At 38.7% G+C, this 106126-nt stretch overlaps 4 protein-coding genes across 5 annotated transcripts; 2 read left to right on the plus strand and 2 right to left on the minus strand.

Moving 5' to 3' along the window:
* Nucleotides 1–44600: 44600 nt before the first annotated feature.
* Nucleotides 44601–51095, plus strand: LOC121861358 (alpha,alpha-trehalose-phosphate synthase [UDP-forming]-like). The gene is made up of 4 exons (XM_042359010.1): nt 44601–44871; nt 47450–47606; nt 48012–48137; nt 48330–51095. The coding sequence occupies exons 1-4, from the start codon at nt 44771–44773 to the stop codon at nt 50472–50474; spliced, it is 2529 nt and encodes an 842-aa protein (XP_042214944.1). The 5' UTR covers nt 44601–44770; the 3' UTR covers nt 50475–51095.
* A 2996-nt stretch (nt 51096–54091) lies between these two features.
* Nucleotides 54092–68978, minus strand: LOC121861382 (zinc finger protein 622-like). Its single transcript, XM_042359039.1, has 8 exons — nt 68580–68978; nt 66594–66720; nt 63700–63785; nt 59833–60021; nt 58573–58747; nt 56999–57116; nt 56081–56206; nt 54092–54457 (listed from the first exon to the last, which is right to left on the minus strand). Exons 1-8 carry the CDS (start codon nt 68757–68759, stop codon nt 54349–54351), a joined length of 1110 nt encoding a protein of 369 aa, XP_042214973.1. The 5' UTR covers nt 68760–68978; the 3' UTR covers nt 54092–54348.
* Nucleotides 68979–71899: 2921 nt separating this feature from the next.
* On the plus strand, nt 71900–97621 carry LOC121861368 (eukaryotic translation initiation factor 5-like). Of its 2 annotated transcripts, XM_042359019.1 has the most exons (15): nt 71900–71998; nt 72277–72414; nt 84261–84369; nt 88076–88190; nt 89074–89289; nt 89446–89635; nt 91470–91623; nt 92200–92381; nt 92598–92700; nt 93075–93229; nt 93440–93586; nt 93897–94046; nt 94170–94307; nt 94861–95049; nt 95227–97621. In XM_042359019.1, exons 7-15 carry the CDS (start codon nt 91470–91472, stop codon nt 95383–95385), a joined length of 1377 nt encoding a protein of 458 aa, XP_042214953.1. In that variant the 5' UTR covers nt 71900–71998; nt 72277–72414; nt 84261–84369; nt 88076–88190; nt 89074–89289; nt 89446–89635; the 3' UTR covers nt 95386–97621. The 2 variants fall into 2 exon arrangements, with proteins under 2 accessions (XP_042214953.1, XP_042214960.1); XM_042359026.1 differs by lacking the exons at nt 71900–71998; nt 72277–72414 and adding an exon at nt 78540–78666.
* Nucleotides 97622–99486: 1865 nt separating this feature from the next.
* Nucleotides 99487–105499, minus strand: LOC121861385 (RWD domain-containing protein 4-like). Its single transcript, XM_042359053.1, has 5 exons — nt 105363–105499; nt 104292–104408; nt 103838–103947; nt 102494–102704; nt 99487–99843 (listed from the first exon to the last, which is right to left on the minus strand). The coding sequence occupies exons 2-5, from the start codon at nt 104388–104390 to the stop codon at nt 99691–99693; spliced, it is 573 nt and encodes a 190-aa protein (XP_042214987.1). The 5' UTR covers nt 104391–104408; nt 105363–105499; the 3' UTR covers nt 99487–99690.
* Between the last annotated feature and the right edge of the window lie 627 nt (nt 105500–106126).

Consider the following 106126-nt stretch of genomic DNA (forward strand, 5'->3'; position numbering starts at 1 on the left):
CCTCACCACTACCACCTCACCACTACCACCATCACCCCACCACCACCACCCATCACCACTACCACACCATCACCCCCACCACTACCACCATCACCCCCACCACTACCACCATCACCATCACCACTCACCACCATCACCCCACCACTACCACCCTCACCACTACCACCATCACCCTCACCACTACCACCATCACCCCACCACTACCACCCTCACCACTACCACCATCACCCTCACCACTACCACCATCACCCCACCACTACCACCATCAGGGATAACAATAAAGCCTGAGAACATAGATGAAGGAAATACCAACATCATCATCATCATCACCATATACACTGCACAGTATACAATAACACTGGTGGTGCGGTTCACTCACTATACTCTCCTTGATGTCTGTCTTACTGAAGTGATGACGAGTGGGTGTGTCTCTTCTACACTATTACATCATGCCTCAACCACCACCCCCTCCCCCACCCCTCCCACACACAGGGAAATCTTTAACAACAACAACAACAAAAACAGCTGCATCATGAAAGGTTAAGAAAAATACATGAAGAACGATACAGTGCATTACAGTAATTGATCCTACAAGCACAACACCGCAGCTCACACACACACACACACACACACACACACACACACATACACACACACATCTCTTAACTCTGAAATTACCTCAGTCAAACTCTTGACCGTGAAGTGTTCAACGAATCGAGCTATCAATCCTGTCTGTCCGTTACGTAATCACACACACACACACACACACACACACGGGTCGTCATCGAGAAAGGACTGGTTTTGGGGGACTTTCAATCCTAGTAGGCCTAAAGCTAGCCTAACCTAACCTAAAGCTAACCTAAAGGTAAAATAAAGCTAACCTAAATGGGCCGTGATTGACAAACTGCTAATGATTGGACCGTCAGTTACGTAGTTACAGACAGAATGAGACACAGCACCAAGGATTCAACACACAGTCATCTCTAATAGCCTTTGTTTTCCTGTGACGTTCTACGGTATAAAGTGACTCACGTAAGTGTTGTGAGTGTGGCCAAGAAAGCTGTTCTCTACCCCCCCCCCCCACCTCTACTTGTCTCCGGGTATAATAACAATTGTAAATTTTAATCTCTAACACTGATTTTACTCCTCCTCCTACTACTACTACTCCTACTACTACTACTACTACTACTACTACTACTGATGATGATGATGATAATAAGAAAACAACAATAACAATAATAATACTAATAATACAAATAATAATAACAACAATAATAATAATAATAATAATAATAATAATAATAATAATAATAATAATAATAATAGTAATAATAATAATAATAACAAAAATAATAATAATAATATTAATAATAATAATAATAATAATAATAATAATAATAACAACAACAACAACAATAATAATAATAACAATAATAATAATAATAACAACAACAACAACAACAATAATAATAATAACAATAACAATAATAATAACAACAATAATAATAACAACAACAACAATAATAATAATAATAATAATAATAATAATAACAATAATAATAATAACAAAACAATAATAATAACAATATTAATAATAATAATAATAATAATAACAAAAATAATAATAATAACAATATTAATAATAATAATAATAATAATAATAATAATAACAATAATAATAACAACAACAATAATAATAATAACAATAATAATAATAATAATAATAACAACAACAAATAATAATAATAATAATAACAATAATAATAATAATAATAAGTGGGTCACAAGACAAGTTATAGCCACCTTCCCTTGACCTATGGGGAAAGTGTGTGTGTGTGTGTGTGTGTGTGTGTGTGTGTTTGTCAAGGTAGACACGTTGTTGATCCCTTCTCTACTGTCACGCTGTGTCCCCTGTGTGTGTGTGTGTGTGTGTGAGAGACATACACACAGAGATAAAGAGAAAGAAACGAGAAAAAAAGAGAATAAGGTGTGAGACAAAAAGAGAAAATAGAGATACAAAAAGAGATAAAGAGAGAGTAAGACAACAAGAAAGAGAGAGAGAGAGAGAGAGAGAGAGAGAGAGAGAGAGAGAGAGAGAGAGAGAGAGAGAGAGAGACCCACTTCCAGATATAAACTCTTTAAAAAGTACCCACAGTGGCCTCGGGGGAGCACCAGGGCAGGAGGAAGAAGAGGAGGAGGACTATAGTAAGGTAAGGAAGAGGTGGAGGAGGAGAAGGCATGAAGGTGTGCCTTTAATCTTCAGGTACAAGGGCGGATCCAAGGGGGGTCCAAACCCCTCCTTTTCACCAGACAATTCCAATACTTTTTCTTTAATGCAGTATTGTACTCAGGCATTCTTGTATAGTAAAAAGTATTTATTATTGACTTCAGAATATCTCCTAATATCAAGTGCACATGGCTTCAAAATGGCCTCAAAATGCCCATGATATTGGTCAGATTTAAAAAAATAATTCTGGTGGGCTTACAGCGCCCCACTAACCACCCCCCCCAACTGGGAGGACTCGCTGCGCTCGCCATGTTCCCCCACCCACAACTTCTCGGACCCCTCCCCCTTTTGATATTCCTGGATCCGCCCCGAGTTCATCCTAATTACACAAACGAACAGGTAGAGACACTTAAGTCAGGTGTTTAAGCACATTGAATCTTTCAGTCTAATGTACCACCTACAGTATATGTTATTAGTTAAAGGCTGCTCCACTAGAGGTCTCTCGTTCATGGTCTAGAAGCTAGAAAATAAAAATAAATTAAAAAAGGCCAGAAAAAAAAACTTACTAACTAAATAAACAAATAAAAATAGAATAAATACATAAATAAATAAACTGTCAGAACTAACTGGTAGAGTGAGAGATGCAGCCTCAAGGAACAGTGTACCAGCGAATATTGTGACAGACACCGAGTTCACGTAAGCTAGACCAACACTGCCACCACATGTTTAGGTACAGTACATTCCAGAGTGTGTAGTACCTACCAAGTGTACTGTACTATATACCTACCAGCAGTGTGTGGCTGTGAAGTAATGTCCGTCCCGCCAGTTAATGAACGGACAAAGGCTGAAGAGTTTAATTATCAGTTACTGTATATTGAGGAAAATAAAAAAAAATAAATAAAAACAAAAAATCGTAAGAATGAATTAAATAATAAGTATAAAAATTACGAAACTTCAAAAAAAAACGTTGATGGTTGAGTTGGACGATGTATATTGGACGCCATGTTTGTTTATGCGATAAGACAAACGAAACGAACTAAAAACCCGAACCGAACCTAACATAAAACTAATAATTCCCAATAAAATAATCCCCGTAAACAAACTATTAACCACGTGCTGACATAATTGATGGTTCCCGCAAGTATACAGTAGCTATCATCTTAAATCCTATACCATGAATCCGACCCCACCCACAAGAACAATAAAAACACGCAGGCATTCCCAGAACATCTCAAACCCGGATTTTAAGCGACCAATCGTTGGATTTTTTTTTTCACATATTAACGTCTATTTGCCAGAGCTGATGTAATGTTTATTATTGTTATTGTTATGGTTATTACTATTATTATTATGTTCCTTGTACATCTAAATTAAGAGAGAAATTCGCAGTACAGTACAATGTTAACTTATCGCTGTACACCATTTACGTCAACACTTTCAGAAAACTTCCAAAGACGCACAGATCGCTGAGAGTAATGACCACTGTCTCGGAAAAAATATATTTACACTTTACTTTACAGTTTATCGTGTTTATCATTCGTATATATCGCGTAAATGCTTAAAACTATAAAAGCGACATAGTTCTTACTTATTTGAGGTCCTTCTTATCAACAGGTCTGGACAATATTGCTGTTATAATATAAGAATTCTTGCGATTTACGTAACCAGGGAGTTCATGACTTGTTGTGGTCGTGTCTAATACTACTATTGTTCTGCTGTGTCTGTCTGTCATAGTGTGTGTCTCGTGTCGTGGGGGGAGGTACAGGAGGAGGAGGGTTAGGAGGTAATGGGAAAGGTGAGGGAGAGGGAGAGGAAAGAAAGAAAGGGAAGCGATGAAGAATAGGATAAGGGAAAGAAAGAAAGAAGATGGAAGAAGAAAATAAAAGGGGTAGAATAGGTAAAAAAAGTAAAAAAAAATAACTAAAACAGGACAATTAAAAAAAAATAAATCCAACAAGAGAAAAGTATAGAAAAGAAAGAATGCGATAGAAAACAATAAGAGGGGCAAAAGTGAACACAAGAAAATTAAAGAAAAAAGAGTAGTGATAATCTGTACAAGACAACACACACGTAGGCCCTCTCCACCCCCCTCATCCACCCTCTCTTCCTCCTCATACGTAGGCCCTCTCCACCCCCCTCATCCACCCTCTCTTCTCCCTCACACGTAGGCCCTCTCCACCCCCCTCATCCACCCTCTCTTCTCCCTCACACGTAGGCCCTCTCCACCCTCTCCTCCTCCTCCTCACAAGTAGGCCCTCTCCACCCTCTCCTCACACGTAGGCCCTCTCCACCCCCTTCATCCACCCTCTCTTCTCCCTCACACGTAGGCCATCACCATCATATTAAATAAACAATAACATTCACCTACCGTGAAAAGTTTGAGCCGCAAGAAGGAAATATCATGTATTGAGATGACGTCAGTAGTGGGGAAATTTCTTGAATCAATTATAGCAGATAGCATTCGATCGCATCTAGAGAAAAGCAAATTAATCTACGACTCTCAACATGGGTTCACAAAGGGAAAATCTTGTCTAACAAATCTGCTAACGTTTTTTAGGAAAGTCTTCGAGGTAGTAGATAATGACGAAAATTACGATGTTATTTACTTAGACTTTAGCAAAGCATTTGACAGAGTACCGCATCAGAGGCTTCTGAGAAAAATTAAGGCTCATGGTATCGAGGGGAAAGTTTTAAATTGGATAAAATCATGGCTCACCGATAGAACGCAGAGGGTCAGCGTAGATGGTGTTAAATCTGAGTGGGGCCGTGTAACCAGTGGGGTTCCCCAGGGGTCAGTACTAGGCCCACTCTTGTTCATAATCTACATAAACGATCTAGATACTGGGATCAGCAGTGACATAAGCAAGTTTGCGGATGACACCAAAATAGGGCGGCAAATTAATTCAGGGCAGGATGCAAATGCATTACAGGAGGATCTAAATAAACTGCAGGGGTGGTCTGAAAAATGGAAAATGAAATTCAACACCAGCAAGTGCAGCGTACTTAATATTGGAAGAACAAATACTTATAATGTATACATCCTTAACAAAGTCGACTTGTGAAAGAGACCTAGGGGTACTTGTAAGCCCGGACCTACGGCCTAGAAAACAGTGCGTTAATGTTCGAAATAAGGCAAACAGAGTATTGGGTTTTATATCTAGAAGTGTAAGTAACAAGAGTGCAGAGGTCTTATTGCAACTATATCTTGCGCTAGTCAGGCCACACCTCGATTATGCGGTTCAGTTCTGGTGCCCCTATTATAGAATGGATATAAATTCACTAGAGTCGGTGCAGCGAAGAATGACAAAAATGATTCCGGGACTTAGAAACCTTCCATATCAGGATAGGCTAAAGAAACTTAACTTGCATTCCCTAGAAAGACGAAGAGTGCGGGGAGATATGATAGAAGTATTTAAGTGGGTGAAAGGAATCAATAAAGGGGATATAGATAAAGTTCTTATAATATCCGAGCAGGATAGGACTCGGAGCAACGGATTCAAGTTGGATAAGTTTAGGTTTAGGAGGGAGAGAGGAAGAAACTGGTTCACAAATAGGGTGGTGGACGAGTGGAACAAGCTTAGCAACTTTGTAGTAAGTGCGGGAACTCTGGAAAGTTTCAAAAGGAGGCTGGATAGATTCATGGATGATAGAGAGTGGTAGTAACTCTTGACAGGGGCTGCCATGCACAGGCCAACCGGCCTATTGCAGACTCCTTATTTTCTTATGTTCTTATGTTCTTATGTTCTTATGTTATGTAATGTTCAATATCTCTCTCTCTCTCTCTCTCTAGATCCGCATTTCACAACCTTCGTCAGATGAATGTGTACTTATGGGTGGCTTCAGGTGATACTATATGCAAAAAAAGGATCACCTGAAGATTAGACACCCGAGTTTATTTCGCCTGAAGATTAGACACAGAATGGCAACATAACTTAACCAAGCCTAACTTAACCTTTCCTAATATTAACCCAACCTAACCTAACTTAACCTTTCTTACTTAACCTAATCTAAATATTGAACCTTTCCTAACCTAATTTAACCTCCCCCCCCAGGCAGCGTTAGATTAGGTTGAATTACGTTACCATTAGGGTGTTTAATCTTCAGGTGAAATAACCTGAAGTGGCCAATTTTCAGGTGATCTCCAAAACTTACCTCTAAACCTCTACTCTAATTAGATTCATTAAACTAAGATACAAAATCACACTGAGACTCTATCTTAACTACTTACGTTACATTGACGCTCTCTACCTTATCAAGAATGATTTACTTTCTACCTGAGTAATTAAGGTAAAAAAAAGAAAACGATTCTTTATTTGTTTTGTCTCTTAATTGAGGTCAAGTGAAGACACCTAGTTAATGTGTGTATGTACCCCAATCACTGACGGTCTCGGGAGTGTAACAGATAGACCCAAAGATTAACTATTGTTGCGTGTACAGTCACCCAAAAAAAAGTCCTGTCGCGAACCATGAACCCCGAGATTCAGACTCTCGAATCCGAAGCATTTATGGATAGAATAATGTATCAGTGTCTACTGCTTCGGGTTCACGAGTCTGAATCTCGGGGTTCGTGGTTCGCGACAGGACTTTTTTTTGGGTGACTGTACGTTTGTAGATCTATGGTACGTCTATTTGTCAACACCCCCCCTCGTGTGTTGGCCAACGTGTCTACCACGCTGAGAACATACAGGTATATTTGTTGATATTTGGATCCACATTTAGTTAAGAGATAATAGTTTCAATACGATTCGTTCTATCAATACATCAAACTAGTATGGAAATGTACCCCTGAACCACTGTACTATAACCACACCACTATAGCAATGCAATAATGTACATCCTGAACCACTGTATCACAAAAACGCTGTATCCCCTGAAGCACTGTACCAATGCAACACTGTACTCCCTGAACCACTGTACTATAACCACACCACTATAGCAATGCAATAATGTACATCCTGAACCACTGTATCACAAAAACGCTGTATCCCCTGAAGCACTGTACCAATGCAACACTGTACTCCCTGAACCACTGTACCAATGTAATGCTGTACTCCCTGAACCACTGTACCACACCACTATACCAATGCAACAGTGTACTCCCTGAACCACTGTACCACACCAGTATACCAATGTAACGCTGTACTCCCTGAACCACTGTACCACACCACTATACCAATGTAACACTGTACTCCCTGAACCACTGTACCACACCACTATACCAATGTAACAGTGTACTCTCTAAACCACTGTACCACACCACTATACCAATGTAACACTGTACTCCCTGAACCACTGTACCACACCACTATACCAATGTAACCCTGTACTCCCTGAACCACTATACCACACCACTATACCAATGCAACACTGTACTCCCTGAACCACTGTACCAATGCAACACTGTACTCCCTGAACCACTGTACCAATGCAACACTGTACTCCCTGAACCACTGCATCACACCACCAAAGCGATGCATCACGTTAACCTCTTCACCGCTGACACCTGAAGCAGAGCTGTTAACCTTGATGCTTGTTGTGGTGGTGGCACTCCCTGTCCCGCCCACAAGCAGCTCTTCACCAAGGTCAAGCTTCACACGCACCAGGGTAAGGTCAAAGGGTCACTGTTAAGGTCAGGGGTCACTTGTAAGGTCACTGTCAGGGTCAAAGGGTCACTGTTAAGGTCAGGGGTCACTTGTAAGGTCACTGTCAGGGTCAAAGGGTCACTGTTAAGGTCAGAGGCCACTTGTAAGGTCACTCTCGAGGTCAAAGGGTCACTGTAAATGTCGAGGGTCACTGAAAAGGTCAAGGGTCACTGTCAATCATCTTGAGGGAGAGAGGGGAAGGAAAGAGGAGAAGAAGGAAGGAGAGGAGGAGGGGTAGATGGAGGTGGGGGAGGAGAAGGAGGAGGAAGAGGAGGAAGGGTAGAGGGAAGAGGAGGAGGAGGAAGGGGAAGGCAGAGGGAGGAGGAGAGGGGAGGGGGATTTAAAGGGAATAACAAACAAGTCGAACTGGTTAATAGGTTCCCCCTCCTCCCTCTTCTCTAATCCCTCCCTATCCTCTTTCTCTCTCTCTACCCTCCTCTTCAAACCCTCTTCCTCTTCCTTCTCTTCCTCTTCCTTCTCTTCCGTCCCTCCCTATCCTCTTTTCCTCACCTCCCCCTTCTCTTCAAGCCCCTGGGAGCTAATCTTCAAGTGAAATAAGATGGGGAGGGGGGGCTAATCTTCATGTGATTCACTGGCAACACTAAGACAATAATAAAAACACCTTCATGTAATTAAGGTACAAACCATCCCCCCGCCCTCCCACCTGTACCCTCCTCCTCGCATGTATTATACTGTACCTGTACTTTATAACGAAATCTGTACTTGTTATAACTAGGGTTAAAAGTACAGTACCCTTTATGATACTGTAACCACATGGGGATTACTGCATTTGCACCTTTATATTACTGTAACTTACTGTACCTGTGCCCTTTATGAAACTGTAACCGCATGGGGATTACTGTAACTGTATTCTATATCTATACATGTACTTGTAATAACATATCTGAATAAACTGTTCCCAAAAAAACATGGACAATACAGGATACAAAGACATGATACAGAAATAACACTGGGACACGATACAGACGCATGATACTAATAAATTTTGTATTTAACTGTAAAAAAAATTTCCTGTGGGGGTTGACATTATACATTTCCTAGAGGATGTTTACAGATAAGACGCCAAGAGTGGGGGTGGCAGAGAGGGGGTGGCAGAGAGGGAAGGTGGCAGAGAGGGGGGTGGCAGAGAGGGAGACGGGCGACAGCTTTTACACCTTAAACAAATTTACGCCGAGGTGGCCCTTGGGCCGGCCATTATGGTGTGCTTGCTGGGGGAGAGGGAAGGGTGTGAGGTGTGTCGTGGTTGGGGGTAGGAGGGGGAAGGGGGGGAGTTGAGGCAGGTGGGCTACAGGTGGTAGTGGAGGAACGACACAGCCCACCCTGTATTACTGTAGTTTCACCTCAAGACACCGCTGTAGGGATAGTAATTTTGTCGTTTTCTTCTATTTTGACTACAGTAGTTATGAAGTAATACTCAGGAACGTTCTTTCTCTCTCTTCTAAGAACACACTCTTCCCACACAACAACCACACCTTGAGTTAACGAGTTGCGTGACTCAGTGTCAACGAATAGTCCGAGAAGACCGGACAACTCGCCAACTGCTGGGTAGACAGAGGCAAATGGCGTAAAGAAACTTGTACATAGTTTAATCCTGCCCGGGGATCGAACACGGGTCCGCTCGCTTGCAAGTAGAGCATGCTGACCATTACACCACAGGTCGCTACTAGCAAGCACGCGCGCACACACACACACACACGCACGTATGGTAGTAGAATAGAAAAATGCGTTTGAGTTGCAATAATAATAATAATAATAATAATAATAATAATAATAATAATAATAATAATAATAATAATAATAATAATAACAATAATAATAATAATAATAATAATAATAATAATAATAATAATATGATAATAATAATAATATGGTAATAATAATAATAATAATAATAATAATAATAATAATAATAATAATAATAATATAATAATAATAATAATAATAATAATAATAATAATAATAATAATAATAATAATAATAAACAAACTAAAATATAATATTTAAACATTAAGTAAAGTAATACCAGAAAGCTTAAATATCCTTTACATTTTAACTGTATACTGTATGTATGTAAAAGCATTTCATATACTATAGTGCAGACCGTACACTGAATAAATGGTTGCCATGTACTGTGCGTTCACTGATGATAAAAAGATGGGGGGGGGGTCACTCCCTGGTCATATATGTACTGTACTTCCCGGTACTTTCTGGTCACATATGTACTTACTGGAGACATGTTCTGTACACTAATTCCTAGCCACATAAAGTCTATATGGTGTTCAAGTGTATCGGATGCATTTAAACAAAGATCCTTCACACGGACGATAAAAATAAACATTATCAGTTTGGTCAGGAGAGAGAGAGAGAGAGAGAGAGAGAGAGAGACCCTTGTTGCTGGGGATGTAATGGTAGTGCAAAAGACAGGTAGCAGGTGTGTGTGTGTGTGTGTGTGTGTGTGTGTGTGTGTGTGTGTGTGTGTGTGTGTGTGTGTGTGTGTGTGTGAGAGAGAGAAAGGCGTGGTGGAGGCAGCAACAGTATAGCAGCAGGTGTTCACGTGATCGCCACCACCACATTGCATAAGGCGGTGCGGGGGAGTAGGGTACGAGTGGATGTTTTTGTCATTATTCTTATTCTTATTATTGTTGTTGTTGTTGTTACGTGGTGGCAGAAAAGGTAGGGAAAATAATGAAAATCCCCATGAGTCAGTCAGGAAGCAGAGATACCCAACCAAACCTAACCAAATCTAACCAAACCTAACCAAAAATACTTCACTAATACACCTCTCTCTCATCCCCATTAAACAACAACACAACAAAAACAACATATTTCCTCGCCAACAAAAACAACAACATGAACTACCCGCATAGAGACAATTTGAGGAAGCAAACCTGTACTACCTCGCCACACCTGGGCCATGATGGGTCAGGTATCAGACAAGCAGGGTTAAACTGAGGCAGGTTATCAGTCACACTCTCTCGTCTTGTGTGTATGTATGTGTTCTGTCTTCAATTGACTGAAATAAATTCGAGTGATAAGCTTAGTTATCTGTTTGTGTTTTTGAAATAATTGTTTGTTGTCAGTGTTAGTTACAAGACCAGCGAGGTCATCCTAAAACTATATCTTGCGCTTGTTAGACCTCACCTGGATTACGCAGTTCAGTTCTGGTCACCGTACTAGAGAATGGATATAGAATCCCTAGAAAGAATTCAGAGGAGAATGACAAGACTAATCCCGGGCATTAGGAACCTTGAGTACAGAGACAGGTTAAAGCATCTTAATTTGCACTCCCTCGAGAGACGTAGAGCGAGGGGCGATATGATAGAGGTGTATAAATGGAAGTCAGGGCTAAACAAAGGTGATATAACAAAGGTACTCAAACTATCTAACCAGGAGCGAACTCGTAGCAACGGTTTTAAATTCGACAAATTTAGATTTAGGAGCGAAATAGGTAAACATTGTTTTTTCAATAGAGATCGGGATGAGTGGAACAAGTTACACAAATATCGTCATTAACTGGAACACGCTGGATAGCTTTATATATAGGTTAGACGGATATATGAGCGACAGGGGTAGGGTGTAAACGGGACTACCCAGTATGGGCCAATAAACCGCTGCAGTGTCCTCCATTCTTATGTTCTTATGTTGTTATTTTGTCCGTGAGACTGAAGGAAAGGGAGAGAATGAAAGTGATTGATAAAGAAAGAGAGAGAGAAAGTGAGACAGACAAAGTGAATGAAAAAGAAAGAAAAATAAAAAAAGAGAGAGAGAGAGAGAGAGAGCACAGCATTTAAATACCATTTTTACCGGTGAGAGCTTAAGCCACCACACAGGTCACACAGGTCAATGATCTCTGCCTGGCCCACCAACCATCCATGGCCTTCACGTCTGGCACTGGCACCATTCCGCTCACCTTGGACCACCCTTCTTTACCACACCAATTGGCATTTTTTCCATTCTTGTACTTATTAGTGTCGTGGGGATCAGATGAAGATTAGACACCCCAGTATATTTCACTTATTGTTTTAACTTCCTAACTCTAGCCTAACCTAATGCTAACCTAACCCAATCTAACCTAACCCAATCTAACCTAACCTAACCTAACCCAACGTAACCTAACTTAACACATGCCGTAAATATTAACTTAAATTTTGTCACTCCTGAGAAATTCTTGTAACTGTGACAACGATTATACTGTCAGCTTCTGTCAGTCTGCGTCAGCGTCTGTCATCTTCACTCATTTTACTTCAGGTTTCTGTAATTAGTTTTCAGATGTTAAGTATCTACGTTCATTGTTTGTAAAGTAACTTAATTCTTAGTAAAGGCAAACGATACACACACACACACACACACACACGGAAAAAACAGACGGAAAACACACACACACACACACGGAAAAACCACACACACGACACACACACGGAAAACACACACACGAAAAAAAACAGACGGAAACACACACACACACACACACAGACACACACACACACGAAAAACACACACACACACACACCACATAATATACACACACACACACGAAAAACACACAAGCACAAACATTCTCCTCTCTCTCCCTTTTTCCTCCCCCACTCCCTATCCCCACCCCACCTCCCTCTTATGACATGTTTTAGTTATAGTTAGTTGTAGTTCTGTCATTGTTGTTATTTCCTGCTGCCAATTCTTTTCGTCTCTGGTGTTTATCTTGTATCGTTATATTTACTACTTCCGGCTTTTTAAAGTTGATGTTGCTGGGTCCCTTGCTGCCAAGTGTGTGTGTGTGTGTGTGTGTGTGTGTGTGTGTGTGTGTGTGTGTGTGTGTGTGTTAAAATAGTAAAGTAACAATAATAATAATAGTGAGCGGATTGGAGAATAATTTTGCACTCTCTCTCTCTCCAATTGTCCCTATTGAGAAAATTAAAGAGGAGGAGGAGGGGATAAATGACTCTAAGACATAATGAAGGCTGAGACTATATATCCTTTAATTCAGACATATAGGAAGACGTATAGGAAGTCTATAAAAGGATCTTGAGACGATACAGGATGAGGACACGATATATGGTGGGAGATTGTGATGAGAGGTCAGAGGTGTTCTTTGCTCCTCACGATCTAGATGGTGTAAGACCCCAGTGAGACAGAAATAGACGGGTGAGGGTCAAGGAGAGGATAAATTCGCTCCCCCCCCAAAAAAGTATCTTAACGGTATGGGTTACGATGAATTTCAAAATGAACACTGTGGCTCCTGTTATATATCGGCAAGGTTGTCAAAATCCTTCGTCTGTTGTGGTATATTATTATAGCACAATACCGTAGTCTTTTTTTTTTTTAAGCGAGGTGTGTTTACATAACCTTGGTCTTGGTGTGGCTGACGGTGGTATAACTGAAGAATGCTGTTGTGTATAGAGTCAGATGTTTGGTCAATAGTGATGCCAATGGTAGAGTCATCAATATATTTCCAGCGAACAGGAGTATAATCTTTCAGGACAATATTTGATGAAGATGAGGAAGTATAGAGAGGTCCCACCATAGTGCCTTGGGGGATGCCGCCGGTGAGTGACTAAAAGATGGTGGCGGCGTTCAAACTTGACGTGTGGTCATTAAGGGAGTCTGTAAGGCAAGAATAGACTTCCCTGTATCCCAAGGTGTGTGTGTGTGTGTGTGTGTGTGTGTGTGTGTGAAAGGAGCATGACTTGTGTATTTGATGGGTACATACATGGGTTTTATGTGGGTGGAGGGGGGTAGCTCACGGTCGGAGGGGGGGGAGAAGGGGTGTGGCTTTTGGCGATTGGGGAGGGTGGGGGGTCGTGGTAGGTTGGGAGAAGGGGAGGTAAAAGTATTTCCAGTAAGCCATAGTTAAGGAATGTGAGGTTGAAGACTCGGCTGGTACTAGGTATAAAGTGAGTCAGTTCCTGGAGGAGGAGTTGGAAGATGAACTTGCCAGAAGAGTCACCTAGCTGGAGTCATATTTGTATCACTTATGTTACTTGTATATTATTTGTAATTCGAAACCCATTCCCCAAATATGTAACTGTATATTTTCAGCCTTCTGACTGCCAAGCTCCTTCAATAAACCGTTAATTATTATTATTATTATCATTATTAATAGTTGACCACTTCCCTCGCCCGGAGACACACGCTCACACTTAACGGCTCGACCCAGTAATAATTTGGTATCTTAGGCATATTGTTGGATCACGTGAAGATTAGGCACCCCACCTTATTTCACCTGCTGACCTAAACACCTTAACTTAACCTAACCTAATCTAACCTAACTTAACCTAACTTAAATGAACCTCACCAAACTTAAACCTTCCAAGGACGATATATCTATGGTAGAAGCAATCACGTCCTAGGGGGGTAGGAGGAGGAGGAGGAGGGTGCTATACAGTACAGAGTATACTCCCCCAGATATCACCGTCCATTGCTCTCTCTCTCTCTCTCTCTCTCTCTCTCTCTCTCTCGACGTACCCAGTTCATGGCCAGCTGTCCTCCTCACACCTTCCTGTTGCTACGCCTTAGTTCACCAGCAGAAGGTGTCAAAATAAACGTTAGTGTCATGGGGGGTACACAGCAACTCATCCTTCCCGACGACCCCCACTTTCACCCATCCCCCCGACGACCCCCACCTTTACCCATCCCCCGACGACTTTCTCTCCTTACCTCCCATCTCCCGACGACCCCCACCTTCACCCAACCCCCGACGACCCCCACCTTCACCCATCCCCCGACGACCCCCACCTTCACCCATCCCCCGGACGACCCCCACCCTTCACCCAACCCCCCGACGACCCCCCCACCTTCACCCATCACCCCGACTACCCCTTACCCATCCCCCGGACGACCCCACCTTCACCCAACCCCGACGACCCCACCTTTACCCACTCCCCCGACGACTTTCCATCTCCCATCTCCCCGACGACCCCCACCTTCACCCAACCCCCGACGACCCCCACCTTCACCCATCCCCTGACGACCCCCACCTTCACCCATCCCCCGACGACCACCTTCACCCATCCCCCGATTTATTCTCTACCTTCACCCAATCCCCTGACGACCCCCACCTTCACCCATCCCCCGACGACCCCACCTTCACACCCATCCCCCGACGACCCCCACCTTCACCCATCCCCCGACTACCCCCACCTTCACCCATCCCCCCAGACGACCCCCACCTTCACCCATCACCCCGACGACCCGCACCATCACCCATCCCCGACGACCCCACCTTCACCCATCCCCTGACAACCCCACCTTCACCCATCCCCCGACGACCCCACCTTCACCCATCCCCCCCCGACGACCCCCACCTTCACCCATCACCCCGACGACCTGCACCATCACCCATCCTCGACGACTTCACCTTCACCATCCCCGACAACCCCACTCACCCATCCCTCGACAATCCCCACCTTCACCCATCCCTCGACGACTTCACCTTCACCCATCCCACGACGACCCGCCACCACTCCCCGACGACCCACACCATCACTCACAACGACCCCACTATTTTCTATCCCCCCCGACTACCCCCACCATCACCCACCTAACCAAACCTAAGGTGTATAAAATTACGTCATTCTGTATTTCGTTTCCATATATTGTATTGCGCTGTAATGCTACTGTACCCTTGTTGCCTGTGCTGTATTATGTTGTATTTCTAAATGTACAGTAAAACAACATTACTTAACACACTTACAGATACTTATGAGAACTCTTTGAATGTGAACCAACACTTTTATAGTTACTTATTATTCCCGCGGTAAAATTTATAAATGTAGATTAGTCGTAAAATATTCTACAAATTATTTAATAAGTTTCTGAATGTGAGTGAGACAACAACATTAACTTAAAACCTAAGGGGAAGTTTTATAAGTAAGAGTCAACATTACTTAGAAGAACCATCACACACACACACACACACACACACACACACACACACACACACACACACACTAAATACAGCTGGTAGTGTATTTTAAGGACAACACTACACACGTCAGCCTCCAGAACCATCACCCTGTGTCTTCCTCCTCCTCCCCCTCCTTCCCCTCCTCCCCTTCCCCTCCTCCTCACACCTCCTCCCCCTTGACCGCCCTGGAGACCATACTAATTATATACTGTAGGGCGAGGCTGAGGTGCTGTGGTGATGATGATGATGATGATGATGATGATGATGGTGATGGTGGTGGTGATGAAGTTGGTGGTGATGATGATGGTGATGGTGTTGATGGTGATGGTGTTGATGGTGGTGGTGATGATGTTCGTGGTGGTGGTGATGGTAGATGGTGTTGATGGTGGTGGTGATGATGTTAATGGTGGTGATGGTGATGATAATGATGATGATAATACCATTTAATTCTATATACGTAGTACAGAATAACTTAAATATAATCACCAACATCTTTGAAGGCCGGGGAGGAGGAAGGTGTGGTGGGAGGGGTGGGTGGGGAGGAGGAAGGAAGGGCGTGGTGGGGAGGGGTGGGGAGGGAGGAGGGAGATAAAACATGTACTATATAGTATAAGGTGGGAGAAAGACTGTAGAGAGAGATAAGAGGGAGATAAGAGGTAGTGGGAGGGAGAGAGGTGAAGAGGGAAGAGTAAGGAGGGGTAGCGGGGAGGAGAGAAAGGAGGGAGTGTAATGGGAGAGGGGTGAGAGGGTGGTGTAGCGAGGGGGGGGGAAGGGGTAGGAGAAGAGAGAGAGGGTGAAGTGGGGAGGGGAGAGAGAGAGGGGGTGAAGGGGGGAAGAGTAAGGAGAGGTAGCGGGGGAGGGTCAGACGTCATTTGGTCTTAACCTAGTAACAGCCTCTAGAACAATCTGGCATGGGCTGTACGACACACACACACACACACACACACACACATGTACTAAAAATATTCTGGATTAAGTTAGGTTAGATTTGGCCAGTTGTGGGGGCGGGTTAGATTAGATTAATTCTAGAGCCTGGGTTAAGTTAGGCTAGGTTGATTGTGGGGAGCTAGACTAGTTTATGTTAGGTTAGGTTATGTTATGTTAGGTTAAGTTAGGTTAGGTTAGGTAAGGTTAGGTTAGGTTAGGTTAAGTTAGGTTAAGTTAGGTTAGGTTAGGTGTGGAGCCGGCTTGAGGTAGCAGAATTCAACACAAAATCCTCCCTCCCCACACTTCTGCCCCCAAAGGACGAAATCCCCGCCTTCAGATTCCCGTCCTACCACTAACTTTCCGTCCTGTTCGCCTGACTCACGTACAGTACTACATCAAGTCACCATCGACACTTGCTTTAAACGACCCTTACGACGTTTCCCCTATTTCGACTCCTCCAACTGGCGTAATGCAATCTTACCTTTAATGTAATTGAAAAGGGTGATAAAATACGGAATGACCTTAAAATACGGCTATAAAAGGTGATAAAATACGGAAATGACTTAAAATACTGTTGTGAAAGATGATAAATATGGACTTATCCTAAAATACGTTTATAAATGGTGATAAAATACGGAATTACCTTAAAATACGGTTACAAAATGGGATAAAATATGGACTTACCCTAAAATACGGTTAGAAATTGTGATCAAATACGGAATTACCTTAAAATACGGTTAGAAATTGTGATCAAATACGCTATTACCTTTAAATACAATTATAAAGGGTGAAAAGTAATAATAGTACGGGACTTACGCCTTTAATATACAGGACTGAACTTTACAGCAAATCAACAATGCCTCCTGTAACATGTATTTATATTTGTAACTGTACTGACTGTAACACTGTATCTCTAGTTAATTTTGTTATGTATTTTCCATCTTATCTCGCTTATTCCCAGCTAATTTCACTGTAATAATAACACTAAACTAACCAAATGCTTACCTAACCAAACTTAACCTTATCTAATAATAAACTAACCTAATACAAGCCAAACCAAACCAAACCTAACCTAACCTAACCAAACCTAACCTAACTAAATCTACCTTACCCTAACCACCTAACCTAACCTAACCTAACCAAACTCCTCCTATATATAGATGTAACGTCAGATGCTTTACATAACCTGGGGTGTCTAATCTTCAGGTCATTCTTTTCACTTCCTATGTCCCAACACTCCCTAAAGTCAGGGAGGGGAGAAGTGATAAATGGCAGTGAAGAAATAAGCAAAGCATTGAACAGTTACTTCTTATCAGTTTTCACAGAAGAAATTTGAGATGAAATTCCAGAGGTGGAACTGATATTTAAGGGAAAGGAAGAAGAGAAATTAAAGAATATCACTATCAGAAAAGAGGATGTTCTTAAGAAGATAAATAAACTAAAGAAAACAAAATCCCCAGGGCCGGATGAAATTTTCCCTAGAGTCTTGAAAGAGTGTAAGGAACAGATTAGCGGACCCCTCGTAAACTTATTTAAAAAATCATTAGACACTGGAGTTGTGCCAGACTTGTGGAAACAGGCAAATGTAGTACCCATATTCAAAAAGGGAGACAGCATCAGCGTCAAATTACCGGCGGATCAGTTTGACGTCAGTAGTGGGGAAATTTCTTGAATCAATTATAGCAGATAGCATCCGATCGCATCTAGAGAAAAGCAAATTAATCTACGACTCTCAACATGGGTTTACAAAGGGAAAATTTTGTCTCACAAATCTGCTAACGTTTTTTAGGAAAGTCTTCGAGGTAGTAGATAATGACGAAAATTACGATGTTATTTACTTAGACTTTAGCAAAGCATTTGACAGAGTACCGCATCAGAGGCTTCTGAGAAAATTAAGGCTCATGGTATCGAGGGAAAGTTTTAAATTGGATAAAATCATGGCTCACCGATAGAACGCAGAGGGTCAGCGTAGATGGTGTTAAATCTGAGTGGGGCCGTGTAACCAGTGGGGTTCCCCAGGGGTCAGTACTAGGCCCACTCTTGTTCATAATCTACATAAACGATCTAGATACTGGGATCAGCAGTGACATAAGCAAGTTTGCGGATGACACCAAAATAGGGCGGCAGATTAATTCAGGGCAGGATGCAAATGCATTACAGGAGGATCTAAATAAACTGCAGGGGTGGTCTGAAAAATGGCAAATGAAATTCAACACCAGCAAGTGCAGCGTACTTAATATTGGAAGAACAAATACTTATAATGTATACAGCCTTAACAACATCAACCTAGAGAAGTCGACTTGTGAAAGAGACCTAGGGGTACTTGTAAGCCCGGACCTACGGCCTAGAAAACAGTGCGTTAATGTTCGAAATAAGGCAAACAGAGTATTGGGTTTTATATCTAGAAGTGTAAGTAACAAGAGTGCAGAGGTCTTATTGCAACTATATCTTGCGCTAGTCAGGCCGCACCTCGATTATGTGGTTCAGTTCTGGTGCCCATATTATAGAATGGATATAAATTCACTAGAGTCGGTGCAGCGAAGAATGACAAAAATGATTCCGGGACTTAGAAACCTTCCATATCAGGATAGGTTAAAGAAACTTAACTTGCATTCCCTAGAAAGACGAAGAGTGCGGGGAGATATGATAGAAGTATTTAAGTGGGTGAAAGGAATCAATAAAGGGGATATAGATAAAGTTCTTATAATATCCGAGCAGGATAGGACTCGGAGCAACGGATTCAAGTTGGATAAGTTTAGGTTTAGGAGGGAGATAGGAAGAAACTGGTTCACAAATAGGGTGGTGGACGAGTGGAACAAGCTTAGCAACTTTGTAGTAAGTGCGGGAACTCTGGAAAGTTTCAAAAGGAGGCTAGATAGATTCATGGATGATAGAGAGTGGTAGTAACTCTCGACAGGAGCTGCCATGCACAGGCCAACCGGCCTATTGCAGACTCCTTATTTTCTTATGTAAGTTTAGGAATATTTATTTTATTCTTGGTTTTTTTTTGGTATTTTAGGTAATTTTATTTATCTAATCTATATATATTTTTTTACGTATATCTTTAATTAATTATACTCTGGGATCTGGTAATATAGGTTAAAATAAAATAAATACAAGTACTTATTATTATTATTATTATTATTATTATTATTATTATTATTATTATTATTATTATTATTATAGCTGTATCACACGAAGAACAGCCATCCTATAACAGCTGATTTTACCTGATGATTAAACACCTTAAGAGCTATACCTGGGGGTGGGTGGGGGTTAGGTTAGGTTAGGTTAGGTACCACCATTCTCCCCCACCACCACCAACTACCACCTCTCATCCCAACCATCCTCCACCACTACCCTCCTCCTCCCTCTACCACCACCACCACTCTCCCACGCCTTCCACCACCACCACCACCACCACCATGGACTTCCTGTTGACTCAGTGAACTGCATGAACACCACAAGGTCCCCCCCCTACTCCCACACATCTCTTCCTCACCTCCCCTCCTCCTCCTCACCCTAACCTCCCTCTTCCCTCTCCTTCCCTCCTCCTCCTCCTCCTCCTCCTCCTCCTCTCTTCCTAACGTCATCTCCCTTCTCCCCCACAATTCTGCCCTCCCCCTCCTCCCTCGCCCCTAACCTCCCCTCTTCCCCCCCTCACACCTGTACCTGCCACCACAACAGCGGGCAGTTGATGGTGGCGATACTCACTACACCTGTTAGAGCTCTAATAATAATAATAATAATAATAATAATAATTAACGGTTTATTGAAGGAGCTTGGCAGTCAGAAGGCTGAAAGTATACAGTTACATATTTGGGGAATGGGTTACGAATTACAAATAATATACAAATAACATAAGTGATATAAATAAAATATATAATAACTAGATGGGGAGAAGCTCAAACTTCAGGGCATTTCAACATAGTGACAGAGCAAGAAGTAGTATTTACTGGGAGTGAATAAACTGGTTTATTACAAGTTATTGATAATTTTTACAATGGTTGGGACTGGGCTGTTCTTATAACGATCAGTTCGTGCACGTGTGTGTGTGTGTGTGTGTGTGTGTGTGTGTGTGTGTGTGTGTGTGTGTGTGTGTGTGTGTGTCTGTGTGTGTGTGTGTGTGTGTGTGTGTGTGTGTAATAATAATAATAATAATAATAATAATTAACGGTTTATTGAAAGAGCTTGGCAGCCAGAAGGCTGAAAATATACAGTTACATATTTGGGGAATGGGTTACGAATTACAAATAATATACCATTGACATAAGTGACACAAATAAGACATATAGTAACCCAGGTGGGGATCAGCTCAAACTGCAGTTCATTTTCAACATAGTGACAGTGTAGGGAGCAGTGTTTACTGGGAGTAAGATACACTGGTTTATTACATGTTATTGATAATTTTTACAATGGTTGGGACTGGGCTGTTCTTATAGCGATCAGTTCGTGCACGTATGGGCTGGATGCGGTTGTGGTGTCGAACAGCAATTCTCGGACACACACACACACACACACTGCTTGTTAGTCAGTCAGGATTGGCATTCATAGAGCTAGCGGGCGCAGGAGAAGGAGAGAAGGGAGAGAATAGAGAGGGAGATGAGGTGTCTAAACCCATTACACTCTGTACTCTTCTATGTATTTTATGGCACGGCAACCAATTACTCCATTAGATTACCCCTTAGTTTGAGAACCTCTTGCCTGTGTTGAGAAATGTCCATCACAGGGGCAGCAGTAGGTGAAGTTAACTGTAGAAGACAAGGGGGAAGAAGGGGAGGGGGAAGAAGGGGAGGGGGAAGAGGAGGAGGCTGAGGAGGGAGCAGGGAGGTAAGGTCGAGGGAGGGCAGGGGTGGAGTAACGTGGGGATGATGATCTGTGAAGTACAACCTCTCTAGAATGATCTGAGAGAGACAGAGAGCGAGTGAGTGTTCCTAGTAACTGCGCCACAACTACCCGCCCGCTCCAATAGACAGCCCGGGTAGCTTGTTTAGTTACTCTCAACACAGCGGCAACTTTTAGGAGATAGTCGTTACTTAGTGTTGTCCTGGTGCTTCAAACTCAGAGCCACAACATGGTAAACCGAACGTAATGAAAACCTTATTTGGATCACCTGAAGGTTAGCCCCTCCCAGGTTATTTCGTTATCAAGCACCTGATACTTAACTATAATTTGGTTTAGATTGGTTGGAGAGTGTGAACCAGTAAGTCGACGGGACACACACACACACACACACACACACACAGCAACCTCTTGCATACACACAACCCCCTCCCCCCCACCCCGCACATACGAGTACACACACCACCCCTCTACACATACACACACCATCACATACACCATCCCCTCGCCCACACACACCATCACACACCACCTCTACACATACACACCATCACAGACACCATCCCTCTACACATACACCATCCTCGACACCAGCTCCTACTACCACCTAGGGATCCTAGTCCGAGAATTGCTGTTTCGACACACAACCGCATCCAGCCCATACGTGCACGAACTGATCGCTATAAGAACAGCCCAGTCCCAACCATTGTAAAATTATCAATAACTTGTAATAAACCAGTGTATTCACTCCCAGTAAACACTACTCCTTACACTGTCACTATGTTGAAATGAACTGTAGTTTGAGCTTTTCCCCATCTAGTTATTATATGTCTTATTTGTGTCACTTATGTTACTTGTATATTATTTGTAATTCATAACCCATTCCCCAAATATGTAACTGTATATTTTCAGCCTTCTGGCTGCCAAGCTCTTTCAATAAACCGTTAATTAATTATTATTATTATTTATTATTATATACACACCATCCTCTACACATACAAACAACCCCCCACATATACACACTGTCCTTTACTCCTTGCAGCCGGAAGGAAGGAAGGAAGGAAGGAAGGAAGGAAGGAAGGAAGGAAGGTTAGGTTAGGGTGCAACTCTCCATCGCTAAGACACCGAGGCAGATTTATAGACGAAAAAATTTTGGTTCCTGACCAATCCAGAAACCTGTCTTAAGGAGGCAATCACTAGCTTGTCTTAAGTGTTGCCAACGTGTGTGTGTGTGTGTGTGTGTGTGTGTGTGTGTGTGTGTGTGTGTGTGTGTGTGTGTGTGTGTGTGTGTGTGTGTGTGTGTTGTGTGTGTGTGTGTGTGGGTTGTGTGTGTGTGTGTGTGCGTTTGCATTTGTTTTCATCTGTGTGTGTGTGTGTGTGTGCTTGCATTCGTTTATCTCTGTGTGTGTGTGTGTGTGTGTGTGTGTGTGATAATAATAATAATAATAATTAACGGTTTATTGAAAAAGTTCTGCAGCCCGAAGGCTGAAAATATACATTGGACATAAATGACTTATTACATACATTGGTGGTTTAACAAAAGCCTTCATTAGAGAAAGGTAAAGGAACATAGTGAACATACAGATTAATGTAGGTGTTGAACAGAAAAACGTAGTGTAGTAACTCCCTCCCAGATGGTGTTAGGAGGGACCTCACGTGGTGTAGTAATTCCCTCACAGATGGTGTTATATGAGTGAGGTGTGGTTCCAGGCCTTCCTATCGTAGACGGATTAACACATCGCTGGTAGTTGGGTCTCACAGGCCGTTATCACTGGGTACCTGGGACCTCACTGTGTGAAAGGTCAACTTGGGTACCACTGTTACTGTTGAGTTGTTCTAACTGACTCAAGCACTGTTCACCACTGTTCACCTCTGTTTAACACTGGTTCCATTTCTTTCCTAAATGAAATAGTAACTTCTGGCGAGAACATGTTGATATTCCGGTGGGGAGGAGGGTTCAGGGGAGGGAGTTGGTATGGGCCAACATATAAGTTTGGTAAGGTTAGGTTATCATTAAGTTGAGTACGGTTAGGTTAGGTTAAGCAATGTTAAGTTAGGTTCGATTAGCGTAAAGAAAGGGTTCCAGGCGATCCATGTGCAATTCACCTCCACCCCCCACACACACACACGAACAATCATCTTCACTCCACCCCATCCCTTACCACCCTACCATCCGCCACAAGCACGCAGGAATCACGTGATGTTAAGTGCATGGTGGAGCAGGTTGGCCCCACGAGAATACAGTGTTAACAATTGGGCAGAAAATAGCACGGGCGGGGCGGGGCGGAGCGGGGTGTCTTATACTACCCTGGGGTAGGTACTGTAGTGGGGGTGGTGGTGGTGTCCCCTGACCCCCCCGCCCCCATGAGGATATGCTACTGTAGTACCCAAATCACTGTGTATATGTCGTTGTCATGGCTCTGTAATAATACTATACTTTTTTTTCTCGTCTACGGTAACCTATCTATCGTACGTCATCTAAAATTAAATACTGTACCGTATAATTATAACCCACCAAAAATATAACTCCTCCCCTCGCACAAACCACCACAGTCCATTCTGCAATCAGGAAAGACAAGCATTGGGCTGACTGACGCAACAACAACAAACATAGTGAATGTACCAATTGTACCACTTGAACTTTCCCGGTTAAAACGATAACTGATATAAACCAAACTAACTGATAAAATAATGTATTCCAACACTTTCAATACCGAGCATCACCGACGACGAACATACTGCAAACAAAGATTCCATACACAGGGTTCAAATCCACTATAGAACCCCAACACTCCAAGCCCTTCACCCCCTCACCGAAGCCTAGTAAATAAAAGGCATATTATTAACAAGCCTGAAATATTTATGATACTTGATAAATATGACTTGAGTTACGATTAATATTGTCTCACGTATTCCTTTATTTTTTTATGGGAAGGGAAGATGGAAGGGTGTATCATTCCGCCACATAGTTCCCGCCGAGGCTACTTGGTACAACAGGAGGAAACTGAGCGGCTGGGCAACATTCTTCTTACATCCGATCCAAATAGAATCGAACCCCGGATAAGATACATAATATACCGTATCAGATAACGACTCGACCCATGACAAATCCATGTTGAGACTTGGGTAAATATTATGAAGAATTAAAATAGAAGGGTTTCACAGGGGTACCTAGTGACAGCACTAGGATCCCGCTTCCTCTATCAAGGAATAAACAATTGAAATTGAATATAAGGGTTTCATTACACTCAAATCTAACCCCTGTTATTGTTTTAAGGTTCAAGCTTAAGGTGTGGGAGTTTGATAGTGTTTAAACATTTACTGAATCCAAGCAAAGTTGAAGTGGTGGTGTTCATCACAGTCATCTGCATAGAACAGGTTTCTCTGCCATGTCAAGTGCACAATCAAACAAATGGCAACTATTTTCTGGAAGCTTCCGCTGTGCCCAGGAGATGCGGGTGTGAGCGGGTGGTGTAGCGCAGTAATCAGCAACTCTCTCTCACAGATCTTTCTAGATGTTGTCATGTCACTTCACAGCCCCCCCCCCCCTATCCGTCGAAGGTTGCCACCGCTCACAAAACACTTACCACACGCTGCTCTCACTTCATTTTAACAAACTCATCTCAAATGACTCCAGATAAATACTCCACGATGGCCAACCATGTGAACATACATATGACCAGTAATGAACTAAACGTTATCAAATATGTACCCTGATCGTTCACCCTTTTTACTGGGTGCGTCCGTGCCCCTCCCTCCTTCCTGCTCACCACATTATCTCCCCCCCCTCCCTCAGCTCCCCCATCCCCCTCCACTATTACCTCTACCATCCTCTGCCCACATGATGGAAATTTCCCAGCTCAGGTCAACGGGAATGAACATTATGTAAATTTGTTGTTTTTGTTTTCTTATGCAGTATCGTAGTCATATGATGGTGTGTTAGATGGGCAGGTTTAAGACAGTGAGAAGCATTGGTTTCTGGAGTAGAGGGCTGCGTGGTTATGGAAATGTACTAAGAACATAAGAACATAAGAATGGAGAAAACTGCAGCGGGCCTATTGACCCATACTGGGCAGTCCCGTTTATACCCAACCCCTATTGCTCATATAAGCATAAGAACATGAGAATGGAGGAAACTGCAGCGGGCCTATTGGCCCATACTGGGCCGTCCCATTTACACCCAACCCCTATTGCTCATATATCCATCCAACCTATGTTTGAAGCTATCCAGCGTATTCGAGTTAATGATGATGTTTGGTAACTTGTTCCACTCATCCACTACTCTATTTCCAAATCAGTGTTTACCTATTTCGCGCCTAAATCTTAATTTGTCTAATTTAAAAACATTATTACGAGTTCGCTCCTGGTTGGATAGTTTGAGTTCCTTTGCAATGTCCCCTTTGTTTAGCCCTGACTTCCATTTATACAGCTCTATCATGTCACCCCTCACTCTACGTCTCTAACCTAACCTAATCTACCCTACCTTAACCCAACCTGACCAAAACCATCCTGAACCTAACTTAACCTAACTATAGAGAAGAATACGGAGTCCTAATAAAATAGCAATCTTAAATTTTGACCTATAACAATAATAAACACACGGTAATTTACACCCATACACACACATATTATCAACACAAGCATATATATATATTATATATATATATATATATATATATATATATATATATATATATATATATATATATATATATATATATATATATACACTCAAATATATACACACATACACACACACTAAAATATACAGTTCACACACACACTCAAATTTACAGTACACACACACACACACTCAAATACACACACACACACACACAAACACACACACTCAAATTTACATACAAACAGATAAGAATTCATCACTCTTGCCTACTGTATACACAACCACATACAGTACATAAGGTACCTTGTATATGACGCACTACTTTAGCTACGGCATATCTTTACTTCCTTCTTGACATACATTTCTATGATAAACTTGTAAGATTTGCCCCTTTATCTATTTGTTAATGATTAAATAAAGTTAATACCTTTTGCTTTTTATTGTATTAACCGAAAAAAACAATATTTAACATAAGAACATAAGAATGGAGGAAACTGCAGCGGGCCTATTGGCCCATACTGGGCAGTCCCGTTTACACCCAACCCCTATTGCTCATATAAGCATCCAACCTATGTTTGAAGCTATTCAGCGTATTGTTAATGATGATATTTGGTAACTTGTTCCATTCATCCACTACTCTGTTTCCAAACCAGTGCTTACCTATTTCACGCCTAAATCTAAATTTGTCTAATTTAAAACCATTGTTACGAGTTCGCTCCTGGTTGGATAGTTTGAGTACCTTTGTAATGTCCCCTTTGTTTAGCCCTGACTTCCACTTATACACCTCTATCAGGTCGCCCTCGCTCTACGTCTCTCGAGGGAGTGCAAATTAAGATGCTTTAACCTGTCTCTATACTCAAGGTTCCTAATGCCCGGGATTAGTCTTGTCATTCTCCTCTGAATTCTTTCCAATGATTCTATATCCATTCTGTAATACGGTGACCAGAACTGAACTGCGTAGTCCAGGTGTGGTCTCACAAGGCAAGATACAGTTTTAGGATGACATAGCTAGTCTTGTAACTAACACTCCTTTGTATGAACCCAAGTACTTTATTAGCCTTGTTACGAGCAAAAACACATTGTTTACTTGGCTTAAGGTTCCTGCTTATCATTACTCCTAAATCTCTCTCTTAGTAGGATTTCTCTATGGCATCGTTGTTCATCTGGTATCTGGTTTCCCTGTTTACATCTCCTATACTGAGTACTTTACATTTGTCCACGTTGAATTTCATCTGCCATTTTTCCGACCATTGGAAAAATTTGTTTAGATCTTCCTGTAGTTTTGCCGAGTCCTCGTCAGATTTAATAACACGTCCTATTTAGTGTCATCAGCAAATTTGCTTATGTTGCTGTCTATGCCGATATCTATTTTCGTTTATGTATATAATAAATAATAATGGTCCAAGTACTGAGCCTTGGGGAACTCCACTTGTGACGTTGCTCCAATGGGACTTAGTGCCGTTAATGCTCACTCGATGTTTCCTGTCCTGTAACCACGCCCTCCATTTAAGGATGTTACCTTTGATGCCATGTGCTTCTACCTTTCTAATTTGTCTTTCGTGGGGGACTCTGTCGAAGGCTTTGCTAAAGTCGAGATATACCACATCATAATTGTGCCCCTCGTCCACAGATTCGAAAACAGATGAAAAGAATGTTAATTGATTAGTTAGACAAGAACGTCCACTTGTGAAGCCATGCTAGGAATCATTGATCAATCGGTGCTTCTCCAGGTGATTTCGAATAGAGTTTGAAATGATTGCTTCCAGTAATTTGCCTATTATTGATGTTAGACTGATTGGGCGGTAGTTAGAGGATAGTGATCTATCCCCCTTCTTGAAAATTGGTATTACATTCGCTATCCTCCAGGATTCTGGTACTACACCTGTTTTTAAGGACATGTTAAACAACTTTGCTAAGGGCATACTGAGCTCTTCCTTACATTCCTTTAATACTCTGGCAAATATCTCATCGGGACCAGGTGACTTATTTGGCTTTAGTTTGTCTATTTGCTTACTAACTTCGTTACTAGTCACTACTATCTCGCTTAATTTGTTTTCTTCACTATCTCCGAATAGAGTCGGTGCCTCGGGTATCATGTTTAAATTTTCGGAAGATCTAAACAAATTTTTCGAATGGTCTGAAAAATGGCAGATGAAATTCAACGTGGACAAAAAGTAAAGTACTCAGTATAGGAGATGTAAACAGGGAAACCAGTTATCAGATGAACAACGATGCCATTGAGAAATCCGACTGCGAGAGAGATTTAGGAGTAATGATAAGTAGGAACCTTAAGCCAAGTAAACAATGTGTTATTGCTCGTAACAAGGCTAATAAAGCACTTGGGTTCATACAAAGGAGTGTTAGTTACAAGACTAGCGAGGTCATCCTAAAACTGTATCTTGCGCTTGTGAGACCACACTTGGATTACGCAGTTCAGTTCTGGTCACCGTATTACAAAATGGATATAGAATCCTTGGAAAGAATTCAGAGGAGAATGAAAAGACTAATCCCGGGCATTAGGAACCTTGAGTATAGAGACAGGTTAAAGCATCTTAATTTGCACTCCCTCGAGAGACGTAGAGCGAGGGGCGACCTGATAGAGGTGTATAAATGGAAATCAGGGCTGAACAAAGGGGACATTACAAAGGTACTCAAACTATCCAACCAGGAGCGAACTCGTAACAATGGTTTTAAATTAGACAAATTTAGATTTAGGCGCAAAATAGGTAAACACTGGTTTGGAAACAGAGTAGTGGATGAATGGAACAAGTTACCAAATATCATCATTAACTCAATCACGCTGGATAGCTTCAAACATAGGTTGGATGAATATATGAGCGATAGGGGTTGGGTGTAAACGGGACTGCCCAGTATGGGCCAATAGGCCCGCTGCAGTTTCCACCATTCATATGTTCTTATGTTCCTACAATACCTATCTACCTACAGTATCTATCTATCTCCAGTATCTCTATATAGCTACATTATCTCTACAGTATCTCTATCTACAATATCTATCTAACTTGAGAATCGCCTTAGACTAATTGCTCTCTCTCTCTCTCCCTCACCCTATGAATTTTTAGTATATTATTTACGAAACAAACAAACTAACCAACCAACCCAAAACACCACCACTCTACATCGGTAGCTATTGCCTTTATTATCCCCTGCCCCAAGGAGTACAAGCAGTCGTTTTCACTTTGTGCGTGTGTGTGTGTTGGTGTGACTCCACCAACGCCACACCACCACAAAAATGTTAACTCACCGTGTTCTCTACCCCTAAAGATATTTCTGCTCCGTCACCCAAAAATTACCTCCAATAACGTAACATAACGCTAGTCGTTACTCATCCACCCTTGTCCAGATTCATAAGTGCACGAAAAGAAAAAAAAAACATGTCTAGCAGCGAAGTGGTAAAGTTTCCACGCAAATTTAATGCTATTTGGGGGGGAAAATGTGTCATAGTTTAAGTTAAGCTAATTAGAATAATTTATCTTACGATTTTCATTCTGGCAGAATTTGGGAGGATTGGGGTAGGTTTGGTAAGGGTTAGGTCAGGTTTAGGTTAGATTAGGTTAAGTATAGGTTAGGTTAGGTTACATGACGTTACGTTTGAATTTACTTTGAATTACACAGGGTTACTTTCGATTGGTTTGGGTTAGGTTAAGTTCGATTTGAGTATAGTTACTGTTATGCTTGGTTAATTTAAATAAGCTTTAGTTTGGTCATTTTTACGATACTGTATTTTTTTCAGAACTGCATAGAATTTCCGGTGAAGTGAGAAAATTCAGCCCCCGAGCCCACAGTAACGACCTCGCCGACAAATATGACAGGTGAGGTTGACTGATGGCCTGTTGCTCGGTGGGGACTGCCAGCACTTGTAGGTGGGGCGGCCGCGGCGGTGACTCATGCAGAACTTACGAGCAACCCACCCACCACCTCTCCCTCACCACAGTCCTAAGCTCGCCACACACTCATACATTCACCCTACACACTCATACACCTATCCCAAGCGCGCACGCACGCACGCACACACACACACACACACACACACACACACTTACATTCACTACACACACACACAAACTCATACATTCATTACACACACACACACACACACATACATACATACATACAAACAAACACACACACATACATACATACATACAAACACACACACACACATACATACATACATACAAACACACACACACACTTATATACTGACCCAGTATTTATATATACACTTACGGAATTCATTTGTTTTGTTTGCTTGTTTGGTTTTTTTACTATAAACCATCATTGCTATTCGTCGGTGTACGTTTTCCATAAGTTTATTATTTTTCGTGTAAGGAAAACAATTTTTTACATAGCATTGCCCAGTATTAAAGATATGAAAATACTAAAACATTATATCGTATGCGGATTTATTTTGTATTTTTATTTTTTTAAAGGTGTGAAGTAAAGTTCAAGTTTAGCTGCATACTTATTAACTGATGACAAGAATATAAATCATAGTACACTCCTTTCGACTGCAGATTACAATCCTAGTTATTTCCAGTTTGAAGCTGCTTGTCAACGGTGGCGCCACTTCCGGTGCTCTTCGGCGAATTAACAAACACCACCACTAAAATACATTTGATATCAGCGTAAACGTTCCACTGACAACTATAATCTTGAATATACTGTATATCGCTCAGTGGTTTGTTTATACTATAATCATGCTTCTGGGATGATTTTTGTTAAGTCGCTTCATCTAATTTCAACTATAATATAAAAATCAAAGACATGAGCCCCCAGTGAATGTGAAATGGAGTCTTTGTGTGACTGGCCCACGAGAAAGCGAGTCCTCTTATTTGTCGAGAAACATTTCGTAAGTGTGACCACAGAGAATTCTCGTTTGTTTGTGGTTCTGCAACATTCACTTGTACCAGCGTCCTTCTTAAGGCAAGAGACGAACAACTCTGTATATTGTTTATTCGTGGTTGTGGCGACGGAACACATGCGGTTCACTCACGTACAGTTGTATAATGCAGAAAAAAAGTGCTGTACTGCTCATTACTCCTATCGCAGAGACCACCAGTGACCAGCAACTGATCTATTGGCTAAGCTTTACTCCCTTTTAACTTCCTATTTATCTGCTACAATTAGAATAAATTCCTTAGTTACTGGTTGCTATATAAATAATATTGACAAATCCATGGCCATTATTTTTGTTGTGTGCGTTTCATAGGTTTATTCAGGAAAAATTTATGCTTGTACCTAAAATGCTCTGGTAATTATTGACGACTGACCCGCATTAAAGTGGAGTTTACTAAGTGGGTACTTCATCTTGTTTCAGTTCGGTTCAGCAATCAGCAGCTGTTGAGATTCTCCTTTACAGTAATTCTCAATATTTGTGTATGTATCTAAATTGTAAAATTCTAAATAAAAGATTAAAAGAATATTAATTTTGATACTATTGAGTGTGTTAATTTTGTTCTTCAAGTGTATTCTTACATCTTCAGTTACGAGGTCTATTCAGTATACGAACCTTGAAGAATAGACACCCGTTTTGTCTGTGCAACTGCCGAAATGCATACAGATTAAAATGAAAAATATGCTAACTTTTATATGAGGGAAAAATACAGAGCCAACTACTTACTGATATTATATTGTCTAGTCAACACGATAATGGCAGCCCCGGGTACCTCCTAGTGGCAGCAACTTACCGCGGGTATCCTCTTGTGGTATTAATGTTCAACTTCCCACAACTTTTTGATATTCTATCTTTCAACACATTCACTAAAACTACACTTTGTTGGCATTCTGATTAAGTCCTCTTGAGACATATAAAACCCGGAATGCGCTGGGAATATGACTGTTAGGGCGAGTGCTTCACGTGTACACTTGTAAACGTAAACTAAACCTGCCTAGACTCATGACAACTACGACGGTGAAAAGTTTGAACGGCATCACATTTGTCTTTCTGCCACTATTGTAATCATGGCGTTTCTTACAATAAATTCCGCAAGTGATCTTCAAAATGAATGTTTTCTCACTTTGTTTCGTTTTTACAGAATTCCTAAGCACTGTTTCTCATTGCGGAAATACTTATAATTCTTATAATTCATTGACGTTAATATTTTACATAATCAATAGTATTTTTTCTATTATTCTTATTTTTCTGGCCTTTTCTTAAATTTATTTATATAATTCTTCAGTATGGATATCATGCAGATTTAATATAAATATATATGTATATAGAACGACGATTTAACCCTATGAGGATGATGGTTTAACCCTTTTGAGTGACTATGCTGGTGGACGAGTATCATGAAAGTGACAAATCTGAATAATAATACTTTATATAGGACAGGAGAACGAAGGGGTTAGGTTACTGTTAAGAGTTTTTAATCACCAGGTAAAACAAGCCGGGATGTCTAACCTTCAGATGATCCGGTTTGTTACACAATCTTACCCTCCCTGAGTCACGGCTCCTTACCAAGGCCTTGACACGTGCCGGAGGTACATGTGGGCAGACCACTCACCCCAGGCACCTGTCTCGTGGTCCTGGTGTAAACTATGCTTACGGAAGATAAGATATAAAACACATATGCCTAGTATCACCTGAAGATTAAGCACCCCAGTTTATTTCGCCTGATGATTTAACTCCCTAACGTTAGCTAGGGAAGTTTAGGTTATGTTGGATTAGGGTATAGGTTATGTTAGGTTAAGTTAGGGTGGGTTATGGTGGCGTTAGGGCAGTTAATCTTCAGGTGAAATAAACTGGGTTGCTTAATACTCAGGTGATCCCATACACATCTTCTTTTTCAGACAAGGTGTTTTTATGAGTCAACAATTGTTAAACAGTATAAGGTAGCGAGTATAATGATTATATCACTGCCATTTAAAACCGAATACCCCCTTTCACTTCCCTGCTCAGTGAAGATCCGAACCCGGGTCTCTGAGTTAGCCAGCCCAGCGCTACAACCACTACACAACCGTACCCTCATCTTGTGCCAGATTCCTACAGTACACAAGGATGTAAACAGATGGACTCCTAGTAAGCGTCAGAAAGTGTTTTACCATGAAGCCGAGGGAGGTAGTAGTTTTTTTATTATTAGCTGTCGTTATAAAAATCTAAAGTGAATGTTTCATCTGAATTTGCCTTTCTTGCTTAGCGGGAAGCCTTGTTGGCAGCTACTTGGTGGACGCCCAAAGGAAATTCTCCCTTCGTGAGTCTACAGAAGGCCGGCAGCCAGGTTGTGATTACTTGGACCTCGTGGTGAATCTTTCTTCAGCAGACTACGCGAAGCAACCAAATTTAACCTAGCCTAACCTAACCTTACCTAATCCAAGCTAACCTATCTTTACCTAACGTATTCTCACCTAACCTAACCTATCCTATAGCTTGGCTTGGTAAGGTTAGGTTGGTTGGTTTTGATTGTTGTTATGTAGAGAGGCGTTGTAAACATCCTTGATCCATTTTTAGAAATATACGTCACGCGCTCCAATAAATCTCAGAGCGTGGCATAAAGGCAAGCATGAACTTAGCATGTTTCCCTGTTGGGCGCTGTAAACGCTTCTGCGCTTCACCTTGCACAGGATGTAAGGGGGTGCCCAATAAACTAGCCCCCTCGTGGGCAATCTAAAAAAAAAATCTGGCTGACGGATGCTCTCTGGCCGGCGTATATTTCTCTTCCTCTGTCTCCCGGCTGGTACAGCGTCAAGGGATGGGATAATACCAGCCCACTGGTTCACTGCCAATACCATCCACAGTGCTTTCACGGGTGGTGAGTGCACCTCGGCCCATTATAGTTTAACACCGAGGGTAAATTTGGTGACCGTAGCGAACAGCGCCTCGCCAAGCTCGCCGCCCTTGCCAACACACAACCGAGCGCCTATTGCAGACAAACCGTCGACATCTGGTGTACGTATTTATGGCACGTACCAGACCACGCCAGCATTGGTGACTCCCTCCAGGAAATGTAAGAGAGAGAGAGAGAAAGACGGAGAAATAATAAAATAAAGAGGACATTTAATCACACCAGCTTATTTCAATTGGAGATTAACCGCCCTAACGCTAGCCTAACCTAATCTAACTTAACCTATCCTTACTTAAACTCCCCAGGCAGCGCTAAGATGGCTAATTAATCTTCAGGTGAAATAAACCGGGGTATCTAATCTTCAGGTGATCCGAATAAACATAGAGAAAGTGAGAGGGAGACATAAAAAGTTAATCTCACTGTTGACACACCTGGATTTACCGTCTGAGACAATTTCCAGCTATGACTACATTACATCCTATAGACGTTCCCTGGTGTATGTACGGTTCACCAGCCTCTGTCAACACAACACGCACAGCAACACACACACACACACACACACTCCACCACCTTGCAGTTAGCATCGTCACCCGCCCCCCCCCCCAAATCTTGTTACTCCTACGGTACATAAACACGGTACTTCAGGCAGAGGAGAATAGGAGGCAGTCTAGCGTGGCTAAGGTGGTCTTGGCTGTCACTCTCTCTCTCTCTCTCTCTCTCTCTCCATCTGTCGAAATCATAAGTGAAAAAGGTTCATGGGGACAACAAAAACAAACGGAAACACCAAAACAACAATAACAAAGAGTCAGAAGTGAACAACAAGCACCAATAGCATTTATTACTTGTGTTCCTACCTGCAGAGTGTTGTCAACCAGATCTCTACCCCCCTCACTAACACCCAGCTCATCACCCCACCTCACGTACACCTCCACTACATAGCGCTCTACATCCCAGCCACCCCATCCCCATACCAACTGAGTCTCGTCCAACCCCATCCCACTCCACCTCATCGAACCCTACCACAGGATAACGCCACATCATCCTATTCCCTCTCCACATCAACCCATCCCCACTCATTCTGGGAGAGAGAGAGAGAGAGAGAGAGAGAGAGAGAGAGAGAGAGAGAGAGAGAGAGAGAGAGAGAGAGAGAGAGAGAGAGATTTGTTCTTATAGTGAGTTACTGATCCTAAGAAATTTGTCTTACACACACACACACACACACACACACACACACACACACACACACACACACACACACACACACACACACACACACACACACACACACCTTTGCCATTGAATTTACATAAATTCTTCACTATTTGTTTCAAGTCAACACTGAGAAGGGATACAGTAGTAATGTGTTTTGAGTGTAAACAAATATTTGGACTTAGGAATTATCGAATACATGTTAATGTAGTGTGACGTCCCCGTAGACTTGACAGTACTTCGCTGTTCGATATATTAAAGGAAGACAGACAGACAGACAAATACAGACAGAAAAATAGATAAATATACATACAGAAAGAAAGGCAGGTTGACAGACAGACAACTAGACAAACATTAGGATAGACATATACAGACAGACAGACACACAGAGGTGATACAAGGTAAAAACATTCAGATAAAGGCATATAATATTTAACACATCACTTATGCTGTTTTCTTCACTACAGTACCACAAAGTGAGAGGATTACCCCCCACCAGGTAGCGTTAAGGTGTTTAATAATCATCACGTACAATAAACTGGGGTGTCTAATGTTCTAGCCCCTATCAATCAGTATTATATAAATATGGGCTAAGGACATATATTCAATATAGACATTCTATCACCCAGACTATTGAGTATAAGGCTACATAAGCATTTGTTCTGTCACACCTCCAAGGGTGGACAGCACACATAAACATTTGTAGTTTCACACAGATTCAGGTTACAACCCATAAATATATGTCCCCAGGCCTCCGTGAGAGTAGGCCTGTAGAGTGTAGCCTCTTATCTCTGTGTTGACGTATAGATTACATACCCCCTTACAAGCAGACAGAGAGAGGTTCGCCTAGTTCACAGTTTCACACAGTTCAACAGTTCACAGCCAGACACCGTACCAAAGAGACGTGTGTGAGCATAGCTCCCAAGGCTGTATTTCTCTCTAATTTTATCAGCTAATTACAAGCTAATAGCTAATGCTCAGTAGTCTGTCAACAAACAATTCTGTAACTACCAGAGCATCCAATATAACTAGAAAATCACCACGTGTGTTTACATTAAACCAAGGAACCACAAATGAAGATAACAGAACCTGTGTACACTTGTGTATACTTACAAGCTAAGATAATTACAAGTGTAACCCAGGTGGGCTTGGACGACTCAACGACTCAACGACTCAAAACTACGACTGTATCAAAGGTGACACGCCGTGAGACTACCTATTATCTCACCCAGCTTCATCAAAGGTACCAGCGACTACCATACACTCATTCAGGCAAGTGTTAACAAGTGAGATCGTTTGATATCAAACCCCGGCCCAAACACTAATCTTCAGGTAATGCCAGGTGATTTCGTTTGTTTACATCTATCATATATTTTAGGTTAATAGACCAGAGTAAAGATAGCGTTAACAGTAATAGTTCACTCACTAATAACGTCAAGTGATATGAGATATGATTTGAATGCGCTTGTGCTTACCCCCGTTCGCATGGCTGGTGAATTATACGTAAAAAAACAAAAAAAAACAATTTTCTCAATCTGTATGCTGTGTTTGATGAGGTTTTCTACCTTTAAATAAGAGAGAGAGAGAGAGAGAGAGAGAGAGAGAGAGAGAGAGAGAGAGAGAGAGAGAGAGAGACAGACTTGACCAACACTGGGACACGTTCAGATCACCCGGTTAGTTGATGCTTGTATGGTTGGGTATGGTTGTGTCCCTACTACCAATTATAATGAGTAGTAAAATTACGTCCTGAGGTCTAAATTAACATTCAGTAATTAACAAAAACATCCTCCAGAGATGGATGAGAAAGAGATCAAGATAAAGAGAGAGAAAGTAAGGACATTCTGAGGACATTTAGCGGAAGCTGTCCATGGGGGCAGTGTGGCAGCGTGACCCTGACAATGACACCACAAGTGGACGCCTGCAGCGGTGAGATAAACTGTCATACTTCCCACCCTCTTACTGCACCACCCACACACCCTCTGAGCAGTGAAAAGAGGGTACTTTAATATAATCCTTCTGTGTGTGTATGTGTGCTACATCAAACGAGGATAGTTGAGAAATAGGGATAATTTTGCGTACCTTTGTTTTTTAAGCTTCTGTCTGGCCATACACAATCATGTACAGTAAATAATCATATTACATAATATACTGTAAAGACAATACCTCCTCCCACCATTAGATTAATTTGGTCTTTTTCTCCTATATTTTTAATTTCTTTTTACTTCTTCCCCCACACAAGCCCCGTTGTGGGTTGGTGACCTGTTCCCGAGTGAGCTATTCCCCGAAAAAAATGCCTAACCTGACCTACTTTAGGTACAATTTGGCTATCTTATTATGGTAACCGATTTTTTTACTGAAACAGCAACAAAATTGTTATCCCTATTTGGCAAAAACGTCAGTCACTTTTAAAGCTTAACCGGCGACTATCCCTTTCGTGTGTTTACTGTTTGACACCTATCTCACACCTCCAGACTCCTATGATAAACACGCTCGTTGTTTAACACACACGATTTAACCTTGGAAAATTAGGTTAGGTAAGAACCGAGGTTGAAAACATCTAGAAAACGCGCTGGTCACTGTTCCTCATAGGCTGAGTGTGGGCTGTGGCATATTGGAAGAACAAATACTGTCAATGTATACAGCCTTAACAACATCAACCTTGAGAAGTCGACTTGTGAAAGAGACTTAGGGGTACTTGTAAGCCCGGACCTGCGGCCTAGAAAACAGTGCGTTAATGTCCGAAATAAGGCAACTATATCTTGCGCTAGTTAGGCCGCACCTCGATTATGTGGTTCAGTTCTGGTGCCCTTATTATAGAATGGATATCAATTCACTAGAGTCGGTGCAGCGAAGAATGACGAAAATGATTCCGGGACTTAGAAACCTTCCATATCAGGATAGATTAAAGAAACTAAACTTGCATTCCCTAGAAAGACGAAGAGTGCGGGGAGATATGATAGAAGTATTTAAGTGGGTGAAAGGAATCACTAAAGGGGATATAGATAAAGTTCTTGTAATATTCGAGCAAGATAGGACTCGGAGCAACGGATTTAAGTTGGATAAGTTTAGGTTTAGGAAGGAGATAGGAAGGAATTGGTTCACAAATAGCGTGGTGGACGAGTGGAACAAGCTTAGCAACTTTGTAGTAAGTGCGGGAACTCTGGAAAGTTTCAAAAGGAGGCTGGATAGATTCATGGATGATAGAGAGTGGCAGTAACTCTCGACAGGAGCTGCCATGCACAGGCCAACCGGCCTATTGCAGACTCCTTATTTTCTTATGTTCTATGTTCACCCATATGTCCTCACGAACAACTGCTACCTTTATCTAGCACACGGAGAATACGTCAGCGACGATACTTTCTTCACACGTAAGACAAAAAATTAATGTCTAGTGAGGCTGCATGGCAACAATAGCACCTCATATCATAATATACTACTATTCATAAATATATAGTGATAAAAGTATGAGTAACCAAATTACGCAATGAGCGCGGTGTAGAAAGGACGGAGGTTGTGGTGTGAGAAGTGGGCACGAGGGTAGCGCATGTTGTTCATGTGATCACTCCCTGTCCACAAACGTTCCCGAGTGTTGCTATATTCCGTTCTCCATAATATATACCACTTTCGTTTATATAGCCTTATATTCCATAATGCTTTTACTCAGCTTGTCTCTTATTTACATTGTGAAGAAAGATTAATAATGTATAAACTAGTAGATTTGTAAATGACGTGGCAAAGAAAAACAGACAAGATAATTTTACTTATGGAGACGATTGTAACTTGAACTTGGCTTTCTTTCAGGAAGGAATTTTGTTAAGAAAATACTCGGATAGAGATTCACACTTTCGCCGTCTAGGTATTTCCACCTATGTTCCCATTAACAACAAATTAACAAACATAATGAAGAAGACAAGATGAGGTAAATCAAAGACGTCACAATATTTTACTTCAGGTAAGTATTTTAACTATTTTAAGCCTTTCTCGCAACATTGCAAGCTTCTAAGTTGGCAGAATGCTGTTTATGGAACATGTGTTCATATATGTACAGAAGATCGTTTCCAGCCAATCTTTAACATATTACACCTCATGTTTATACATTTCCAAGTTCAGGTTTTCAAAGTTGGCAGAACACTAATTCTTAGCCTCATAATCACACTTTAAACGTCTTTTATTAAACACATACACTTAAATTAAAAAAAACAATCGCACTGAACCCCTGATATAACGAATGTAGGACGTTTGGTTTGAACCTAACTTAACCTTGGCCCAAACGTCCACTCACCGATATAACCACTTAATTTTTTAGCATTCAATCACTCTTAATGCAGACCTGTGGAAACTTCCTTCACGTCGGCCGTACCACGTGCTCTCGCTACTGACCTAAAACGATATTTGCTTAACCGGGTGTTGTTCATATACTGTTGACAGATTCGCTAAGGTTAGGTTAGGTAGGATTAGTTGGTTGGTGCAACCCTGAGCCTGACCGCACTGTTCGTAAACTTTGTGGCCAACCCGACTCTCACACCCTCCGTCACTACATCCTCACTTGCCCTATGACCTCCTCCTACAGGTCCCCAGCCGTTACCAACACCTCTTCCCTCCCTGACCAGATATCCCTCCTCCTAGTCACTGGCCTGGCACTTGACATTATTAGGGACCTGCCACGCTTTGCTATAAACAGATGAATTGTACCGGGAATTCCCCCTCCCCCCCCACACACTCATCACTGTCACTTTATGGATAAGTTTAGGTTGAGGAGGGAGATAGGAAGAAACTGGTTCACAAATAGGGTGGTGGACGAGTGGAACAAGCTTAGCAACTTTGTAGTAAGTGCTGGAACTCTGGAAAGTTTCAAAAGGAGGCTAGATAGATTCATGGATGATAGAGAGTGGTAGTAACTCTCGACAGGAGCTGCCATGCACAGGCCAACCGGCCTATTGCAGACTCCATATTTTCTTATGTTCTTATGTTCTTAACTTGCTGACAAAACCCATGACCCTTCAGGCTTCCACGCCCTTAATGCATGAGTCATAAAGGCAAGCATGAACTCCGCATGCTTCCCAGTTGGGCACTGTAAACGCTTCTGCGCTTCACCTTGCACAGGATGTAATGGGGTGCCCAATAAACTAGCCCCCTCCGGGACAATCTGTAAAAATCTGTAATCTGTGTAACTGTTTTAAAAGAAGTGAATCAGGAAAGCCTTCTGAAGTAAAACACGAAAAAAATTAAGTCCAGTACCTAAAATACATAGTTTAAAGGTGCAAAAACTGTATTATTTATGGACCTCTTACCTTAACAGCCCCAGTATTACCTAGATTCCATGATACATATCATTCTTCGCCTCACATCCTGACAGACAGGGAATGAACCAGTGTTGACGTCGCTGTGGGTAGCTCGGTTACAATACAATGAGAAGCCTAACACAGGACTATCCTAAATTAGCAAATATTATAGGACTGGAAGTAGACATATCCCCCCGTTGATGTTGTGTCCTCCATTGGTGAGGTCTACTATAGTGAAAGTCGTTTGTTGTTAATGAACGTTGACCAGGCAGTGGAGGAGTAGTTGCCATATGTTTATACTTGTGCTCATGTAGTGAGTCAACAATGCATTAAAGCGCAATATTGGTATGTGTGCATTTCTTATGAATTGTTTCATTTTTAATATATTAATGTAATGCTTTCAAGTTAATAAGTCAGCGCAGAATTCTGAATTCATTTACTACATAACTGAAATGAATATTATAATTTATCTCTGGCCGTCTTCGCTCATGATTGGACAAATGTTTTAGCGGTTTACCAACAAAGGATAAACGTACTGCAGTACAGTATAGCCTCCTCTTTTACAGCAGTGTTCGGGATGTTTTATATAATACTTTATAATAAATATAACTACATTTTAACTGGCTTAAAGAATTTTTTTCTGGGGCGAAATGTGAATCAGGAGGTATTCACGCAATTTAAATAACATTTTTTTTTCCATTCAAGTACTGTACAGAATTCCGACCACAGCACTTAACTTCATTTATAATCAGCGCTGTAAGTATGGAAAGACAACTCATAGTAATAGTTATAATTTTTCATGGAACTTTTTGTTTTCGACTAGGAAATTTTGTTTCGTAAAATTTGACCTTTGAATTCTTAAATTGTCCTGAATGTGAGTAACAGCGACTGAAGTGTAATGAGCTACCCTTGTATTCACTCTTTCTGTCTACAGGAAGTGCGATATGGTGTTTGACTCACCTTCAGATTCTCAATGGTGTTCTTGACAAAAAATAACTAATTGGTTGGTTAAGTCAAAATCTCACGAAAACAATAAAAGCATTAACTCTTTCTGAACCTGAAGAACAGAGCAGAGAGATGGTTGGCACGAGTGTCACGGGGTAAGGTGTGGGGGAACGCGGGTGTGGGTTCAGGGGGGTTTAGTAAATAAGTTGGGAGAGCCATGTAAGCTTGGGGAGGTTAGGAAGCAAGGACAGAACAACAAGAGTGAGCGCACCCAACAGGCACGCCCCCACGCGTTACCCTCGTGCTCATCGGAGGTCAGAAGGCTCATCACCTGTCCTGCATGTCAGTATAAGTCTTTTGTATACTTATATATATTGTAAGGGCTGATGCAATCATGCTGGATGTAGAAACAGCTGACTCAGTAACGTAATACTTTTCAAGGTCACTAACCAAGACATCCAAGGAGTTAAAACAATACCTATAGTCATATTATGGAATACATAACCTTCGTTTATTAATGACCAAACTATGCACCAAATTTCAACCTAATGAGAAGGGTACTACGTGCTCTTGTTGTAGGAAGGTGTGGCTGAATGCTGGTTGAGAATAATTGTTCGTCAATTTTATGGACGTGTATATCTGTATAATACTGTATGGTATACTGTTACACAACGCAGCATTTTATGTGTGCAGGATGGTAGTATAGATTTTATCAATGTGTTTATTAAAAGTTCTCCAGTGAATAGCAATTTTTTTTCTTAAATAAATACAGTACACATTAATCTGATGTAGGTTTACATTCTGGTTAAAAAAATGAATTTATATATATATATATATATATATATATATATATATATATATATATATATATATATATATATATATATATATATATATATATATATATATATATCTTGATAAAATAAACAACCGCTAGTGCTCCGTTGTTTCGTGATTTATCAAGATTTATCTTATCCACGTTTTCATTGTGGATTTACATGACATATATATATATATATATATATATATATATATATATATATATATATATATATATATATATATATATATATATATTCTCACCCACTTCTGACTGAATCACTTTAAAGAAAGTCCAGTGGTATTGACCGAAGCGAGGATTTATAACCACTGTTCGACGATTGTTCACGTTTAACAGGCTCTTACCTCTATTCGAAATCAGAATGCAAAGTACGCCATATTAATGTTTTCATGAAAAAAAAATGCAGTTCCTCAAACCGAAAAAATCCAGTAATAATCTGTTTGTTTCATGAAGTTGATGTTAGTGCATTTAATAATAATAAAAACAAAACATTAATTCTTAATAGCGTTTATGTACAATTTGTCCTTTCAAAATTTACGCCCACACTCTTGCTTTTGTACTGATGAGATCTATATCTTTACTCTTCTATATTGGTAAAATTTACACCTGTTCTCTTATTCTATATTGGTGAAATCTATACATGTACTTGCTCAACACAGTTGTTTCTGAATTGATAAAAGGAAGTGGTCAATATTCAAAACCACAAAAGGTGACCCCGGGTGGGAACACAATGTCCGGCCCAAGGACTCTAGGTTAGGGCGAGAACCACCTGTTGCCTAATGCAAGTTCCGCTGCTGTTGCTAGGCTGTTATTATTCTGTTACTAGCCTGCTGTTGGGCTTGTATTTTGCTGTTACCGGGCTGTAATTTTAATATTACCATTGCTATTGTTGGGTTGGTATAATTTCTAAGGGTCAGTTTGAGCTATTACTTGGTTGTTGTCCACGTGTCCACTGAAAGCAACACCACACACTCTTAAAGTCACCCTCACACGTACACCAGGTGCTGAGTGAAGTCATGGATAAAAATTTCTTGCAACTGGAGATTTGTAAACATATCTTAAACTTTGCTGCAGCTACAGGAAAAGGATTACTGCCAAAATGACGTCGGGAGTTCCTCTGAGACCTCACGCAATAAAATGTGCTCTCTTATTTCTATGTGACAGAAAAATATAAAGGAATATATGAGAATGTGGGGTGTGGTTAATAGCGACTCACCATACTATTAGTGAGCCACACCATCATATGTTTTTACACCTGTTTGTTATTACCTTCTCAGTAGATCTCTGAAACGGTTGTGGATGTTTTGTCTGTTTTCTTAACACACACACACACACATATATATATATATATATATATATATATATATATATATATATATATATATATATATATATATATATATATATATATATATATATATCGTGAACATGTGCATGCGATGTACTGTATACTGTACAGTATAGTTAATTTTATTTTTAGTCAACAAATGGCCACCCAATTATGTGTATAGGCTGTTTAAGGGCGTTCGTATGCCTGTGTCTGAGGTACACAGTACATGCATCTAGAATATTTTCCCTACGTTATTCAATCTTTACGGTGGCGAGAAAATACCGTAGAGTTGGTGTGGCCACACGTGACGATGTTTTTTTTTTATTATTATTTATTGGGCACCCCTACATCCTTGTGTAAGGTGAAGCGCAGAAGCGTTTACAGCGTCCAACAGGGAAGCATGTTAAGTTCATGCTTGCCTTTATATCTCATGAGTTAATGGCGTAGAAGCCTGAAGAGTCAAGGGCGTAGAAGCCTGAAGAGTCAAGGGCGTAGAAGACTGAACAGTCAGTGGTTTATGTCATCAAGTTATTGGAAGCTCCAACAACTCCCTGAATACGAATTCGTAACTTTCGACTTACACCAGGTACCTACTTTACTGCTAGGTGAACAGGGACTAATGGGGGCTAGGAAGTACGTCCAAACAACTTCCACCGACCCGGGAATCGAACTCGTGACATCTCGCTTGCGAGGCAAGAACGATACCGCTTCTACCACCGGTCCCCCACGACGTTGATGTTGCGCGCACACTCATACTGCGCACCCCAAGTTATTTATCTCCGTCACACTTTTATCTCTTCCCGCCCTCTTCCCTCATCTTAACTCTCTCAAGCAAAGAAGACTAATAAGTAATATATTTACAGTCATGTTTAGTAATCTGGGTAATATTTTTGAGGGTTCAAACCGGTCCGTCTAGCGCCGCCACCTGACCTGCCATCCTCACTCGTCATTGGCCATGGCACAGGCGCCGGGGGCGCCCACCGATAGTATATAAAGGGGCGTTTGATTGCAGAACGTCAGTGAGCAACCACAGAGCAACCGAACAACAGCTCCTACAAGAAACTTCATATGAAAAGAGCACAAGTGTTACCTCGAGCTGGGAATTTTCCGGACTTAACAAGGGTTGAAAGTTTGAAGATATAAAAGTAAATCAAGTGTGAGAGAAGAGCAACATGAAGGTGCAGTCTACGTCTCCTATTGTGGTGGTAGCCAACAGGCTGCCCTTCTGCCTTGGCACTAACCCAGAAACTGGACAGCTGGTCAGGAAGCAATGGTGAGTACATGTGTTGTACATCTCATTACGTTTCCATGTTTCCATGATTATGTTTAGTTGTTTACACGTGTTTACTTATAACATGGTGAGTACATGTACATCTGTGAGCACATACACCTGTCCTAGTTGCCAGTCGCTGGGAAAAATGAGAACAAGTATACATCTACGAATATATATACGTACACCTATAATTTGTACACAGATGAGTATACACCGGCATACATCATGGCACTTGTACACTAAACGCTATTCGTATTATAGTCTTCACAAGTGTACTTACCTAATACCTCGTGCTTACTGATATTATGACACTGTACATACAGTGTAACTACACAGTATGGAGATGCAATATAGTGGAATTGTACACTATGGGAATACTGTATTATGCATTATGGTGGCACTGTACAGTATGATGATGCTATATAAAGGTACTGTACAGTATGGTGGCACTACTATAAAGCGGCAATATACATGGGTAACTATAAACATTACTATAAACATACTATAACATAGTATGATAAAACTAAATATATCGACATTACACAATTTGGTGTCTACATTATGGTGAAATTATAAACATTATGGTGACTACAAAATACAGTTAAACAGTGTAGCTACTATATACTGTACCGTGAAACTCAAGGAATGCATATTCCTTGGTGAAACTATACAGTATGGTGGCACTTATAAACGATTGTGGCAAAGTTGTGAGAGGTGTAGTGGAGGTCAACAGAGGTTATTTGTTTAAGTCTACGGTACCAGTTCTCCATATTTCATGCATGGTGGCCCGTGGTTTACAAACACACATGTGTACATGGTAATATACACATACTTGCATATATGACAAAACAAATGCGGGGTTCTTTACCCCCGTCGAGGCTACCGCTGAATGCATGTTTCATGCATGGTATACTCAAATATTGGATATTATTTGCCCTAATTCTTTTAATAATGCAGTAAAAACTCAAAAAATAGTTTTAATCTTTGTACTGTACCATTAAGACCCAGTGACAGCAGGTTGGTTTGGATGGGTTGCATGAAATTTTGTGGCACAAGCATAGAAGACGTTTAGAGATACCCGTGAGATACCCGTATTGATATTTAGCTACCTCAATAGGAAAAGTCCTCTCTACCTAGTTATGAATAAACCAATTACCTCACATACTGTACAATGCAACATCGTAATACCCATACCTAAAAAAATAATAATAATTGGTGCAATTTTCACCAGTCGAACTTTGCCCACAAATAAAAAGATAAAAGACAGGGGTACCTAGTGACAGCACTAGGATCCCGCTTCCTCTATCAAGGAATAAACAATTGAAATTGAATTGGTAAAACCCACGTGGTTCAGCTACCTGTTTGTAGCGAAAGTGAAGTTTTTGTTTACGTCTGGCCAAGGACGCTGGCGAGACAACGTGCCATAAAAACAGCGCTAGTATAAACAATCAACAGTGCCTACCGTTTCCCTCGACCCTCTTATGATACGGCAGTGAAAGCTACGTCATACGAATGTTCGTCCATGTTACGCCTGCAGTGCTGATCTTTGCGAGACGAGAAGTAAAAATTTACAGCATATTTAACAACTTGAACCAATCAAACCCAATAAAACCAAGCTCATATTTGACATTATTTGTACATAAAATGAGTTGATGGGATTAGTCTGACAGTGCGATATTATCTTGTGAGCAATTGAATGATAGAAATTTGTCCTGTAGGAGATTGTTCAAAGTAATTTTGCCACTGTACAATGAACAAAACTGAATTATCAATCAATTAAAACTGAGAAGCGGATCCTTTTTCCATCTTTACGTGGGCGGCATTTGCTTGTCAAATAGAAAAACGTTCCGGACCTGAAGTGATGGTACAATACTGTAAGCGTTTCGTTTGTCACTCCGGAAAAAAGTCCAAGGTTAAGGGTGGAGTGTTTCTTGTGTTAGTGTACTAGTGTAAAGTAGAATGATTACTTGTGTTACAGCCTTGTGTAAATAGGATTATAACCTCTTTAGTTTTCTAGAAATGGTTTGTATAGTTAATGTTTATCATTGATTTTGACAAAATCAATGATAAACATTAATTATACAAACCATTTCAAGAAAACTAAAGAGGTTGTTGTTGAACTAAGTTACACAATACATTACAGTACGTAGAACAATTTCACTTGTCCAGTGCTAAGTTACTGGTAGTGTTTTTCATGTTGATGTTTACTTATAACATTTGAATTATCTTTTATTGATAAATCAACCCTAAAAGTATTCTTCAATATCATTTAGTTGGAAAATATTTACAGTTGTTGGGGAGAACTTGTACTATTTGAAAAAAAAGTGATACAGTACTAATGTAGTTTGACTACGATGTTGTAGTACAGGAGTAACAGGACGACCTGGTTAATAATAAACCTTTACAGTACAGTATGACTAAACTGAATCCACATGACAGTAGACAGTCAAGTTTATTTTAAATTAATGATATAGTTGATATGAGCATTATAGTGTATCTATAAGCTGATGGCGAGTGAGTGAAATCTAGAATAGTGTGCATTATCAACCACGACTTAACTTTCAATTTTTCACTTCAGTGCTGGTGGTCTGGTGACAGCTGTAGCGCCTGTGGTGGTGGAGACGCAAGGGCTGTGGGTAGGCTGGTCTGGCCTCCACCTCGAGGATAATAATGTTGCCATTCCTGAAGCTGACCCAAACGACCAGACTCCTACTGCTGGTCTCAAGAGCAATCAGGTGAGTGTATTCACTTTAGTGACCACCTTCATCTGCAAAAGGGTGTGCCTTGTTGACTTTTCGAACTGCTGCTTCTTTTTGACATTAACTTTACTACTATAGTATACAGTTGTTGACACTGAGGAAGTCATATTAAACACGCATATCACTAAAGTGTCGGTAGACAATCATGCTTGCTAGTACTGTACACTACACAGTGAGGAGCAGTAAATTTAGTGTAATCTTGCAGCAAGATATTTCGTTTGTTCAACAATATTTTATACATTACAGTACTAATATAACATTAGCAATTGATACTAACTGCTGTAATATATTTCACAAATACAGTAGTGTATCAATTGAAATACAGTCGTGTTAAAGTAAATCAGTTGATGTAGAAAATGTTTTATTTTGTTTTTGGTTTAGGTGCTGCCTGTTAATGTCCCCAAGAAGCTGTTTGATGACTACTACAATGGCTGCTGCAATGCCACCTTCTGGCCACTCTTCCACTCTATGCCTGACCGTGCAACCTTCCAGGCAGATAAATGGGATGTAAGCATTCTTCAGCTTTTCCTGGCCTTGTTCAAGATATGTGAAGATGAAGGAAGTCATTCTTGATAGGAAATGTTAGTTGCAAAATGTTCCCCAAATTATCATGAGAACAGATCAGTTTATAGGCTGTAGATGTTATATTTTTTTTTTAGTCATAACAAACAAAATTTTGCAATCCATTTGATGTTTCAGGCATACCGGCAAATGAATGCAGAGTTTGCCCGGCTGACAGTGGAGGCAGTGAAACGCCTGTCAGAGACCCACCCTGGGGAGGTGCCTCTAGTATGGCTGCACGACTACCACATGATGCTGGCTGCTAACACCATCCGTGAGAAGTGTGATGAGCTCAACCTGCCCATCAAGATGGCATTCTTCCTCCATATTCCCTTCCCATCATGGGACATTGTGCGTCTCTTCCCTTGGGATGATGAACTGCTACAAGGTATCTTGGGATGTGACTCTATCGGCTTTCACATTGAAGATTACTGTCTCAATTTCATCGACTGTTGTCAACGACGTCTCGGCTGCCGTGTTGACCGACAGCAAATGTTGGTTGAGCACAACTCTCGGACAGTGTCTATCAATCCTCTGCCCATCAGTATCCCTTATGAGCGCTTTGTGCAGCTGGCAGAGAAGGCACCTCAAGTGGTAAAGAACAATCTTCATGAACAACTGCTCTTGGCAGTAGACCGTCTTGATTATACCAAGGGTCTTGTTCATCGCATCAAAGCCTTTGAAACCCTACTCCAGAAACACCCAGAGCAAATAGAGCATGTAACCTTCCTCCAGGTTGCTGTGCCATCTCGCACAGATGTGAAGGAATACCAGGAGCTGAAGGAAGAACTGGACCAAATAATTGGTCGTATCAATGGCCGATTTTCTACCCCAAATTGGTCTCCTATACGTTATATCTATGGATGTGTTTCACAGGACCAGCTTGCTGCCTTTTACCGTGATGCCTCTGTGGCAGTTGTTACGCCTTTAAGGGATGGCATGAATCTTGTTGCTAAAGAATTTGTTGCTTGCCAGACGGGCGAGCCAGGAGTCCTTATTCTTTCTCCATTTGCTGGTGCTGGTACCTCAATGCATGAGGCTCTTCACGTTAATCCTTATGAGACCAATGAATTTGCGGACACTATATACCGAGCACTCACCATGCCCAAGGATGAGCGTGAATTGCGAATGAAGCTGCTGCGTCGTCGTGAACGGGAATATGACGTTAATTTTTGGCTAAGATCTTTCCTCAAGACTGTTGACTGTCTCAATGATGATAACAAGTCCATGGCACCAGGCCGCCTACTTCCAATGCGAGAAGAAGATTTTAGTGAATTTTTGGGTTTATACGTAACAGAGTCGTCACGTCTGGCTCTCCTGATGGACTATGATGGAACTCTGGCACCCATCGCTCCCCATCCTGACCTTGCTCAAATGCCCACAGAAACACGTCGTGTCCTGGAACGCTTGGCACACATGCCAGATGTAAACATAGCCATCATCTCGGGCCGGTCCTTAGAAAATGTGAAATCAATGGTGGGTATTGAGGGCATAACATATGCTGGTAATCATGGGTTTGAGATCCTACACCCAGACGGTACCATGTTCATGCACCCCATACCTCACGAATATGAGGTGCAGCTGGAGGCCCTTAAGCAACGTCTTGAAGAGATATGTATAGATGGTGCATGGGTTGAAAGCAAAGGCACAGGCATCACTTTTCATTATCGTGAGGTTACAGGAGACAGAGTGGCAGATATCACAGCACGAGCACAGCAGATGTTTAAGGAGATTGGTATCACCATACACCAGTCACATTGTGCCTATGAGGCCCGCCCCCCAGTGACCTGGAACAAAGGTCGTGCTTCTATATACATTCTCCGCACGCTCTTTGGGCTAGATTGGTGTGACCGTGTATCAACAATCTTTGCTGGTGATGACAAGACAGATGAAGATGCCATGAAAGCATTGCAGGGCATGGCTGTCACCTTCAGAGTAACAAGATCTCAGAACCTACGAACAGCAGCTATGCATCGCCTGCCCTCAACAGATGCTGTTCTCACTATGCTCAAGTGGATTGAGAGAAGATTAGGGTCTCGGGTGCCTATATGCAATGGTCAAAGATCAAGAACGGCGAGTGTGTCTAGCAATGGAAACCGATCTCCGCCACGCTCTCCATCCACCCCTCATATTCGCTCTCGCGCTAACTCTAATTCTGAGCCCAATAAGCAGATGATGACGATAAATGACAAGATATATCATCAGTATATTGCCAAGAGGGCTTCTCCTCCCAGGAGCTCGAGTACGTCACCACCACACTCTCCAACACGATCCACCATGTGAACCTTGTACCTGACACACCTGTCATGTATTTATTGTTCTGGCGCTTGATCCCGCCCACTCGTGGCAGGTACCAGGGAGACAACAGCCTTGGGTGTCACCAGTTGTTGTTTTTTAAGTAGGCCAGGAATATGGCCTTTGCCCTGGACCATTGCAACGTGACTCGCAACTCTGGGACAATGTACAAATGTTTGCCCTTATGGGCACGCTTTTTATATAACTTTCTATTTGATATTTTAAATTTTTGATAAAAGTGTCATACTTTTTTATCAAATGTACACAAATAGTTTGCAATATATATATATTCACTAGAAATGACCATTACTGAAATTAAGTTGTACCATAACTTATCACTTTTATACTGTAAGCAATTGATTGCCTGTGGCAACACGGCCTATTGTGTAGGACGTCTTTTGCAACAATAATTATTTGTAACATATATTGTGAAGAATGACTGCTGAGTGTGATGACTAAGGCCTAGAGCCAACTACATATTTACATATGTTTCCTGTGATACTCTGGTGTTTTACTTCATAAATTGAGCTAAACACTGATATGTGTGACTTTTTTATAGGGTTTAAACATGCCTTCATAACTCTTTAGTAAAAGTCAAAGTAAGTCTTATACTCGCTTTTGATTCCACCCTAAAAAAGAACCACTTCATGATTTGAAGAAAATGGTCATAATTAAGGTGATTCTTGCAAAATTATTATGACAAATAAAGTACAGAATAAACTGACATAAGAAAAAAATAAATGTTTAGATGATTTGCAATCATACTGTTAAAAGTTTATCTGTAAATATTGTATATAGTCTCAATGATTTACTTAGAGATCGATAAAACCGTAACATTACAAAAGAGAGAATTCGGTGACATCGCTCCGTAAGTCCTTTTTATTAGGTGACAGAAGGCCCCCCCCACCCACCCAACCTTGAAGCTCATTGACGCGTACATAATGTTGGATTAATATTTATACTGTACAAGTATAGTGCAAATAATTCCATATATCTGTTAAAGATATCCAGTTCTGCTGAATTTAATGTAAATAATGTAAATACAATACAGAAATGTAAATAAAATGATGTTAAACAATATAGAATAATGAAAATAATATAATATAGTATGGGTAATAGGATTTTAGTTACAGATATTTGCGATAAATGTACCGGACTGTATTTGTAAAGCAATATACATATTCATAATACTGTACAGTTGTGAATATGAGTACTGTACCTAAATTTACAGTAGGAGAAGAGAGGTGGTTGAGTGCAGTGCTGGCCACACTCCCTCCTTATATATGAACTGATAGTTCAGTATACATCTGTGCTACATTTTCTTTTATCCTCTTCACCACTGATCAGCTCATTAGCCGTTTGGGCGATCGGTCACTTCTCTGTTACGCACTGTTGGCAGGTACTGGGCATGCACAGACTCCTGAATGTACCTGAACCTGCTCCAGTGTTGGTCAAGTCTGGTCTTGAAAGAGCTCACACTCGGTGCCGTCACAACACTTTGTACTGTGTACAATAGAGGACTTTATGAAAAATTAATTTCATATTGTAATACAGCATATGAGGATGTGTTTAATGTTCTGCTCAGGTGAAGTAGACACTGTACTTAATTTGTTAACTGGAGGGCACATGTAAATTTTGCAACTCTTAACTGAATCCTTATTGCACCCTTATTAGCATATACAGTACAGTATTTCCTCTCTATACTATACAGGAGTGCTTCAATTTAAAAAGCCTCGACTTATAAAAAATTCACTTATACCAAAAAAAAAATTCCAGTGATTTGGAATACGAATGAAAAGACCGATTTTATGAAAAATTTTATGGTATTGTTTTTTTGTAGCATTGGAAGATGCCAAGTTGCTGACACAGGCAATTGGCAGTGTACAGTAATGTAGTGCAAGCTAGTGTGTGGCCATGTTTCTGCATTTATACTGCACAGTATATACATATACTGTACTGTACAGAAAACATGTCAAGTGAAGGTGCTACTGTATATTGATCTAAAAGTATGGCTAACTGACCATCAAATAAGAGACAGAAATTTATAACTGATTACGTCAATTATGTTGATATGGAGGAAGAAATTGATGAATCTATGCCTCTGTCATACACATGCCAACAAGAACATGGAAATGACCACATCTCGGGCCCCATAACAGGATGAGGAATTTGATAATGAGGGTAATACTCCTGATGATCTTGATTGTGACCATGGATGTGCCACCAATTTCTGTGCTTTTTTTTTATAGGACCAATACAATAGGAGGAATCTGACATTGATGTCACACCATCACCCTAAGTACTGACCACCTACAGTTTCCTGTAAGTTGAGTATTCTAATATGGACTAAATAAAATTGATACTACATTGTATGGCTCTATTTGTTATTATGATTAATACATATGCTTCGAAGTACTGTATTGTATCCCACAAGAAAAATGCAAAAAAATTGGTATTTTTATGTTTGATGGACTTTTCTTCTTCGTAGAAATGTACTTCCCTATATATATTGGTAGTCAATGGGAAAAATGGATTTGATTTACAAAATATTTTCAGGAACATATCCCTTTCATAAATTGAAGCACTCCTGTATACAGAACACTGCTACCGGGTACTCAGATTCCAATAGTACCTCTCGTTTCCAAATGAATTCGCTGTACTGTACTGTATACTAAATCAATCCTCAAATGTTTCAAATATTCAAATATATTACAATAATAAAATGCCCAAATGTTACTTACAAATAAAGAAAATATTATATAAAACTATAAAATAAGCGATGTGAGTACTGTAGTGGTGTTAATTCTGTGTGGGCGAGAAGTTAGGAAAAGTGGATAGCTGGCTGGACTGAATACAAAATTACCCCCCAGGGACCGCGACCCCCTTAAAACGATTGTATAGTATGCAATTTCAGCATAATTCCCATGTTACTGTATTTAGCTTCCTTTGGTGCTGGGCTAATAAAAAATAATAACCAATTTCCATGAAAACAATATTTCACATGACCTCAGATAAGTTATTGTGTCATTAAATTCCTGGTACTCTGTTTACATAGAACAACAGCTGACCACCCAGCCAGCCTGGGAAGGAGGTGTTTATGTATAGGCAGTCCCCGACTTACGACGGGATTTGGGACCCAAATCCAGGTCGTAAGTCGAAAATGTGAAATTAATACATAGAAAATCTAAAATGGGTGTCTCTTTTTCTTCTCAGCACGACAAAACTCTCACTTTTAAGCTTGCCAGCCATTTTAAAGTGAATTACAAACGAAAATTTTGTCAGTACACAGCGCAATCACTGACGTCGGGACTCGAAAATACGTAATTTGAAATTTTTTGGGTACGACTGAGGTGGTCGTATGTCCGGGTAGTCGTATGTCGAGTAGGTCGTAAGTCGAGGAGTACCTGTAATGTAGAACTACTTTTTGTATAGTATGTGTTATTGTATTTTTTATGTACAGTATTACAGTATAGTGTATATGATACAATATTTAGTGCTTATTAAAGTCTTGTGATACCAAACTACAGTATTTTATAACAAAAAATTAAATAAAACAAAACAAAACAGTATTTTCACAATTCACCTGAACTAAAAATACAAAACTATTTAATTGGACAAGTTTATTGGATTTGTTTTATACGGAAAAACTTCAAATGCCGAACTGGCTGCTCACCAACTATTTCAGTAGAGAGAGGAAATACTGTAGTACAAATAAGAGTGGTACCACACTCTATATATACCTATATACCGAAATAAAAATATGAATAAGAGTGGTATCACACTTTATATACCTATGTAAAAACCAAACCTTAACTGTGACAACAGATTATAACATCTGAAAACCTCAATAAAAAAGTTGTGCTTAAACTGGATTCTGTGGTCTTGTAACAAACAGCTTATTGGCACGGACTCCAAGCTTCATTTGTTGCTTGTTCTGCAACCTATGCATGAACTTCAAATCTCGGGATTTCCTGCAAAGAAAGAAAGAAATAAACACTCGGTAAAAATTAAATGGGTGCTTTCTTAAATAAATGAAAGATCAAACTGAGGACACACCTTTTAAGGACATTAAGATTTTATAAATCAAACCTGCAGGCAATGATCTGTCAACAAGAAAAAAAAAAAAAGGTATGAATGCAATGAAATACAGGAGAAAAAAGGGATACCATCAAACACAATTAAATGTTTGTAAAATTTTACGGACAAGTTGAAAATTAAGCAGCACACAGGATTAATGGTTCCTCCCAACTGTTGAGGAGGTACTTTTGGTTATTATTTACTCTTAATTATGGTCTCTTACGTGTAAGTTAAAGTGAGGAAGGTGAGTCTGCTAGAATGAGGCAGGAAAGTTTGAGTGAAAGAGTAAATGCATCAAACAGGCTGACTATGGGTGTGGACGTGTCTGTGGTGGACAGGTACTTTGGTGTTTTAAGAGTCTGCTGTCTAGTACATAATGAACAAAAAAGGTATGAGGGAAAGTGTCATGGCAAATGCTCCCATTATGGCTAAAGTTATCACAGACTTCCAGGACTTTCCTATCCAAGAAGGAAAGGTTTGTTCCATGATTTAAGGCAGCAAAGGACAGGTTATTTCTTCTCCTGTGCCAACACCTCACACTGTATGGTACAGCCCATGTCTGCTGTACTGTGCCTTGAACCCACATGCATTTAAGATGAACAAACACTGTTTGCCTGTGTTTTGGCAGGCTGTGGATTATGGCAGCCATATTTGGTTGCTCATGCATCATACTATACCTAACTTGCATGGCTGCAACATATTTGTACTAGAATTTCAATGTGAAGAAAACTGACTGAGGAAATATAATACTTTCTTGTTAAAAAAAGAAGAAGAGAAAAGGAACGTAAAACCATACACTGTACACATTATACTGTATTACTCTATGGTGGCAAATAGTGACCAATTCCATACCAGAAGAAGCTGATACAAAGACATAAGTGTCAATAGATTGTAAACTTGTCATATGATAAAATACCCACGAATATATTCTCATGAACTAACTGAGGCCAATTGGGGTTTCATCACTACAGTCCCATGAAACTGAGCTATACCCTCCATAACAGCATTTATCCAAAGTATGGGAGGTAGTCCTCAGGGTGGCACCTACACAACTATTGTAATCATGACCTTCGCCCCTTTAGTCAGAGGGACTTACCTGGTACATCCTCTTACACCAAGCATCATATCAGAAGGATGAACCTGGTACGTCCTTTAATCTCCATAACAAAAGGAAAAGCTGGAAGGGTGAGATTGCTCTGATATGGCACAAATCTTATTCTAAGACACTGATATCTCACAAGGCCTAGTCAAATATTTTTTTACTGTATTCATCTGTTTTCTGACCTCTTTCTCTGAGTGGCCAGACCTGTTCTGTTTACTTGTTTGATAAGATTGACCCCCACATGGTGGGCAGTGGCCTACCAGCTGATTGGAGGGAGAGTTTATCCACACACACACACACACCACTTCCCTTATCCACCCCCTCTGGTTTAATGTTTGGTGACCACATCGGCCTCTCCGAGCAAAGGTGATTAACAAAAACTAAGTAATAACTGAACTCATGTTCATGATCATACCTCACAATGTCTGCCCTTGTAGCTCCATTCCAGCCCAGAGAACGATATTTTGCCATAACACTAGGGAAGGCTGCACCAGGTTTCTTCTTAAGGACAACAGCCAGGTGATTTGGATCTATCTTTTGCCTGTGGAAAGAAATTTTAGAAAGAAAAGATAAGCAGGAAAATATATGCCCTCAAGTGCAACACACCGCAGCAATAGATAACTTGATTTAAAACTATGATCAAGATTATACAGTCATCCATCAATTTTTCTTTGTCTTGCTCTTTTTTTTTTCTAACTTGGGTTGTACAGTATGAGGTGCATCATACATCACAAGAAACAGTAATACAATCACCTGACCTTAGCTTACATTAAGTGAAACAATGCTTCATTACTTTTTAAATCAAATTTAATATAAATTAATTGAACTACCTATGTTTCACAGACCACTTGTAATGTTAAACAATTTCAGCACATTTCTCAAGATTCCTCAATTGTGCCAGCAGTATTCCTTCTTACATGAGAATTCCACAACTCTTTTTCCTTTCACCTAAACTCTTTAACTGTTACTGGCCCCAAAAAAAAAACACTCAAAGTTAATGGGTCTGTGTACACAGCCTTCCCACATAGTCACCACCTCAGTGTTTCATCTTTTAACTGGAACTTACCACTATAACAATGTATCTACCACTACAGTCACCTTTTGTAAAATAATATTCTGTACATGAAAATACTTAACTTCCTACTACTGTATATATACAAAATCTGCCACTATTTTCTCTTATTAAAAAAAAAAAATCTGACCCCTGGTATTATTCAAGTTTCCCAATGAGTCAATGAAAATAAAATTTACAAAACTGAAAAATTTCCAAAAACCAGTCCTAAACAACCAATACGCACTCCATGAATGAGGTACAATACAATGAATATCTCACCGGTAATATCTGCGGAGGGACCTGTGACCAATACAAGCACCAGAAGGCAATACCAGTTCATACCCGTCCCCTGTGAGGACCGTCTGATGCACCTCTTCTTCACCTGCAGCGCCCTCACCTAGAATGTATAGTAAAGTATTGTACAGTATTTACATAGACAAACACCAAACAGAAGATTCACTCTTAAAAGTTTTTATATTTTTCCAGTGTATGCCTGGTTTTAAATACAGTACATGAACCCCAGTAATAAAAATAAATAAATAAATAAATATTAATATAGTACTGTACCTGTAATAATAATAACAATAAAGCCCATACTGTACTTTCAAAATTCCTGCCAAAAGGAAGCATAAGCTTGCCTCAGTTTTCCTTCCACCGGTATATAACATTTTGAATTCCAGGCAGTTGGTTCTGAGCTTTTGTCACTGTTATCTGCATTTATTAACTCTTATTCTGCCCTTATAATGGTGTCTAATTTGTGTAAAATTTACTGTGTTGAAGTGCAGTGGTATGACAAAGAAACCTATTATACTTACTATTTGCAATATGCTGAAATTCTACAGAAATAAAATAAGAGTAAGTCAGTGTATAACTTGAGGGAGTATTATTGTTTTGGTACCACAACCATGTATGATGTTGAGAAGAAATTTATGTGAAAAGCTGTAGTGTGTAGACCCATACAGGAAGCTATATCAGTTGACTTTGATATACTTGTTTATGAATGGTGTAAATATGGCAACAGTGAGGGTGCACAGTAGGGTATCTATTTCTATCCCACTTTTATGTGATAAGATTGATAACTATAATCTGAAGGTATCCATAATACAAACCGTGATTGGTACAGTACCAAGGAATTTGGACTGGAGATCATATACTGTAATGTGTATTTATATATTCATCTTAACAATCATTCATGTATTTACACAGGCTCTTTGAGATGTTCATGTGCTGGTGGTGGGATATTACACCGACTGTGAACAATACTGTACAGTATTATGCCAATTAATAAAATTTCTGAAAAAATCATGACAAAAAAACAAAATAAAAACATTTCTGGTCCCACACTATTCTGGATATGAGGCATTGTCCTGTATTTTATAGGCAAGTTACAAAAAAATTTCCAAAAATGTTCACTAGATAATCACAATACAGTACTCAATATAAAATAAAGTGTACACCTTTTGTTAACCATATTCCATACTGACTGTAGTAGACATACAGTATCTGGTAAATTAAAATTTTCATCATTAACTGTTATCATGCAGTCAGATATTGGCTCAACATTAACACCTAAGATCTTGACTGAATATCTAGCAAAGTTTCCAGAATTATATAATATGGCTTGTTTTGTTTTGTCTTTTATCATGTGTTGTGTGCACCAGGCTAGTAGGAGACCATCATTTCAGTAGTAAAGTTAACCAGTAGGTCAATCTTTCTCTTTTTAGTTTTCACAAGCAAAGTAACAAATCACAGTTGAAATAAAAAACAGAAAGATTAATTTCAGTTTTCTCTACATTGCTGGAATATGGGAATCTTCATTAAGGAGGAACTTTATATTTGATTACTGTACTAACCTGCATCTGGGTATGAGGAGGAATAATCATAGAACTCAGCATACTCCAGCAAGGTGTCACCGTCCAGGACTATTTTACGATGTCCTTTGTCGACCATGTGTTTGCGTATGGAGTCTAGTGTTGGGCAGCGTCGAGCCCTCCACTTACAGGCAAGGCACTCAAATCCACACCCAATCTTTTTATATAAGAAAAAAAAAAATCTATTCACAAGGCAACTTAAATTTTTTTTATGTATACAATAAGCAAATCTTCAAGTGTTTAATTAATAGTACAGAATCCTTGAGTATATTACATGAATGTTCAGAGCTCATTAGATCAAACAAAATAAGGGACTGATCCAGAGATCCCATTTCATAGTAGAGCCTGGAGTGTACGACTCAAATATATAGGCAGATAGGTTGAAAACCCCAAGGACCCCTGACATTACAAGTATTAATGGGAACTAGTGTAATCTAATACTGTAATTAGCCAACCTTCCTGTCCTTACCATATGATTCAATTAAAAGGGGGGACCTGGGAATGCAAAAGTTCCCACTTACAGCTGAAAGCTAAGAGCCTTTATTGTTCAACTAAAATTGGCATTTCTTGGTTTGAAATCCCATTCCCAGCTCACCTCTGTAGCAACCAGAAGGAGAAGGGAGGAAATCTGAATTGCCTGACTCAGGTTCACCTTTAAAATAGGATTTCAGGATCAATCTCTCACTTGCAAGCTGATCCCTGGCTTGTGGATGACTCAATTATCTTAAACCAGCTAGAAACAGAATGTAAAGAAACTCCAAATATAAATGTACTATACTGTATACCCCAAAGGGAAGAAATTCAACAAAAAAGGCATAGACCATCACCTAGCAAGTTTAGCACATATCTAGGGTTGACAGTAAGGTGAAGGATAATATGTATTGATCCCTTTTTTTTTATTTTTAGATCCCAGTCATAATTTGATGCCCAGAAGCAGGGATTTCACCTTAGGCCTACTGATTACACTAGTTGCTTGAACCTGACATAACAGTATATAAAAATATATGACAAGTACAGTACAGTACCTGTATACTGTAATTCTTTTCCTGTCCTTAAAATTTCTGCCATATTTCATGAAACTACCTCTTCCCATTACACATAATTCACATCTATAACCATAACCACACAATTTGTACTTGAGCTTCAATACAGCATAGGAAGGTTTAGACTGAAGAATGCAGTAGAGTAATTTCCAAATACGGCAAATTATGAAATGTCAATGTTTGCTGCACTGTAACGTACCTTTTCTCCCAGGTATGTAATGAGACCTGACACATCCACACAAAACTCAAGGTCAGGAACAAAGAAGGAATGTTTTTCTGTCATATGATGCAGCTCGTCCTCCAGAGTATCAGAATGGTGTGAACAAAACAGGCAGTCCAGCAGCTCTATTGTATCTCCCTCCCACTCATCACTGTCCACTTCTTCAACCTGTAAAAAAATATATATACAGTACAGTATATATTTTCTTAACAGTACTAAACTTTTTAACATACAGTACTGGCACCAAATAAATGGGATGAAGATTTTTTTAATATACTTTTCAAAAGATCATTGATCAAACATCTACAGTATGTCCATATTTGGCAATATAAATACAGTAAATGGCAAATTTACAGCGTTACACTGATGAATAAAGCATCTATCAACTGAAAAGTTTAGGACCAAGAAGGATCTGTAAAATAAACAATTATGTACAGTGAATACTATTATGAACATGTGTCTAAGGAAAGCCTGTAATAAACCATAGTACATGTACAGTATGAACTTGTGTCACTTTGATTATACGGTATTATTAGTTTCTGCAATACCTGCACACTAACTTACCGGGTATATACAGTACTTCATTATTCTCTAACACTCTCAATGATACTAACTTTACAAATAAGCTTTCAAAGTGTCATCATTCTCATACAATCACTATTAAACACCCTACATGTGTTCCAGACCGACATGATCAACTTACTAACCTTCTTGATCTTTGTTTTACCTCTAACCCCTCACATTATTCATACTCAATTTTTGCCCCATTAGGGTCTTCTGAGCACAATCTTATTTCTATTAAATCAAACTGGGCACAACCACCTCCCCCACCCCTTCTAAACGCCAACTGGCAATCCTTGCGAGAATTCTTCTCCAACTTTCCTTGGGATGAATGTTGCTTTTCCACTTGGGACGCCTCGGTATGTGCTGACAGCATTGCTGGGGTTATATTGGGCGGTATGAGTGCATTTATCCCATCTTCTACCATAACTTTCAATTTACAATCATGGTTTGATCGCTCGTTCTCTTGTGTGTAGGGAGAGATATAGAGTGTATCAAGCTATGAAACTATCTTCTTCTCCTATTACCCACTCTTCTTTCATTACTTCTAGGAACCGCTGTAAGGTTATTCTTCATAGGGCCAAGCAGAATTTAATAAAAAGAATGACCGCTGACCTGACTAACTCTTCCAGTAAATCCTTCTGGTCCTTAACCAAAAACATATGCAATAACTTCTGCACTCCCTCTTTTCCTCCTCTCTTCTGACCTGATAACTCTATAGCCAGCTCTCCCCTTGATTAGCCCAATCTCTTTGGCAACTTATTCTCCTCTAACTCCACCTTAAACAATTCCAACCCTATCCCTCCTACTGAACCTATGCACTTTCCTATAATCTCCACTCGTAGGGTTGCTGGTGTGTTATCCATGTTGGATGCGAGTAAGGAGCGTGGACTGGACGGAATACCCCCTCGTGTTCTGAAATTCTAGCCTCTATGCTTGCTCGCCTCTTTCACCTTTGCCTCAAAACCTAAATTTTTCCTTCTTCTTGGAAGCATGTCTCGGTTCAGCCCATTTCGAAGAAGGGTGACCATTCCAATCCCTCTAATTATCGCCCCATTGCCTTAACTTCATCCCTCTAAGTTTTTCGAAACTATCTTAAACTCATTTTCTCCATCACCTTGAATGCCTTTCTCTTTTGTCGGATCACCAGTATGGCTTTCGCCAGGCGAGATCTATTGGTGATCTGTTCTACTGCATCCATCTTTGGTCATCCTCTCTTAGAGGTTATGGGGAAACTTTAGTTGTGGCCCTCGACATCTCCAAAGCATTTGACAGGGTATGGCACAAGTCTTTGCTTTCTAAACTTCCCTCTTATGGTTTCTCTCCTCCACTTTTTTCTCTAATTTCTAGCTTCCTTGAGAACCAATCCATGACAGTTGTTGTCGCGGGATCGATCTCTCACTCTTTCTCTACCAATAGTGGTGTCCCAAAGGATTCTGTTCTTTCACCTACTCTCTTCCTTCATTTTATCAATGATTTACTTCACACTACGACCAATTCTATCCATTCTTACGCTGATGATTCTACTCTTCACTCTTCTTCACATTTTTCCCTTCCCCCTAATTCTCAAACTAGATCTGTTTCTAGAGCTGATATCATTTTATATATCAATGCGGATCTGTGTAACATCTCCGAATGGGGAGGTAGAAACTTGGTTAAATTCAATAGTAATAAAACACAGTACAGTATACTGTACTGTACTGTATTTGCCAATTACATTTTCCTAATTAGATGATCTCCCACCAATCACATTTCAGGATGCAATCATTCTGCCAAATTCTAAAATAGATATGCTAGGCCTCACCATTTTCTCTAATATGTCATGGAAGCCACACATCCTCAACATTGCTAAAGCTGCCTCCCGAAAGCTGGGAATGCTGTACAGATGTCGTAACTACTTCACTCCTGAGCAGTTGCTTCAAGTTTATAAGGAATCATTCATCCTAACTTGAAGTACTGCTCTCATATTTGGGGTGGCTCTTCTTGTGTCCAACTGTTAGATATAGGGTGGAATCAATGGCATTTCATCTTATTAACTCTCCTCCTTTAGTTGATAATCTCTCTTCCCTTTCTCTTCGCCGCAATGTTGCTTCACTCTCTCCCTTTTACAGGTACTTTAACGGGCAATGTTCGGTGGATTTGGCATCCTGTGTACCACTGGCAAAACCGTGGGCTCGTAAACTCGTCTTGTCTGCGGTGCCCACTGTTTCTGTGTAGATGTCGGTCACACTACAATAATCCGTTATAGTACATCCTTATTTCTTCACACAGCCAAACTGTGGAATGCTCTGCTTTCTTCTGTGTTTCCATACTCATACAATCTGTCAAGATAAAAAAGCTGGTTTTCCAGCAACTTCGGGTATAGATTAATATAATCTTTTTCTTTTCTATTTGCTCTTATTTTTTCGCCCCCTAGGCCCCATAGTGGGTCGATGACCTGTGCCCAGGTGGGCTATTCCCCGAAAAAAAAATATATATATACGGAGTAAATACATATAACTTACTCTTCAAACATACATGAAGACGAATAAACTCAACACTCACATCAACATACAGTCACTCAGCCAGTTGCCTGATTGTTCATGTAATATGGGGAAAATTAAATAAAAGAGAAATATTCTATATTGTATTGTTAAATTTCATATAATAATTGCTCATATTTTTGCTAATATTTATTTTTTCTGTAGAGCAGAGTTTCAGTTGACAGATACTGTACTTAACTGTAATGATATTTTTTTAAGTTGTTGATCTGCAGAACCTGTAAAAGACATGTGCATGCTGTTGATGTTTTTTTTTTGTGGATGAAGAAGTTTGAGATGGAATTGTGGTATGAATACAGTACTGTACTGTATACCGTATATGTCGTGGTTAGAGAAAAAAATTGGGAATGAACTGGAGCCCTGCAACACACCATGACTATTCTGTATAAACACTGAGGGAGTAATTTTTTGGGCGAGTGACAATAGTAGTGTGGAATGGGAAGATAATGATTCATTTTACTGTAGAGTGTATGGATTAACACAGTTTACAGTGAAGCTTGGTGTGTGTGTGTGTGTGTGTGCGTAATAATAATAATAATAATAATAATAATAATAATAATAATAATAAAAATAATAATAATAAACGGTTTATTAATAGAGTTGCAGCCGGTGGCTGAAAATATACAGACTTACATTTGATTTAGACACGTGTGTGTGTGTTTGTCCCATGCTTGGGGAGAGAAATGCTGACCAGATAAATAAAAAAATATAAAGAGGTAAAGAAATATCAAATCTATGACATTACCTCCGTATCCTCGTCATCTTCTTCATCATCTTCCTCTGTCGGTTTAGGTTGTCTTTGCTTCCCTTTATTCTTCTTGTTTTTAATCTCTGAGGAAAGAAGATAAAGAAAAACCTTTAAAAAAAATTAACAGTGCAGTATAAATAAAGAGACATGGATTGTGAGATTGTCAGACAGAGAAATGGCCAGAGTTTGAGAGAATGGGAAGAATATGATTGATAAAACACTATAGACTATATTGATCTGAAAATGAATGGTAAGGAGACGAGAGAAGGGAAACCAAGAAGAAAAGGAGAGGATGAAGGATACACTAATAGCAAAGGAGAATGAATGTCCAAGAGGGGGCAGTATTTGTGCAGGACTGTATTGCATCAAGAGATGTTGGGGATGGACGTAATGCCGATAGATGATACTATGTTGTATAATGAGATGGGTATGAATCAGAGATATTTGTGGAAGGAAAATACCAGAGAAGAATACATCTCTTACAGCAGTGACAGTGAATGGAGGAGAGCAAGTGAAGTGACTGTTTGCAGTATGGTAGAAAATAGCTTGCAACAAATGGAAAAGCAAAATACTCGTAGTAGAAGTTTTCAAGTACACTATCAGCAATCTCACCAAATATGACAACAATGGGGTGTGTTTTCCTGAGTACGAAGATGATCATGGGTGATGTATACAGAACACTAACTACACCCCACATTCACCAAACCACTTTAAATGGAAGAATATTCAAAGGTTGTGAACAAAGTAGCAGTTGAGAAAAATTCTTACAGTAAAGGATACAGTATTTCAGTTATTTTTTCCATGTAAAATTAACCTATGACAAACACAGTGACATTCATCAGAAAAAATAATCCACCATGTTTATTTTCCCCACTATATGCTCCATCCATCTCCATTTACTGTAATAGGTGTCTCACATCTCACGCTACATGTTCACACCAGGACTGGACCCAGACAGGGTAGTCTTGGGGGGGGAGGGGCCCACAGAAGGACCATCAAGTATGCAAATGGCATACATACTACATACTTTTGATTAAAAGTAGTTAAATTAAGTTTAACAGGATAATCTAATATACTATAGGACTAGGCGTGTGTGTCTGTCTGTCTGTCTGTTCTGGGCAGCCGAAACGACACAATCGTTTTTCATCATGTGTCTGTGTCTGTCTGTCTGTCTGTTCTGGGCAGCCGAAACGACACAATCGTTTTTCATCAAACTTGGTGGAAAAATCGCAAAAAAAATTCGTAGTGGAACAAACCTGGTCCCATGTCGATGGTTTCTTTAGGAAGGCATTAATTAACCATTCTATTTACGGTGGAAAACGATGCAAGTCTGCGGACTTGGCGCACCCGAATTAACCATGCTAGTCTACGGACTTGGCACACCCTCATTCGCTGTAAGCTAGCCAAGCACGAGCGTTCAAACTTTCACTGGGCACGAAGGTGCCCGCGATCACTTGTACTTTACTAATACAGTAGTCCCTTGGTTAACGCACACAATTCGTTCCAGAAGGTAGTTCGTTAACCGAAAATTTCGTGAACCAAATCCATTGTTTCAATGGGATATTGGGTAAAAAAAAAAATGCAGTAAAGTACACTTACTTTGAGGTGTGTATGTAGAAGGCTCCTGGTTGATGATGATGATGGGAATTAGAAGTGGGGGTGGAGAAGAAGGGAGAAGAGAAGGAAATGGGGATGGAGGAGAAATCACCTTTCAGGTGTCCGATGCTTGACGCCTCATTTCACCAATAAAATTTTAAGTTCACAAGGTGTAATTCAAGATTATTTTCTTTAAATCAACACTGCACTGTGCCACATATTATCAATATGTTAAATAAATTTCAGAATGTCCAATAATTGTACTGTAAAAATGTAAAAATACTCTGTGTTCAAGAGACCCACAAGCAAGATGTTTCCTCCACTGAACAGAGACACAAACAGATGCCTTGGTGGGTGAGTGAAGTGGCTGATGGGCACACCAAACACTAGTTCCCTGTACTGCAATTATGTTAAATAAGTGCTAAAATGACTAATAATTTTAATATAAAACTCGGAAAAATATTGAATAACACAACCTTCTTGATATTTACTCCAATGGAAATGAATGTAAGCCCTAGAACCGATTACTGTATTGGCGGACTAATCTACCAGCCGATGAGCAAGCCAAAACATGTTGACATGTTTTCGTAAGAATTTCGTTGAACAAATTTTTGTTCGTTAACCGAATTGAAGATTCTTATGGAAAGTAATTCGTTAACGGAAATTTCGTTAACCGAGGGACCACTGTACAGTGTTTTTGTGACACATCCCTCATATTTTACAGAAGTACTGTGTTGATACCTCTCACAAACAGGTATTGTGACTCTTGCAAAGGCAATTTGTGCTGTAACTTTATGAAAGGTACTGGAATTTCTGTACTGTAATTGGAGTTATGTAAATTATTGTACAGTACAGTATAAGAGTCTTTCATATAACTGTAATAGTTTTTCACAGTGCATTCAAAAGAAAGAATATTTACAAATTGTGATGCAGTAGCATAATTATACTGAAGTTAAAATATCATTTATACTTTCAGCTTCCATTTGACAAATCATATTGCTTATCCTGTCATCAAATACAGAATTAAAAAATCGAAAAATGTGTTTTCTCAAAAATAACACAAGAAATCAGGATGAATTTCATGTACGTATCTAAAAATAAATATGGAACTAAATACTGTATTGTAATTAAAAGAAAAAGAGATGACAAACAAAACAATTTAACATTAATGGACTAAGAGTATATGACCTACGGTACATTACACATTTGTTAATCAATTATTCCAATGATAAAGGTTATTGTGATTTTTATTCACAATGCAGCACATTAGTTCGATAGAGCCTTTGTATAATTACCTTCTGCTTGAGCAACAACAACCTCTGAGTGCTTTTTGGATTTGAGGTGATTATCGTAGGCATTCTGGGAAGTGAAGGTTTTCTTACAAGGTCTGCAAGGTATCTTCTCATGAGCATTTGTTGTCGCCTGTAACGATGGGTTATATACTGTACATTACTGTGGTTATAAGAGAAAAAAAGTGTTAATATGGAGGACTTCACAGCAGCTTCTCCCCATCTCAGTAACAGTAAATTCGCCCACGGCAGGTGCTAAGTTAAGCTGGGCTAGGCTAGGTTAGGTTAGGTTAGGTTAGGTTAGGTTAGGTTAGGTTTGGTTATGTTAACTCAACTTAAACTTTAAAATAAACACTTTTTAACATATTTGCCATAACTACGACAGTGTCCACTATAGGAGAGAGCAAAATTGTTGGGTTTTTAAATTCGTTTTTTATGAAAAATCAGCAGGTGTGAAGTCATAAATAATTATGAAAAAGTTGTTGGTGCATTATTTGCATGCTCATTTATCCTGTATTCCATTAGAAACTGAGGCAGCTGGAGTACAAATGAAGAGAGAGAGATTGCCAAATGGATTGAAAACTACAAATATACAATTTTTCAATAATGGCATTTAGAAAGACTCCCCTGAAGATTAACTAACCTAATACTGCACCAACCTAACCAAACAAAACCTAGTCAAATCTAACAATGTAATCTAACCTAACCTACTCTCCCAGGCAGCAGCAGAGTATTAAGTCATCAGGTAAGACAAGCTTATCCTTTAGGTAAGAAATGTTGGTTACTGTTCGGTTTAGCACATCTTCAAATCGCATAGAAGCACTTAATTTTAGGCAATTTCTACCTCATATATACATTCCTCGGCCCTTGAAGTCCTGGAAACGTGTTTGTTTCAGAAACATCACACAAGTGAGGAACGCCTGGGAAATTAGAACAATAAATCTCCACCCGTCATTTTTGTCCCACCGCGAGCTGTCTCGAGCCTTGAGACGGGTCCGACTAATTACCCAAATGTAGCAAAGTGTAGCCGCAATGAAGTCAAATAATGGTCCTACATGAATAAATCGGACTGCTAATCACTTCTCGACTAGTATTTGGTGTCACAAAGTCACAAAAAACTGGAAAACTTACTTTAATCTGAGTTAATAGATCGCGTGCATGTACCGAGGGAGCGAGTAATTACCCAAATGTAGCCGCAATGAAGTCAAATGATGGTCCTACAAGCGTAAATCGGGCTGTGAATCACTTCTTGATTATTATTTGGTGTCATAAGGTCACAAAAAATTGGTAAACTTAATTTAATCTGAGTTGTGTTAGGTTAGGTAAGGTACATGCACTCGATCTATTAACTCAGATTAAATTAAGTTTACCAATTTTTTGTGACTTCATGACACCAAATACTAGTCGAGGTTAGGTTAGGTTAGGTACATGCACTCGATCTATTAACTCAGATTAAATTAAGTTTACCAATTTTTTGTGACTTCGTGACACCAAATACCAGTCGAGAAGTGATTGGCAGTCCGATTTATTCATGTAGGACCATTATTTGACTTCATTGCGGCTACATTTGGGTAATTAGTCGGACCCTGTCCTGACTGCCTCCACACACCCCGCAGGGGTTAGGTAAGGTTAGGTTAAGGTAGGTTAGGGGTCTAGATGTTTGGTTTATGATGTATTTGGATGTATTTTGTTCAGATCTCACCTTCGTTTTTGATGGAAAATAGCCGTTTTGATCAAGGATGACTTGCATCTTTTTCTTTCAATCCCAAACAACGCATATCCCATGGAAACGAGGGTCAGACCTGAACAAAATACATCAGATATCAAATACCTCGTGAAAAATTCGAGGGTGTGCTAAAACGATTAATTACCGAAATGTTTTCTTCTATAATGATTTTTCGTTAGATAGCTGGTTAGCCCGGATCAGTGGATATTGATATTACCCCTTTTTTACCTAAAGTATCATTAATTAAAGTAAGAATGCCTGCTTACCTGCTGAGCGTTGCCTTGGGCCTGGACAACACGTTCGTTGTAAGTTTCTCTGGACACTGGAGGTAACACGGCAACTTTCCTCATTAAGTTATATCGATGCCAATCAGATCGAAAATGATCTCGCTGTCCATCGCCGTCAACAAAGACTACGTGACAGCTGAGACAGGTAAACGTCGCCATTATGAGCTGAAAAAGTTAATAATACACAAACGTTGCGACACGAGACGTCAGCGAGCTCAGTGCTGTGGCCTGGGAGACCCAATGTTTAGGATCCGTTGTTGAGTCTCGATCAAGGAAAGTGGAAATATCTCACAAGGAAGTATCTCCGTTACAACTTTTATTTTTGTAAACAGTTGCCAGTTACCACAAGAGAACAGACTGTAGAGTCACCGGAGGACAGAGCTACCAACTTTCCAAAGAAAACGGACAAAGAATTGGGGAAAACAATGCTGTTTACTGAACTACATTTTTTAGCATCAAGAAAAAGGTACTCATGAGTACCATAGAAAAATTAAAGTTAGAAATAGTGTACTTGGCCTACATTAACTATGCAAATCTTTACTAAAGACGATATTAATGTAAAACAAGCAGACGAGAAGCAGACGAGAAGCAGTGACAGTAGCGCCATCATACCCAGGACGAACAACTAAAACATTTACCAAATTTCACTATTTGGTTTAATTTCCATCGCAGGGAAATTTAAATTTTATTGGATATTCCTTGGTTCCCAACCCCTTCCTCATACACGATTAATCGAACCACTTCAAAATCGACTCACTCTCGCTTTAGAGCCCAATATCAAATACAGAAGACGTACTTCGAAAATCACTTCAGAATCTAAAGAAAGGACTGGGAAAAGCAAGAAAGAAGTGACTGCCAGATGTAGCGAGAGTTTTCAGCATTATTTGTATTGTTTACAAAAAAACAATGTAACCTACGGGACTAACTTACCCTCTGTTGATGCAGTTATAATGAGACTATGATTAGGATACAGATATTACTGGCAGATAGGTGGAGGGGCGGGTCAACCTTATCTTTTTTACTTTTACTTTTATCCTCTTCGCCACTGATCGGCTCGTTAGCCGCTTGGGCGATCGGTCACGTCTCTGTCACGCACTGTTGGTAAGTACTGGGCATGCACCGGCTCCTGAATGTACCTGAACCTGCTCCAGTGTTGGTCAAGTCTTCTCTTGAAAGAGCTCACAATCGGTGCCGTCACAACACTCTCTGGTAGATTGTTCCAAGAGTTTACAACCCTCACTCCGAAAAAGTTTACCCTCACGGTTTTCTGGACTTGCGGCTTCTTCAATCTTGAGCTGTGTCCTCTTGTAGGGCGAGCGTCCGCCAGCTCCAAGTAAGGACACTCGACTGAGTAGTGCCCCCTGAGATGCTTATACACCTCAACTAGGTCTCCCCTTGCCCGTCTGTAGTATAAGCTAGGCAAGTTCAGGCGCTCCAATCTCTCAGGGTAGCTGAGGTGCCGAAGTGCAGGCACCAGTCTGGTGGCCCTCCTTTGAACATTTTCAACTGTGTCATCTTAGGGATGCACGTACACTACAACATTATATATTAGGGTGTGAAAAAAAATCAACCATACAGTACAGGAACAGTGAGATCACTACTTTAAAGAAACAAGTTTGTTGGATGATTAATAATGGAAAGATTACAATAATTCTTGCAATGTATAAGATTACATTATCTGTTCCTTTAATGTAGTACAGAGTTCATGTAAAAATTAAATCTTTTATTGCTGTAAATATAATTCTTTTAACATTTATAACTTTTTATTGTCAATAAAACATTTCAATTTCAATTTCAACTTTAGAATCTGCCCAGACTTTTAGATTTCTTTCACTCTTTGAAATGTCGGTTTTAATTTTACATCTTGACGACATATGAAATTAAACATCAAAACTATGTTCTCAAAATTGACAACATTATGTCCAATAGGCTTTTACTGTTTGGGCACAGTGAACATAATCTTGTTTACCTGCAAGCAAGATAATAAAAGAAAATTATTTAACTTTTTGTTGGAGGAAAGCAGTGTTGGTTTGTTTAATCCTTTCATAGTTTCCGCTGAGTTTATCCATACATTCTTACAAGAGAAAAAACAGACAGCACTCATCTTGCTTTCGAGGCTGTAATGATGACGCGCATTAGTTTTGTGACTTTTTGTCCAAGTGGCTCACAGCTCAGCAGGACTATTAATTAGTGGACGAAGAGGATAAAAGTATGTATTATATCTTACTGAGTGCAACTCTGTTTTTTTGCACATGCTGAACCAATGTAAATTTGAATGATAAATTCCGAAATATCTATCTATCTATCCCACTATCAAACTTGAAATAAGAGTGTGGTTCCAGGCGATAATCCATGGGGTTTTCCAGGGGGTCCGGGCCCCTCTTTCATCAGAAAATTCCAATACTTTTTCTTTAATGCAGTATTGTACTCGTGCATTTTTGTATTGTAAAAATAGTTACTATTTACATCAAAATTTCTCCTAATATCAAGTGTACATGGCTTCAAAATGGCCTAAAAATGACCTTCATATTGGTCAGATTAAAACAAAAAATTATAGGGGAACCCCCCAACTGGGTAAGCTAGCTGGGTTCACCATGTTCCCTCACCTACAACTTCTTGGAGTTGGACCCCCCCCCCTTTTGATATTCCTGGATCCGTCTGTTATTGTTTTACAAAAGGAGTTATCAAGATTTATGAAATTTTATAGATTAGATACATTTTTGATGTTTGAACTATGCGTATTCAGATTTTTTTTTATAATTTATGGGGACACTAAAATAAACTAAATTTTATAGCCTGTCTTAGGATATCGATTAGCATTTCATAGGTCTTTACTTTTATCTCATTCACCACTTGTCAGCTGATCAGCCTAATATGTACACTTTTCACTACATATACCATATTTTGAAAGTGGATAGAAGAATACTATATTGTGATTTGTTCAACGTATCATCATTATTATCTTTATATTGCAACATATGCTGGTGTATAACGACCATGCATCTATTGAAATAAAAATATATATGCTTTCCTTTAAGCTTACATTTTAGATATAATGTTATTATTTTATGGATGAAGAAAACTCATAATTGATATATAATAATTTCAATAGGGTAAAGATATTTCTAAATTTGTTGACATTTGTTCATTTAAATGCACCCACGTATGTAAAGTCATTTTATTAAATTCTTGGTTAATTCAGTTATTTATAAAATATAAAACATACAAAAAATATCATAAAGCTATATGTACTTTAATAATAAGAAATATTTACCATGAAAGTAAAATCTATTATCTTTTGTAAAAGTGTTCACATCATTCTTTACTTTACTCCAGCAGGGGAATAGTTACGAGTTGTTACCCTCAAGTCACCGCTACATTCCCACGTCTACTAACTGGTGAGGTCATTTATTGTATACCCGAAAGAATTTTAGCATTGCAGGTTTTAGCATGAGCAGGTTTTTGTCTCTTTAAGGAAGGGAAAAATTCGAATAATGCGTAATAAAGATGGCGCATGCTCAGTCCAACATCTGATTCCATTCCCAGAGACAATATTTTCCTCAAAAAATATACATCTATCGCAAAATTCCTCTACAAAAATGACTTAGATTGGGTATAGGTAACGGAGACTATTTAATTGTGGAGAAATAAGAGGCGGATGGGTGTCTATTTGCAGAATTTGGTTGTGTGTTGAAGGTCAGAGCGAGGGGCGCCATTCTTCCTTGTGGGACGTGTGGACCTGGGCTCACTACCCACTTATTAGCACAAAACTCCGCCCTGGACGGCACTTTCATGATTTTATTCAGCTGGTACAGTGAGTATTAACCCCATGTTGGTTATTTGTTATGGAATATAGATGTAATTAATGGTGATTGGTATTTTTTTTTAACTTAAAATGGAAGTGGATGTGGAAGTGGACTACCAACTAGAATGTTCATGAATTATTTTATTTTATGTGACCTGTTCAATCATTATGTTATTATTTATGAGTGAAATGGCAAAATTATGTTGGGAAGTGAAAAATTATGGTGAACATATGTTTTAACAAAGGAGCAAATCTAACCATGCTGTAACTTATGTCGTCTGCTGTTACATCATTAATATGCAATAAGTCTCCAGCACCTCTTACTCTCAACCGAAACTCTTGAATTGAAGGTCTTAAATTTTAGTCTTTGTACATTTGGTAATAGACTTTGGTAAATGTGAAAGAAAGTAGGTCAAGTATTGCTTCTTAATAGCATGATACTTTCCAAGATTATTGATTTTAGTGCTTTTGGTCATAATAAAGAAGAAATGGGTTTATTGGGTGATGAACTGGGTTGGTGACGAAATGAGGTGTATCCCTTTTATTAGGTTCTGTGTATTGTTGTATTTTATATTTTTTTTTTACTATCGTCCAAAGAACTTCTGTGGAAATTTTTTTTACGAAATTGAACACTGCATTCTGCTGTTAACCATCTGTTCCTGGATTACCCAAATTTCATCAATGCAACTGCTTTGATGGTGGAATGAGGTATTTGGTTAATTTAGAGCCATTAATGTGAACAATTAAGTGTTGATGTAGAATATCTGAAGCAGAGAAAGTAAAAATTATCATGATAAACACATTGAAACATATGTCTTAAGAGAAAAGGAAAGTTTAAAACGAAGTGATAATGACCTTTGACACCCAATTGCCGTATATCACCATCCCCGTGTATATTTAGCCGGCATGACTCTACCGATCTAACTTTGTTTCATCTTATCCTGTTGCAACCTTGGAGCGAAGAGTCACGTGGAGTGCCCTGAAGGTTTACGTCATTTGTTGGTGTACCAGAAGTATTAAGGCTATGACCTACAGTACTTGCCATTTTTTTGGTTTTATTTTCCTTGCTACCTCGTGGATATGGATTCTGCTCTTTTAAACAAATGTCATTGTTGCTGAACTTCCTAAAAAGACCAATTTTTTTACTAGTTTTATTTTGAAGACCTTTCATATTTTGAGAAAATGCAAATACAGTAAGTATTGTACAGGAATTGCATATTTTTTATTTTTTTTTCTTCCAGAAAATATTAATGTCCATCTGCTAAATTCATACCAAGCTATATTTGTTTAATCTAACGTAAAGATATAATTTCTCAACTTGGTCTTGGGATAGGTACCGTAGGTTAGATAGGTTTGGTGGTACAATTTAAGGACAATTGCCTTGGTTATCCAGTCACTTAAAAAAAAGTAATGCTTTTCTTAATTTTTGTACTGATAACCTATTTTCTGCATTTAGTGCAATGTAACTAAACTACTATGATGGAAGATGTAGTTTTCAACTTTAAAGTAAACTGCCAATGGATACACAATTAATTCAGGTGAATTAAGACAGCAGTGCTGAACAGTGCCTGATTTAAGCTAGAATGGACCACTGGGCATGACTGAAATTTTGATAAATTACTTGAGTCCGACTTAGTCCAAGTCCAGTGATATTTTGTTTTCATTCACCACAGTGCATGGACACAGTGGCTTTGCTTGTTTTACAACTCTTATAAATATAATACTTTTTCCTTGCTTTCTCCTTGGTTTTAGTAGTGAGTGAATTGTCACAATATACCATAGACAGAATGCTTCGGTCTCCTAGTCAAAATGTACTACTTCTTTATTGCTGGGTTTACTGTATTTAATTTGTTACATTAAAAAAGGCATGCAGATAAACTTTGATATATATTTTATATTTTGTTTATAGATGATTAACGAGGGGAATATTGACGTGTGTTCGTGGTGGGGTGGGCCATCACTGTGTGCACAGTGAGAGAATGGTGCTTAGTGAATGACATTTGTTTACATTGGATATACTTTTTAACACAAACTAAATACTTTTGGTAGAATACGGACAAATTTATTGTTGAATAGCAATATTTTATTTACAATGTCGTAAGGGCGAATTTCCATAACCAGAATTCCTGTAATGCAGGGATCCAGTGTACTGTAGTGACTTTGTTTGTCCGTCCTCCAGCCAATGAACTGCCATGTTACAAACTTACACGAGGCCTCGGGTGCAAGGTTTGAGTGAATGGACTACAGTACATAAGTGTTTCTAACTTGGTAAAGGTGTAGAGGAGGGTGCCCACCAGAAAGAATTGTCTGAAATGGTTGAAAATTTTTCTACACAATGTGATATTAAACACACAAATGGAAACGACACTGCATAGAACCTAATAGAACCTGACCTAACAAACCCAACCTATCGGTTTGTTAGGCCAGGTTCTATTAGGTTCTATGCATTTTGTTAATTTGTATTAAACAACTTGCCTTAATATTGAGGTAGATGTACAGTACATCAGCAATGGCGAGGAGGAATACGTGGTAGCGTTCACCATCTTATAGGAAACGTCTCTTGAAAAGGGATTCACCGAGGAAAAAAATGGCACCGGGAGGAGATTTGTGTAGCGGCATAGTGAATACAAATATTCCTAAAAAATTGTTAAAATTATAATAGAAAGTTGTCGTTTCTTTTAATATACCTGTACTTAAAATCAAAACGATAAGTATAGCAAAATTCAAGAAAATCAACAAAAACTTCTGGTGGTCACCCTTTTCTACACCTTTACCCTAACTTTTTAGAATGGCTTTTGCTGGAAGAGATCCCATCTTTATTTTTCTTGTTTTATATACTGTACTAGATTTCAAGGAGATGAATACTGTACCATCTTCTTTCCTGATATATTTTGGTGGGAGCTTTATAGATTGGGTAACTTAAGTACTGTACATAAGATTAGCTGTGATGAATTGTCACCCTCTTGTAAACATACATTCACTCAGTGAAGCTTATGGCCTAAACCATTGAATATTGAACAAAGCAAACTTATCAGACCTGATCCAATGAGCTTGCACCATTTTGATGATTTTCACTGGTAGACTTGTTGAACAGCACTGTACTTTAACCCTTAGATATCCTAGACTCGATCTAATTTTTAAATGAGGAATGCTTCTTAGTCACAAGTAAGTCCCAGAGGGATCTTCAGAAGTACAGTAATCCATTTAATTAGCAGCAGTCATGTTACAAACACCACCTCAGCAGTCTCAACTCGACCCGACTTTTGTCTTGTCCATTATGGAGTACAGAGTGCCAAGTCTTAGCCTAGCCTTCCTGCTAACTTGATGGCTCATCAGTAACTGGGCCTCCCACACCCCAGCTAGGACACAGAGGAAGCTGCTGTTAACCCAGTTTTCAGCACAAGTGAAGTCTTGGGTTGAGTTACACACTTCTCAGTCTTGTGTGAAGCTTTAACCTTTGTTTACAGCACTTAAGGGATGTACAGTGTAATTGAACTAACTAGGACTCGGCTAATGTACAGTATAGTGTCAGTTTAGAGCGGGGGTTCTTAACCTTTTTAGGGTCGTGTCCCCTATTGCAATTGGTCCTCATCTCCACACCCCTCTACTTCCTTCATATAAAATTCTAAATCTAAAAATTTTAAACAATTTCCACTTGAATTAAATAGGAAAATTGAGAAACTAGTTTTTCATTCATTACTTTTAAGAACTTTAATTATTCAAGAGTCTGTATAAGCAATTTGCAAATACACAACATATTTAGTGAGCCTCAAAATTATCGTTTCTTCATAAAATTATCAGACCCTTCCTTACATTATTACTACCTTAATTCAGTAACTTTTAGTGAAATTTTACATTTTGATTGATGTAGTTACCATTTAGGACATTTTGAAGTGTCTGTGGGGAGCAAGACCCCCCCCCTCCCCCCACGAAAATCCAATTGAGGACATACACATCTGTTAAGGCCATTTCTTAGAGAAACTGATTTTGCTGCTAAGTAATCCAGTCAGTTTTTCAAAGTACTTTTGTTGGATGTAGCATCATGCCATTCACTGGGCATACAATATTTCTCAAGGTGATTGTAATTTTCTTTTTTGTTTTTAATTAAGAATTGTGTGTGTAATTTTGATCGAGGTCTAATAATGTGAATATCTATTACTGCACATGTCCCAGGAGACTGAGGCTTTTAAGGTAGATAATTGGATATTAAATTCCGAGTTGGAGGATGTTTGGTCAGAATGTTTTCTTAATGATTTGGTTACACAATTTAGGGTGCTACTGTACTATGTTGCTTACTGAGCTGGAGTTGGTTTACCTGGATATTTACACTGTATTGTCTATTAACCCAACCCAACCCAACCCAACCTAACCCAACTTTATGTAATTCTGTATATCTTAACCTACAGTGTAAATATCCCGGTAGACACAACCCCAGCTTGGTAGACCGCATACTATAGGGGCACCCAATTTAGAAAAGATAAACTGTACAGTATGTCTTGCTGCATGTATTAGATGACTGTCAAAATTCAGATGGGTGCTGTGTATTTCTCTTGTTTAGTGGGGACTGAGGTCGAGCTATTACAAGAATTTTGTGTAAGGTCTCTATGATGGTCTCTCTTTAGGAGGTGGAAATAAATGTAAGAGACTGAATATAACAGGGGCTGGAACATACCCCTATCATTCTGAGATATCAGGGCAAATACCATTTGAATTGAAGGTACTCCCTTCTAGAATTTCATCTCATGAAAGTCGTGAAATAATTGGGGTTGGATTGTACAGGATTCCCATTTTCTTATATTCTCAACAATGATTAAAGAATGCTAGTACAGTACAGTAGGGTTGTAATTATGTCCTTTCCCAGTTTACCCACTGCACTGAATGGAGCAGGAATATTGTCCTTGGCTATTTGAGAGAGATGTTAGGATGGAGGGTGGGGATTGGTTGTCTCAGCATCTTGAGAATTGAAGGTTAAGGTCACCAGGTGTGGTTTGCACTTCTTTTCTTAAACCCATTTTCTGTTTATCTGTACCAGGGTCACTCCTCCAAAATACTTACCAATGCAAGAACTCTTTTAGATGGCTAGATGAAGTACAGTAATTATAATTTTATTCTAGCTGGGGATATTGTTTAGCACTGCTGGATTTCCAGTTGTACAGTATGGTTATCTAAATGGCTTTACATTTGATTATGCTATACAGTATTAAATACAAGTGCAGAACTAATCCTGCAATTGGTCACCAATTCTTCAGTAGTTTGTGGTTTATGGGTTTATTAAAAGATGATTGTGCTTTGTACAGTAATGGGAAATTGTAGTCCCATACTGTACAATATTACCCGCCATTACGATAAAGTTTTTGGTTTTCATATGTAGTTTCCTATATTTCATCTTGTTTACACATACTGTATATCTGTACAGTCCAATCCACTCCATTAGGTTTTCTGGTTCATTGTCATTCATTCTTGTTGCCACTGCCACCAGAGAGGGGAGGAGAGAGCCAGTGTGTGAAATGCGTGGGTGTATGTGGGTTGGTGTGTGTGGGGGCAGTATTGACGTCTGGAGAGTCAGTGATGCCAGTCAGGAATAACCATTGTCTAATATTTTAATATCTCCTCTAACATTTTATGGTGAAGGATTGGATTATTTTATAATGTTTACAGTTAATCTCAATTTCAATGATTATTTAACTTCTGGTTGTAGTGAAGGTTTTATGGGAAAAAGATCCATCTGGCAATACTGTAGAGGGTGCCTGTTGCGTATATCGTTGTCATGGCAACCACCTCTCTGGCTCAGGAGTGGCTGGCTGTCTGCCTGCCTCCTCTCCTCCCCTCCCATTGCCTGCAGACTTTACACACTAGCATTGGCTTGCAAGAGGATCAATACTCTTGTTTCACTTGATTATGGAGATTTTATAAAACTGTAGATATAAGTTTATATATAATCTTGCCACTACTAAGGTGACTTGAATTATTGGAGATGCCAGGTGGGATCAATACATTTAAATTCAATTACAGTATTATAGTTAAATGAAGTAATGAATGGATCTTAAATACAGCCTAGTATCCTTCTCTACCAGTCATTGAAATGTGTATTTGTGAAAAAAAAGAAATTAGATTGTATTGAAGACTTGGTTAAAGATGCTTGAAAAAGAGAGCATCGGAAGAGAGAGCGTAAGGCAAAGAGAGCAGGAGGGTGGAGGGCAGAGCTGTCGTCGTCAGTAGAGCCATTGGAAGCCTAGGAGCTTGGTGCCTTCATGAGACCAGGTATATAGTCTTGTTTGCAAAGATCGACATTTCTGCAAGAAGACTTATCCCACTGTCACTAATAGTTGTATCCTTGCACTAGTCAGTGGGCAGATGGGACTGGATAATGTTTACTCTGAGGTACATTGTTCAAAACTGATTTTTTTCTTTTCTCTGCATAATTTTTTTAAGTGTTCAATATTAAACACGAAAGTAATGGTGTATGTAGGCAAACTACATTGCTGCTAAATGAAAATCTGTAAAAACAAAGTGCTCTTTCAACCCATTTTATGGGATGTGTTCAAGAAAAAAGAACCGTATTGAATTCTTGAATCATATGTTTGTGGTGTGACGGGTCTTTTGGTGTGGCTCCTTTGTGGATGTTTTGCTTTAGTGTGTATGATGTGCACAAGTAGGTCCACCAGTGTTCATTTTCATCGATAGAAGAATGGATAGTTACTATGGAAATTTTCCACTTGGTGAAGTTGGCATTAAATTGCTTTACTTGTACAGTATTTGTTTTGTGCAGTAATTTGTGCTGGTATTTATGAAGCATATACCAGTAATTGTTCTCCAGATGTTTTGCTTCTTTGTAACAAACATTATTGTGTTGAATTGTATTGTTTAATTTACATCTTGTAGTATTAAAGAGGAACCATACGTTTCCAGCTGGCATGTCTTCCAGGATGGTTTTTAACTGGGTCACTTGCACATGTTTTTGGCCATCTGTTATACATTTTTAAAAGTCCTTATTTGGCCTAAGTGTCTACTTATTATTTTATTATAACATTACTGTATTCCTTTTTCTGTAGATAGTGTATTCCAAACTTAATACTGTATATGGCAGTGTTGTAAAATTAATTCCTATTTAAAAATTATTTTCTAGATGCACAATGAAATTACCAAGTATCTGTGACATTTTTTTTCTTTGTCGTTTTTCTTTTCATTACTGCATCATCCACGATTTCTTTTGCTGTGCTAGTTTTCCTTCAGATTTCTGGGGAATTGGAATACTTACTGGAAAATGACTGAGCAGCTTCAGGTATTCTTTTCTCTTAATTTAAAACTCAGTACAGTATTATTGATCAGAAGAGAGTTTGGGTCATTTAAATTAAACTTTAATTTCTACAGGTCACAAATTTTAACTACCAAACAAGATACAGCACAGAAAAATATAAGTACAGTACTGTAATTTCACTTCATTACAAGCAGTAGTTTCTGTATCAGTAACATATGGAAGATTATTGCTCATGGATTTGTTTCATCTGGAAAAAAAAATTGAATTCTGAGCAGAAAATGTGGGTAGAGGAGCTTGATTGCATGGGTATACTTTTATTACTTGGCACACGATTGAAAAGTGGAAGATGAATAATATAGGTAGATAAAACAAGAAATTGAGGCGTGGAAAATGTTCCATATTTCAAGTGACTGTTTTGCTCTAGTCATGCTTGGAAAACTTGATGTCTCCAGTAGGCATTTAAGTGTTGACAGTGCCTGGTGATTTTTTCTTCTTTTTTGGCCTTTGCTTATGGGATTTGCCCTGTTTTTCTGTATCAAAGTGAAAGTGGTTTTATTCGGGCAGTGTTTTCCAAATTTTAAATACTATAGTGGTGCTCCCAAACTTGGCAAAGTTACGCTTGTGCCTGGCCCTCCTTCACATTAAAATAATTTTTGTAGGCGATAACTGCAAAATCAATATTTTCATTAATATTTCTTTTAATAGTATTATGTAACAAACTTTCATGACCGTACTAGCAGAAAATATTTTACTTAAGTACAGTTTGTTAATGGGCTTTTCTGACAAGATAGGACACTGTACAGCCTTTTGACAAACAGCTAAAAACTAAGAGGTTGCTGGATTACTAAATAAATCGGTTGCTCTTGTTCAGAAGTTGTCAACACAGTGTGTCAGCAGCAAATGGATTTCTCATCCATTTAAGTTTTGACATTTATTTCCTTCAAAATAAGAATATTTCTGTAAAGCATTCTATTATTTAATTAATATTTCATTGTTTAATTCCACTTCATTGGTATGAAGAAATCTTTGATGGCAGGAACATGATAAAAAACATTTTGAAGTTCTTTTCCATAATTTTTTTTCTCGTGAACACGTGCACTTTGTTGTTTTAGGTCAGAATAAGGGTTTGAGGACCTTGGATTGACCAATTTTAATTGTTAAAGTTTTCAAAAATGCTTACCAGACTATTAACAGTATGACAGTACTGTACATGACTACTATCCATTTTTCAAAGTTAAGATGAGCTTTGGTGGCATCATAGTCCCAAGATTTGATGTCCTTGTCCCATAGGCCATAAATTAATCTGATTGATTTGTAGATTTTAAGCATTTTGTCCATTTCTTGTATAGTTTTTGTGAAGGAGATTATTGAAAGTATTTTTCACAATGAAGTTAGTACCCCATTTGATTTCATTTTGTCATGGGGTCAGTACTGCTCCGTAGCAGAGGAAACATTTTATGGGTTAATAAGGTTTCCTCTTTTTGAGAGTTCAAGCTGTTTAGGTGATCTTAAGGCTTCAAAATTCAGTGTTAGGAAAATATGTCGGACATTCTTTGTTGAGGGCAGGGACCCTTGTTTGAATTTTCCTAGTGGGTTCTGTGATGGAATAATGCAGACAAGTTGTGAGTGATAAGGAATGTAGAGGGAGTATGTAGAACCTTGTACCATTTGGCTCCATCCTTAACAGTAATTGCCCTTGGATGTAGCTACTATACTGGATCTCCGTGAAACTGACATCGGATAATGAATGATGAATTGATGCAGGATATTTCATTGCAAAGCTGCCTTCCTCCCATAGGGTTTCTTGAAAACTTTGGCTGGACTGAGGCTGTCCCTGGAAAAATCAGCATGGCAGATAGTGAATGTAAGAAGGCAGGGTTGTGTGTGCCAAGACTTACTTGGCATTTGGCCTTCAGTGGTAGCTGTCAACTTGGGTCTTTTAAGGCTGATGGCTGCAATGGGAGAGAAGGCACTCGTTAAATTAGTACGAACCATCAATGCTCTGGGTTGGGGACCTGTATTCTTGCAAATTACTATACCCCTGTACACAAGTTTCCTTATCCATGAGTCACTAAGTGGGATTTCAGAATTATTCCATATTTTTTTCTGTATGGCAGGCAAGTACTGTACAGTACAGGGTCCCCCCAAATTCGCTGATTTTTATTTCACAGTCCTCGATTATTCACGGATGACACTGGATACACCCAAGAATGTCTGTGGGTAGTTTTAAAGTTGCTGACATTATTGTGGCTGGGACAGGGAGCCATTTGTTCTAGACAGTAATTTTCTTTATCTGTATTGTAAACACGTGTGTAGACACAAAAAATGCATCCAAATAAATAATGGAAAAATACTCTCACAGATAATAAAAAACCAAAAATTTATTAAAAATGCGAGTCTACCCTCAAGTCCGTGCTTTATTAGTCAAGTAATAAAGCACGGAGTTGAGGGTCGACTCGCATTTTTAATAAATTTTTGGTTTGCGAGCATTTTCCCATTAGTATATATTTATATAGGTAAGTGTTTTGTGAGTGTCTACACACACACACACTAACAATACATATAAACAATCAGAAACAAATTTATTAGAAATGTGAGTCTACCCTCGAGTACGTGCTTTATTACTTTATTAATAAAGCACGGACGTGAGGGTAGATTCGCATTTTTAATAAATTTGTTTGATTATTTGAGTTTCTCCATTATTATTTATTTGTTTATTTTATTTGTTTAATTTTTATTTTTATTTTTTACGGGGATTAGCCCACCCGGGCACAGGTCACTGTCCCACATCGGGGCCTGTGTGTGGGGGGCGGCGGAATGTAGTAGTACAGGTAATAATAATAATAATAATAATAATAATAATAATAATAATAATAATAATTCACAGTAAATAAAATTTATAATAAAAAAATAAAACATCAAAAATAAAATAATAATAATAACACTAATGTTAATAATAATAATAATAATAATGAAGAACCATAAAGAAATGCAAAAATAAATATAAAGAGAAACAATATACAGTATGTATGTTGTGTTGTCAATAGTAAGAGAAACAATTGAGACCCTGCAATTGTGTGTAAATGAGGCAGAAAGTCAGATCAGCAACCTGGGACTTGGTCACAATTTTATGATGCCATATGGCAGCAATATCTTCCCAAATGGTACAGTAGTACTTCCCTGTTTGGTAGCTGCCTACTACCTACCTCTGTGTTAATAATAATTAACGGTTTATTGAAAGTTCTGCAGCCCGAAGGCTGAAAATATACACGAGACAAAAATGACATGTTATATACTAAGACATTGGGTGGGTGGGTCATTTAACAAAAGCTTTCATTACTGAAAGGAGAAGGAACTTGAATTGAACATACAAATTATTATAGTTTACAGTTGTTGGCCCAGGCCTGGACTGGTCATGGAGACACCAGGGGGTGTGGTGTTCACGTGGTGTAGTAACTCGTCCTCGGGTGTTGATATAATAATAATAATAATAATAATAATTAACGGTTTATTGAAAGAGCTTGGCAGCCAGAAGGCTGAAAATATACAGTTACATATTTGGGGAATGGGTTACGAATTACAAATAATATAAAAGTAACATAAGTGACACAAATAAGATATATAATAACTAGATGGGGAAAAGCTCAAACTACAGTTCATTTCAACATAGTGACAGTGCAAGGAGTAGTGTTTACTGGGAGTGAATACATTGATATGAAGGACCTCATGTGGGCAAGGGGACACCGGGTGGTATGGTGTTCACACGGTGCAGTAACTCGTCCTCGGGTGTTGATATGAACAACCTCACGTGGTCATGGGGACACTGGGTGGTGTCACTACCTCGCCCTGCTGGGTGGTGTTATCTCGTAGTCAGGTGTCAAGCTGACCCACTGTTGTCCCCATGGTGGACTGATTAGCACCTCCTGTTCAGAAGATGGTGGTCAGTTCCCAGGGGTGCTTATCTCACTGGTTGGTCACAGCTTTCACTGGTACTATCTAGTGCTGAATTCACTGGCTTATACACTGGTCATCACTATTCAACACTGGTCCCACTTCTTTCCGAAACGAAATTGTCACTTTTGAGTATGTTGATATCCCGGTGGTGAGGATGGGTCGGGGAGAGGGACTTTGGGAATGGGCCGAACATTGGCCAAGGGGGGCCACTGCTCAGCGGGAGCATCGCCTAAATAGGTCCCGACCCTACGGTGGTCTAGGATGTAGTCTGTGTGTCTACACAAACATACAATACAGGTAAAAGAAATTGTCTTCAGGGCAAACACATTAGGGAATATACATTTCTTTGTACACAAGTTAAAATGTAACAACAACCCCCCCCAGCAAATATTATTTGCGGCCATTTTGAGAACCTAAAGCGAATTTTTTTTGGGGGGGGGCCTGTACTATAGTTTTGGCTTCAAATAGTAAAGGGAACATACAGTACAGTACACTGTACAGTATATGAAAACTGGGTCTGCTGTGGTTCATATGATTTCTATTAGTACAACAAATTTCTTTTAGAATCTAGACAGGCGTCGGCATGAAATAATGATGAAACAATTACTTTTTCCTTTATCTACATTATTATTTTTTCTTTCAGAGGGACACATATCCCCCAGAAATTGTATATTATCAGTGGAGCCGTTGGGAGGCTTGCTGACACAGTCTTGTATGTGTGCGTGCGCCTCAGACTTTCCCCTTGATATTAGGTAAGTTTTTGTTTGTGTTTGGTAAGAACTCTTGAGCTTGTATACAGTAACTTTGGTGTGGAGGGTAATAACGAGATGGTGTTCATGTGATTGATTCTCCCATGGTGGTTTAAGTGCCCTTCTGGGTTATATATGGATTGGCTGGGAAAGTATTTGTAAGTAAGCTGTAATTAGTAGTTGGACTAAGTGAGAAGGCTTAATAGTACTCTACATAAGGTCTCTTATTGTAGGTTAGTGCCTGGCCAACCTTGCTTCATGAAATGATGCCCATTAGTGTTTTGTGCATCAATAATCTGAACCATCTTATAAATACAACCATATAAACTTTTCATTTAATGTGGTGCAGTAGTTGTCTGTTGATCTGTAATAGACTTCAATAATCTAGAATTGTTTATGGGAAATGTTTCTAGTGTCTTAGTTCTTTAGTGATTTAATATACCCACGGTGAGACAGGGAAAAAGCCAGTTATTGAAAAATGTTAAACAAGGCACATTTTCCTATTGACATGCATATACTTTAATGGGTACCTGTACAGTATTATTTGAAGATGCATTCCTGAGTAAAGATTACAGCTTGGTGTTACAAACAAAAGATACAAGTTACAGTAAATACATGTAATAAGTATTTTAAATATAATACATGTATAAACATTAGTAGAAATAGTAAAATGAATAATTATAAGAAGTGAGCAATTAAGATAGAAATTAACACTAAGTTGATGTACTGTACTTGTTAGTCTCAAAGTTTGAGTGTCTTCAAACACCTCGGTCATCACTAGTTTGCTTATGCTACTTGACATCACTATTTGGCAAAATAGATATTGTGTACAGTACTTTACAAGTGTATTGTAGCAGGGTAACAATACATATAGTGGAGAAAGGTAGTAATTTGTCAATTACATTACAGTGAAACTACATTGAGTGAAGTTACATATAAGTGGGGGTTTACCTGTACTCTATAACCAAGGTATGAGACAGGGTAAGTGTTGCTGTTTGTACAGTATCTTAGTTTCTTAGGCTTTTGGTGTACCGACCTTATCTACCTTGGGTGTTGAATAGTTCAATTTTGAAGACTACAAATGGTATTGTTAACATTGTATGTATCTGAAGTGTAGAAGACTTGTCACTTTCCTATAGTGAAGGTGACTTGTTGGAAAATTGAAAAGATTACTACAAGCAGCACCTAAGATACCACAAAGATGCAGAAATGTGATTTTGTTTAGTCACCAAGAGTGACCTTAATCTCTGACTCCGTGTTCCCAATGTCACTAGGACCCTTTCTCTCCCTAGGGACATGTTACCTGTTTAATATCCTTGGTGTTTAGAATCTTAGGTTGTGGGTTCAGAAAGAATTTGAAATGGGACAAATTGATGACCTCATACCATTATAAACTCGGCCTTTGTGGATGTATAAAAAGTGGCAGAGAGAATGTCAATGAAATAAAAAAAAAACATTTGGAAGAGTTACTAAAACAAGGGTTATTACAGCGCAGCCTAATGTGCTATATTTAACACAGCCAGAAGTCAAAGTGCTTGATAAATTATATTAATTATTGAGATTAAATAGGTTCTCTATATACAGTAACAGGATGTTGGAAGGACTGTTTTGCCATATTTGTCAAAGGTGGTTTCAAATGGCTATATTGTGCTGTACAGTATTGAGATGCAACATATTAAAACAATAGACTTCTGTTATAGTGTACGTGCTGAAATATAAAGGGATGCACCTTTTGTGTATTGTAGCTGTAATAATGAATGAATGAATGTGTTTGGATTTGGTCTCATTTCCAGCCAACCTGCAGTGGACTGGGAAAATGTAGATTGTTGGGAAAAATGCGCGTCTTTGCTATACGTACAGTACAGTATAGTATTTATAATTCAAAAGTACTGTACAGTTTTATAATTTGCCTCTTATGTATTAACAGATGATTTTAGCAAACATATGTAATTGTCAGAAGTGTAGATATTACTGTATACCGTACTGTATAGAAGATAATATATAAAATTAAGTCTAGAAAAGTATCAGTGGGAAGTACAGTACATTGATGAATTGTACCAAGTTGGCATTGTAATGGTATGCTATGACCTATTGAGTCTATAAATATCCCCCTGAGAGGGCAGGAAATCCTGTTAGGAGATTACCGTGAACGTCAAGGTAGTAGTATGTGCTTGAGTTGTAGACTGAGAATTCTAAAGAAGTTTTACACGTACAGTAATAGGTTTTCTTTATTATTCCTTGTATTGTTATCCTTGCAAAGTGTCTTCATAGTTTTGTGTACTGTATATTTTCATCAAGTAACATGTGAAATTATCAAGACATGGGTATTTATATAAAGTAATGTCTTGTGAAAGTTTGACCTTGAGACATAAGACGACAGTATACAATATTGTTGCACTACAAGATGTTTGTAAATGAGTTGGTAAATTTAATTTGGTTATAACTGGGAAAGAAACTGTTTTATGCTGACTAATATTCATTATGGCTTGTCATAGGGTTTCCTGGGTGAGGAGTTCAGCGTGCCTCTAGTTGTCAAGAATGTGGGAGAATGGCGGTCTTCTCCTGTGTTAACATAAACCAGTTTTTCATGGTGTGGACAAAATGTACAATACTTACCTTCATGGATGTGTTTTGTAGGTAGTTAATGGTGTATTGTACATGAGGGAGGGGGGGGGCAGGCATGTCGTGCGCACGAAAAACTTTCGGTTTTCAGGTTATCAGAATTTTGGATAAGAAGTTGTCAACCTGTACCATATATATTGTAAAGTTTGCTGACATACCAAACAGGTTATAACTTAAGGTGAAATTAAATTTATGTACTGTATTTCCCCACTATTGATGAGCTGACAATTCAGTTTAAGATTGTTTTGGGTTGTGTGAAAGTTATTGAATATCTCCATGTTGACAGCCCAACATTTTTTTATTTATTTTATTTTATTTTTTTTAATGGGGATTAGCCCACCCGGGCACAGGTCGCTGACCCGCTTGGGGGCAAAAATGTAATAATTATTCATAGTAAATACAATTTATAATAAAGTAAAATAATAATAACCATAAATCATAACACTGTAGTAATAATAATAAAACTATAAAAAAAGTGAGAAATGTATGTATGTTGTGTTGTAAATAGTAAGAGAAACAATTGAGACTGCAATTGTGTGTAAATGAGGCAGAAAGTCAGATGAGCAACCTGGGACATGGTCACAATTTTCGTGGTGCCATATGGCAGCAGGGTCTACCATAGACAACACATTATGCTTCCAATATCTTCTAGGCAGTAGTACCTCCCTGTTTGGTAGCTTCCTACTGTATATACCATTTCTAACACATGTAGAGGATGGAGATGTATATTCCGTTAATTTTTCTAAATCGTAATTTGATACGGTAGCACTTGCCTACAAGAGAATATAAAGGTTGAACGCTAATGTTGTGTTCTCGGTTATATTCATAATACTGTATTAGCTCCTTTAAGATTTTTATGAAAACAAATTGTGCAGATTTGAGTGTTCATGTATTAGGATGGTATGACAAATACATAGAGCCTGAAAGATGATTTACAAAAGGTGAATAATTATAACCAGTGTACACCCATTAAGGAACACCGTACTGTACTATAGGTAGTTGGTGTGGAGGGAAGGTAACAATTAAAGTATGGTGATCCTCTATTAAGAGTCGTTTGATAATTTATTTATTTCATCTTTTTCCCCAGAAATAGGCAGTTTTCTAGCAACCGGCATCGTAAACTGCAGCCATTCAGGACTTCGTGACTTCAACAAGCCACCCACCCAGAAAACAGACATCATCCCATTGCTTGCTGGCACTAGGTAAGACAGTGTAGATGGGTTGAGTGCCAAATTTATGACCTTGTTTTGTTTTGAGATAGGGAATGCATGATGATTTTAGTGTTTAGCTCTTTTCTGAGGAAAACTATAGATTTAAGTATATTAGATACTGCATTTGTGATTTAAAGTCTGTTGCTATTGTGGCTGGCAGTGGTCATGGAATCTGAAATCTTGATCATTATTTAACACACCACCCACATATATTTTTTTTTCTGTCCTGATGGCTTGGATTATGGAGTAACTTCCCATGTTGTGAAAACATACTGTGGTTTAATGTGTGTTTCTGGCAGTGCGGGGTTAATAATGTCAAGTTTCAGTATATTAAGAGAATGCTATATAAGGACTGTATAAAGATATATTACTGTATAGTAAAACATCCATATAATGGACTTCTCCCTCCATATAATCCATTAGTTTCACCTCAAACGAACCTTTGATATAACGTTCTTTCATCTCTATACAGTTTGTTAGATGGTTTCACATCTAATATATAGTATCCTCAATATAAAGGAATTTCTTCTCCCTGTAGTCTGTTTAATAGAGATTTCACTCTATAGGATTAAAATTTGCTAAAATTTTTATTTTAATGTATGTACTGTAAGTCAAGCAGTATGACCAGGGTAGTGCATAACTTGACCATAATAGAAGAGTAGTGAATACAGTATTTGCAAATTTTTTTTATTTTCACTTTGAATGCTCATTCAGTTAAGTATCAAAATACTGTATACTGCTGTAAACACTGAGGGTGAAATGTATATTGGGGAAGATTTTGCCATCCTGTGCATCATTAGTTTAAGGAATCTTAACCCCACGATCCACTAGACCTGTACTGTGTATCGGTAATAATGGAAATATTGTTTTACAGCCGTATCCTGTGTGTGCTTTATTTGGTTGTAGTAGCTGTTGTCCACCAACGGACGCCAAGAACCCACTTATGCTGTACATAGATAACAAGAAGACACCAAGAGAAAGGCGAGAAGACCGGCAAGAGGTTTATCATCCCTCAAGCCATCACCTGCTACCCAAACTCTGAATGTGGCTCTCCCCATTTCCACCCACTGGCACTGCTTCCCATAGCTCTGTAAGCAAACATGTACTGTATTTGTGATATGATAAAGTGAAATAATAAAATTCTTAAGATGATGGATCAGTATTAATGTATACATTTAAGATCTTGACTTAAGTGACCAAGGTCTCAAGTTACCAGAGTTTTACATAATTAGTAAATTTTTTTCAGGAGTCGCAGTGGAGTGAACAAGCTGCATGAACGACCATTTCATTGAATCCCAAGTTGCCAACTTATGCACTATTTAGAAGACGGTCCTAACCCGGACTTTTGACTTGACATAACGCTTCACATCCCAGACTATTCTTATTTTGAAATATCTTAATCACTTTACTAGAAGACTCAACACCCAACCACCAAGGTAAAGTAATTTGGCACTTATAAAATTATTGGATATATTTAAGTGATTGTTTTGTTGTGATTCAGATAACCTCTATGAAATATTTAAAGCATGTCTCCAGTAATATTACTGAAATGTTATTGACAGTTAAATAGATTATTTTTGGTGATCTGGATAACCTTAAAGAATTATTCGCTAACCTTTCTACCAGAAGTTTCCGAAATAGTGGCCATCAAGTAGAACTGCAATGTTTTTTTAGATTGATTTCATACTACAATTAATACTATATTAGATTTGATTGCAATTCATGTATAGAGGAGTTTTGTTTCAAATGAGGTGAGGGTAAATGGAGATTTTTTTTTCATCAAGACACTTCACCTTTTTTTTTTATATTTGGCAGCAAAAGTGTACAAAGCAAACTTTCTGTATTTACTGTATAGGATTACATAGAAGTAAGACCTGTAACAAGTTGTACCATACTTAGATTTTCAGTTTTACCCATTCAAACTGCGTGCTCTATATCTGCTTATTACTAGTATTCTGTATAGTTACATGAAGTAGTCTTCTTTTTCCATTAATATACATTAGTCTGTCTATGAAATTCCCCATCCCCTGTGAGCCCCAATCTGGTTTAGGACTGGGGAAACACCCGATTAGTTACTTTAGCAAAATCCACTTCATGGTACACAAACACTATAATTACAGAGTGGACACAGTTACAGAATACAGGTTGTTGCAGTAAATCTGAGGTAATAGGATCAGTAGTTGAAATATTGTGCAAACTAAAAATTGATGCCAGTTTTATTATAATGTATGCGTACAGTGTAATGGTTTGTGAGTAGAAGGAAGATGTGAATGAATGAATGACTACAAATGAAGGATCAATCATTGTTTACTCTTGATTCTGGACAAATAAGGATATTCTCTTCCACCACCTCACCAGTTCACAGCCGTTTTTCACTTGTGTGGGTTAGCAAAAATAAAAGCCAACAACATTTGGTGTTCCCAAGTAGTCACCTGTTCAAGTACATACCAGACCCAATGTTGCTTAACTTAGTTGGTTGGATGAGAAGTGGGGTTTTTATCATGCTTATGGTCAATGTCGATTCAACGTTTTATGGTTATGAAGCATAGAGCAATAGAAATGATGTTCCTGAGAGCAGTATTTGGGGGTGAAATAGGATGTAGAGAGAAAAAATACAGTACTGTATTTGAAGTCTTCCCAGTTATCCACCAACAAGCAGAGGAAAACATTTTAGTGGCTTCCCCGAGTTGTACACGTCATACAATGTGCATAAAAAAATGAGTATAAGAGGAAGAAGGAAAGTTAGTCCAAATTGGAAGTGAGGAGGAGGAGGAGGGATATTCAGAGCATACTCTGAGGATATTAAAGGGATGATTCAGTTGGAAAAGTGAGTGGGTGGCAGCAGATAAGTTGGTTTGTTCTTGGTTGTGACCAGTTTGCTGTGTAGCTGGAGAAGGCTTGCAAGAGGGAACACTAATATTCTGTACACTTTTGCTGTACCATCAGTTGCTTTTCCCCACCTTCAACTGCCCTGCTGTAACTTTCTTCATCTTATTTAACATGTATGATACTCACTATCCTGTTGTAACTATTCATGCATTTCTGAATGAGTTATCCTACATTTGTTTCATCTTTGTTCTTTACATCCTCAGTTCCCACAAATTTCTGGGATATTGAAGAAACTGTTTTTCTTGGCATTAATCTTAAATTAAAATATGGAATCATGAAAGTTTAAATGTTATTACTGTGGACAGGATGTACTGTGTGTTTAGATAAAGAGAACTACAAGAAGCAAGAAAAAAAATACAGTACATTACTTACTTGTTACAGATGAGTTACAACGTCAACCGCAGCGTCATGGATGCATTTTATCGTTACAAGATGCCAAAAATCATGGCCAAAGTTGAAGGCAAAGGCAATGGTATAAAGACTGTTGTTGTCAACATGGTTGATGTGGCCAAAGCACTTGGACGACCTCCCACATGTGAGTTCACATTTATGTTGAGTTTTTGGACCATTTTAATTTTGGGTCTCATATTTTTTTAAAGTAGTTTGCACTTGTATTTCATGTCCTGACACTGATGGAGTGGTGAAGAAGCAGTGGGCATTATCCATGTGGTGTAATGGGGATATCTCCCTCCCTTCCTTTTTTCTTCTTCCTTTTTGTAATAATTTTCTTGGCCTTTTATCTTCCTTCTTTGGTGGGACGGGGGAGAGTTTAAATAGGTATTGAGCCTGAGGTAATTTTGCAATTTGTGACTTGGCTTTCCTGAGGGGTATACAGTACAGTGTACATGATCACTCTTGCAGATCAGAGGGGTGTTGAGACTACTGCCTTTCCCAAAGAGGGAAAGGAAAAGGCATTCATATTGTGTAGTAGAATCTTTTGAAATCTGAAATCACTTGTCCAGGAATCTCGGAAAACCAATTTATTTAAAAATTATTTAGTTAATGTTGTAAAAGTTAATTCTAGACTCGTTAACAGAAGATGTTGTGCTGTTTTACATTAAAGTAGTTTGTCAGCTGCAGTTAAAATATTTAATGGTAACTTTATTTTCAGATCCTTGCAAGTACTTTGGCTGTGAGCTTGGAGCCCAAACTCAGTTTGATACGAAGAACGATCGATATATTGTGAATGGCTCGCATGATGCTATGAAGCTTCAAGATCTGCTGGATGGCTTCATCAAGAAATTTGTGCTCTGCCCAGAATGTGAAAATCCAGAGACTGTACTTTTTCCTAATGTAAGTTAAATTATGAATTTCTTTTATGTCTAGCCAGTATAAACCTGAAGGAATGTTTTTGGTAGTTGATTAAATGAGCCATACCAACTGCCACTGATTTTAAGTAAAAAAGTCTTTTTTTTTAAAGTGGTTCCCTGCAAATGAATGGTTATCACATTCATCACTTGCAAATCTTAAGTATCAGTAACTGCCTCTTAAAAACTTTTTTCTTTACAGGAGAAGAAAGGGATAATCAAACAGTCTTGCAAGGCATGTGGATACCAAGGAATGCTTGACATGAGGCACAAGCTCACCACTTTCATCCTCAAAAACCATCCTGGTAATACTTTTTCATTGCCTTTTGTCATGAGTAGCATTATTGTAGATAAAGTTAATGTTCTTTTTCATACCTTTCTTTATTCTCGCCTTGCCATCAGTATAAAAAGGCTCGGTCTTAGAATATACAGTGCAGCATTTTAATTTTTGCATTTTAAATGAATATAACTGAGATGTTTATGCTACTCCTCAGTGATACTAGGTTGTGTGATGCAACAAGGATAAACCATATTTGGGATGGTGTTATGGCATCAGGAATGAGTGTCCAAATGACAGCAATTGAATGGAGAATTGTGTGCATTGATAGGTTCTGGCTGCCTTTTATTTTAGTTGGTGAGAGGGAGAAACATATATAACTAGGGGCATATGGCTTTCCAGATATAAAGCCCAACCAGCCTGGCACAGCCCTGACAAAGAGAAAAGAGCGCACCAAGAAGTCTGAAAATGGCCAGAAGGATTCTCTGCGACCCAACTCTCCACGAGCAGATAAATCTGATGCATCGGATAATGACATGAATGGTGATGCTGAAGATGTTAGTAAATGGAAATTTTAATAGTTGTATATATTGGAATTTAAGTACTGTACTGTAGTTTCATGGTAATGTCTGCATACATTTTTTTTTGTGTAAGGAAAATGATTGAAATTGATTATGCAGTGTTATTTCGAAAAGTGCGACATCATAAGTGTAATATAGTTCATATGAAAAGAAGTTATTAATGTAATTATATAACAATGGTTTTAGGATGATGACTGGAGTCTTGATGTGAGTGAGGAAGCAATGAAGGAACGACAGAAGACCCTAACAGCTGGAGTCAAGAACCTTACTGTTTCCAATGATATTGAGAAGACCCAGAGTGAACGTCTTGAAGTTTTCTTTGAGCTCTGCAAGGTACAGTGCAATTTTCATATTAGAAGTACTGTACTAGTATCTCCTATCTTTAAATTTCCACCTTGCAAAACAGACAATAGACCCCAGCCTAACCCGAAATTTCAGCCAAACTGGACAGGCTTTTCCCCCAATTAGTCTGGATTAGAGGAAGTTTACTGTAGTATCTTCATTGAAAGTTATCAGCACATGTGATTACCAGAGCTTTGATAGTGTAAAACTTGCTGCCAGTTTATTTTGAATTATAATTAGTTGAGCTTTTCTTCAGCTTTAAGATAAATTTTAATGTTTTAACTTTACAATGTACTTGCAGGCCAAGGTTGATAAAGGCTTTTTAAAACCTGGTGCTGATGTGTCAGTGTTTAAGGACATTGCTACAGAGGCTGAGAGGTTGGATATCAAAGAAAACAAGGCAGTCATGGTGCTGGTGGAAGTGTTACTGAATGACAACATTATTAAGCAGGTATGGTATTATTATTATTTTAACATGTTTTAGCCAGATATAAATGCTTTATTGACAAGATTTACATGCAAGTGGAACCCTCCAGTAACTGGCTTTGAGGGTTGACTGTTTTTGGTTTTGCAGATTCCTCAGTACCGAATTCTCCTGCTCCTGTTTACTCACGGAAACCCCAAGAGTCAAAAGTACTTCATTGGCGCTGTGGAGAAATTGATAGAACTCAACAAGGATCTGTTGCTCCCTAAGGTCCCCATGATTTTCAAGGTGAGCATGATTGTTGTGATGGACAATGTAAAAAAAAAAAGTTTTCATCTTTCACTTGGTAATGATTATATATAATACATTGCTCTAATCAAAATCCACTAGACTAATTATCCTGGGTCTTGGCATACTGTATTTGGCTAAGTCATGATTTACATGCAACACACAACCAAGCATGTGCTCTGTAGAATTTCCTTTCGAATTCTTTAGATCGAGTTTATTTCAGATGTAGCTTACGACTAACATTAGTGACTTGCACTGCTATAGGTTAGTAATCAGTTGAAACTGAATTTGCAGTATTTGTGAAACGACCTGAGTAACATGATCCGAGGACTTAACACATGTTACATCACTGGACAAGTATAAATTGTAACTTGGTTTTCAAAATGATCAAGAAAGGTCCTGTATAGATTTAAAATTATATGGAGTAAAAGGCAGCTTTGAGCTTTTCAATCTCAGGCATTTTATTTTATTTTAGAAAGCATATTTTAGTTTTTTCTAATTTATATTTTGGCTTGATATAAGTGTTATCCTGTTTTTCTTATTTTCCTTTCAGGCCATGTATGACCATGACATTATTGAGGAGGAGGTGTTGCTGGACTGGGGGAAGAAAGTCTCCAAGAAGTATGTGACTAAAGAAACTGCTGCAGAGATCCATGCCAAAGCCCAACCCTTCCTGAAGTGGTTGCAAGAGGCCGAAGAAGAGGAAACCACCGAAGAGGAAGAAGAAGATGGTGATGTGGAGGTAAGGAAGATGGCTCCACAACCCCTGTTGATTGTTCTGCATTTGGTTGTTACTCGGTGATCTTTCTATCATTAAATTTCTTGCTCCCATTTAAGTTCTAAGTTAATAAATAAGGTTCTCTTGCCCTTCTAATGTGTCACTTTCTTTGCCTGAATTTAACTTTTTCCTTTGTTCCAGTTTGATCCTCGTGCAATGAACCAGAGTCTTAAAGAACAGGAAGCTAAGATTGCTGCAGACACTAAACCAATTGTAGCTGAAGCTCCAAAGATAGTTACTCCTGGGGAAGAAGACGAAAATGAAGATGATGACAGTGATTTGGATATTGACAACTTGTAAACATACTCTTGACTTTACTTTTACTGGATACCAATGAAGGCCATATTGAAGAAACAGACATATGTTTTTAAATTGGACAATGGAATTTACTGAATATTCTTTTAAGTTTGTGACCTTAATTGCTTCAACAAATTTATAATCCCATGTTATAGTAGTTCTGTTTATATTGTCAGTGCTCATTTTGTTTTTAAAGGAATTGTAAGGCACTTAACATTGAAGGATATAATAAATATATTTTTAGCCAAGAATATTCCACTAATCCCATGGAAATCATATAAAAAATTTACATTTTACTTAAAATAAGAAAATGGAAGTGTTCAAGACCATTTTTTTCCACGTTTTGCATTTTGTTTAAGATTGGTTAATGTTCAATTTAGTTTTTTTTCATTAGATGTGCAGCTTTTTGTTTCTGATATGATGGCCTTCATCTAAAGCCAACAGACATTTCTAAATTGTAAACTGACACGACAGGAATGTAGTTTTATGTGAATGTATTTTCTCGGCTGTATCAAGTGCTTAATCATGTCGTTCCAAGGTACTCGCATAAAACTTAAAGCAGACTTATAAATTATTTCATTGTTATGATATAGAAAGTAGTTGTGCATCTTGGAACCAGATGAATTAAGGAAAATCTTTAAAGTTTTGCACAAGGAACATATGACAAACTAAGTCCTGTGACTGTTTAGACTAGTGGCAATTTTGGTTCAATACTGGGAAGTGCAGGTTGCTTCATAAATCAATTTTAAGAATATTTGAACCTCTTGAAAGTTGAGGAAATCACTGTGGTTTAGGAGTAATAATTAATTCTTTTTCGGGTAGCAGATAGTAGCCATGTATAGTGTAAATGTTAGATGACGTTTAAAAAGATTCAGACTTGGGAGTAAAAGAAAAATGTACTCTAAATTTTGTATCATTATATTGACTAAATATACAAGCCACAGGAGGCCGGGATAAAACTCTGGCCTTGCAGTTATATATCACACAAAGCTTTTAGCCAGTATTACTAAGCCTTCATCGTGTATGTTTGAGACTTGGCAGTTTTTTCTTCTGGGCAGTGTACAGTATAATTCTTCACTGCAAAAAATGCTATGAATGACTTGGTTTTGTTACTTGCCTTTACTCTGTACAACTCATGCATTGTTATTTGGTGTTTGGGCCTCTTACAAGTAGTCAACAGACAAATTTTTAAGCTCTTGTTTAATAAAAATGTATACAGCTTGTGGGTTCTTGTGTAATGTGAATTATTATATTGGTGGATTAAAATTTAATATTGTCAAGAGTTATTGCTCTATACAGATGTCCTAGTTACTGTGGCAGTGGATGATATCTTTGTGAGGAGATTAGGGTTTTTAGGCCCAAAATGTAGTCATATTGATGATGAAAACATTTTAACCGAGGCTCAAATTCCCGATCTTGCACATTTTGTTTGGTGTGGCGGCTTGAAATATTTTCCAGCGGATTTAATATTACAAGACTGTGATCTTAAAATGACGGTAAGGGGAGATAATAAAGGTAGATAAGAGCATGGCGGAATTGGTCCATCATTCATTCATTTCATTTTTGTTTGGTTTCTCTCCCTCTTACTATTTCATTCATCTAGTTGCATCCCCTTGCCCATATCATGTGATAGAATGGGGAGTGTAGAACAAGTCGAACCTGATTTAATGTATATGCATAATCCTGGTGGTAACACAATCAGACTATTGAGATTGAATAAAAGTATAATTTATGAAAAAAAATATTAGGAACTTGTTTTAGTAAAGAATGTGCTGTACCATTAATTATCTTTCTGCAGATCTCTCGTTATCTCATTTTTTGTTTGGAAGGAAATTGTTTTTTGAGGCAGTTTTAGGTGGCACATACATTGTTCTGTAAGCCTTGTCCTCATCCTACTCATGCCATATTACAATTGAAAATATAAATTATATTTTTTACAAATAAGACAAAATTATCATACTTTAATGTAGCAAAACCTTGAGGATGCATTATTTCATGTTCATCTGTAAGAAAAGGATAAGGTTGTTAGAGGAATATAATCTTGAGTGAGTTGCTTGTCAAGATGTAGTTGTTGTTGTTCTGTGTCCAACTGTATCTTTAAAGGAATTGAATTGGACTATATTCCGCTGACTCATGATTTGCATATAGTATGAACGTTAAGGCCACTGAATTTTGTCGCCAGTATCATTTTTTCCGAGATGTTAATGTAAAGCTCTTTAATAATTGTTGCAGCATCCAATTATGTTTCCTTAACCTCCTATACAGTACCTGATAGTTTATAATAGCTACCTGACAGGACATAGCAGAGGTGTATATTGTCAAGGTAAACTAGAAATGCTAAAATTTGCAAATACACACTTTTTATCCACATAAATAAATCTAGAAACTGTATAATGGGAATATTCTTCCAGGCCGAGAATGAAGTAATACTCTTAGAAAAAAATATAGGGATACATACTCTTATAAGTTATTACTTTCGTGCAGTACCTGTAGTTGCCTGAACTTCAGAACCATTTAGTTCTTTTTGCCCCTTTGGCCATATGATAAAACAAAATATATCCTCTATCTTAGAATTTTAGAGGGACATATGAAACTTAGATGGTGGCCTGGACCCAGCATTGTCTGGTTCTTCAGTTCATAACTGATTTGTCTGTCCTAACCCCATCACATATGTGATGTTTTTGCAAGAGAAACTGGTTATGTCCAATTTGATTAGCAACGGAAGTGTGTACTAGAAGTTAAAATATTTGACAAATGAAGTTTTCATCATAAGGAAAGTTCTATCCTCCCAATGTAAGTTACCAATTGGTGCAGTGCATTAGCTAAAAAATATTTTTCTTTTGGCAGGCAAGCTGTCATGGTTGTAGTCCTAGTAATCAAATCTCCCTGCACTTGTTATTCCAGTGTTTTGATCATGAAATATTGCCACTGCTATTCATATCATCTTACTTTTTTATGGGAGTGTGAAGTGACTGGTCAGATTTCAGTGTTGTGATCATGAAATGGTCTTTTTCATGTGAGTGGTTATTACACTGCAAAACCTTCATGTATAATCCTCCTACCCCATCTCTTCTCTCCAGTTCTCGATGTCTGCAGTCTCTCAAGAAGACGTAAGTGTTATTTTTTCCCATGATAAAAATTGGTTTATTTACTTTTGTGGGTTTTTAGTTTATATTGGTTTAGTGTGGTATTATGTAGGTTTAATAAAGATTTATTGTCATTGAAGTTTGTTATAATTTTGTATGCAGTAGGGAGGAGGAAAGTTACTCGCATTTTTTCGTAAATTCGATTACTACTAAACCATACACGCGCTACTGAAAACCCAAAACACTGATCTCCGACAATTTTTTGTTACAACACATTACAATTCAACTTGATAGTTCAGTACTGTATTCATAATATACTGTACTATCAGTTGCAGTAATTACTACCTCTGCTGGTGCCAGTCAATGAAAGTTGATATTTACACACTGCAACATTGCCAGTCATGTTCGTTTAAAAAATACCCAACAATGTTTACATGGGAGGAGGTGGGTGTTTGTCTAATCACTAGGTCTTCACTTGCAGTGGCTCTGGCTTTTGACTAATAATTTTTTGGGGGCACTTTTAGCTCACCCTTTCAATTTTTCACAATTTACAGCAAAACTAATAAAAAAAAAATCTGATAGCACGAACTTTGTAATTTTAAGCATCTAATGGTATATAGCTTGTAATGTTGGCTTTGGAAAATATTTTGAGTTGGGAAAACATTTTTGGACACAGTATTTGTTTTGCATTTAGTCATAGAAGAGTTTTATGATGTAAATTAATTTTCTGATTTCTTTCTTAGCTAAAGTGAAAGCTCAAGCTACTCTGAAGCCAATAAGTAGTATCAAATTGATGAGAAAATATTTCCTTGGTCTAAATACTGGCTCTACTGGAATTTGCTTTTGTAACATCAGTGCTATGAAAATGAGCCTCAATTACTTTATTCCTCCCTATATATTGCGGACAAACTTTTTTCAGTTAGAGCAGATCATGTTTATTACAATTACAGTATATGTAACTTTCTTCATCAGTACAGTACTGTGTTAGTATTATTGGTAGGTTATAATCAAATCCATGTGAAATTTATGGGAGTCATTGTTTATACCTAACTTTAATGTTTTTTAACCCAAAATATGAGTACATAAAACTAAAAGGAGAATTTTCAGTTTCTTCTTCATTCATAACATTGGGCAAAAATAGGACAATCAGATAACAGCAGCAAATTTGCATATCATTATTAAATGTTAGAAAAACAACATATATCTAATACATGAAGTAGTGCTATCCATCATTTTTTGAACCACCAGTTTGAGAAAGATGCTTAACTATATCCACCCAGTTATATCCACGAGATCGTTCCCCAGCTGCATTCTGCCGGTCCCACATTCGCCGTTTCTGTGCCTTAGTCAGTTGCTCCTTTTTCTCCCTCTTTCCCTGTCAAAAATAGATTACACATTACAGTACTTCCTGGGTGAAAAAATGAGGTTCAGGTAAATGGAGGTTTAACCTTCTTGATGTGTGCGAGAGAGATTGTACAGTGGAGTCACAATAATTCGTGAAATGCAAATTCACAGGTACTGTACTGTTCCTCTACCAATTTTTTTTTTTTTAATCTTGGGGTCAAATATTCATAATTTACATTGGACCCCATAAAAGTTGTGGAAATATCATTTCATTACTCTAACTTAGAAATAAAGAAAGGAAAATATAAATATTGTACCACTTTAATGCTCTAACGGAACTTAGAAATACTGTACACAATCTGTTGGGACCGAGTCAGGGGCTGATACTCTTTGTAATAGAGGTTGTCATCTCTGGTTACTGTGTCATAGTGAGGCTGCAACGTTTGAATCTCTGGGTCAACACGCTTAACCCCTCCTGATAGCATTAAAGTGCTTAATCTTCAGGTGATCCTCTACTGCAGTGTTCCCGTCTCAAAACACATCCATCTGATTTACCCTGGCTTAAGGGCCCCTGTACACGAGCCATTTAAGTGAATTTGTGACCACAACTTTTTGTGTACCACAAAAAAGTGGCACATGATATTTTCTTGTCCCCACACACGGGCCACTTTTTGTGTCGGCTACACATGGGAGTCTGCCAGTGGTGTCAACATGGACTTCGAAGAGGTGGCACGTATTTCTTTTTACAGATATTTAGCAATGGACAACAGCTTTGTTTCTGCTTCACTTTTGATTATCTTCTTGGAGAATCTACAGTCCAGCAAATTGTATTCCACAACTGTGATGCACTCGGGAAGAATTTCAGTGCCACCCACTTGTATGCCTGAGAAAAATGAAGACGACTGGATGTAGGTTGCAAAGGATTTTTATGCAGCTACTCGTCTCCCGATTGCATTGGTGATCTTGACAAAAAGCATACAGTATTAAAATAACAAATTCAGACAATAGCTGTTCTAATTTCTTTAATTATATACATTTCACAATGGAATTCACAGCTCTAGTAGATAGTCACTCCTGTTTCACTACTGTGGATGTTGTGGCTGCCAGGAAATCAAGTGATTCAAATGTGTTTAAAAGTTCTAATTTACAGTATGTAAGGAATTGGATTGTGCTAGACTTAACATACTTCAATCCACAGCTTTCTTTTATACTTCTATCACTATATTCCTTTAGTTTTGAAATGTTGACAGCTGGACGTTTCTCAACTTCATTAATTAACTTTTCACACTCAGTTCTTTACAAGACATATTTATTGTCAAATGAGGAGACAGCACAAGTGAATTGTTCTGCACCTCTACACCAGGCAGAGACCTGCTGTATCTGTAGCTAGACACAAAATAGTGGCTCATGTGCATGCTCTCATTTAAAATACTTAGTTTTATTGTTGGCTACTGACTGATGGCCAGCCACTGTGGTGAGGCAGAGAAAATGGATCCAGTTGTGATTTTTTTGTGGCCGCCACAAAATAGTGGCTTGTGTGCAGTCTTCCATAGATACATGTAGGTTTCATTTGTGGCCACAAAAAGTTGCATCCACAAAGTGGCTCATATGCAGAGGCCCTGATATAACATGGCATTATTCATTACCAGGATGTCCCCCCCCCCCCTCTTTCTCACACATCTAGTGCCTCCCTCACCCCATTACTTTCATCTCCTTCTTGGGCTTCCATTTCCACTCCTACAAACCACGTAATATGTAAAATTTTTATACCAGGGTATTAATTTTTCATTTGGAAGGCATATTACAATATTCTATAAATACAGTTTAGCCCATACACTCAGTATTTCCCACACTGTGTTTCGGTTAACTATTATCATATTTTGTATCATTTCAATTGTTTTGTTACAAAGTTTAAGTTGAAGTCATTAAGTATGATTTGCCTATTTACTGTAAATGCTTTTTCTGTATTGTACAGTACAGTGAGTTCTGCTATAACGCGTGTTTTGATAACGCGAATTTGCTCTAACGCGATTTATGAATTAGGAACGATATTTGTATAACGCGAAAGCTTGGTTGCTATAACGCGATTTTTGCTTACTATTTCTCCAATTTTGTGGTATTAACTGTGAATATGGTAAAGAAGAATATCTCCAAGAAGCGTTCTGGTGATAGAATTCCCGGTGATGATCGTAAAAGAAAGGATATAACACTTGAAGAGAAGCTCGATGTTATCAACCTCAAAATCACCCTTCTCCCCCATCAAGTTACATTCATATTTTTTCAAGGTAAAGTGTTACGTTTACTGTATGATTTCATTATTAGATATGAATGTAACCTTTATTTAGACTGTGCTATCCTTTGTGTTAGGCTAACTACTAAATTTTTTCGATTTCGAGTAATCTGCACCTAACCCTATTTTCTCCATAAGCCCTGTTATTTCTATTACGCGATTTTCTATAACACGATATTTTACAAGAACACAATTATCGCGTTATAGCAGAACTACCTGTACAGTATATGGTAAATTCAATGATAGTAAAAAGGATAATTTCCTCCATGTTTAAGCCCATATTCAAATTTCTAAACATACAACAATATGAACATGTCAATACATCTATAGTAACTCTACATGTGGCAACATGTCTCACCCATGCACTCATGAAAACCAAAATACTGTATACCTCTCCATGGTCATCATTAACTGAAATTTGGCCAACTTCAGAGGTGATTTCAGAAACACCCAAGACTAATGGCTCAGTTGGATGATTCTCCAGGAGTTCATCTTTAGCCTCTTTTAACCATTCAAAGAGCGTGAAGGTCATGCTCATGCCAAGGTTGACTTTTGCCTGATCATGTAGCTCTGCAGTGATCTTCTGTTTTACTGATGGTGAACTGCAACACAAAAAATTTGATCATAAACAGTGCGCTGAAGTAATCCCACCATCATATTATGTCTGCTAGAAATGAAGGATTGATTCTGATTTGCCATCTTATGTTTGATCACCTCACATATGTGCCTTGGCAGCTCGGCTATAAAATTAGACTTCAGGATTGATCCTTTCATATACAGAAATCCACTCTTCACTTGGCAGTTCATGTAAGTTAAGTGAACTGAAAATCGGTTCTAGGGCTTAAATTCCTTACCATTTAGTAAATATCAAGAAGGTTGTACTATTCAATCATTTTAAAATTTTATATACGTATTTAATTTTTTAGTCATTTTAACAATTATTGAACATAATTGAAGTACAGGAAACTAGTTTTATGCACGCCAAACAGCCACTCAACACACCAAGCTTGGCGTCAGTTTGTTTACAGGTTCAGAGGAAGGAACATCTTGTTTGAGACTCTTCAACATAAATGCTTTTTTTCTGTGTTTCCAGTAAAATTATTGGTCATTTTGAAATATATTTTACATATTCATAATACAGTATATAGCACAGTGCAGTGTTGATTTAAAGAAAATAATCTTGAATTACATCAAGTGAACTAAAATTTTATGGGTGAAATAGCAGCATGGGGTGACTTCTCTTCCATCCCAATGCCTTCTCTTCTCCCTTCTCCTCCACCCTCATTCTAATTCCCATCATCATCATCATCAACAACCAGGAGCCTTCTACATGCACACCTCAAAGTAAGTGTACTTTACTGCATTTATTTTTCGTTTGTATGTAATTTTCGGTGAGCTGGAACCAATTACCCAAAAACCCATTGAAACAATGGTTTCGGTTAACGAGCAACCTTCTGGAACGAATTGTGCTCGTTAACCGAGGGACCACTGTATATCTTATTAATTATAGTACTGCACTTACCCTCTTCTACTGTAAACACTCCCTCGATATCCTTCCTCCTGACCCTAACAAGCCTTATACTTTTTGGAAGAAATTATCTAATTATTGACCAGGTGAAATTTAAATTCCTACAGAATACATAAGGTTTTCATATTAAGTATATTACTAGTGATACAGTTTTCTATAACTATTTCTCATTGAAACAAACTGTAAAATGTGAAAAATTCAACTTACATATGTTTGTTGTAAAATAAATCTAAGCTTATGGTAGGTGCAACATCTGGATAATCTGGACCCCAACTGATCTCCACCAAGAAGGAATTGCTGCCTCCTTCTTCACCATACTGTGGAGGAAATTTATTTTAAGGCTATTATTATTGTGTATCATGAGCAAATAATAAGAAAAATTGAAACATCAAGAACATGACGCAGAATACATAAAAATTTTCAGCTCGGTAGACCTGACTACAGTACTGAATACAATACAATGCTGTACTGTACTCGGAATCCACAGCCCCCAGTATGACAGACAATAGGGTATCACGAAAAGTGATCCATATCATAGTAAAAACTAAACTCATGATAAAGTAATTACAAAAATTAAATCAAAGCAGTAAAATAACTCGTATTACAACCATCCACTTTGTAATGATAATTATTACTGTACATTAGTTATGAACTTCGTTACCTTATATTGAAATGTTGTTTCATTGATCATACAATAGTTTGTGTCTCCTTCATAAATACTCTGAAGAACCTCACGCTCCTCCTCATGCTCTTCCCGCATTGTTTTAGTCGGATGAAACTGAAAAACAGCAAAACATCCATACAATAAGTACTGTACTGTATTTGACTAACACCAGATGCTTATTCAGCACACAGACCCCTATCCACAAGGGACTAAAGACATGATTTTATTCAATACAGTACAGGTATTAGGTTTGGTTGCAAGTTTTGATATTAAACAGATGGTTACTCAACAGCAAAAATCATACAAAGTCAATAAGTTAGATCTGGTATGTTAAATTAGATTTGACTCATTCATTTTACTGTTTCTGAAAATTCAATATGTTTACACGATAGAACTCAATTAAGACAACACTTCACTTATGGTGTTGGTTGAGAAAGAAGCAACTTATCATTACTGCATTATAATGTAGGCAAAGTGACTGAGTTAATTTTTTTTTTTGAAATTTCATACAAAATAAACCCTCAAAACCTGTAGTTGAGCGGTGACTTGTTGTAATGTATAACCCTAAATTATTCAATAGCAAGAGAAAAAAATAAAACTGTAAGACAAAAGTTCTGACTTGTGACTTGAGAATGGAACAACTGTATTGAAAGTTTTTTCTTATTATTGCAGTACTGTATTTATCCTTTCACCACTTACCAGTTTATAAGCCATTAGAGCGGTTGGTCTGTTCTTTGTTATTTTGTTAAGGGCTTTTGTTATTCAGTGTTAGTACAGAAGGAAACCAGAGTACCTAGAGGAAACCTGTGATGTGTGGTAGCCACACTGATTAATACCCTATGTGTGCCCCAGGCCAGGAATCGAACCCATTACATAGTTGTGAGAGATATGTGTGTTACTGCTGGACCAGCAACATCCCCTCCCTGTAACACCAATTCCCCTTTGCTAGACCACCAACATCCCCTCCCTGGACCACCAATTCCCCTTCGCTGAACCACTAGCCTCTGGTTTGTCACACAATGTCAAATATTATGAACAACTTACTTTACATTAGTATTAACCACTTACAGTACTCTAAGAATGATTTAGATTAACATAGGTGTGAGAGCAGGAACCAATTAACTGCTGGTCATCAGGTGTCGACGTCTCACACCTGACCCTCGTCCAGCTGGTCGTCGTGTTTATGTGAGCTGCTCGAACACCGCCTAAAACCTCCCGAGAATTTACAATTATTTTACTTTAACATCAAAATAGAAATAAATGAAAATAATTGATAATAATAATAAACAGGATAAATTTTTGGTAATATTTAAATGTATATTATGGAAAAAATATATTACATACAAACTTTTATTGACAATATTTTGGACATGACGCAATAGTCGCCTCACAGCAGTGTTCCCAGATCTGACATATTTTATGCTCTTAGCATAATTTCGACCCAATATTACAACCTAGCATATTTTTTTTGCCTAATTCAACCTTTAGCATCAATCTGGCATAATTTTGTTTAATCTGGAATAAATTTGGAATATTAGAACGAAGTTAAGCAAATGAGTAGCATAGCTTCAATTGGGTATCATCATTGCATTGGCGGCACTGCGGCTTGCTGGGGAGGGAGGGGAGCAGAGGTGCTGATTGTGAGCGAATATTTTCCTTTGTGAACCTTAAAAATATCGGAGAAGTGCAATAGGCCCCCCAAAAAAAAGGCATTGCAATTATCATATGTGCCGACATGACATGATACTGAGAGCTTCTATCCTCTTGTTCCACTTTAAAACCCTGATATCAACTCCACTGTAAAGTATGTAAGTACTGTCTGCTCTAATATA

This window comes from Homarus americanus, unplaced genomic scaffold (assembly GCF_018991925.1).
Source record: "Homarus americanus isolate GMGI-L3 unplaced genomic scaffold, GMGI_Hamer_2.0 scaffold40248, whole genome shotgun sequence".
Taxonomy (NCBI): Eukaryota; Metazoa; Arthropoda; class Malacostraca; order Decapoda; family Nephropidae; genus Homarus; species Homarus americanus.

Excerpts from the sequence above, each read along its gene's own strand:
- LOC121861358 (XM_042359010.1), top strand. The coding sequence starts at position 44,771 with ATGAAGGTGCAGTCTACGTCTCCTATTGTGGTGGTAGCCAACAGGCTG. Across the intron at positions 44,872-47,449 it reads CAGCTGGTCAGGAAGCAATG|TGCTGGTGGTCTGGTGACAG; the intron begins GTGAGTACATGT and ends TTTTCACTTCAG. Across the intron at positions 48,138-48,329 it reads TCCAGGCAGATAAATGGGAT|GCATACCGGCAAATGAATGC; the intron begins GTAAGCATTCTT and ends TTGATGTTTCAG.
- LOC121861382 (XM_042359039.1), bottom strand. The coding sequence starts at position 68,759 with ATGGCGACGTTTACCTGTCTCAGCTGTCACGTAGTCTTTGTTGACGGC. Across the intron at positions 66,721-68,579 it reads CCCAAGGCAACGCTCAGCAG|GCGACAACAAATGCTCATGA; the intron begins GTAAGCAGGCAT and ends CCATCGTTACAG. Across the intron at positions 58,748-59,832 it reads TTACATACCTGGGAGAAAAG|ATTGGGTGTGGATTTGAGTG; the intron begins GTACGTTACAGT and ends TTATATAAAAAG.
- LOC121861368 (XM_042359019.1), top strand. The coding sequence starts at position 91,470 with ATGAGTTACAACGTCAACCGCAGCGTCATGGATGCATTTTATCGTTAC. Across the intron at positions 91,624-92,199 it reads ACTTGGACGACCTCCCACAT|ATCCTTGCAAGTACTTTGGC; the intron begins GTGAGTTCACAT and ends CTTTATTTTCAG. Across the intron at positions 93,230-93,439 it reads TGAATGGTGATGCTGAAGAT|GATGATGACTGGAGTCTTGA; the intron begins GTTAGTAAATGG and ends CAATGGTTTTAG.
- LOC121861385 (XM_042359053.1), bottom strand. The coding sequence starts at position 104,390 with ATGCGGGAAGAGCATGAGGAGGAGCGTGAGGTTCTTCAGAGTATTTAT. Across the intron at positions 102,705-103,837 it reads TTATTTTACAACAAACATAT|TTCACCATCAGTAAAACAGA; the intron begins GTAAGTTGAATT and ends TTTGTGTTGCAG. Across the intron at positions 99,844-102,493 it reads TTAATGATGACCATGGAGAG|GGAAAGAGGGAGAAAAAGGA; the intron begins GTATACAGTATT and ends TATTTTTGACAG.